The sequence below is a fragment of the Saccostrea echinata genome, unplaced genomic scaffold, assembly GCF_033153115.1.
Source record: "Saccostrea echinata isolate AGI-Se365-2 ecotype Australia unplaced genomic scaffold, CSIRO_AGI_Sech_v1 ptg000081l, whole genome shotgun sequence".
NCBI lineage: Eukaryota > Metazoa > Mollusca > Bivalvia > Ostreida > Ostreidae > Saccostrea > Saccostrea echinata.
Window position 1 is genome coordinate 1,847,400 of NW_026889830.1, and position 130,546 is coordinate 1,977,945.

General features: G+C 33.2%; 7 protein-coding genes across 8 annotated transcripts; 2 read left to right on the plus strand and 5 right to left on the minus strand.

Moving 5' to 3' along the window:
- Nucleotides 1-25,157: 25,157 nt before the first annotated feature.
- Nucleotides 25,158-33,128, minus strand: LOC133176830 (heparan sulfate glucosamine 3-O-sulfotransferase 6-like). The gene is made up of 2 exons (XM_061311898.1): nucleotides 32,076-33,128; nucleotides 25,158-27,363 (listed from the first exon to the last, which is right to left on the minus strand). The coding sequence occupies exons 1-2, from the start codon at nucleotides 32,621-32,623 to the stop codon at nucleotides 26,742-26,744; spliced, it is 1,170 nt and encodes a 389-aa protein (XP_061167882.1). The 5' UTR covers nucleotides 32,624-33,128; the 3' UTR covers nucleotides 25,158-26,741.
- A 16,619-nt stretch (nucleotides 33,129-49,747) lies between these two features.
- LOC133176801 (uncharacterized) lies at nucleotides 49,748-53,509 on the minus strand. 2 transcript variants are annotated; one of them, XM_061311871.1, is made up of 8 exons: nucleotides 53,427-53,509; nucleotides 51,561-51,929; nucleotides 51,055-51,351; nucleotides 50,649-50,864; nucleotides 50,473-50,529; nucleotides 50,229-50,291; nucleotides 49,971-50,121; nucleotides 49,748-49,836 (listed from the first exon to the last, which is right to left on the minus strand). In XM_061311871.1, exons 1-7 carry the CDS (start codon nucleotides 53,475-53,477, stop codon nucleotides 49,987-49,989), a joined length of 1,188 nt encoding a protein of 395 aa, XP_061167855.1. In that variant the 5' UTR covers nucleotides 53,478-53,509; the 3' UTR covers nucleotides 49,748-49,836; nucleotides 49,971-49,986. The 2 variants fall into 2 exon arrangements, with proteins under 2 accessions (XP_061167855.1, XP_061167856.1); XM_061311872.1 differs by lacking the exon at nucleotides 50,473-50,529.
- Nucleotides 53,510-57,905: 4,396 nt separating this feature from the next.
- Nucleotides 57,906-67,306, minus strand: LOC133176831 (heparan sulfate glucosamine 3-O-sulfotransferase 6-like). The gene is made up of 3 exons (XM_061311899.1): nucleotides 66,331-67,306; nucleotides 58,516-59,269; nucleotides 57,906-58,257 (listed from the first exon to the last, which is right to left on the minus strand). Exons 1-2 carry the CDS (start codon nucleotides 66,873-66,875, stop codon nucleotides 58,648-58,650), a joined length of 1,167 nt encoding a protein of 388 aa, XP_061167883.1. The 5' UTR covers nucleotides 66,876-67,306; the 3' UTR covers nucleotides 57,906-58,257; nucleotides 58,516-58,647.
- Nucleotides 67,307-80,867: 13,561 nt separating this feature from the next.
- Nucleotides 80,868-83,629, minus strand: LOC133176705 (heparan sulfate glucosamine 3-O-sulfotransferase 3A1-like). The gene is made up of 2 exons (XM_061311775.1): nucleotides 82,748-83,629; nucleotides 80,868-81,517 (listed from the first exon to the last, which is right to left on the minus strand). Exons 1-2 carry the CDS (start codon nucleotides 83,200-83,202, stop codon nucleotides 80,902-80,904), a joined length of 1,071 nt encoding a protein of 356 aa, XP_061167759.1. The 5' UTR covers nucleotides 83,203-83,629; the 3' UTR covers nucleotides 80,868-80,901.
- Nucleotides 83,630-84,141: 512 nt separating this feature from the next.
- On the plus strand, nucleotides 84,142-86,462 carry LOC133176768 (uncharacterized). The gene is made up of 3 exons (XM_061311839.1): nucleotides 84,142-84,287; nucleotides 84,967-85,224; nucleotides 86,429-86,462. The coding sequence occupies exons 1-3, from the start codon at nucleotides 84,142-84,144 to the stop codon at nucleotides 86,460-86,462; spliced, it is 438 nt and encodes a 145-aa protein (XP_061167823.1).
- LOC133176704 (ATP-dependent RNA helicase DDX24-like) lies at nucleotides 85,887-98,412 on the minus strand. Its single transcript, XM_061311774.1, has 17 exons — nucleotides 98,243-98,412; nucleotides 97,185-97,617; nucleotides 96,929-97,021; nucleotides 96,405-96,556; nucleotides 95,955-96,278; nucleotides 94,858-95,046; nucleotides 94,217-94,327; nucleotides 93,547-93,662; nucleotides 93,217-93,338; nucleotides 93,001-93,119; nucleotides 91,346-91,523; nucleotides 91,038-91,141; nucleotides 89,434-89,551; nucleotides 88,399-88,495; nucleotides 87,788-87,868; nucleotides 86,942-87,105; nucleotides 85,887-86,629 (listed from the first exon to the last, which is right to left on the minus strand). Exons 1-17 carry the CDS (start codon nucleotides 98,408-98,410, stop codon nucleotides 86,505-86,507), a joined length of 2,694 nt encoding a protein of 897 aa, XP_061167758.1. The 5' UTR covers nucleotides 98,411-98,412; the 3' UTR covers nucleotides 85,887-86,504.
- A 685-nt stretch (nucleotides 98,413-99,097) lies between these two features.
- LOC133176826 (non-structural maintenance of chromosomes element 1 homolog) lies at nucleotides 99,098-109,931 on the plus strand. Its single transcript, XM_061311894.1, has 8 exons — nucleotides 99,098-99,124; nucleotides 99,273-99,407; nucleotides 100,200-100,339; nucleotides 105,385-105,462; nucleotides 105,663-105,812; nucleotides 106,122-106,235; nucleotides 107,116-107,266; nucleotides 109,842-109,931. Exons 2-8 carry the CDS (start codon nucleotides 99,287-99,289, stop codon nucleotides 109,904-109,906), a joined length of 819 nt encoding a protein of 272 aa, XP_061167878.1. The 5' UTR covers nucleotides 99,098-99,124; nucleotides 99,273-99,286; the 3' UTR covers nucleotides 109,907-109,931.
- Nucleotides 109,932-130,546: the final 20,615 nt, after the last annotated feature.

A 130,546-nucleotide genomic window follows, 5' to 3' on the forward strand; every position in this document is an offset into this window, starting at 1 on the left:
CCAACCGTGAATGTAGAGTGAGAATTTTTAAGATACTTTAATACTTTTCATAAAGTAGATTTACTTCTCTGCATAAAAATTTCTTTATTTTTATTGGGAAATAAAAATGAGTGAAAACTATATTAATTAAATGGGATTATGAAAAATGTAAATGCATTTCGGGTGGTTAGACGAACGGACAGACTGACTTACATTTTTCGATCATCGATCTGTAGGAATACAGGCAGTCACCAGGTTTTTGGAGATTGATTGATTGTTTGTTGTTAACGTCCCTCTCGAGAATTTTCACTCATATGGAGACGCCTGGTTTGTGGAGAAGGTTTGGGAGATGTATACATGTACGCTCATTTTTTATTTCATTTTCATGGGTTCTGGTGCAGTCTGGAAGTCATTTTTCAAATGCTTAACAAACAAAATCTAGCAGCATCACATTAAACAGATTTGTTTTATATGAAAAAAAAAAAAAAAAAAAAAAACATTTTTCGAGTTTTTGGAAGCGGGTGCGATCGCTCCTTTGCACTTGCAAGCAATGATCGGAGTTATCGCGCTTTGAATGGTATACTAGCCGTCCAAGAGGACCACTAGGCTACAATGATCACCTGAGTTACCTTTGCCCAACTGTTCTTCAGAAAAGTGGCCCCATTCTACCACCCAGGGCCTTGATTTGAACAAATTTGAATCTACACTACCTAAGAATGCTTGTATATAAATTTATATCACTAATCATGATAATGCTGTTATTGAGAAGAAGATTTTAAAAGATATTCTTTGATTCTCTATTGTGGTCCGACCCTACCCCTGGGGGCATGATCTGAAGAAACTAGAATCTACACAACCTTATAGAATACTTGCATATTGATAGATTAATCATGGCACTGTTGTTCTTTACAGAAAGCTTTTTAAAGATTTTTTTTCCATATATATTGCAAAACGTTGGTACCCCGCCCTACCCCCGGGATCATTACTTGAACAAACTTGAATTTGTATTCAGAGGATACATGCATTTGGTCATGCCGTTATTGATAAAAGTTATAAAATGAAATATTGAGATAACGAACAGTAATCAAGCTCAGAAGTCTATTGAAACAAAACAAATTGGAAGCATAGCAAACGCGGACCTCCAAAAAAAAACGGAGGTGGGATCAGGTGCCATGGAGGAGTAAGCATCCCTCGTCACTCCCGCAGTGTGCTCCTTGTCATCCATAGACAACAATTCATTGTGTAAATAAACATAGGCGCTTGGTTTCAGGAAGGTGTATTTTGTGTATCATTGTTTTTCTAGGTGTGTCTGAATACCGTCATTTCAATGAAATAAAAAAAAATCGCTGAAATTAGCACGTTTTAAAAATATCATATTTACTGTATATAAAAAGAAGGAAGGTATGACAGTTGCCATCTTGGATTTCAGGGGGTGCCTCGGTTCATACTTGATTTTAATCTATATCTACACTTTTCCTACCGATGTCGGGCGAGATCTAGCTCAAAATTGATTGAATAAAGCCCTTCAATCGTCTGCCGATTTGAACTTGCCGTATAAAAGGTGCAGTAAACCAAAAACGTCCTCGATACCAATCACAGAAATTGAAAGCAATGAAAGTGCAGATTTCTAACGATGAAAAATTAGATGCGTCCCGAAATTACACAGAAAATCTAGAGAGGTCAGAAACCGCGCCAAACTTGTTCTATCTAAGGATGCTTCCATATCAATATGCTTGCCTGAATATATGGACACCTGTTCCCGTAAGACTAAACATGGCTTTGCTGTTCTTGAAAAGAAGATTTTTTCCAATATATTCCTATGTAAATTTTTTATCCCCCACTGTGGCCCATCCTACCTCCTGGGATCATAATTTGAACAAACTTAAATCTAAACCACTTAAGAATGCTTCCATATCAATATGACTAGTCATGGTTTTGCTGTTCTTCTTCAGAAGATTTTTGAAGATTTTTTTGATTTTTTTTTTTAAATTTTACTCCCCATAGTGGCCCCCAACCTACCCCCCGGCGGTAATGATTTAAACAAACTTATATTTACACTATGTAAAGAAGGTTTCACATAAGTTTAAAATGTTTTGTCCAGTGATTCTTGAGAAGAAGAATTTTAAAAGGTACCACCAAATTTTCTTGAATTCTTAATTTTCTCCCCTTGAAGAATTTTGCAATCCTTCGTTTGAATAAACTTGAATTCCCTTTACCCAAGTATGCTTTCTGGCAAGTTTGGTTGAAATTGGCTAAGTAATTGTGGAGAAGAAGTCGAAAATGTGAAAAATTTACAGGCGGACGACGGACAAAATGTGATCAGAAAATCTCGCTTGAGCTTTCAGCTAAAAATCACTTAAATTTACACTATGTTCGGAAGCTTCCACATAAGTTCTATCTTTTCTGTACTTGAAAAGACGAATGTTAATACGTCCACCCTAATTTTTTGCATTTTCTTAATTACACGTATTTCCTCTTTCAAGGGGGCATAGCCCTTTATTTGAGCAAACTTTAATTCCCTTTACCAAAGAAACCTTTCCTCTACCTTTGGTTAAATTTGGTTCAGTGGTTCTGACGAAGAAGTGGAAAATGTGAGAAGATAACAGATAGACGTACGGACGACAAACTTCGATCAGAACAGCTCACTTGAGCCTGATTAAAATTCAGCCACAGTTATTACATTGATATTTTGGGTTTTTCCTCCACAAGAAGGCAGAACCACGTACGCATACAATGTATTAACTGGTTGTTGCTTAATTCCCTTTTTTCTCAGCTGTAACCACACAGGACAGTTTCGTAAGTTTTCAATGTAAAGGAAATGCCCAGAGATTGGAAAATATGGGATTTTATATAGTATATAATGCTCTACTCGTCCCATCTGATGAATTCATGCAAGCAGTGATACACAGATGTTTCTATTTTGCATCTGGTGTAACAATAAGTGTCTACATGTAAATCACTGTGAATCTTTTTAGGTGTCTCCACCCTCATATCTCTAAGGGTTCAAAGTATAAAAAATCGCATTGATAAAGATCCACTTAATTAATACAGTTATATAATTAAATATGAGGTAAAATGTTTAGCTCACTACCTTATTAAGGATGTCAGATATACCAGACATAGTTCAACAGAACTAAAGTCAAACCTCACATTACTGGTAAACAGTATGATTAAAATTGCGTAAAAAATTGTACTATGTTATAATTTAAAATTGAAAGTTCCATATGATTGCTACTTTATAAAAATGTGTGAGCTGTTGATATCAGAAAACCATTTTACAATATAGGTATTATGATTGAAAAAGTTAATACCCTTTGCACCATTTTTAAAGAATAGATAATGAAATATAATAGATATAAGATAATTGAAAATATATATTTATAAAAAAAAAAAAAAAATCACAATATCACAATTTTATGACACCTATTGAAAATCATTCTTCCACAAGATATATTTCGAGGGTGAAAATACCTTTTAAAAATACATTGTAAAAAGAACAATCTTTGATTTTCTTAAGCGTCAAATCAATTGTATCTGAAGATTATAGACTAACCTAATAAAACGTATAGTTTAAAAACATATAAATCACAGCATAATTTGATATATAGGGAAATGGGATTTTTGCCATTAGTATGCCAGTCAATAACCACATCTAGCATACTCAAGGCCTGTCCTTTATTGCAACGTGTCCTGGAATCTTATATTGACCTCAGAGAGTTTAGATGAACATGGATTCTTTGTTATCTCCAATAAAGAGAATAAAAGATTAAAAGGATCAAATTTATCTTACTTACTATAACAAAGAAAAGATACAAATATTCTTCCTGATGTGGTGTCTGTTTCATTCGTAAACCTGTATCAACGTTTAACTAACAAAAGAATTTTTAAAAAGACATAAAATAGCATGGCTCGGTTTACCACATTAAACTTTTCACCTGACTCTGAAGTATAAAAAAAATAAGGTTGACCACTTGTAACGTAATCTATGTACATCTAATAATACAGAGCGTATGGCATCAATTTACACTAAACTCTTAAATAGCTTGGTTTACATTTTCATGAAAACCGACTTTTTAGAGACTCTGTGAAAAGTTAATATCATTTAAATAATATAGGGACAAAGAACGCATCCATAAATCATATTTATTACAAACATGTACTCGTACGTATTTATATCTTATGTTTGACATTTTTATTTTAATATTCACTTCTTTCAGACTTTAAAATTGTTTTTCTTCATGTGAAGTTTTTTTTTAGAAATATTAAGTTTTGCCTTGACAGTCTTGTAAGATTTTTTTAAAACCCTGAATACATGCATTGCTAGTATATAAAATTTGATCCCTGATCTTAGCTCGACCCTTACTCAAGGGTCCATTTTCAATTCGGAAAAAAACAATAGCCAAGGTGGTGTGTTCAACGACTTGCAGTTACATATGTCCAACATACATGTACATGTATCAGAGTGCATAGAAAATTTTTTATCCGTCAACATAATTCAAATATTCAGGAGAATTTTATGGATTTTTACCATTAAAAATTAATTAATTTCATTATACAATGTCACACCCTAAAAGCATCTGACAATTCTTAAGTATAGTACTAATGTCCTAAATAATCAGTTCGACATCGATCATAACGAGTAAAAAAAAAAAAAAAAAGTGTTTGTGAAACACTGATGCCCCCGTATGGCAGCTCATGCCGAAGGTTAAAGTTTCTCAAAGGCAAGTCAAACTCTAAGGTCAAGGTCAGGAAATCAAAATTGTTGGTATCCTGAGAAAATTCTTATCTTAAGAAATGCATCTGTGAAATATAAAAGCCCTAGCATCAACTGTTCAGAAGTAAGGCCAAGGTTAAAGTTTTTCAAAAGTGGATCAAACTCCAAGGTCAAAGGGTCAAAACTGTTGGTACCCAAAAGAAGGTCTTGTCACAAGAAATACGCATGTCTAATATGAAAGTCCTAGATCCAACCATTCAAAGCTTATGGTCAAGATTAATGTTTTTTAAAAGTAGGTCAAACTCCAAGGTCAAATATATTTGTACCCAAGGAAAGATCTTATCACAAGGAATACACCATAAGGAATACACCTTTGAAGTATGAAAGTCCTAGCACCAACCGTTCAAAAGTTATGGGTAAGGTTAAATTTAAGTGTGGATAAATTTTGCAAAAGTGGATCAAACTCCAGGGTACAGGTCAAATATGTTGGTACCCAAAGAAAGGTCTTGTCAAAGGGAATACACATGTGAGATATAAAAGTCATAGCTCCACCCAATCAAAAGTTGTGTGTAAGGTTTAAATTTTTTTCAGACAAACAGACAGCAGGACAGACGGATGGACAGAGCAAAAACCGTATGCCTCCTAATCTTCGATTACGGAGGCATAATAATTTGTGGAAAAAGTTGTCTACTGTCTGCTGTATATTGATTTTGGCTGAAAGCAGGATTGTTTTAACCCACCTGAGTCAAAGACTCAAGTAATTGGGTTTTTCTGGTCAAAATTTGTCTGTCGTCCGTCTGTATCCTAGAGTCTTACCTCTGTTAACTTTTTTCAAATTTTAAATTCAGTGGAATAATTCGAAATTGGTACAAAGCATCGTTGGGTAATGGAAATTTAAATTATATTGAATGGCTAATTCCAATGTCAAGAGGAAACAACTAGGAAAGGACAAAAATGAGTGGACTATTTAAAAATCTTGTTCGGCCAGAAAAGACAACTTAAGAGAAAGCTTCCTTTCACTGTTTAAATTCAAGCTGATTAAAACATGGCCTCTGGAGATATGCAGAATGGTGGTCTTCTCTATACCTTTACTTTGTAGACTTTGAAAAGGCCTTCTTTCGTGTACATCGCGAAAGTTTATGTAAGCTCTTAGAAGGCTGTATGGCCTACCATCGAAGATTATTGACATCATCAGAAGATGGTTGACAACGCCAAACAGAGTGGTTCCCGGTAACATCAGGAATGAAACAAGACTGTATGTTGTCTCCTCTACTCTTTTTCGTGGCCATAGATTGGGTCATGAGGGATTCGACCAGATATCAGGATAACGGCATTAGATGGAGAATGGAAGACAAATTTGTCTCATCTTCTCCACTCATCAACACATTCAGGAGAATACGACCAAGTTCCATAAAACATTTAAGACGTTTGGGCCTGAACATCAATTTAAAGAAGACCAAAATAATAAGAATTAATGCACAGAACAACAGCCACCTACAAGTACATGTAAATGGAGAGAGTATGGAAGATGTAGATACCTTCTCATACCTGGGTAACATTGTAATAACACCAGGAGGCGCTGACAAGGATATTACATCAAGAATCAGCAAACAAATTCAAAGAATTGTGGTCCCCCGTTTTCGGTGTCTTAGCGGATGGGATGCCATTATTTTATAGCATATTGTAACAGTCTTGTTTGTGTGTCCTGTCTTGTCTGTACAATCGGAGAGGTCTTGAAACAGGTAATACACATGTCAAATGTAAATGCCATATCTTCTCTCAATCAAAAGTTATTAGCAATGTTAATTTTGTTTTCAAACTAGGTCAAACTTCAAGGTCATGGAATTAAAAATCATAGTATATTTGGAAATGCTTGTCACAGGAAATGCACGTGTCAAAAATGAATGCCCTATCTTTTCTCCTTCAAACGTTATCAAAACACTGATGAAATGTTTGAAAATTAGGTCAAACAGAGAGTGTTTGTGAGTCGATGATTACGGACCATATTTAAGATCAGATGACCAAATGTAGTGTTCAACAACGACCTCAGAGATGTCAGGTCAGGAAGACGTCAATGTCGAGATTGCGAGAAGACAGTGGAGATGGGTTGGCAATGTGCTCAGGAAAGATCAGCATGATGTCACCAGAGAAAGCATCTTCTGGACATCCGACAACAAAAGAAAAAGGGGTAGGCCAAAGACAACATTGTGAGGAACGTCATAGAGTGAGTTGAAACAGATAAGGTTGTGTCATGGTGCGATACTTTTTCTTTTGATGTTAGCCATACTTTAAATCAGATAGAAAACCTTTGGCTGAATTCCAACGTACTATAACTTCTAGGGGGCGGAGCTTAGCCGTACAATAACTTCCAATATACTGTACAATAACTTCCAAAAGAACTCAATACTTTTTGAATATTTTTTCTTCAATTTCTGTAAGCATCATAAAACCTATCCAGAGGAAAAATGAGAAACCTCACATAATTCACCCCCCCCCCTTCCTTTCAATCTGAAAATGCATGTACGTGAAAACCATTTTCAGGAGGATTAATAGATGTAAACTCATTAGTTAACTAATTTAAACAAAAATTTTAAAAATACACAGAATTTCACGAAATACATGTATTCAAATTAAAACAGATAATTGAAATCTAACAATATTGAAAACGCACAGTTTGATTCCCTTAATAGCAACTGTTTTCTGAGTTCTTTGAGTTACATTCAAACTGATACATGTTCGTATATACATGTATTTGGACTATTTCACACTACATTCCATAATTTTGATACCTGTGGCTAGAGTACTCGACTTGGATTTCTGCAGGACATGCAAGCGTATCCATAGTAACAGTAATGTAGCGGGTCATAGTGCGGGCGGACCCAGGTTTCCAGTATTGTGCCTGTATTTGTTATGGTTTTTGAAATACTCATACTGCTTAAATTAATCCATCAAATACAATTGCACACTCGTTTCACATTGCTTGATTTTTCAATACAACCATCTCTTTCGTACTTTCTGCTTTGTTTGAACACCCTGTACACTTACGATGGACCTAGGCCTATGACGTAATGTCGCGTGCAGTTTGGTGCTGAAGGAGTGACTATGCAAATGACCATGACACAAGACATTTACAGACACTTTCTTTCGTTTGTAAGGAATTTACTGTACAGAGAGGCGTAACAGTCTCGAGACTGCCACGCCTCTCTGTACAATAAATCCCTTACAGACGAAAGAAAGTACTGTAAATATAACTTGTAGTGTAGGACAGTGGAAAGGATCGGAATGGGTGGGGGGACTATGTGGCTGCCTTATGTGCGACCTGGTACGAAGAGGACTATAAGTAAGTAATCCTGAGGTAGCATACACTAAAGTTTGTTAAAACCATGGCTACTGGGGCTAAGGTGAGAACACTAAAGGAAAATCTTTTAAAAATCTTTTTCTCAAGAAAAACTTGGTCATTAGTCGTAAACGTATTGATACCAGTGTATTATAATAATTATTCATCAATCTGCATGCAATGAAGAATCGGTTTTGTTGAAAAATGCCCCCTGGAGCTTCGATGGGGCCACAATAAGGTATTATGTTGTAAATTTTGAATTTACTGGGTGGAAGTAAATGCAAAATTTACAATTTGATAATTTGTCATGTAAATTTTACCTTCACCCAGACATGAAGTACTAACCACTATACAAAATTATTTATCTAATAAACACAGAAAATAAAGCTTCCAGTTTGACTTGCTTTGTTTATTGAAAACAACATGCTTATGTCAAATGAGATCTATATATGTAATACAGCTGCAGAACAAATGTCACTAAAGACCAAAACCCTCCAGATATTGCAGATTAAATCCAGTCATTCCGAATACAGGATAGCAAGTCTCCCACGATACTCATTTGGAGTCTTCAATAATTCATGAAACAATCCGCAGAGATTTGGGGTTTGAATGTGCTCTCAGTTATATAATGTGGCATTTCCATTCCCAGATTCCGACATTCACAAATCTCGGGTTATTCTGTATTATTTATTCTCTGGACAATACTTTGTTTTGGGGAGACAGTAAAAATGTCAAAATGGATATCAAAACATATTACTTTTGCTATTTAATCCATATAAACTCCATAAATGCAAAATGCCAGTTAAGTAAAAAAAAAAAATAGTAATTTTGCTATCCAAATATTGTTGAACAGAGGCAAGGATACTATTTCAATACAATTCATTATCATCCCGCATTTAGTCTTGCTAGTGTTGAAACAGGAAAGTTTTTTTAAAAAGATTCTGTAAAGATCAAACTAAACAGTTTTTTCAAACTAATCCCACCTTTAACTTGATCACTCAAGTCATAAGTTTAGAATTAATTTTACCTCGTGTATTGCGGAAATTCCTGCATTATTATGTTCTATTTAAAACCGTACTTTACTTTATAATACATATAAATATATATGGTATACACATTTATGAGATGCAATTACGAATACTTGTCGGAAAGTCTAATGATGTTCTAACTCACTCCATTTATGGCGACAACTTGAGGGTACGAGAGAACGAAGCGGAGGCGACAGCACATGGGAGGGATATTTCAAGAGTGAGGGAACGAGGCTAGAATCCCCGTGCCCCACCCACTTTCTCGAACTGTCGGCCACTCCTTCACCCTAAAGAAGCAACGCTTCTCAGTTTTATCATGAAACTTTCATGGAAGAAAAGAAATGTGTTTATTTACAAACAGTTTTTGATAAATTTAGTTCAATCTTTTGACTACAATTTGGTGTTTTTACGTCAGGGAATTTGGATATCTTTTTATTTGTACCGTTATCGACAATTTAATCACCACTGCGTTATTAAACCAAGAACATTTCTTTTGATGACTATGATTATCAAAAAACGGCATAAAGCTCTTGCACAATTTATTGACAAACTAAGGATTTTTATGTTTTTAAAATCTCCAGTAAATGATAGGCGTTTCATAATTAAGACTTGTTTTATGTATTTTATTACGTTTGACATTAGCAGATGCCCGTAAGTGTTCAAAGGAATTTGGTTTATAGAATAAAAAACTGAATACATCTGATGTTGTTTTCTACATAGTAAATTACATTGAAGGTTACCCAGGTTACAAAATATTTTCAATTTAAAGTTTTCTTTCAGTACAGATGTCAAAATGATTGGAGCGAAACATATTTTTTGTTTCGTTTTCTTATTTTTAAAGTTTTTTTTTTTTAAATTCAATATTACGATTTTGTGATTTTATGCAAGAGAATGTGCTAAAACAAGTTTCTGAGTCATATAGTCTATTTTTCAATTCCATATATCTTGATTTAAAGATAGGTGACAATTTTATGGGAAAATATTTAGTTTGTACAATTAAGAAAAACGTTCAAACGACTTAACAAAAAGCAATGGCAATGCATCACTATCACTTTTTCTAATTTCAAAAGATCGATGTTAAGAGACTTTTTATGTCACTATTTAAAGGAAGCTGCCAAAACAAAAACAAAAACACTGTGCAATCGTAATGTCAGTAATAATCAAAATGCCAAAGAAAATGTCTTATGAAACAACTTTAACCACATACCCAGGTAGTATTGGACAAAATGACAAAATTTTGAATAATGTGTAAGTACACATCTGTAATCTTGAATTTCAAGTCTAAATCATTATGTATATACTGGGAATTGAAGAGTATTACATTATGGTGCATGAATATTAAAATTTATTTTATGGGGTATTTAGACCAGCGATTAATATTATATACCACTGCTTGAAAGGATTTTTTTTTTTGAGAATTTTTGATTCTATTCATTTGGGATCTTAATGAAATGGCATGTAATTATTGATAGATCGATACCATACTGATATTGTGCATGTAGTAATTACTAATGGACTGGGTCTTGTGATTAAATAATGTTTTTAAGAAAGGCTTTTAAAGTCTGCAAATTTACAATTTTTTTTATTAAATTAACTTTTTATCCACACAACTTGTCATTGGACACCATTAAAGAACTCAATGACAGTGTGTGATTCCTGACTGTATCTTATGGAATGGAGTGCAACCAGGATCTTATACAACTGATAATGTACACCACAGGAAAAACGAGAAAACGAAAACATTGCATTTTAGATTACATATTTAATTACAAATGTATTTCAAGAGATTACAGATTTAATTAGGGTACCTGTAAAATGCGAAACGAAATAGAAACGAAACGAAATGAAACGAAACGAAATCTACCGAAACGAAACGAAATCTTACGAAACGAAATGAAACCTACCGAAACGAAACAAAACGAAACAAATCAAAACGAAACTTACCGAAACGAAACAAAAACGAAACGAAATCAAAACGAAACACCTACCGAAACGAAACGAAAACTACAGAAACAAAAAACGAAATAAAATCGAGCAAAAATGAAATATATATATATATATATATATATATATATATATATATATATATATATATATATATATATATATATATATATATATATATATATAAACATTATGATTTAAAATATATCATACAGTGTATATTTTATAAGTAACGAGTCTCTTTTGATACGCAGTGAAAGATAAAAAAGATTTTGTGCGTTTCTAAACGTGCACATTTGTAAGTATGGATTACACTTTTAAATAGATATTGCTCATTTTAGTGCAAAACAAACACATTAGGCTAAGCCTATACATATAACCCAAGTTATCACTTTCGGGTTCTTGTTAAAACAATCCATTTGTATGTATACTTGTATACTCAAAATCAGATTTTAAGACCTGGCGATTCTTGGTCTGCTTTTGTCCAACACCAAACTATATCAGATCACTCACTTTTATAAACAGTAATTTAAAAGCGGTGGATAAGCATTTTTTTTTTTTTTAAAAATAATAATAATAATAATAAGGTAAAATTGCAACATCAAATTTAAATTAAATTCAAAGCATACATTTATCGAAATTAAAATTCATTTTTATCAAATCATTTGAACAAGCCTTGAAACCACCAGAGGAGGGGGGGGGGTCCTTCTCGGAACTACCTCTCAAATAAAAATTAAAAAAAAACTGGACCCGACAATAATCAAAAGTATAATAATAATTAGGCTTTGTATAATTGATCACATATGTATAAATAACAGTAATGCACTTTTTTTCATTTAACTCAATGTGTACAGTTTTTTTTTAAAGTTATGTTTAAAGACTTTCGCAATACAACAGTACAGTAACTTTATTTCGATACGTAAATAGAAAAGCTTTTACACGTAGCACATCAATTATGAGAAATTTATTGTATTTCGATGGTTAAAGGCTAAAAATAAAAGTAAGACATAAAAATTAGAGAATACTACGCTTATTTTGAAATGAGTATTTTGAAATTATATAGTATGCTCGTGCATATTTGTAGCTGGCAGTTGATTTACAGTATATATAAGCATGTATAAGTAAATACTTCACTAGAGAAGGGAGCATTTATCGGTGTTTAAATATTATATTAACAAGTGCTTGAACTATATAATTTTTATATGAAGTAAAAATAGTCCATATGCAGTTACACATTATATATATAGGATCTCCCATGATTTGTAGTTGGATATGATTTTTATCCAACGAGTTGTGTGTTTTTTATCCCCGAGCCCTGGCGAGGGGATAAAAACACACAACGAGTTGGATAAAAGTCATATCCAACTACAAATCATGGGAGATTCTTTTTATCCCATGTTTGATACTTCAAGACCAATGTTTTACACTGTTTTATATAGGACTCCACTTTATTTTACTTCATCACGCTAACGAAAAAACCATTGTGACGTCACAACTGCACTTAACTGTGGGATATGAAAAAATATCCAATGAGTCATATCCACGGGATAAGGGGGTAAACATGGGATAAATAATGATATACCTTAATTTGAAAAACATTCTGTTTCGTTTCGTTTTGGTAGGTTTCATTTTGAGTTCGTTTCGTTTTGTTTCGTTTCTGTAGGTTTCGTTTCTATTTCGTTTCGCATTTTACAGGTTCCCGTTTCGTTTCGGTAGGTTTCGTTTCGTTTCGGTAGGTTTCGTTTCGTTTCGGTAGATTTCGTTTCGTTTCATTTCGTTTCGTTTCGTTTTGATTTCGTTTCGCACTTTACAGGTACCCATTTAATTACAAATGTATTTCAAGAGAAAGAGTGTAAAGTATCTCATTTTATTTGTAATTAGATCGTTTTATATATTTTTTCCCAACTTTTGTTATTAACACCTTTGCTTTTAATTAGTTTTCAAAATATGTTGCAAAGTATTCATGTAGATTTTAGTTAAAACTAGAGCTAATACAGCTACATATATACACGTATGTTCGTTTTGTCGTTAAGAATGTAAATGGATAAAAAAAAAGTTGAGTAATGGGTTATTGTGATTCGACTGTCCTGCATGAACGTGTATTATTGTTTGCGGCAAATAATCCTAATGGTTTCCTCATGGAAGTTTACTGGAAGAACTCGGAAGAGATGCTAGTGCAATTGTGTGTCATTGTTGAGAACTGGGGGCTGCTGCTGATATGAAAAGGCTCAATACTGATGCTAATGAAGGCGACAGATTTTGATTTACAGATCATTATCGGAATCGTATTTAGCTGTCTGAAACGTGTCTGATTACAACGAAATCCTACGTTAATCCCCAAGTTTTTTTTTCTCTTACCCAAAGAAATTATTACTGTTATTACATGGTCGTAGGAACCGGGGGGGGGGGGCTGTGCCCCCCAATAATATTGCTTTGATTCTTGAAAAGAATAACGTACATAAATGCAAGTCAGCAAATCTCGAGAGTTCCATGCAGTGATACTATACTAGTATTCCTAGTCTGATGCCACTAGGAGAACAGCCTAAGCAGCCCCCCCCCCCCTTTACCCGGACTTGGATAAAAATTATTATTAAAAATATTTCTTTTAAAAAAGCAATTTATTATCAAAAGAATTAGTATCCTGTATCCTCTTAGGAGTTCTCGGTAAATCCTTTATCTAATGATGACATTAATGACGTCAACCATTACGGAGCATACACGAAAATCCCCTTTCATTAGAACGGCCCAGGACCGTCTTTATTATAATCCAGTCTATTGATGATTATCAGTTTGAAGGCCATATATGAAAATGGTAAAATCCGACAATGAGTGATATTTGTCATATCTGTAATTACGGCCTAATCCTTCATTATGACAATGAAGGATCACAGATCATTGTACTCAATGAGATTCCAATTTAATCAATGATATTTGATCGTATTTTTACATTAAACATGTCTTCCGTTAAGGTTTGTTATAGTGGTTGTGATCGGCGTTAATTCGGTATACTGATGACAAGCCAGCCGTGGGACTTCTGACATGCTGCAGGTTATTGCATATCCTTGATTACTATCGTAAATTTGCGTTCAGTATCAGAATGGATGGATATCAGTAATGAGAAATCTCACAAGGTTGCAGGCTAAATCATATTTGATTTTTGAAAAGTTTTTCGTGTCTTTTAAATGAAGAGGTGAGATTTCAATATATATATATATATATATATATATATATATATATATATATATATATATATATATATATATATATATATATATATATATATATATTGTGTATGATTTCTTCAGAAAACCCTTGCATCTTGAAACATATGGATTAAAAATTACGTAAACAGAAAAATGTACCTTGTGTGTAGGAATGCAAGCAGTTGCATAGTATTCTAGCTGAGTCCATTATTCGTATGATTATTATTATAGGATATAGGATCAAATTTGAGGGAAAAAACAGAAAAATCTCAGAGCCGACTGAATTCAGTCGCCTAGCTGTTTATTTCGTCTGTACAATATTTTAAGAGTACAACTGCGATCAATGAAAAATTTACTGTTTGAAAGTATCTTTTAATAAGACCTTTCACTTCATAACTTCAAGTGCAGATTTGTCGGTAATGCATCTCACTGCTTTGCATTGATTTAGTATGAATTTCCTCCCAAGAGGAAATGCAGGAATAAATTTATCGAGGAAAATCAGTCTGCGTAAAATAAAATCAGACATAAAGAGTGTATACCTGATTGGTGGTGAATATCAGAAATAGTCATCTATTGCATCTCGTGTACACACAAATTCTTGTAATTTACTTTAAAAAAAAAAGAAGAGTTTATTCCCATGTGTGATTTACATAGATCTTATTCTTGTGTTTCTGGAATATACCTACATGTATATAGTGACTTTATGTTTGCCATATGCTGGAAAGTCAATTTTGAAATTGTCTTCTTTGTTAATCTAGATTTACGGGGCAAAGTATGGTAAAAAAAATTGCTTAAATGAGTTGCTAGAATTCTCCGAATCTAGAGATTCTAAGCTTAAAACAGTAACTGATACCAACAGTTCGCCAGTATATATTCATTGCAGCCCGGAGGACCGGGCTGCTCTATACATATAAGTTTAAGTGTTGGTATATGGGGATTGAGGTGGGAGAAGTTATTCAGAATTAAAGGTTTTCTAAACATTAAAAAGATTGTTAATCAGAATGTTCTTTCCCTTTATAAATTACGAGATACGCAATATATTTACTTCCATAAAGTGAATCTGTAAAAATATATATGTTTTTCATATTTAATATATAAAGTTGCTTATCATTTACTATCGAAAAAACGACAGGTCCCTTTTTTTAGAACATCGAATTTTACTTATCGCATAAAAACGTAAAAACGTACTTTACACAGTTCGTGTTTTATAATCTTAAAGTGAAAGACATTTTTGAAAATAGGTGATGCATGTGTCTGGTTTCAAATTATATTTTATGTAGCCAACATTTACTTGAGGAATTGAAAAAGTTTAAAAGGGTATCGTTTTTGTTTGATTTTCATCCGACTATAAGCTTTCAAAATATTCTCTACTATCGTCTCCATCATTTAGACGCATGCCTTTTTCACACATATCGAAGCGGTTTGATGATCAAGACTCATTTCCATTGTTTACTTTATTTATTTCCTGGGCGACAATTGATGGTTACATCAATGTTTTCTTGTCTCACTTGTTACGACACAAAATCAACACATCAAATCAAATTGTAAGCTTTTTTTTTTTTTTTTTTTTAAAAAAAGCATGTTTTAATTGGGTATCAGTTTAATTTGCACCATACATATACGTTTGAATAATTTACTGTCCAATGTTGAAGTCTTCCTAGGATTGCAGACGTTCTTTAGGGGGTTTTGTCCTCATCGACAGTCGCGTGCCACGTTTTCTGCATCCGCAGACGAAATTGATCCGCGGATAAAGAGCTCTTCTACATATTTCCGTCCAGTGGGCGCTATAAATTACTAATGAAAGAGTATTTCCTGCTTGAACTTTTTAAGAAGGGCAAGCGTTCATTTCTCTTAAACTCGACAAGACGGTGTGATTTAGCATCAATTTCTCCATGAATATATGAAGTGCGCCAATTCTAGTTTAGATGTTATTGACACATTTGCTCTATCACAGTTTTCAACTTAAAAAAAAAAAGAAAGAAAAGATAATATGCTCTATACATGTCCATTTTAGGAAGCATTATTTTTTTTTATTTTTTTTTTTAAATATCACAATATATCATCTTATACCGGTAATATTGATAGATTAATATCGGACTAAAAACCTCCAAATTCAAAATACAGCATCTCCCTACAGGGCTCTAATTGGCGACTAATTTAGTCGCCATGGCGCCAAAAAAAAATTTATTGGCGCCTAAACTTTTTCCATAAGTCGCCAAATTCGCGACCATTTTAAATTGAATTGGCGATCGTCGAATTCCGGAAAGAACGAGGGCGCTTTTGATTGGCATTCGGCAGGAATCTGGGCGCACTTGAAAAGTGAAAAATTCATTGACCTGTTACATGAAATTTTAGCATTCTTTTGATGTATCGGGTTCCTATGAAATAGGAAAGGGAAATATTTTCCCGATATTTTATTTTGATTTGCTAAAAAAGAATTCGAAAATTGGCTAGATGAGTCATTTGATACAAAATGTTACATTTTCAAACACGTTTTTCTAAAAATTTGCTACCTCTGGGTCATCTCTCCATGATTTTGAAACGTTATTTGTATGCATTTTAATGCAAAGAAACTAACAAACATTTGTAAAAAATGGAGAGAAGACCCAGAGACGATAAAAAATGAACTTTTTCCAAAAAAATTCTGATGTGTAAACGCGGTGCTTCATTGTCGCTTTAAAAACCATAAAGTGTGTGTAGTGGTGATAGCTCAGTAGTATGCGTTACCCGTACAGTGCAATGTAAAAGAAATATTTTTGGTTCGATCCTCGCATGGAGCGTTAATATTTTTTTTTAGTACAAACAATCAGTTCGTTTGTCTGTTTAATTTTATGTACTGATTTATTTTTAAATAGATACATTCTGGTTCTGTTGCACCAAAAGCGAAAGCAATTCTTCCAACCTACTGATAGTTAGTTATACAAATGTATACATGTAATTGCATTTAACTATACGCTATAGGTGTTTATTATTTATGTTAAGCGTTACTAAGTTTTACATGTAGTAATCATTAAGATAAGTGGACTGATATATTAATTTAACAAAGTATTTCAAGCTAAATGTAACATTTTTCCATGTGCGTAACTTTGTAGAATATGTCCAGCTGTGGTCAGCCGACCAAATCGTAGACATTTAAACTATAAATGTTTCGTACGCTTTATTCCTGCAGATCACACGCCAAACACGCCCATCTTCTTTTCACATTTTTAGCAATCTTCTGAAAAAGCGAAAAGAAATTCAAAAGAAGAGGAAATTATTTTCAGCAATGAACATGTCTTGTTTTCTTAGGCACGTCTTGGGTCCCGATATTCTATTAACTTTTAAAGTTGGCACCTTAGAAAAATTGCCTGGCGACTAAAAATTTGCATTTGCGACTAAAATCTTTTGATAAGGCGCCAGCTGGCGCCTAAATTTTAGAGGCCACTTAGAGGCCTGCTCTAATTTATAGCTTATAGCTCTAGGCATCTTGCAAACTAAATTTTTTGCCAAATAAAACGAGCTGTCATTATTAAACCCATGTCTCATTGGTCAGAATCAGGCACGTAGGAGGTTACCCCCTTCCCCCTCCTCATTTACTTCCGAGGATAAATGCTATATTTATAATTAGTAGGGAAATTGTCATTCCAAGATTCCCTTCCCCCGCCACTTTTTTGTACCAGTATAGAGAGATTAAAAATAAAATGTCGGAACAATTTACAAATCTTGAGTTCTTCGTTATTTTTACCCAGTAAAATAGATAACAAACATTTCTCGACCAAAAAAAAAAAAAAAGAATAAATTTTTTTAAAAGTGATTATTAAGTTAAATTCAGATGTGACAATTCAAAGGAGATGCAACTAAAACACTAAGAAAAAGATTTAATAGTACAATGGATTTATGGAATTCGTGTTCTTTTGTAGTAACAATATGATGGCATGCTGCTTTCAGCCATTACTAAATCAATAAAGTACAAAATTGTCTCTGTGTAATCCAATGTCTTCTCCTAATGAGGCAATTTTCACACGGTAAATCCTATTGGCGATCAGCCATGGCGCTTCTACTCAGCTAAATGGAAGGACAGGACTCTAAAAAAAAACGATTATTCCAGGACAGGACTATAAAAAACGATTATTTATGCTTAATGCTAGTTTTTGAATGTAAAATAATGGAATGAATGTATATCACGGGATCAAATATCGTAGCACATTTGGAAACTTCTTGACACAGGTAATGCACTTGTCAAATATGAACGACCTATCTTGTCTCATTCAAAAGTTATTACCAATGTGAAATTTTTAAAAATTAGGTAAAATTTTAAGGTCAATGTTATGGGGTCAAAAGTCATAGCATGTTCGGAAAAGTCTTAATTTTTTTTTTTTGAAAAGTAGATCAAGCTTCGAGGTCACGGGGTCAAAAATCATGGTATACTTGGAAAGGTCTTGTCACAGGTAATGTACATATGAAATATGAAAGCCCTATCTCTTCCCAATCAAAAGTTTTGACCAAGGCCTTGGTTAAAGTTTCTGTGACAGACAGACTGACAGACGAATGCGTTTTTATGTGCCCTCGCTTTCGCGAAAAAAAAAATTGAAAAGAAAATAAAATGAGAAATTTAGAAAGTTTGTATATACTCATGTTTCAAGGAAAGGGGAAAAGGGAATACAGCTGAACTTCATTTACTAGTATCCGGACGTCGACTTTATAATACTAACTGTTAGATTTATTTGATATGTGTCATGTTGTAAAAGTTGAATTTATATGGTGGATATACAAGTATATATGTGTAATTTCTTATCAGCTTTAATTTAATTTACACACATCTTATTTAAAGTATAGAAAGATGTATTAATTTTATAAATATAATTTCAAGATTTAATATTATTGTTAAGAATTTTGTAATCCATACTGAAAGTCTTAATTCAAAACATTTAACACTTAAAATGTGTTTTTATGCCCCCGTAATCGAAGATTCGGGGGCAAATAGTTTTTGCCCTGTCCGTCTGTTTGTTTGTCCACAAAAACTTGAACCTTGCCCATAACGTTTTATTGGTTGGAAGTATTGGCTTTCATATTTCACATGTGTATTCCTTGTGAAAAGACTTTTCCTTGGGCATAAGATAATAATTTTGACCATTCGATCTTGGTCTTGGAGTTTGACTTACTTTTGAAAAAATTTAACCTTGGCAATAATGTTGAACAGTTGGGACAAGGGTTGTCATATATCATACGTGTATTTCTTGTGACAAGACCTTCCTTTGGATATCACCAATTTTGACCTTGACCTAGGAGTTTGACCTACTTTCAAAAAACTTTAATCTTGGCAATAAGATTTGAATGGTTTGTGCTATAGCTTTCAAATTTCACTTGTGTATTCCTATATTTTTTACCTTGATGTATGACCTACTTTAAAAAAAACACTTTAACCTTGGTCATTACTTTTGAACGGTTGGTGCTAAAGCTTTCATATTTCACTATTATATTTCTTAAGATAAGATTTTTCCTTTGGTACCAACATTTTTGATCTCTTGACCTTGGAGTTTGACTTGCATTTGAGAAACTTTACCTTTGCCACAAGCTGCCGTGCGAGGGCATCAGTGATCTTGATTAATTATGTCTCTCCTTTCTGTCTGTTCCTCCGTTTGTCTGTATCTTGTAGAGCCCTTAAATAGTCATTGATAAATGGGATGTCGAACTGATAAAACTAACAACCTTGAAAACCCGAATGTACTTTTTCTTTAATTGTAACGTGTATTTCGTAACCTAAAAAATGACTTTTGTTTTTTCTTCACTGTTTCAAATACACACCTGCAATTTTTTAGAAATTGGCTTGCGTTTCATGTTGTAAATTTATTGTTACTCAAAAACTATACAGTAGAATAGAAGTGTAATAGATAAATTTGTAACACATTACATCAAAGGAAGACTGTATAATCCTTTCCAGGTTTTTTGTGCATTGAAAAATCTTAATTGTCTGTCTTTAAAGAAAATCATTAATTTTATTTATCACCCTTCGTCTTTAAAAGAGCAGAAAATTTTTTTATAAAAACGAGAAAAGGTTTTATGATAAAATTTACAAAAGATGTTACACTCTAAACATTTTCCTCAGAAGAATTAGATGAATTTTGATAATATCATTCCTTGTGGCTTTATTCTTTACTAAGTCCATTGTAATTAGCTTATTTGAATTGTATGAGGGGTGTTAAATTTAGCTTTAGGTCTTGTTGACAAGGTGGTCTTCATCACGGGATTACTCCATGGTTGTTAAAAAAAATTTTGGGACTATATATATATCCTGTAATGCACACGTACTTTTTATATGTGAATCCTTTGGTTAATAACACAGTTGTAAAACTTTGGAGTATGTAATAAATAAATCTAACAGAGCGGATAACAAAGTAATTATGTAAAGATACATGGTACCGGTAGATGCGCAATTTTATGACAGTAAAAGCATCTATGAAGTATAAAGAAATATTAAAACAAGGGATGATTCTTTCATTCGCTGGAGTAGAAAGATCAAAAGATACATTATAGTTTTCTTTAATGAAAGTATCAATGGCCTCTCAGATGAGGTTGGTGCATCAAAAGGGATATCAGGGAAAAATCGGTCTTACGGGAAAATGTCAACGAAAGGAATTTAGCTTAGTATTGTATTCACTTACACTTTTAAATTAAGTTTCTGCAAGTTGTGAATCCGGGATCAAGAGTGACGCAAAGAATTATCCATTTAATTAATCTCTTTCTCGACAGCGATTACGAAGACTACCGGCCATTTGTTGTAATTAAAGAGCTAAATTAAATGAATTGCTGGTTCATTTTGTTCAAATTACGAACTCAAGGCCAGGGTTGGTATAAATAGCGTCCAAGTTTTACAAAGGAATACATATGAAATCAGTGTAGAGGAATTTCCTTTATTTTCAAAACATAAAAAAAATCCTTTTTTTGTATATTACATGTATTCAAATTTGTCAATCTCTACGTAACATATAAGCTTTGTTGTTTGCATATTCTTACAGGTCTTGCTTAATTTATCAAAAATTCGTCAATGCTTAAAACATTAAAAAAAAACACAATCTCAGTTTTACCAATTCTATATACACACTATAGTGCAAATGAACTCTTCCAAACATTATCTTGTCAGTACGTACCCTGTAAAGCACGAAACAAGTCAATTTTCAGCTCTTTACACCAATTTTCATTTTTTGGTCAGGAATTACTACATTAGTACTTTGTAATGGCTATGACATTTGTTATGGAGAGAAACTGGTGGCAAAGTTACAGTCGCAAGAACACCAAACGAGCACTCTGGTTCCTCTGTTTAGAAAAGGAGGTGATAATCTATAGAAATAAATGGACGTCGTTAACACATTAGTACTGATCTGATAATGGAGTATTCCCGGGGGTGGTGTGTAGGCTAGAACTGGAACATCTCTATTATTTCCTACATTTACTGATAAGCTTCTGAATGATATTTTGTACGATTGATATAAGCTGACCATAATCAATCATAGATTGTATAAAGTCATTGATATATTGTATAAATACGTGTATAAAATTTCACTTGGATGAGTACATATAAAAAGAGAAACGATTAAAAATTTCAATCCAAATAGAAATCGCACAACTGGAACTACATGTATTACTCATTTTAATGCCCCGTAATCGAAAATTTGGACAAAGCATATAGTTTTTGCTTTGTCTATATGTCTGTCTGTTTGTCCGCAAAAACTTAAACCTTGCCATAACTTTTGACTTGGTGGAGCTAGGGCTTTCGTATTTCACATGTGTAATTCTTGTGAAAAGACCTTTCTTTTGGTACCAACATATTTGACCTCTTGACCTTAGAGTTTTTACCCACTTTTGCAAAATTTTACCAAACTTTAACTATGGTGCTTTCATACTTTACATGTGTATTCCTGTTAGAAGACCTCCCCTGGGTACCAACAATTTTGACCATTTGAGCTTGACCTTAGAGTTTGACCTATTTTTGAAAAAACCTTAACCTTGAACAGTCGGTGATAGTGTTTTCATATTTCACAGTTGTATTCCTTGTTACAAGACCTTCCCTTGTGTACCAGCAATTTTGATCTTTTGACTTTGACCTAGGAGTTTGTCCTACACTTGAAAAAAATATTAATCTTGACCATAACTTTTGAATGGTTGGTGCTAGAGCTGTCATATTTCACAGGTGTATTCCTTGTGACAAGCCTTTCTTTAGGCTCCAATATTTTTTATTCTCTTGACCCTGACCTTGGAGTTTGATTTGCATTTAAGAAACTTTAATATTCCCCATGAGCTACTATACGGGGGTAAACACATCTTGTTTTTATTACTTTCTGTGCATCGATTTTAATTTTTACACCTAGGAATAAGAAGAAGAGAATGAAAACATCTTTTTAAAGACAGCACAATAATATATGCCTTACAAGTGTCATCTAATCTTGAAAATGGAAATGTTTTAATGACACTAGCATTTAACTACTATACATTTAGTTACCGCTACATAAAACTTGAGTAGGAAAAAAGTTCATGTATTCTGAAATGAATCTATTTTAAATGTCAGAACTACATTGTAAACCAATCTTGTACATGCATAATAGAAAATATTCTAGTTTGGAACCATTAATTCTGCAGTATTATGTATCAATTACAATTGAATTACAGCTTGGCTGTAACTATGTTGCAAACATTTGTCATAAGAGAGAACAGAATACCTACACTGTCCCTTATTGTTCTTCTGCTGAATAAAGCCTTTGTTCCAGATACCGGTATGGTGTGCATTACTGACACACTCTAAAGACGGATGATTGAAGATTGCATCTAATATTCAATAAACATAAAAAATATTTGATAGTTAGAAGTTTTATCTATGCTAACTGTGTGACATTTCAAAAAGGTGATGTCAAGTATTTACACAACCCAATATTTCAAAACAAACGGATTAATTTACGGTTCTTAACATAGCGCAAATGCATAACATGTTTGAAATCCAAAATGCAATCGAAAAAAAAATATTTATTTTTAACTTGACAGAAATGTCGCAGTTACTACATTGTATTTGTATTATAAAATTACTTAAAGGGTTCCAAATAGTAACCTGGTTGGTTTTCTGTCAATGAATCGAGGAGATATTCAACCATTGAATACAAACTGAAAAAGCATATAATCTTTGATAATTTTTTTTTTTTGGGTAAATTTTTTCCCCTCTCCATCATTGACTGGTCTGCAACTTTATTGACAGAACTGCATGTGTCGTTCAACAGCGATTAAACTTGAAACACTAAACGTAAGAGCTAACACAACAAGTTATAGTCGTTAATATAATACCAGTAAAGTCACTACAGTACGCATTATAACTTAATTTCTTTTAAAATGGTTCAAGGTGAGCCAAAAATCTTAATTGTCCACATTTTACAGAACATGGTGACAAGACGCAAAAAAAAAAAAAAAAAAAAAAAAAAAATCAAGGCAATTGTAGTGAGTGTGAGTAGTAAGTAATAGATAACAATCTCAAACTAAATCTGCATGTCCCAGTAAAACCTCGAGGGATATAGTTCTCTAGCTCTGGTCGGTGTGTTGTCACTCGAGTCTGATGCTATTACGATCTTCCTGCAATTGTACGTGTAAGGGGGATGAGTGCCAAAACAATAAAACAAAATAGTGATTGATGACATCTTGGCCAGCTTGAAGGAGAGAAAGAGATAAGTGTCAGTGTGCTAATGAAATTGTTGCTAGAGACAAATTATATTTAAAAAAAATGGCATTGGGATGAAGTAAAAAAGAGTTTGTTAAAAAATCTTCGAATGTTTAAAACTCTGAAATTATCTTCATTGATGAGAACAAATCATATTAATATGTTAACTTGATGCCGCAATTTTTCTGTAAGTGTCTTAATCCTGCTCTTCTTTGGAAGTATAAAGTGCATGCATTGACTTCTCGGTCGATACACAAAGACTTTGTCAGCAAATACGGTCTATCATTAAGTCGAATGTTGACTGACGTTTTCATACAAATTGTTAGGCCATTATTTTACACCGAAGTGTCTACGAGTTTTTTCGTGTGCCCGATCATAACAAGGAGCACACGGCGGGTGTGACCGGTCTACAGGGGATGCTTACTCCTCCATGGCACCTGATCCCACTCTGATGTTTTTAGAGGTCTGTGTTTGCTCTGCTCCAAATTTGTATTGTTTCAATGGACTTTAGAGTTTGATTACTGTTCGTTATCTTCAAATTTCATTCTTAAGAACTACACTCATAATCCACATTTTAATGGCGGAAAATGCTTACTAACCGTCTGTCAATCTCCAGAGGTGATTTATAAATTTCTTCGAGCCAGAAATTTATATCAAGCACGGTGAGCACAAGAAACCAGGATTCACGGACGCAATACATGTATTAAGTGGCAAAAACAATTATAAATGCTGCGTATCTTTAGATACTAAAATGTAAGTCTCAATAACAATTTCTGCACATTGTAAGTACAATGTATATTAAATTTTTCGAAGAAAATTTACGAAACGCTTAATTTTCTGTAAAGCTTTCACAGTATATTGTAAAGAGACTTTTTTTTAAAAAATTATATTCTCTTGACATAGTTCTAGAAAGTTATCTATCTATAGAGGACCCGCATGTGTTATATGTACTCTCTAGTTGAATATTATTTGATGATGCATATCTAAGTGAGTTATATAAGGTGTGTTTCCTATAAATTTCAGCTGTATTACCTGTAAAGGTGATATGACTTAAGATTTACCCAAAACATTGTTTTTACATCCCTTAAAATTGCTTTCTAATCCACTAAACAGCTCTTCCCTCTTAAGTAGGAAAACAGCTATAGAACAAATAATCTTAATCTTTCAATTTATAATGTAACATTTAATAAGAGAAATATCACTGCATATCATTGTTGGTAGCAATGTAACATTTTTCTTAATTTGACCCCAAATCCTAAATAAATCAAACAAAACTGAATAGATAACAAAAAATCGTTTATTTAAAGACTTCAAACATAACGGAAAAATTCATTCTTCGTGTTGATAAAAAATCATTTCTTCAATACAAAGTAAATAAAAAAGGATTTCCTCCAACCAATATCTTATCAAGGTTGCTTCATGTCATCTTGTATAAAGGAAATGCTTCAGACATTTGTCATCGGAATAAATTTTATCGTCTAGTAGATTATATTGTGAATGTCTGAATTATATGAAAAAAAAATTAATGTAGGGTAAAAAATGTAAGGATGATCTTCGAGGCACTCTCAGTTTGTAACTTATTTTAAAGAAAGATATACTAAGAGATGTTCTATTCATGTCTGCAATGTAGGAATTTGAAAAAAAAATGAATTTGAATTTGATCAATTAATAGAATAAAGAACGCGAAATCTTGAAGACAAAGTTCTTCAAGTTATAAAACAAAGTGGTTTCTGTGCGAAAAAAAAGAATGTAATATCCTCGATGAAGATACTTCCTGTATGCTACAGATGCAAAAAAAAAAAAACAAAAAACAAAACAAAAGTAACAATATTCTCTATTACTTTTTCAAGAATTCATAAATATCAAAGTCTCTGAATATATGTTTAAGCCCATATATGTTCATATCAAAATTAGTTCTGACATTTTTAGTCTGTATAATAACTGACATGTTTAGCCTGTATAATTACTGACATGCTTAGCCTGTATAATTACTGACATGTTTAGTTTGTATAATTACTGACATGTTTAGTGTGTATAATTACTATGTTTAGGCTGTATAATTACTGACGTTTAGTTTTTACTGACATGTTTAGCCTGTATAATTACTGACTTGTTAAGCCTGTATAATTACTGACATGTTAAGCCTGTATAATTACTGACATGTTTAGTCTGTATAATTACTGACATGTTTAGCCTGTATAATTACTGACATGTTTAGTCTGTATAATTACTGACATTTAAATCTGTATAATTACTGACATTTAAGTCTGTGTAATTACTGTCATGTTTAGCCTGTATAATTACTGACGTTTTTAGCCTGTATAATTACTGACATGTTTAGCCTGTATATTACTGACATGTTTAGTTTGTATAATTACTGACATGTGTAGCCTGTGTAATTACTGACATGTTTAGTCTGTATAATTACCGACATGTTTAGTTTGTATAATTACTGACATGTTTAGTTTGTATAGTTACTGAATTACTGACATCAGTATATAAATGAGTATTGTCAGAGGATACCTTCAACAGACTGAATATTTTAAAAATGAAAATACATTCTCCTCTATTCCAGCACACACATATAGTTTAGTGTTTAACGTTATACTGAAAAATTATTGGAAACAAAAAATAATAAATCCACCCGTATTGCCTACAATCATTTGACATGCGACTGATTCATTTCCTCAATCAAATGAATTGCCACTGAAATGAAATACATAATAATACACAATAAAAACATAACAGATAATCATTTTCACCACTAATTAAGGCTACTGACAACCTCTCAAAGAGCAATCATAACCCAGTCTTTGAATAGGGAAAAGGTTAATCTGATCGCCTATAGAGTAATGGCGAAGAGCTACGTCCAGTGAAAATTGATATTTGTCATCTTGTAAAATTTGGCGTTATAGGGGCGATAAAAACGTCTGAGAGAGGAAATAACTTTGGCGGGTAATGTGGGATGTTTACGACCTTTGCTCTCATCCAGACAGTGCCACCGCTTGCTGTTTATAGTTTTTCTGATACACGGAAACCCTCGGGTTTTGTTCATAAAGAAGTGTTTTTCCGTTAAGAAAGGTCGCAACCCTAGGAACTCCTGCACTTTCCTCATTTCCTCCCCCGGATTCGTCACTAAGTTTTCGCCGTGAACAAAATGAATCTGTTCCAAGGGAAACACAGATAACCAATTCTCTAGATGCTTGACATATAAACCGATTCTTATCACAATCCATGACGTATTAATTTTAGTCGTGTCGTTATTCAAAAAAGCAGAGCTTTGAAAAGACTTGACTTTTCCTCCATGTTTGCTGAGAATCTGTGTATAGTCTGAAATGGCACGGGTGACTGGGTCCCTCACCACTAAGACTAGTTTGGTCAAATTTGACATTCTGTAAACCCTAGATGGCACCTCCTTTGTGATGAGGTAGCTGGGGGTTTTCTCTATCGTCAACTGATGTGGCAGCGTCCCTGGCATCATGTTCCTGAAAAGAATTTTAAATAAATAGTAAAACTTATTATTACAGTACAGGCTCCGTGGCCATAAAACTTGGACAGGCTCACTTTTGATCTCAGTCTCACCTTTCCACTATATATCCCTTTTGTAAAAGTGAGACTGAGATCAAAAGTGAGTTCGTCTAAGTTTTATGGCCCCGAAGCCAGATCTCTAGCACTCATCCTACAGTAGAAAATTATTGGGACAGTGTAGCTAGATTGTACTGAGTGATGCATCCTAAATCTGTGCGGGATACAACTCGAAACCTGGACTTTGTAGCTTTAAATTCTTATAAATTGTTGCCTCTGAGCTAAATGTTTGTCGTGATTAGTAATCAAGGTCAGGAGACAAGGTCATTGGGTGTGGAGACAATATAAAGTCAAGGTCATAATTTTGAAACCTTTGACGAGAATGAATTCAAACTTGAGTATGTACGTTTAGGCTGACAATCTAATAATGTGTCATGACCTTGAATCTATCTGGCACATTTCAAACGTCAAGGTCATAAAGTGATGGTCAGCGGTATAATTGGAGAAGGGGAAAGATATCTGTTTTTGTCTAAAATATTCTACTTGTATATCTTGATAACAGATTATCATTTCCAAAAGAATGCCCGACCAGCTCAAAATAAGAGCACTATCAACCTTTAACTGAAGTTAAATGTTAATTTGCTTCAGTAACACTTGTTTCATCCATATTTACATTACAGATTGATTGTAAACATTCTACCGGGGGTGAGTTCGCTCTGGTCTGTAACTAATAACCATCTATGTATCTTCAAAGCTTACAAACAAGATATTTATTAGAGGAGGTAATTGGTGAAATTATGGACCTAGAGAAATCAAAGGAATGGTTTAAACATCCAATACTTTGTATCTCTCGTGTAAGCCAATTGTGAGGAAGAGGTATTCGGGAAAGAATTTGTTTATGAAATATTAGGAACACGAGATCCAAATGATTGCATTCAGAACATGTGTCAAAATTGCTGAAGAAAATAAAACTGTTGAAATTTACTTTTGATGTCGAGGAATGAGATTTCGATTTTAACGTTATGGTAAATGACTTCAACTAGGTATTATCCTCTAAACGTGTTTACAGAAAACATAAAAATTTTATATCCAATATAGCACCAAATTCTTCGATTTATTTTCTATAAAACTATTCGCAGAAAGAAAAAAAAATCAATTCTAGGCTGTTAATAAAAACGAAAACGGAAGTCAAAGAGCTCAACAGCACTATTAATTAAACACATTACTTAAGGTATTAGTTTCATTGACAGGAAATCTATTGCAATGTTTCCACGACATTAATGTTGTTTATGCTGATTAGCTGTTTCAAGATATAATAGATATCGGTATTTTAATCGAATTTTGCCTTTTTTCTTTTGAATGTTGGCTTGTTTCTTCAAAAAAATGAATTAAAATGCAATTCAGAGTGAAAATAAAGCGAAAAAATATTTCAGTCAATATTTCCTTTTCAGAATTTGCTGCTTCAGAGAGAGAGAGAGAGAGAGAGAGAGATTTCTTCTTACATACATGGCCTCTTTCTCGTTTAACCTTTTAACCTAACGTCACAGTATAAAAGCTTTACAGGAATTATTGATAATAAATGATTTATGTACCTTTTGGAGTTTTTGATGACCTGTTCTATATAATTCCCGTTTGAAAATAGATTTTTTCGACATTTCATCTGTTAGTAATTACAATATATCCAATAGACCGTGTTCAAGCTGATTGCTACGACTATAACACTCTTTGTACAGCTGTCGACAAGTATTCTTCCGCATCAGAAACAGTCATGTTTAAAAAAAGGATGAAAACTTTGGTGTTCGCTTCTTTTAACACACATATTTTGTATTAAACATCAATCGAAACGCTCGTTTAATTGAGGACAATAACTTTTTTTTTTATTAGAAATTTTATTCCGAAGAAACTTTTCATGAGAAACTAGAGATGTTCATGTATTATTTCTTACGAACAGACAATCTCAGTAAGCTAATTGCAACATATAGTGGATATCGATTATTTTCTTTGGATAATTACTAGTAAATTGGACGTTCTTCGCCTCATAATTGTGTTTAGGTAGAAAAGTACTTGTACGCGAATGCAGTCAGCGTTTGTAGATTCACCAGTCATCGTTAAAAGACTAGAAAAAGTTCATCTTGGCATATTTAACAGTCCTTAAAGTTTTGATGTAAAAGTCTACTATTTCTGGAAATGGCAAGATTCTAAATTGTTGTCCTTAACCTGACTTATTTCCAGAGCTACTTTCAGTTGGTCATGGGATTTACCAGAAAAAATAGGTCTGGTCGAGAAGGCAAATAATATTTTGCTAACCTCTAAAGTGGCATACATTAAAACATTAACTGTTTTATGGGCGATAACGTCAAAGGCGATTCCTTATTTTATTTAACCAGAAATGATAAAGTAATGAAGCTTTACAACTCTTGAAAAATAGCAGCATTGAAAACATTCTTTTAATAATCTAAATTCGCATTGAATGTATAAGATTTGATAACCAATGACTGATATAATGGAAAGGTAAAAGTATCAGAAAAATTTATGGTTCCTTATCATTATATGTCTACTTGATATGATCAAAGTGATTGCATATAGCATATAGTTGATAAAGGTATTTCATTTGCTAATGGATTCACCCGTCAAATGAAATGCCCTGTATCGTTTGGATTCACTTTCAGCGCTTCATGAGAGTTTGGTAATTTATAAAATTTGATTTTCGCGTCGTATACAGTATTCTTGTTAGAAAGAAAGCTGACGGAATGAAGAGTAAAATATCCGCTTTCTGATGGATTGTTTGTGCTTATGATTGTATTTTAGATCTCATAACTGAAAGCAAACTAACGAGAAATTTCTTTCAAAAATAATAATACAGCTAAGATAATTTTTGATATTACGTACACAAATGCATACATGTAGATATGCAAAATGCAATATATCGTTAGCCTTCTGCAACTTCAACCAATCACACAGTCACCTGATTCCTTCAGGTGACTTATTGCTATCCATTTACGTCCACCTTATAGTGGGGTAGTCTTTTAAGATATATCTCCAGGTACGTCAAAACTGCTGAAAATTTTCCAGTTTTGATAAAAAAAAAAAAAAGAGAAGATTTTTTGGGTAGAGGAAAATTATGAATTTATCGTCCCCTGAGTCTGAGTCAGGAAAAAACCTTATCTTGGTCTTGGGGTGGAGTAAAAACCGTCAAAATCCAAAAGAATTTTCCTTTTGTTGGAGGTCGAGCCAAAAAACTGCTTCCATGTTATTTTTTTTTTCATTTAAACAATATCTTATTGAAATTTATTCTCAAAAAGGAATGGAATTCGGCAGCAGGCATAGCCTATTTAAGCCCTCTCCATATACTGTTTGCATGATGATAATAAGCATATTAGTGATAGTGACATTCGTATCCAATGCTTCCAGAGATCAGACACTAGGATGAAGTTGATTATACTATAAGATATCTCTAACAATTTGTTTTTGTTTTTGTTTTTTTTTTTTTTTTTTGTTTTTTTTTAAACCTAGCAAAACAGTGTTTTCACAATTCGCTTTCGCTTGTCTTGATTCAATTTTTGCTAATATGCATTCTATCAACTGTTGTCTATAGTCTATTGGGCAAAGGGCAAAGGTCCTAGCTAGCAGGGGCATTGGCATTAAAAGGAGAATTTGTTCTTACATGTTAAAAAGAATAAGGGAAACAAAAGACTGGAAAAAAATGTAAAACTTTTTTTTCTTGCTGGAATCATACAAAAGAATATGTATTTTCTACCAAGAAACTTAAAAGATTGCGAGTGTTGGCACATAGTAAAACGCTAACGATATCAAGATTCGTCACAATAAAACGATTAGTAGAGGCAAATCGTGACAATAAATGTCACTTTTGCTTTATGTTATTACGACTCTGATATCATCTGCAAAAAATTACGAATCTCTGATTGCAAAAATGGAAGTTTGTTTTATGGACACAGACTCCCTGATATGCAGATAATCACAAAAAGTTTAATTTTACCTAGGTACAGAAGCGAATCGAGAGTGTGTATCGGTGCCAGTGAAAGCATTTATCATACATGTGTTAATATGATTTTTGCCTGTTCATTGCTCGACTCATTCATCCAAACAACTTCATTTAAATTCGAATCCCTTTAACAAAGACGCCAAAATCTTTTTTATGAAATTATTAACACTGACCTCACAATAAACTTGATACCGACAGTATCAGAAAGCGACATCTGACTCGACGAGTCGTAAATTATCCACGCTATGATGTTACATTTGGGTATAAGGTAATGTGACAAGATTCTCAAAGGAAAATGACCGGAGACACGTTTAATGTTTTACAATTGAAAACTTACACATTCGTTTTGGACAACAAGGTACCCATTTGTTTTGAATGAACATCGGTACAAACTTGCGTATATTTGATCTACCAGTGACAGATAATTGACTACATAAAATATATAATAAGGACGTGAAAAAAGCAGTCATTTATTGATTAAAAATGTTCTCTGTATTTATTTTTTAGCTTAAAGTTAAAGGACATCAAACAGGAGATAAAGAGAGAAAGTACTTTAGTCGGCTTAATATTCAACCATGCATCATGATCATCAGCAAATTTATTTTGACCTGAAAAACATGTTCATATCCCCTCAAACGAAACCCTCCCCCACTTTATGCAAATTCGTACCTGTACCACTCAAGTCCTTTGTGATAGTGTTTATCAAAGAAGTGTGGCTCTGGACCAGTAGCCTGGACGTCTGGGTGGACACGTAGAAATTCCAACAAGGCACGAGTCCCACTCTTTTTCGCCCCAATGATTATAGCTTGGGGAAGACGTCGTTTTCTTACACTTCCACTCTCTTCTAGTTCTTCGTTGTCCCTTTCCATCAGGACTTTCGCTTGACTAGATTCAGATGTCAAAGTCATGTTCCAATTATCTGAAAGTCTGTACGCTTTGTTAAGGGATTTTCTCGTTGGTTGATCATTTCGTCGTCGGTGTGTACCGTCGTATGGCAAGATATTCCGCAAGTTTCTGTTATGATATCCAAAGTCTGGAAGCTTGGAATAAAACTCCTCTACTGAGGAGCTTGGTGAACTAAACCCGTTTTGTAACAGGACTCGACTATTGAAACTAAGAACACTTATAACGAGAAGTAAGCATCCAATCAACAGGACGTGGTACCACAACTTCTTCCGACAATTTCTAAAAGTCCGAAATAATATTAAACCCCGCATATCCTTTCATTGTCACTTCTTGATAAATATATATATATGACTACCATCACACAAAAAATAGATCCATCCTTTCAACTTTCAGAACGATAATGGTTATCTAAAGGTATAAATTAAGTGTTGAGATTGAAAAACAAGTTTCGTTGCAAAAAAAATATAAATATCCCTTAAGAGTAATCAACCGGCTGGTAAACTTTTCCAAAACAACACTATTCATAATTGAAGAATGAACCGACATGGAACATAGCGATTTAACACCTGGGTGTCAGTCTTTTCATTTTTTTTTCTCCGAATCACTAATTTATCCCATTGTGAATGTCGTATATCTGTTCTCTCACAGCTAGGTCAGTCGTGTATCAACAGAAAAAAGGCAATTTGACACCTTGATCCGTCTTTACACTCTGCTGTAGAATTTGTACGATAACATAAAATCTACTGATAACTCCAAACCTTGATACTTGTTATATTTGACGGACAGACACGCAGAAAAACTCTTTTACACACTAAGCGGTTATTGATCCAAGTTCTCTCAACGCGTAAGGCTTTCACGTGCAAAACGATTGGACGAAACCCTTAGTAGGCCGTAACGTTAATCAATGGAGGAAAATCCCTCTTTTATTAAAAACATCAACATAAAACCGAACCTGTTATGATTTATACGAGATGTTCAAACTGGCGTAAAATGTCTTTAAGTTTATTTACCTTTAAATAGGGGGTTTATTATTTTGAAATGGAGAGCTGGAGCTTTCGCTATTAACTCGCTAACATGGGCGTAAATTGTACAAAAATAAATCTATATTACATACATTAAAATATAAGTTTGTAATGTATATATATATATATATATATATATATATATATATATATATATATATATATATATATATATATATATATATATATATATATATATATATATACTGATATATATATATATATATATATGTTTACGTGAATTCTTCATTTTTTATATAACAGGCTGTAGAGCAATAAAAATTGAATATCCTTTACTAAATTACTGTATTATAATGTTCAAGAACGTCAGTAACCATCTTCAAAATTAAACTATAATTTATCTTCAATTTAAAGTGTAAAATCTATTTAACACCTTCAAAATAAATCAACTTAGTTACAGAGATTCCTATGTGAAGTAACAAAGATATTGAAAAGAGTCCTGACCGAGTTGATGCGGGGGGAGGGGGGGGGGTCCCAAGGCGTTCCTGCAAAACAGTAACACATCACCAGTGAACCCGATAAGTATTGTGCCCTGGGAACGTTAGTTACAAGTGCACATAGCCAAAAAGAGGTCAATCTAAGATAAATCAATAAAAAAATTCAATAGATCATTATGATACATCGTAGTCACATTCTTCATTGCATGCATGTATAAGAAAATTGTCAAAACATGGAATTCAAATGAACCCATGTTCAGAATGCCATTTCAAGTATTCGAAGTGGGATGCGTCGTTCATGCAACACTTACAGCTAAAGATGGTCTCGTGTCACAGTTTACACGTCCAAACCATGGTAATTGAGTGCCTTAAGACAGTACAAACAGATATCAAAGTCCTATAAAGGGGGTGGGAGATTGAGGTTTAAATTTTATCAAATAAAGAATATTTTAAAATAAACCAATCATCCAATCAATGTCAAATAAGAGAAAGTGCTTAACCTAAAAACATCCAACAAGTCATTAAATTATAAATGCAAAAATAAAAATGCACAGAATAAGACAAGCATCAGTATTGGATATTTTATTGGGTATATGGTTACTTGAAAAGTTTTGTGTGTAATGAAAATGTTTTTTCTCAGGGCCAAGCTTCAGACATCCAAGTGTTGTGTTGCGCTGCAACTACTGTAGTTCTTGAGAAATAACAGTTTATAGAGTATGGGCTTCATCAATTAATCTGTGATTTTAGTCGAGTGATAGCCGATTAATCGAAGAAGACGCACAGAGCATATTCCAGGTAAATGTATTCTGAAGTGTATATAATAGACCCAAGTTGGTCAAAATCATGTCTTCAACGTATTCCAAAGAGGAATAAAATACTGAATTTACTTCTTAAACCTTTTTCTTTCTTTTTTTCAGATACCCGGTATTATGCATTCTTCCTACTGAAAAATAAACATGCTTTTAAAATAGAAAAGAAGGGAAAAATCACCACCTAAATTTTGCTCTCGTGTGACCTTTAGGCCGACTCAAATTTCATATTATCTCTACAAATAGTCGAACAGGAAGAAGACTCTATATTGTTTTTAAAAAATCTCTACAACTCGGGAAGAACAAACTTTTTGTATGGCATTGTACTTGTATTTCTTCCTCTTCAGTTCAAAATTCTGAATATATCATTGTATTGTGAAAATTTCCCCATACATTTTACATTTCGATGTAAATTTTTAGATCAATTGAAAATTTACAGTTTTTAGAGGATCGTTTGTCTCGTGGCAAGCTACCCAGCATATCTGCAATACAGTGGTCAATAATTACACCTTGTAGATTGTACCAAGCCTTGACAAACCACTCTTTTTTAATTTTATTGCAATTAATCGAGTATTATTTTTTTTGGGTCGATGATCAGTATGATCGAGTGGTAGTCGATTGATCGAGCACTCGTTCACATCTAAAATTTTTGTTGTAACGGAGCGTTTTCAGTATTCTTTTAATATAAACTCTCATTTTGTAAAATGTACGTGTATATTCGAAGTACTCTTATTCTAAATCAAAAGAATCGTTTAAAGTTAAATAATTTCAAATTTGATTTCTACCCGCATATTTATGCTGGCAATATAAGAAATAAAGTTAGAGTGTTCGTATTGATAGTAAAACATCCATACTTCTACAGGCTCAAACTTTAAGGGGTTTCAACCCCGTTTTATGTCGCATTCCCAGCACCAAAGTGAGGGTGGTCGTTACCAGAACTATAAATAACTACGACAGGTTGATAGCGGGGTATCGAGATTCATGCTTTTTATGTCATTTAACCACCAGTTAATGACATCTTCAGTAAATATTTACATAATCTATTGCATCGTCAATTGCATCTGTGGTCGTTTTAATTATCTTATAAATCTTTGGAAGTAACTAAGATATTGATATAATATTACAACAGGACCAAACCCCAACAAAGAGATAATGAATTCAAATCTACCGACACAGGACACCCTTACTCAACCTTCCAAGTCAAATGTTACAATGTGAATAGTCCATTGTTAAAGGAAAAATACAGGAATTGTTCTTAAGGTGTTTGGGCATCACTAGGGACAGTTTTCACATTTGATACAACCTCGATTGAAAAGAAGAATTTTCAGGATATTTTTTGTTGTTGAATTTCTAAAACACCAATTAAAACGTCAAATTCGAAGTAACAAATACATTTCAAAGTCATTAATCTGAAATTCACCCGACACAAAAACGCCAAACGACCATTTCATGGTAAGTTGTACCAAAGTAACTATAGAATAAAATGTATTGTTGATACAAACTTTCTGTCATTTTGATGGGTGTTCTAAAGAACATTGGCTAACTCACGACAGCCACATTACCAATTGTCGTCATAGGTTTGTTATAGAGCATGGGTAAAATGTATAGTGTGCTTAACTCACCATGTATGTATATGGTTTCTTTAAAAGTGAAAAACTGTTATTTGTGTGACAAAAATGGAGACAGTCTGTTCCTAAATTCTCACAACTATCACAACTGATTTAGAAATGTCTGATTTCAATTTGACTTGCACTGTCTTATCTGTAAATAGGAATGTGACAAAAAATCCCTTGCTTGCTTGGAAAAAAGATGGCAAGACAGGTGTTTGAAATTTTGATTTTTAAATCGTTTATAAAAATCCCAAGAAATAAAATGATGAAAAAAGGCATTCCAAAAGTCTATACTTATCAGCTTTTTATTTCCTTGATTTACAACATCCGAGGTAAAACGAAATGTTGGTAATTGCAAAATTCAGAGGAATTTGTTTGTTTTATTGAGAATTTTAAAACATATTCAGATGATGCACACCTGATCAGGATTATTTGGTTGTATTTTTTTTATGGCTGACTTTTTCATTTTTCAAATCAACAATTTTAATGCCAAATTTTCAAACAGTTTCATTTATAAATTTTTATTATTTTCTTTTTACTCAAATAAATGTCGGACATCTCTCTTTTTATGTATCAGTCGAAAACGATATATATTTAAAAAACAGCTTAGTGAGACAAAAGAGTTACATTATTGATAACTTATAGTGCATGTCAGAATACAAAAATAGGAAAAAGATGACTTGACCCCAGATTTAAAAAAAAAATAGAAAGGAGGGGTGGGTGGGTTGGTGGTGGATTTCATACCCCAAGTGCCTGTGGCCTAAACCAAACCTGACAAACCTATTTCATGTGTGTTTGGGGGATTAGGATAGGACTCCCAACCCCCTCTAGATCCGCGCTAGAAACTATTGTGTTTGGGCTAAAGAAGAGGCAAATCGCAGTTACTCTGAAAAACACAAATGTTACTATTATTTTATTTTTGCAATGAAGCTAATGAGATGTTATTTATTAAAACAACTTTGCTATTCAAAGTATTTTAAAGTCAATATCACTCTTGTGTTGATATATCTGCATGTATATTTCCAACATTTTTAGGTCTCAAAACACTGCGCAGACTTCTCTTCTTGAAAACGCAAGCCACCAGATTATTAATAGGAAACAATGTGCCCTCTATAGAAACTTAGGAAAGGAAGTACCGGGAGAATACATTCTCTCCGTTATTCTTTTGAGAGTAATGGATTGATGTTCCTCTTCCGTTTGGTTGTCTCTTCCAACTAATTTTCCATTGTATCCAGCTGCCAACTTTAGAAAAAAATGTATGCTTGACTTACAATTCACATTCCCCAAGTTAATAGATATTGAAACCCATTTAGACTCTCAACAGAGGAGGAAAATTCATGACCTTACAAGAAATATAAGAATTCATTGTCCCATTCTTTTGCATTAGAGATTTTCTAGACAGGTAAGTTTCATGAATATAAATCTTATTTTGAAAAATGTACACTTCTAATGAATTGTCGTTGCATCTAACGGGTAATGTACGTTGCAATTTAGCTGCTTATAATAGGTTCAAGGATGACTTCATTGGCAAATACATTTACAAGTAAATTAAAGATTATTGATGCCCATTCCACAAAGGAGGCAAAATATCCTGGACAGATGTCAGAGAATTATTAAAATATCAGTGTTTGGAAGAACACCATAATTATACGCATTAGAATCGACATTTTGGACAACTGGTTATAATTAGATAAAACATGAGAGATTGTCTTGATTTATCTTTTAAATATGCACGCGTGTGAGATTAACATCTTGGATTTCACAGGGATGCGTAATTGTGCTACACTTTGATCGCTTTTTGCATAATAAATTTTACTATGGAAGTCTCTTTTAGCTCACCTGAGCCAAAGATGCAAGTGAGCTTTTCTGATCGAAATTTCTCCGTTATCTGACGCCGTTGTAAATTTTTACACATTTTCATCTTTTCTCCACAAACGCTCGGCTAATTGCAACCAAACTTGCCATAAAGCATCCTTGGGTAAAGGCGATTTCGGTTTATTCAAAAGAAGGTGAGATAATTAAAAATAAGTGAAAATTAGATGGCATCTTTCAATAATCTTCTTCTCAAGAACCATAAGCCAGTAAAGATAAACAGTGAAAGCTTCATTACATAGTGTAGATTATAGTGTAAATTTGTTCAAATCATGACCCCTAGGGATAGGTAGAGGCCACAATGGGCGATCAAAGTTTTACATGTACATAGGAATATAAAGGGCAAATCTTCTTCTCAAGAACAGCAAAGGCATGATCAGGCATTTGGAAGCATCTCCAGGTAGTGTAGATTCAAGTTTGTTCAAATCATGACCTCTGGGAGGTAGGGTGGGGCCACAATAGGCTATCAATTTTTTTTTACAACGGAATATATATAGGGAATAGAACTATTGATGAAGATCAGTAGGGTCATAATGACTCAGATGAGCGTTGTGGCCTATGGGCCTTTTGTTAGCAGAGTCATTCTATTATTTCATATCTGTAATAAGGTTCGATGTAATGTTTTTGAAAATCCATGATATAGGCAGAACCAGCTTTGGGCTTTGCTAGCAACGTATTAAAAATTCATGTCAAATTTGAAATATTTTTCTCTCCTCTTGGGAAAAAAACAGGCAAACTATTTGCATAGGTATAATGAGCAATTAGCCTTCAACCAAATTTCTGAAATCCATGCACCTTGGTAGAGGCGTCTGGCATCAGAGAAGGACTAAGTTGGTTTAACAGGTTGGAGAGAATACTCGAAATCGGGTATTATCCATGAAATCGCGTATAGTCCCCGATAGCAGGGTATCGTTGAATCCGCGAAATCGGGTATCCCGTGCAACTTTCTCATGTTCTGTATAAACCAAAAAAAAAAAAAAAATAAAGCAACGGCGCATCATGACAGTTAGTGTTACTTCTACATCTGTATCTTGGGGGTTTATTTTTATTAAACCCAATTTATATGGTTGTCTGACAAGTTTGAAATCACTCGACAAACACTGCTGGGGTAGCAAAGAAGACACGATGGCGTCATTATTTTTCAATACAATTTCTTAAAACAAATAACTACATGTCGTTTGTGTTTATTTCCCAATAAATTATTCCTCAAGCTTAATTTCCTAACTCATGTATTATTCACAAAATTTAAAACTTTGTAGAAATTTAACGACTAACGCTGTGTTATGTATGTTATACTTAAAAATGTATGGCGTCCCTTTCACGTTAATTTAAATTATTCCTCAGTTGATAAGTATTTCTTATCAATATAGAATACCGACGTTATCGTAAGAAAAAAAAAATAAAATAAAAATAAATAAAAAAAACCCATGGGAAGCAGGTTGAAAATGATATTATATGAAATCAAATTTAATATGTACATGTACTTAAAAACATTTTTTTTAAAAATATATACACTGAGTGTAATTTCTAAAAACAAATAACTACATGTCGTTTGTGTTTCCCAGTAACTTATTACTTAAGCTTAATTTCCTAACACGTGCATTATTTACAAAATGTAAAACTTTGAAAAATTTACAGACTAACGCTGTGTTATGCATTGATATATAGGTAAAGTAAAGATTCTGTAGTAAAATCATCATTTCTTCCTATGATGTATGCATGCAGTGCAGTCCTGCAATTTCCTTTGAGAAAGGAGGAGGCGCGTATTTTTAAAGAAAAAAAATGTCAATTTAGTGTGAAAAATTTAATTTCATTCAAAGACATCGCCAATGTTTTGGTTGCATTTTGATCGATGCAAGCGACGTTATTTTACCTGTTTGTGTTTGTGTACAAATTGAGAGCGAGGAGTCTTGTTAAAAGGATTTTATAACTTGTTATTGTCCTCATAACTTTATTATACCGAAGCAGACTTATGTACATCACTATCCAGATAATACTAGAAGAGTCCCGAGATCATTGAAAAGCGAGGGAAACGAAATACTGCCGGTGGATAGTTTGATGACTATTTCATTATGGGCAGATAGCACAAGAACTATTCCACGGTAGAGGTTGTTTAAAAAAAAAATAGCAGGGTTTATTCCTCCTATTTTTATATAGAAAAAATTCACAGATATAATAGAAATTATTGCATGAATGTTTTGGAGATATGATGAATTCTATTCACTCAACAGGGCAATATAGGGAATATAAATTTTATTAGGTGGATAGATCCCCCCCCCCCTCAGTTACAGCTATTTACTTTTTTCCCCTGAAGTCGCCTAAAACGGTTAAATATTGCCGACTTAGCGAATTAAACGATCAACAGTTACATGTATTTTCTCTCACAAGCTGTGTTGCTGAGAACAGCATTGCCTTTGCTTAAACGTTAGAGGCATGTTGAATCCAAAGGAAATTTTAATAAATAAAAAAGAAGAAAGAATATGTCGCCTTTTTTATAACTTCTGGAAATTAGCTTTATTTGTCATTCTCTGTTTGTAAAGCATATGTACTGGTACAAGATATATGTTAAAAATGCTTTTCTGCCTATATGCATTTATGACCCCCCAAAAAAATCAACTCATGACAATAGATTCATACCCCCCCCCCCCCAAAAAAAAAACGTATATACGCGTTATATTGCTTTTTAGCCGTAATTCGAAGCATTTTAACAATTAAATAATTTATACCTTTTGTAACGAATTTGATTCTATGCACAAGATGAATGTAAAAGCAATTAATGACGCATGATTGGATACGATAGACAGTCCCCTGTTTACACGTGACATTATTTGGTGTGTGAAATGTGTTTCCGTATAATTTGAGTTATTTTCAAATTGTTCATGTTTGTCGTATTGATGTGGAAATATTATATATTCCCGACTTTGGATATTTTACAGTTCTGTTGTGTTGGGTATGAACTTGAAGAAGTTGCAAATACTTTTAACATTATAAAAAATATAAAGCAGAACGAACGCCTGTTTGGGAGCAGACCATGAAATGTATAAAGCTCCACGGGTATTTGTTGTCATATGCGCATTATTCCAGACTTCCAGATCGTTACTTGACTAGTAATACCTTTAGATAACATTTGCCTCTAGGTGGAAATTGACTCGGCAAAATGCGCTATCCCATTGTTTAAGTTTTATATGGTGATTACACCGCCTATACCCGATTTCGCGGATACAACGATACCCCGATTTCAGGGACTATACGCGATTTCACGGATAATACCCGATTTCGAGTATTCTCTCCAACCTGTTTAACACTGAAATTTTTTTTACATATTTAAAAATCTTTTTTCCTGGAAATCTTATTATAATCAGTCCCCAGGGTGGGCTAAGTAAGTCATGTATTGAAAAATAAGCCTTTTTTCGCGTTTTAACGCCTTTTGGAAAGGCGTAATTACGCCTTTATTTGCGTTATTACGCCTTTTTCCGCGTTATACCGCCTTTTCAAAAGGCGTTATTACGCCTTTTTTCGCGTTATAACGCCTTTTGAAAACGCCTTTTAATTTTTTTTTACCGTAGTTTGATCCTAATAGGCTTTCGTATCTAATCCGTCAATAAAATGTGCTCAAATAAAACACAACAGGAAGAATGCTTTTCCGCGTTATTACCGGAAACGTTTAAAAACAACAGCTTGTAGACACATTAAATAGTAATTGAAGTACGACAGGGTTGAAAAAAATGCTTGAAAACACGATTAAATATATTGTGGTGTTAGAATATATCCTGATGTTACAGGTAGATGTAAAATGAAAGAGGATAACGCTGTTGAAAATTTTAAATTTATTGAAATGAAAGATTATTGTTTCATTTCTAATGTGTGTAATTGCAAGATAAACAAGCAAATTCAAAGAACTGTGGTGCCCCGCTTTCGGTGTCTTAGTGGATGGGATGCCATTATTTATGACATTTGTGTCAAATATGAACGCCCTATCATATAACATTCAAAAGTAATCACCAAAGTTAAAATTTTTGAAAATCAGGTCAAACATGAAGGTCAAGAGTTCATAAATCATAGCAAGCTCGGAAACATCTTTTCATAGGTAATGCACATTTCAAATATGAAAGCCCTATCTTTTCTCAATCAAAAGTTATAAGCAAAGATAACATTTTTGAAAAGTAGTTCAAACTTCAAGGTCAGGCTCACATGGTCAAGTTATAGTATATTTAGAATGGTCTTGTCACCGGTAACAGACATGTGTAACGTGAAAGACCTTTGATAGTAAGTACGAGAGTCATGATTATTTTAAACTAAAGTTAATAAGGTTTACAGTATAAATTGCAAAATATTGTTTCAAATAAAACGATTTTTTAAATTATTGAATTAGTCGAATTGCAAATGTAATGATCAAAAGGACTGGTCTCACGTCGCTGCGCGAAGAAACCTAGCAAATTGACAATTTTATTTGCCATTTAAGATTAAATACTGCAGTGCTTATAATAAAAGAACGTTTTAAAGTCAAGCAGTTTTGTAAAAAAAAAAAAAAAGTTGAGATTAAAGTTCGATCCTATTAGTCAGGGGCAGATCCAGGATTCGAAGTTAGGGGGGGGGGTTGCCAGCTGATTAAGCTGGAGGTCTAATGGCCGCCTTGAGGTCTCGTGGGTCCCAGGAAGTCCCCGGAGCTCTGGGATTTTAGAAATTTATAGGATACAAATGAAGTCTTCTAAGTAGACATTTTTACAATTTCTTGTCGTCATGATTAATAATGAGAATTAATAAAACTATGAATACATGTATTTTAATTGGTCCCTGGAATCAACGCCTCGAGACGCCAGAAGCTCGTACCTTGCCAGAAATACAACTGTAGAAACAAAACCTTTTATTTACTTTCATTTCTTTTCAAAGAAAATCTTGAATTTGACAGTTTTTAGGGGTGAGGTGGGATGGGAGCTGGTACTATATTAAAGTGGTTGCTATTTCTTACAGTTGTAAAGAATCCCACAAACAAGGTTGCCATCTATACTAGGCACTAGGGCCAATGAGCAGTGACACTGGACTTCGATCATCCGAAAGACACGTGACTTTCACTCCTAGTGCCGAGCGCTTGACCGGTTTGGGGGGGGGGGATTAGAAAGGAAAGGAATATAAACATGGACAGTCATATTGTGAAGTATTAACTTCATTTTTTATTGGATGTTTTCGAATATTTTAGTCCGACAATTTCATAATTTTTACCTCTTAGATTTCAGTGACTTTGACCTTTGATGCCTGGATCAAGATCATGACGTACCCACTCAATTCTTAAAACAAGTATGGTATGAAGTGTCAAATAGTTGCAGCTAGCGGTATGAAAAGTTCACAATGGAGTGAATTTGAGTTATGATCTTGGCTCAAACAGATCACCCATATGCAAAAATATAAAGTATCATCTACAGTGTCCTTAACCTTTGAGATGATTTTCTTCAAAAGCTGCAAACTCAGCTTATAAATTATAATATCCATTTGCTCAGGCACGAATAAATTACACTGAAACAAAAATGTGGAAGCAAACGAATACTAAAGGCCGAGAAACCCTAAATTTTATCAAGATGGGAAATAAGAATATTTTGCATAAAAACAACATCAAAAAAAAAAAAAAGAAGAGAAAACAAACAAATTAAACTAAACAAAAACAAGCAACAAAACACCCCCAATAAATAATAAACAATATTATGTGCAGAATATAAGGATCTTGCAAAAGATTGAAATGTACATGTAACAAAGCTATTTAAGGTATTCTTACATTCGGAAGTATACGGGAAGGATTTAAGTATTATACGGTGAGTTTTCTCAAATAACACATCTGAAACAGCGGTCAAGCAAGGATTATTTGAAGAAAATGCTGTAGCATTATGAGAAAAAGTAGCTTTCCAAAATTAATCATTTAAACAATATTTAATCTTCAAAAACAAACAAGATTACTATTTTATATAACATAAGAACGGCCATTGGCATGGACACACCTGAGCGTGTGCAGTCAAGTGCAGCCAATTAGAATAAGTCCTTTTGCTAATTAAGTTAGTACAAAAGAGGAATATTTATCTTTATTTAGTCTCCAAATGGCAAATCTATGCAAAAGTGTAAGAGGATAAAATTTCAAATCTGTTCCACTTTAATTCTTCCCTTCAGGCATGAAGAAACTGGCCCACATCCCTTTAAATTACCAGTTTTTGTTATAATCTGAAAAAAATCTTTGATGTACCTTGGTCTTAAAGGGAATGCACAGATGTTTTAAATAACTAAAATACCAAACATATACGGGTTATTTTGATTAAAACAAACTGCATAAAAGCAGATAAACGTGGCAACCAAGACTAATAGGTGCCACGATCAATGTCTGATATATATATATATATATATATATATATATATATATATATATATATATATATATATATATATATATATATATATATATTTGTGTATCACTTCATCTTCCATGCACTGATATAGCCTATCCGGATATCTTAACGAGCATCAATGTTACATTGTCATATTTCACACACACACACACATCAAGCAGGGCATTAATAAATAGTCTGTTTTATGACACTATCTCAGCAGTTTCTAAGTCAAATGTACAAGATATAGTTTAAAGGAATGAACGTGTCAGAAAATGATTAACTTTGATGTGCTGTCTTTAGGAGACAGCCATATATTTATTTTGGATTTCTCACATCATCTGTCATCTTAGCTTTTTTGATGAAAACATATATCTAGGCTGGTATAATTAACCACTTGCATATTAAAAATTCACGAATTTTTTTTTACCAAAACTTTAAAAAAGAGAAAGTTTTTTTTTCAAAGTAATGAAAATTCCAGCAATTCAAGGATATTGATCTGCAGATTATTATCAATATTTATACAGTACCTCAGTTTTGTGACTCAACTGTTCAAAGATTACCCTCTCCGGGAAGAAAATCACAAGAACAGTGTTACTTGTAAACGTTAACATTTACAGAAGTAATCATTAGATAAACATAGGACACTGATAGCACCGAATGTCAGGGATCTGTTTATTTTTAAAAATTGAAATATGGAAGAACTGAGGTGCATTTATGGACTTCAGTGATGAAAGTAACGGTACACATTTATACTAGAATGGAGCATGTTAAGAGATCTTGAATTGTGTATATAAAGGAACACATATATTTGGAACCTGATCAAAATTAGCCTGTGTCAGGAAAACCCCCCTTTTATGATACTCCTCAGGGCTATGGACAAATAAATCCTGATTTACTTTGATTCAAATAATTAAAGAATATCTCAAATAAGGCAGGCCAATGAAAGGACCCAGAAAGCTGTCAATTATTTCATGAATCGTACACTGTAAAGGTACACTCAGACCCCCCCCCCCTCCCCCACAACCAAATCAAGTTTGACAGAATAGTTCGCTGATGGGAAAGAAATTCTATGACAGCGTGGATGTGTTCATCAATAATTTCTCTCTAATTGACTCATGTCTTCCTTAGTGAAGTAATCAAATAAAATATTGATCTTGTTATGGTTTAGTACACCTTCGGGATTCATCAAGTACTCTTAAGAACAAGAAAATTACACAAAGTCATACTATTTTTAGTTAAGACTTATCTAATTTTAAGGACCTAAGCCTCGAGTAAATGAGTTGTGAGTACTTTTAAGAATGATATCCAAGATTTTATTTTTCTGAAGTAATAACAAAGGAAGATATTTTGTGCGATTATCAATTGAGCTATGGTTTGTGTATCAAAATGAAGTTATAATACAGTTGAAATTATAGATCACGGAATTTCAACATTCCAGTCTATGTGATACTCATTCACGGATGCAGATAATTTTTATTCAAAAACGTGACTTTAAACATGAAATACTCTTTGAAGCCAGTGTTAGTTAAAGAAATGGTATGTCAATATACATGTATATTACAGAAAAACTCAGATCTATATCACACATATCCTCAAACATATTAATGTGAGAATTGAAGATCAGTAAGTAGATGACCCAAGATCCATTAATTGCCGCCATTTTTGTCAATATGGAGAATTTTTATTGTTAAGATATTGATTTGTCCTTTAGATTGTCAATGTAACGTCTCATAAACATGGTAACCCATAAGATTTTGCCATAGAATTGCAATCTCTATTTTCCCAACCACATACAAGTTTTTTGTTTTTTTTTTTGTTTTTGTTTTTTTTCAAATTTTGAATTCATCTTATTTTTCAGATATTCTTTAAAACAATCATAAAATTGAATAGTTTAACAAAGCAGAACGATTAATTCTTACGCCTCTAGAAATGTAAGTTTAAAGACTGAAAAATGTGTTTGCACTAATCATATTTTATGTGATAACCAAGGATTTGGCAACCCAGTCAATTGCAAAAAGAAGTAATTAAAGAAATGAAAAATAGGTGCATGAACAATTTAACATTCCTTTACTAGTTCTTGCATCAACGCATTTGTTTGCAGAAGAGGAGACGAATGACCAAAACAAACAGCGAGTTGAACACTTGGTTTATTCATCACTTGTGAGTTTTTTTCTGAGCACAACGATTTCAATGATCATCAAGTAAATGAATTGTTGTAATCACATTATCTATCAACTGGAGTATATCTTTGTCACCTATAAATTTAGAAAGGTTCAAATTCGATTTTATCCATAAAATGTTTGTAGAATTTATTTCTATATATAACAGTTCTATTTAATGATGAAATGACTCAATAGAGACAGTGTCCCAGTCTAGGAAGACCAAAGCACTGCTAAAAAGAAAGAGCTCAATCTTTGTCAAATTCTCTTGAAGAACATCACCATTGAGTATCACAGCACTAATTCCCTCTTTCTGCAAGGTTTAGTTTAAGAAGAGTTGATAAACATTTTGAGGAAGTTTAATAATATACATTGCGAGATAGTAAACGGTTTTTCTCAAACTCAAGTTGCTTATTTTTTTTAATTTCCAAGAGACATGAGGTTTGCCAAGTGTCTCTTGAAAATTAAAGAAATTAAGGAACGAGAGTTTGAGAAAACTGTTTACTTACGAGCACTGGTTATCGGACCTGTTTCTCCCATTACACATGGACTTATGTGTTTGGATGAAATAAAGATGGCACTGAAGAAGGTGCTTATCCCGTTATATTATACTTTCATGTAAATTAGTTGAATCTGATTCGTCGAGAAACATTTGTTAAAAAACACTATTACCCGCTGAATGATGAAGCCACGCCCTCCAGCATAGCAACAGTCAACATTGCTTGGCGACGGGTGATATTCCAAAAAAAAAGTGACTGCGCAGAATTTATGCGCGCAAGGTTCACTGTTATATGTATTTTTTATAAAACATTCAGTATAACATAATAAATATTGCATGTAGTTGAGTGTAACATTGAAAAATTTTCACCCCTCGAAAACCATTGTCAACCTCAGCTGCGCCTCGGTTGACAATGGTTTTCTTGGGGTGAAAATTTTCAATGTTACACTCAACTACATGCAATATTTATATAAGAATGTACCTCCCTGGTAATATACTTTATGTTCTGTGTAAATGAAATATACAAAGGAAAAGTTCAAGGAATAAAGAATTAATCGAAGATGTTTACAAACATACACTGTACCTGCATTTTATGCCATCATAGGCATGAACTTGGACAGACCCTGGAAAAACAACCAATTAGAATCGTTGTTGGTATAAGCAGCCAATAAGAATCGTGATAGGAGTTTCCTAACATGAAGAGAAACTGCTCGGGAGTGAGGAGAGATGTACAGCTGATAATGGGAGAAAATTATATATAAAAACTAGAAATTTGACCAATATAGCTCACTCGAGCCCGTAACTCAAATAATGAGCTATTAAAGTTATGCAAGAATCTACAATTCTGAAATAAAAAAAATATATTCGTTTACGTTGTAACCTCTTTACCACTGCAGTTATGTAAGCATTCTTTCTTGGTCTCTTCTAAAACACATTGTAGGAAAATAACTTCAATTAAAAGATCGTGAACAGTTATATTGTACTTGGTTTAAGTACTGGAAAGAAAATTACAAACTAACATGAAATTAGTTTTAAAGGTACCTCAGGGAGACTCAAAAAGGTTTGTCAACGAACCACAGAGAAATATCCTGGAAATCAAAGCGAATGTGAAAAGAGATAGTAGAATGCACGAACTAAAATGTATTTGATAGATTTACTTCCCCCGAAAAGTTGAAAACTGTAAGTACAAGTCATAGCCCACTCAGCGCATGTAAACGAGTGTAATTTTTAACTGCTAAGGATTCATGCATTATACGTTGATATTCCTGCATAGATGTTCCAGGGATGTTGCAGGAATTTAGTACTAAAAATTCTGCAATACAGGGTCTAGTATGAAACGTTGGTTTCCGTTTTCATTCATTTTAATTCCTTGCACATCTTTGCTGTAATCCAGATATCGATTCTTTGAGGATAAAGAATATATGCCAAGTGCTCTGTATAAAATAAGCAGATTTTCGTACATCCAACTAGCAAGACATTTCATGCCCAAAAGAATATGTATCTAGATGAGAAATAATTTTATCTGAGACAAAAGGATAGAGGGGACGATGACTTGTAAATACTCGTCATTTATTAAATGATCGTCATTTATATGTTTAATCATGCAGCTGTTTTATGATTCTTATATATTTTCTTTATAGGAGGTTCCTACACTAATCTTTCTTTTTTTTCGATTGAATAGATAAAAAACCAAAAAACCACACAATGGGAAAAAGTTGCTCATTGCTAATAACTATTTAAAGGCTTATCATAAATACATATTGGTTGATTGATAATTACTTAATGCCCAATGCTTATTGCTTAATGCAATGTCATGAGGAATGTGCAAAGACAATTAAAAGCTGAAAATAAGGCAAGTAACAGAAGAGCAATAAGCTATTTCTATCAAGAAATTGGCAATTAGTACACGTCATTAGGCAGTAAGCAATTGGACTAAGCAGATGACAATAAGTGACTGGCAATAGGCAGAAAGGAACTAATTGGCAAAATCAATTAAGCTTCGTTAATAGTCTTGGAGAATATCCACAGTTGGGATGATGACACAAGTGCACAAATATGTGAGCAGTGAAATGTATTATTCTCTGCTGAAATTTGTTTTACTTTGGGGAAAATGATGTTATGGATTATTATGTTCTTTGAATTGCTAAACGTAAGGAAGACACACACAACATGTAAGAAATCCTTCAAGGGAGATTTTAAGACACATGCTTGTATCATCCTGGTTTTTCAGTAGCTCCCGATAGGACACCAGGGCTGTACATGTACATAGCAGCTTCATACGCTTATCAAAAAGTTTGTGAACTGGCCAAATTCCATCAGTTCGATTCTAATCATTATAAGACTATGTTAAAAAAATCTTTTAAAAATCCCTACGAAAAATAAGACAAAACACTCATGAAAACAGGGATAAAAATTTATTTATCAAATGATTTTCATCAAAATATATAAAAAGGATTCATGATAAAAAAAAATGACGAAGATATGATTAAAAACAAACACGTACAATAAAAATCAAATTAAAAAAAGAAAGAAAACTGATCTCATTCTTTGGTGTCAACATAATCATCTGAATCATTAAAAATAAATATAAACATAAAAAATGACATGATTGTAACAGATTGTTGGCCCTGTAGACAGGCACAAACACAATAGCATCAAAGGTCCATTTATATTGCACTTTTAATAAAGCGGAAGCACAGCTTGTGGCCGCCATCAGACATTTTAAATCTGTAAAAAAGAAAAACAAAATACATGTAAAAATTATTTTAATTGGAGTAATCACATAAAGAAAAAGCTTACTCTTGTTAGAATCTTTAATGCCCAAATATTAATATTATCTTCCAGAAGAAACATGCACTCACTTTTCTCATGATCTAGTTAATAAGCATGTTTGGAAGAACCACGCACATTGCTGGTTTGTGCTAGTTGCCATGCTGTCCATTTTGGTTCCGAATACTTGAACATCTGCCATTTGCGAGTGTGATTAAACTTAACTCTCTCCAACCACTCATGCTGAAATAAAGAAATTTTCATCGTTTTTTAAAAATTCTCAATGAATAAAAAATTAATATAAATGAATACTACCTGTGTATCAAAAAGCTTTCAGTTGGTTGACTCACCAGATAAGAAGGGTACTTCATTTTGTGAGCATCTTTGGAATCAATTTCTCGATTCTTTTCATTCTAGAAAAGAGTGTAGTACATAGAAATATGCCATCATTTAAAAAATCTTACAAACACTTGCTCATTTTTTTGGTACTTTTAAGAACCAATAATGTATGAAGGACAGAGTAAAAGGAAAAAAAAATATATGTAAGTGTAGTAATTACTGAATTTTTTTTATTTTCTCTGTATAATGTCTTACCCATTCATCCAACTGATTCCTCCAGTTGGCTATCAGAGAGTTGTAGAAAGGCTGTCGCTAAAGAACGACACAGATAAGAGAAAAATCATGCAATGTACGAGAGAGAGAGGGAGAGAGAGGTTTTAGCCCTTGACTAAGTTACATGAAGAATACAGTACTTATATCACATGACTTACCCGAGACACCTCAGGTTTCCTCCTGTATTGTCCAATAAGTGTCTGAGGTGGCCGGATTAAAACTTTTTCTGGTGCCTTTTTGACAGAACTACCATTATCACTCCATTTAACCTTTTTGTTTGGCACAACTTCGGCTGAGGTGGCCTGGGAAGGCAGGGATGGCCGCTTTTGTGGCACGCCCTTTCTACGTTTTCTGGTGCTTTCAGATATGAATGGCTGGAAACGGATAATGGAAGCATGACAAAAAATCATATCCACCAGCGATCTAATGTTCGCGCTAGATTTGAAGTTTACGTAACATACATAAAAAATATATATAACAATACAATATGTAAATTAATTAATATGACAAAATACTAGTAATTGCATTAATACAATTTCATGTGACTACTTATTTCGTACTCACCAACTGAGCACTGTTGCTCGGTGTAACCGGCTCCTTGTGCCAGACTGATTGGTTTGATGACCCTGGTCTTGCCTCAGAATGATGGCCAGAAGGCACAAGATCATACAGAAGTCTGTCAAGTTTTGAGGACCGAATTTTCACTCCTTCGGTGATGGTTGTTACGTCAGTTTCTGTACTATTTGTTGGGTAATAGTTACAGGAAATGTCAGAGGCTGATAATGCAGTCTTGGCCAGTATTGTTAGACCAGCAGACGAGCTGGGCAAATCCTCGGATATCTTTGTTGTTCCTTCCTGAAACTGTACATATTCCAGATTACGATTTTTATTTAGTTTTTAATTTGGGTTAAGTTTGATATATTTATAGATACTAGTGCAAGTTCTCTATTTGAAACCAATGCCAAGTTACTAGCATTATTATTAGATACATAAAATCAAATATGATACACCTTCATTTGATTTTACACAAATTTGAAAATATATTTATATACACCTGTACATGTACCTACCACATTACTACTGAGGCTTGGTTCATTCAGCTCACTTTGTTGTGGTATTGGTGGTGGTTTCAGAACTATTCGAGGTTTGTTGGGGTATATGTTTAGCAGCCACAAGAGTAATCTATTTATCTGAGAGGGCTGCGCTTTCTGGTCGTCCACGGACAGATTTGGGTTCCGTACTCTGTCTTTTTGTAAGTTTGCATTAGATGTCTGCTTGTTTGCCATGTGAGCCATTTCTTTCTCTCTGGCATTATGTGGAGCAGATGACATTTCATTTTGGGCCAGTATCAAACGATTGTCAGAGGTCTGATTACGATGACAAAATGCACTAAGCCTATCCGTTTGATTATCGACTTCTATTCTGCGTCTTTTTGCTGGCTGAAATTACAAATATAAACGACAGTGTTTAAAAGAAATCCAACGCATTATCTGTATAGCTGTGCAATTTGTCGTTTTCCCCCTTCAAATTAGTAACTATACACTCTTTCTCTCAAATAACAATACAAAAAAGTAAAAGCACAGAGAAAAGAGAATCCTTTTTTTATTAGTACATATACGTCACGGTAATGAGAAACATTTTTTTTAGTACATACCCCTTTTTTAATTGATTTTATTTCATTTATTCAAAATTCATCACCATTTTACAATAGTATATAGAGATTGATGCCTCTCTCTTTACCTACTATCACGCAACACTACGTGTTGCGAACTAGGCTGCCTTTTGTAATGCAGCGTACTAAGCAACACAGAATGACAAATGGAGACAAAAATATTAATATTAATAGAATCATTCATTACTACGAGTGTGGGATAGTGAAATTCCACCAAGGGGACAAGATTCACGTTCTAGGACGAGGCTTTGCCGAGTCCTGGACCGTGAATCTTGGCCCCGAGGTGGAATTTCACTATTCCCATACGAGTATGTAATGAATGATTATTTTTCTCGCAATATTTTATCCAAAATAACGGCCTGTCAATGACGTCGCCATGATAGGGCTAAAAATATATTAATTTAATTATATTAAAATATATATATATATTAATTTATATTAATTTAATATTATAATTTTCCATCTAATTAAAAATCTAAATACACCATCGGAGAGAGCGTACCTGAAAATGGTTTACACATAGTGTAAACTGATAAAATGAATTTCAGTCCATGTAAATTAATTAGATAGATAAAAACTGGGAATAAAAAAACTTATCTATCCGATAGCGTACACATTCATTCAAGAAGAATCCTTCCGCGATCTAAAAATAGTGCCATTTAAAAAGTGAAAATACGACAATATTTTGAATGAAAATAAGTTTATCTTAATAAGTTAAATGACAACATTTTAAGTATACGTAATATTTCTTAACATTGTTACAATTTCTTTATATTAAGACGGAATGTTTACGTTATCGCTCGCGGCGTAGTAATACACAGTGTAAGACAGAAAAATCTCACACTGCTGTCTCACACCGGACAAGTCAATCTCACACTGGTGATTATGCGAGAAAAAAACGTACTGGATTTTATTTATTTTAGATCTTATATATATATATATATATATTATATTAGCTTTCATTTATTATTACTTATAAACCAAATCCATCATCAACTCAAACCACCCCCTCCTCGAAAAAAAATTGAAAAGATACATGTATCAATCATACAATAATTTGTATAGTCCTATATGCAAGAATATTAGATAAATGTTACTTTAAACCACATTTAATACTAACACCCCGCCTATATATGGATATATAAAAAAAATGGATTCATGAAGAAGAAAAATCCAACTCGACGACTTGTAAAAACTGTTGGATGAAATATTTCTTCTATTTTTAATGATCATTCCTTGAAATATTACATATGATGGCATGTACCCTTGAAACCTCCACTGCGTCTAAATCCGTAGATGAAATCTTTCTTTTCATTGATAAATCAGACTTTTTTCACTGCTTGACTATGGCACGTCCGCTCTCTACTAATCGCGACGTATCTATGAACTGGTTGCGAAAACAGAAAAGGCTATACGTCAGCATCCTTGGCAACGTCATGACGTCACTGTCGGGGAAGAGCGCGGATACTATAAAGCGCGGGGATAATCTAATAGGTGAACTTAATATATTGGTGAATATATTCACCAATATAAGTTCAGTAACTCCTTTATTTTATAGCTAAAACATCACCCATTTATTTAATTATTGTCCTGTAATAGTGTTCAATATCGCATTATCATTCCAATGATGCTTATTGAGGTTTTATTGAGGCTAATTAATACGTACTAAATTATTAATTAATAATTTCATAATTTCAATTTTGTGCGAAAATAAACACATCATCTTAGCTGCCTCTACCTTTCATAAATGCCGTTGAGAGGTTGACCACAGGAGTCGGCAGTTTTATCCATAGAGCAACGTACACAACAACCAGTGAACTTCGCGAGCGTAGCGAGCGAAGCGACAGGAATGCAACGCGTTTTTGGCAAATTCTGCTCTGACGCTTTATTTAATAAAACTAACAACAACACGCGGTATAATTCATGTCAGTCGATGTTTCTAACCTGATTTCTGGTCCGATTACCCTCTCAATTGCCGTGCTAGACGCTTAAATCTAACGTTAACGACATCTCGAAAAGAATCAGTCGACATGAGGGTCTGGGTGACGTCACACCATTCGTTCCTGAAGCATTTCGAGTTGATTTTTTAAAGAAAGTTATTTAACGTATAATCTATGAAATTTTACGTCTGTTATTTTTTTTAAAGTAATACGTTAGTGATTATTGATGTTTAAAAGAACGTAAAAGTTTATTTGACTTAAAACACCTTTTAAAAATAAAGGGAGATAATAGACGACTTTCACATTTAAAAAAGTTATTTCCCTTTGCGGGGTCAATCTGGGGTCAACCGGCGTAAGACACTGTTTTCCCTCTCTACCCACTCGGCACACCTCGGCCGATTCGTACCTCATCTAATGATGAAGGTGACGGAATCAGCCGAGGTTTGCCGAATGCCTCTCTACCATTACCAACTTCATGGGGCAATGTCTTGCAAATGAAATCTGTATGAATATGTTTTTTATGTTGCCCCATACTATGGCAATACAGGAACAGATCAAATTTGTCCGATAGCGTTTAAAGGTTGAAAATATTTACAGGTAAGTTACAAAGGTTATAGTGAGAAAAAAAGAGCGTTACGCCGACAACGGGAGATAACTCTTAATGTCGTGTTGGACTTTTCTGTCATTTAAAAGCTTTTTCCCACTAAACAATAATTTTACTTTTTAAACAAAATTGCAAATTTTAATAGATTAGACGTTATTATATTTTTAAATAATTTAATTTTGTTTGTAGTCTAGCCTCTGATTGGTTAATATCCAAAAAGGAACACAAATTATTTCTGTATAACCTGGTTTGGTATGGGGACACCCCCCCCCCCCCCCCTGACAACCAGCTGGAACAATATCCTCTCATTTCCAGTCCGTGGGATTCAGGGAAAATTCCATATTTAATAGATGTACCTTTAACTTCAAACAATAATTCGATCTTACCACATGTAAATAAACAACAAGGCTGCTAGGCTTGTGTATCAGTTTTTACCTCCCCTCGCTTCTCATCACTTCCGTTACTTCCGTTACTATGGTTGTATTATTGAGCGGCAAATTTGAACTCAGAAAAAGCAAGGAAAATTTACACCCATAGTTATTTAATGATTTTAAAATTAAATTATAAGGAATGACTCTAATTCTTGGCCAAATTATTCGAGTATAACCTGGTTTGGGTCAGTTTACGCTGTTTTATAATCCGCTTCGCGGATTATAAAGCGTAAACTGACCCAAACCAGGTTATACTCGAGTAATTTGGCCAAGAATTAGAGTCATTCCTAAAATAATTTACATATAAAATTCAACTCGAAATGCTTCAGGAGCGAATGGCGTGACGTCACGCAGACCCTCATGGCGACTGATTCTTTTCGAGATGTCGTTAACGTTAGATTTAAGCGTCTAGTACGGCAATTGAGAGGGTAGTCGGACCAGAAATCAGGTTAGAAACATCGACTGACATGAATTATACCGCGTGTTGTTGTTAGTTTTATTTAATAAAGCACCAGAGCAGAATTTGCCAAAAACGCGTTGCATTCCTGTCGCTTCGCTTGCTACGCTCGCGAAGCTCACTTGTTGTTGTTTACGTTGTTTTATGGATAAAACTGCCGACTCCTGTGGGTTGACAGACGACATTTTTTTGTTTACAACGGGGCGCTCAATACTGAACGCTCGTATTCGGAATGTTTCGGGCATACTCATATGTTCGTATTTACAATCTTAGCGTTCAATAGAACGCTAACATATTAAACGCTAAAATTCTCTAGACTTTTAGTATTTCTTCTATATTTTTTAAAGACTTTTTCATACTTTTTATTAGCTATATAATAAAGAAGTTATTCTATTATCCTCGAGTACCAAACTCCGTCACCATAAGCGGAAAACACACAGGGCTATTCTCTGAATTATTTTTGGATTTGTTTCTTTTTTTGATACACTTTGTAATGAACTTATATATCGTGTTTTAGTACTGTGAACAAAAATTAAAAGTCCACTTATCGAACCGATATAACACTAAATAGATCGTGTCATCCGTGTACACCAAGTCCAATGAACGTAATTCCGTCACCAGGGCACTCTACCATATGCCTCACCATATGACTGATTTAATTTCCTTTTATAAGGCAATCTATGTCTTGTTAATAACAATAGAAGATAGATAAGAAGGATTCACTTAGAAGATATTATGAAGTCCTTGGGGGGGGGGGGGGTATCATTGATCCTTATATAAGGAAATAATCATTGGCAATTGACAAAATACAAACCATCCTCGCAAAGTGAAATTAAAATCCTGCGTAGGTTTGGCAATGCATATCTTTCTGCCCCGAACTGTACTGTATATCTTTACTGTTAATTTTGCAAAATGAGCAGAGAGTATTTAGAGCAATGATAACTTTCAACATTTACAGTTAGTCTGAAAATAACTTAAAAAATAGTTTGAAGGCCTCGGCTTGGTAGTAACATTTTCGGCAAGTTTTTGCATAAGTAATATTTTCTGCATACATATTTCAAATATGATTATTTTGGCGTAGTTACATGCATGGCGACTCTTTAAAAATCTAGTGTACCTTTGTCTAGCTCAAAATTCAGGTAACTTTTTCTATAAGAATCATAGGATTATTATTGACAAGAGAAAGCCATTTATGTCAACAAATGTATTGGTAGTATAGGATTCTCATTTCGATCTGAGGTAATTTACTTTTATCATTAAGGGGCAACCTGCTGAGAGGGTTATGAGAGGGCTTATAGAAATCTTTACAAATATTAATCCAGCAACTTATGAAATATTGATAATATTTACTTCCAATGTTGGAAAATTCAAGGAGAGAAGTCTTTTCAAAAGAATAAATGAAGAGTTATCAACGATCACTCCATCTCATAAAACCCACTTCAAGTGACCATCCAATTTATGTGGATTATGTAATTGTTTGCATACCTAGATCAAATGTTTATGATTAAAGGCTGCATATTAACGCTGATGTCACGTAACTCTGCCAGCAGAATTCGAACTTTAATGTCAAAGCTTTTATAGTGTGTTTCTATGCAGTTTTGCGAAACTTGCACTATGCGTGTCTCTTCAAAAACGGTCTATATTCCAATGGCTTTCACATAGTTATCACACAAGGGTTAAAAGCAACATTCATTCAATATTAGAAAAAAATAATAAAGAAAAAAGGAAGAAGAAACAAAAATGAGAATCGAATATATATATATATATATATATATATATATATATATATATATATATATATATATATATATATATATAAGCTCCAAAAATATCACCCACAAGCTTTTTAAAAACAACTATTTATTTCAATCTTTTTTGTACTAATTGCCGTAGTAAAACAGATAATGTACACATTTCAATATCTTAATATATTTTAAAGCATAATTTTAAGATCCAGTCTCGAACGCAATTAAGTTTATAATTTTATATGAAATGATTTTTATAATTCAGTGTCTTAGTGTCCTAATTCTCATATAACAGTAGATCACTTATCTAATCTTTTCAATTGTTATAGGTCACTGTGCCACATTACCTACAAAAATCGTGTGCACCTAAATGTAGTCTCTCTCTCTCTCTTATTATAGAACGTCAATCTGTTTCCAAGCTGATTTTAACTGAATACCTTGAAGAAACAACTTGGCCGACGTGATTCTCATTTCAGTACCCTGAAAATTTGTGCACAGTAGTACAAACCATCTCTAGATTTTACCAATGATAGAAACGGGTTAGATCTGCTACCGCTACTACAAACTTGATTTGTAGAAGAGAGAGCTGATCAAAACCGTGGCTTGCGACGATATAAAGTAACAATGCAAGTGAGAAAAAATCTAAATATCACATTACAATGCAGAAATGCTGGTCAGGTCACTCTATAAAAATCTTCTTTTCTTTCCCCCAGTCAAATGCCTCGTAAACACATCCATCACTAATTAAAAACAACCATCAGGCTCACTATTTTCACTTATTACTTTACTTATTACATTTCCGGTTTAAATTTGACGAAGGCAGCACTTCCGTGTCTGTTGGCTTGAAGCATACAAAAAAAATGGATCACTTAAATGACCAGAGCACGCATTCTTTTCACGTTCAATTACATCCATTGCCTGTAAATAAAATAACAGAATATAATTATGTAATAATTATCATTTATGCTTTCTTATTTAAAATATCATTACATTGTCAAATACACTAGCAAGGATTCAATTCCTAAAATCATGTACCGCTATGTCTTGTATGAAATGGTTTCTTTTTCCTAGCATTTAAATCCTACCTGTTGAAAGAAGCTTTTAAGTTGATTAAGATTATTTTGAACGACAACACAATATAGGAAAATTTTCTTTTAAAAAAAAAAAGAAACCAACCAGTAAGACAAATATGTTGTCTTTAAAAGCATATCTTTATATCGACTTTATGTGTTCCACTTGGAATTGGTACGTGGTTGTCTGTGAAATAATGTGGAAATAACAGCATCATAAAGAAATGATATTTAACTGCTATATCCAGTTGAAATTTATATTTGTGACTTGGTAAAATTTTTCATTATATGGACGATAAAAACGCTTGAGAGAGGAAATGACATCTGCTGGCAGTTTCGGGTGTTTACGCCCTTTAGTTTCGTCCAAGCAGTGGCCCCTTTTGTTGGTTATTTTCTTCTTGATACACGGAAATCCGCGGCTTTTGTTAATTAAAAAATGTTGTTCTGTTATAAATTGTTTCAATCCTAAAAAATTTTGAACTTTCTTCATTTCTTCCCCCGGATTCGTCACTAAATTTTCACCGTGAACAAAATGAATCTGTTCCGAGGGAAACACAGATAACCAATTCTCTAGATGCTTGACATATAAACCAATTCTTATCACAATCCATGACGTATTAATTTTAGTCGTGTCGTTATTCAAGAAAGCAGAGCTTTGAAAAGACTTGATTTTTCCACCATGTTTGCTAAGAATTTGGGTGTAGTCTGAAATGGCACGGGTCACGGGGTCTCTAACCACTAGTAAGAGCTTGGTTGAATTGGACATTTTGAAAATCCTTGACGGAACCTCTTTCGTAACGAAGTAACTCGGGGTTTTCTCTATTGTGAGCTGGTTTGGCATCGTCTCTGGCATAAGCATTCTGAAAATGGAGAAACAAGTTTAAGAATCAAGTAACATACTTTTCGCTACTTTATGCAATTTCCAAGAGATTTTAGGGAATTAAAAGCTTTTCTTTTCTGTTGATTTATAGATTTCAGAGCACTGAGGCTTACAGATACATTGATATCAATTCATGAAAGCTTGTACGTGTTGCATTTCGTATCATTAGAGCACATTCTACTCGAGACCCTTCCTAATTTAAACACTGGATGCTACCGAATGCATTTTCCTCTCGAGAGATCACAGAAAAAGGTTAGAGCTAATGGAAACATGTGTGTCTTCAAAGACCATTCGTGTATCATTTTATTAAAACGAGTAATTGCTTCGAGAGCCTTCTAGACAATCAAAGGGTTTTACTGAGTATTCATTTCTCCTGCAAGTGTCTTTGTTATGTTCCCCAAACGAAGTTTGGGAACATATTGTTTTTACTCTGTTTCTTATTATTATGTTCCCCAAACGAAGTTGGGGAACATATTGTTTTTACTCTGTTTCTTATTATTATTATTATTTTTCTTCTTCTTCTTCTTCCTGGGTACTTTTTTGTCCGCGAGTGATCTCGTCAACTACTCATCCGATTGAGGTGAAACCTTTTTAGGGTTAATAGGCATGTTATGTAGATTTGCGGAATCAAGGTCATTTTGAGCGCACGTGCATGCACGTGCGTGCGCGTGCAATGCGTAAAATGACCAATATACTTGATATAGCTGTAACTTTTATATTTTTTGATGAAATGCTTTGATACTCAGAATATAAGGATATATTAAAAGTGTAAACAAGATGACATGGTCAACATGCACATGCATGCACGTGTGCGCACGCGCAACGCGTAAAATGACAAATATACTTGATATATTTGTAACTTTTATACTTTTTGATGAGATGCTTTGATACTCAAAATTTTTATATATATTAAAAGTGTAGACAAGACGACATGGTCATCGTGCACATGCATGCATGCATGCATGCACGTGCGCGCGCGTGCAATGTGTTAAATGACCAATATACTTAATATAGCCGTAATTTTTATATTTTTTTTATGAAAAACTTTGATATTAAGAATATACAGATATATTAAAAGTGTAGACAAGATGATGTGGACTTCATGCTCATGAATGCACATGCGCGCGCGTGCAATGTGTTAAATGACCAATATACTTAATGTAGCCATAACTTTTATATTTTTTTATGAAAAGCTTTGATACTAAGAATAAACCGACATATTATAAGTGTAAACAAAATGGCATGGTCATTATGAACATGCATGCAGGTGCGCATGCGTGCAATGCTAAGATGACCAATATACTTGATATAGCTGGAACTTATTTATTTTTTGATGAAATGTTTTAATACTGAGAATATAAAGATGCATTAATAGTATAGATGAGATGACATGGTCATCCTGCACATGCATGCACGTGCGCGCGCGTGAAATGCAAAAAACTATCAATATACTTCATTGGCTTATTTAATGAAGCTTACAGGAAATAAGACACCAAAAGGGTGTTGGGGAGCGTTTGGGGAACATCTGTAACGGTCCCCGTTACAATTATAACTAGTTATTATTATTATTATTATTTTTCTTCCTGGGTACTTTTTTGTCCGTGAGTGATCTCCGAAACTATACATCCGATTGAGTTGAAACCTTTTTAGGGTTAATAGGAATGTAATGTAGATTTGCGGAATGAAGGTCATTTTGCACGCACGTGCATGCACGTGCGTGCGCGTGCAATGAGTAAAATGACCAATATACTTGATATTGCCATAACTTTTATATCTTTTGATGAAATACTTTGATACTCAGAATATAAGAATATATTAATAGTGTAGACAAGATGACATGGTCAGAATGCACATGCATGCACGTGCGCGCATGCGCATTGATTAAAATAACCAATACAATTGATATAGACTTAACTTGTACATTTTTTGATCAATTGCTTTGACACTCAGAATATAAATATATATTAGAAGTGTAGACAAGAAGACTTGATCAGCGCACACATGCATGCACGTGTGTGCACGCGCGTGCGCGTGCAATGAGTAAAATGACAAATATACTTGATATAGCCATAACTTTCAACTCTTTTGATGAAATGCTTTGATACTCAGGATATCAGGATATATTAATAGTGTAGACAAGACGACATGGTCAAAATGCACATTCATGCACGTGTGCGCATGCGCAATGATTGAAATAACCTATACGAATGATATAGACTTAATTTGTATATTTTTAGATGAATTGCTTTGAAACTCAGAATATAAGTATATATTAGAAGTGTAGACGAGATGACATGATCAGCGCGCACATGCATGCATTTGCATGCACGTGCGTGTGCGTGCAATGAGTAAAATCACCAATATACTTGATATAGCCATAACTTTTACATTTTTTGATGTTATGCTTTGATACTCAGAATATATAGACATATTATAAATGTAGACAAGTCGACATTGTCAACATGCATAGGCATGCACGTGCGCGCGCATGCAATGCTAAAATGACCAATATACTTGATATAGCTGTAACTTTTATACTTTTTGATGAAATGAATTGATACCCGAAATATGTAGATATATTTATAGTGTTGACGAGATGACACGGTCATCGTGGACATGCATGCACGTGCGCGCTCATGCAATGCGTAAAATGACAGATATACTTAATATAGCCGAATTTTTTTTTTCTTTTAATGAAATTTGAATATAAAGATGTATTAAAAGTGTAGACAAGTTGACATGGTCATTTTGTACATGCATGCCTGTGCGCGCGTGTGTAATGCGTAAAAAAAAACCAATATACTTGATTGCCTTATTTAATGAAGCTTACAGGGAATAAGACACCAAAAGGAAGTTGGGGAGCGTTTGGGGAACATCTGTAACGGTCCCCGTTACAATTAATACTAGTTGTATATATATTTAGTGGTGTTCTTAATCCTACAGAATGAAAAACAGAAATGTATTTGAAGCAGTTGTAAAGATTGCTTTTAAGTAAGAATTTGTAATCTACATCAAACAAACAACTGTGTTGGATGAAAAACTCTTAAAAAGTGTCATACAGGTATTGATTGTTCCCATTTGATACTATTATTTATGAGAGAAAAAAAAGCACGGAAGCTATGTGCACCATTTATTCGGATGATTTAGTATCAGCTATATAAAAGAAATAAAATAAAAATTACAATGTGATGATTATGGAAGACTTCATCAATAATCTAATGATTTACTGCTGAGAAATTTCGATTAAAACAAGTCATGAAAATCCCATTGAGTTTAAATTTCCAAAGTTGCAGCACATAAAAAGACAAGACCAAACCAAACAGCTGACCCGCAACAGCAAAACACACACCCATACCATCACCCACACACATACGCACTAAATATTTTTTCCCAGAAAAAAATCTTTAGGCCTGGAGAATTTCAGATGTGAGTAATTATACACTTATACATATAATTTCTCGACAGCTGCCTACAAACATAACACCAAATCTAGACTGCATCCTAATCAACGAAACTTGCCGTGTGAGGACGACTCTTGGTTAATATAATTTATCTTGCTTTAATATAATTTATCAGTTCACTTCTATTTTTAACAAAATACTGAAGAAGAGTCTCATGAGCAATAACGTTCACCTGAATCACATTGGTCCTACTTATCTTGAAAAAAAAAGTTATAAATTAAAGACCCCCCTCTATATTCCAATAAAACTTCTTGATCCCGTTTTGTGGTCCGATCCTAACCGCTGGAGCCAATATTTGAACAAACTTAAATCTGCACTCTACCTTATAGGATGCTTGTATATTTATATAATTAATAATCATATCCCAGTAGTTCTTGAGAAAAAAGTTTTTAAAAGATTTTCCTTATATTCCAAAGCACACTTATTATAATGCCTCCTTGGGAGGGGGGATAATCCCTCGATCTGAGCTTCATATCATGATTAATTAGAACCATGCTGTTCTTCAGGAGCCTTTTAATGATTTTTTCCCAATATATATACCTATGTTAACTACAATCGCTCATTGTGTCCCCACCCTAGCCCCAGGAGCCGTGATTTGAAAAAAAAATATTATGCATTTCCTATGGATGCTTACATGTTAATGTCACTATACATGGCTCTGCTATTCTTGAGAAGAATATAAATATGCAAGAATCCTCAGGTAGTGCGGGACCTATTTTTCAAATCATAAACACTGGAGCTAGGGTGGGCCCACAATAAGGGACTGAAGTTTTACACAGAAATATACATGTATTGGAGAAAAATCTTTAAAATCTTACTTACATGGTTCTGCTTTCTTGAGAAGATTTTAAAGATTTTTTTCCCCTATATACTGTGTATTCCTTAGTAAAACCTTAATCCCTTATTGTGACCTTACCCTAGCCCCGGGGGCCATGATTTGAAATTTGATTCTGCACTTTCTGAGAATGCTTGCACTTTAATATGAGTAATCGTGGCCTTATTCCTCAGAATTTTTTTTTTATATGTTCCCATGTAAAACTTCGATCTCATGTTTTGGCCACACTCTTTCACCATGGGTCAAGATTTGAACAAACTAAATATACATTATGTGAGGAAACTTTCAAATAAATGTTCAGGAAATCTTAATTGAAGTTTATAGACAACACACTGCACACGACAGACGACACTTGGAACTTTTCGTTCAGAAAAGACCTCTAGAGTTTCTGCTCAGGTGAGCTAAAAAGACGACGTCGAGAGGAAAGAGGTGACTAAGAGGAACTGCAAGCAACAAAAAGTGGAGAAAATAAGAAACCAAATATGTTGGAGCACTGTGTTCTAAAACGTGCAGAGAAAAGGTAACTGAAAAGTGGGTTGCAGTCCTATTATGCCTTTATTTCCTGTGATACCAATACCAATCGTGTAAAAAAAAATTGATTGGAAAACATGCAGTAGACTGCATTATAACAAGATAGACGTACTTTTTCAAGGAAATTTCAATGTTTCTCGAATCAATGAGTGACTTTGCTATTTTTTTATATTCTTATAAAGGATTTTTTTTATTTTTGTTATTTCTGTGGTCACTAACTAAAACGGATTTTTTTTTTCAAGATTTAAGCAATATATAATTAAGTATAATCCTCACGTAGTATTGTTATTTGAAAAACACTACTTCTTAGCAGACGATATGATTGATTCTGACAATTATACTTTATTTGTGCATTTAAAACAAAACCTCTATGGTATTATCAGTTTTTCTATGGATATATAAACCTTTCATTTCAGACAAAGTAATTACAAGAGACAGATAAATCATTTCCGATGGAGGAAAATGAGAAGATGGTGACAATATGCTGTTATTAAACAAAACGTAATCATGGAAGAAGATCTTTATTTAATGGCCATCTAAATTCTCGTATCGGAAAGTTCTATAGAGGTAAGGGATTTTCATACTCTCTTATTCTTCATTAATAGATGTACCACAGCAGACACTAGGAAAGTTAGTAAACATATTTAGTATGTTCCAATATTTGTTGAATGAAATGGAAAAAAATCATAAGAATTTTTATAAAAAGGAGGAAAATTGCGATTGTGGAAAAAAACTTATCAAAAATAGCCGTAAAAACTCACGACTTGTCATTCCGAGGAACTGAAAAATTGTGCTTCTCAATTTTCAGGTATCATATTGTCTACATGTCCGTCTGCTTAGAGTCGTGATTTTGCCGTGACCGTTTTTCAAAATTATTACAGAATGGAAAGACACCTATAAATTTTGAGTCATGTCGCTTTTTCTGTCTATCTGTGTGTTTATCTTTCCTTGTATAACTAACAAAAAACAGTTTTCAAAATAACATTTCCAAATTATATACAGGATTGACCTCAGGGTCTGTCTCTCTGTCAATACTTTTGTGGTTGTGAGCTGATAACTATAACGTTTTCAAATTTTGTACAAAAATACTTCTACGTTCAAAGAAATCATCTTTAAAATTCAAAAAAATCATATTGCTTTGTCTATCTGTCTGTTAGTATGTATATTAAGACACGAAAGTTCACTTTTCATGGTAACAATTTCATCGGGATTTGATTAAAAGAGAAAATCTATTAATGTTTTCTAGTCACATTGTTTCGTCTCTCTGTATGAAAGTATGTCCATTCTTTAAATATAAATCAGAAATTGTTACACATATAGGAGTAATTTTTCCACGTCACCTTCCTCATGTGCTGTTTTATTCTATAAACATTACTGTATCAAGCACAGTTGTCTCCTCCTATGAAAGCCCTTAAACGGGGCCCTCTCTGATTGTGTCAGTTTTGTTTTGTTCTTTTTAGAGAACATTTCAATTTCTGGGTAGTAGAGTGGCTTTTACAGGAAAAAAAGACCATATGACCAAGAAACGAGAAAAAATTGACATCGAGGATTGAGAATAATATTCATGGGTATCGTATAAGAACTTGTAATTGAACCAGTCTGGCGTTTATCAATTTTATGTTAATACGCATTTCTCTTCCCTTTTGCTTTCAAATTCATTCATCCAAATGACTTCATTTAAACTTCATTGTTCAACAAAAAGAGTTGGCATGTCTGCTGATCTGTGATGATTGACCTTCATGCAACTAAATAGGGTAGCCTAATGGTGGGCAAAAAACAGTGACTGTTATAAAATTTGTCTCTATAACCTTGCAAGGAATCAATAGTAAGTATGGTTAAGTAAGTAATAAATTGCTTTCTCACTATCAACTCACTGATTTTTTTTCTTATAAAATAATTTGAACTTGAAATGGGGTCTTGCCAAGAATCAATTTATTGTCCTTATGTGTGTGTGTGTTAAATGGTTCTAACTCCGGTTTCTATACTAACGTAATTTCAAATAGCTGTGAAAAGAGCAATTTCGCTTCTGGTCAAAGGAACTTTATTTATTCTTGGGATTATGGACTAAAAACTTCAATAAAACGTAAAGACTTTAAGCGAAGTTTATAGCTTAACTTTCAACAGATATTAAAAAATCGTTTTAACTAACGTTTGAAAATGGAGGGAGCACATTGCTCGGTAGGAAGTGATATAACAAATGCAAACAGTTCGTACCTGTACCACTCAAGCCCTTTGTGATAGTGTTTATCAAAGAAGTGTGGCTCTGGACCAGTAGCCTGGACGTCTGGGTGGACACGTAGAAATTCCAACAAGGCACGGGTCCCGCCCTTTTTCACTCCTATAATTATAGCTTGTGGTAGGCGACGTTTTCTCTCCTTTTCCATGTCCATTGAATATAGTTTGTCTGTTTTTCCCGAGACTTTTGCTTCTTCAGTCAATGTTTTGCTCCGCCTTGGATCGTCGTGTTTAAGCTGTTCTTTGAATAACGTTCCTTCGCTGATTACTCCAGACTGGATTTGACTAACATTACCATAATGAATAACATTTTGTAAGTTTCTGTAATGGTATCCCATTTCTAGAGGCCTTGAGTAGAATTTAGAGGATGGATTTTTTTTTGAATCCCAAGTTTCACGAAACAAATGCTGATTATTGAAACTAAAGAGACACAGTAGAACTAGTGAGCACAGACCAGAAATGAACGTGCACCACGATTTTCTTCGAATTTTTCTGATGGTTTTTGATGCCATGACACCCAACATATCCACTCATATTCTGGTCCAGTATTGAAAAATCATGTGTGTTCACACTTGAATTAAATGATAAAATCCATGACTGGAACTTTGCAAAAAAGTGTATTCTGGAAACACCAGCAAAAAACAATCATCGCCGATGGTATGGTTATATGACTCCTTGCAAATTGTAAACGTTCCATCTCATATCATTTAAAACCAACACTATTCATAATTAAGAAATGAAATGGCATGGAACAGAGATATTTAACACCTGGACGTCCCCCTATAAAGCTATCAGCATACCACTAATTTAACCCATTGTGAATGCTGTATATCTGTTTCCTCACACCTAGGTTAACCGTGTATCGATATAAAAAGGTTGCAATCTAACACGTTGATCCCCATTCACACTTCGGTATTTTTGTTTGATAACGGAATGCGCGCTGATAACTCCAATAATATACCTCTCTTTGACTGACAGTCACTGCTTATACTCATGTATTCTGTGGTAATTATTGATCCTTAGTTCCTTAGAGCGGGAGGCTTAAAGTCCTAAACGATTGGACGAGCATTTACAGTAGGCAGGGACGCTAAAATTCCCCCCTCTAACCACTGTACAAAATTATCGTATAAACATGTTATGGTTGGTGCTTAAAATTTACCAGGTCCCCTGTTATTTTGTTTACATTTGAATTTACTAAATAGAAATGCTATCCGATTAAATACATGTAATTATATTGTCTATCTTTTACAATTGTTGCTAACAGAAAAAAAGGAAGAAAAAGAATCTTCTTGTTACAATAAATATTGTTGAAGAAAATCGGAAAGCTGGCAGCTTAAGGGTTATCTTATGCTAATTTTAGATGATAACACAATACACTTCAAAATAGCTGATACAAAGTTTAACATGATTAAAACATTTCTCAGAAGCAGTACTGAAATTGGGTCATTTTCAAAAGAGCATTAAAACACTTACAAGCAAATATAATGAAATAAGAAACCTATGTTTCGCTTTGTGCGATCCTTCAGATCTTGGAATACCCATGCAGTTTAGTCCTATCTTGGTTTACCAGTTACGGACTCGGGGTGGTCGTATGAGAGTTGTAAAGATAAATTACTCTGACAAATAGTGCACAGGATCCTCCAGCACGCTCTATAGACCCATTAGGATCCTGTTTAATGACATCTTTGGTAAATATTTACACAAACCACTGAATTGTCAACTGATTCAGTCTGGACGTTTATAATTGTCTTACACAACATAAACCTCCATTCTATAGTGGGCCGGTGGGAGATGATATGGTTAGGGATAATCAAGATTTAACAAAGAGCCAATATTAAGGAGAACAGTGGATACCCTGAACGGAGGACCAAGCTTTTAAGGGCTTGATTGTTCGACCATACTGTAATCTCACATGCTTGTCAGGACTGTTTGACAGATATATACATTCGGTGATATGAAAATCTTGCTCTAAATAATGCTTTCTAATGTATAATTGAACAGCGTGGGAACCCTGTACCAAAATATAAAGACTAATGTTCATTTTTTTTCTTTTTTTGAGTGTCAAGGACCTATCAATTTGTGACAAAAATAAATACAACGAGTTTAAAAGGATCATTTAAATGATCCAAGGAATGATTTCCATAATTTCTTTTAAACCTTTCTCGTGATTAAGAAAGTATTACTGTGAATTAGTGGTGTAAGCAATTTTAGAATAATAATTGCTTTCCTATCAGTTGCTACTGTAGTATCTTCTGGCTAAAGCGATACTTATCAGAAAGTAATATCTGATATTAACAATGAATTTGACATGAGTTCGAAAAACTTTACAACATTTGGTCTTCTGCAGTATCTAATATCTAAAATTTTTCCTTATTTCTGAAAAAGCCAATATACTCTAAAATGTAGTGATATTCATCACCTTTTTTTCGTTGTTACAAAGTTAACATATTTACATGGTTAATCGTTGTACAAGAGGTTTGTGACATTGACATTATCTACGACATGAATTTGCATTAGCCCATTGTAACATTCCTTTATACATAAAATGAACACCCGGTATAGCTTTGATAAAAGCATTACAACCGTGTCGGGATTCTGTACTGTTCCTGACAACCTTCCGATGATACCGGCTCCATAACTGGTGAAAACTGTATTTTTTGCATATAGATATTTTTAGTGAGAAAATAATACTGCCCTTGACCTCCCCTGTAATGTTGACCTAATAATTTCTATTCTGTGCATGTTTAGTTTCCTGAATGCCACGAGGACATCCATCTTCACAATGTCCAGGTTTTGTGATATCTTTCCTCTCCATAAACCCTTGACAAAAGTTGCTTTTTAAAAGTTGGGCTAGAAAGCTGCCATTTCAATTGTTCCCGGTCTAGGACTGGGAACCAACCAGAAACAACCTTTTTAATTACAGTGTAGTATGTAAGTTTTGTAAACAAATATGACTTGCCTTTAAAATGGAGGATGCCAATATTGTAGGATTTGTGACTAGTTACCTCAAATAAAATATCGGAGAATAATTTTTGGAAGCCTTCTCCGTACAATCACAAAATATGTGCTATGGCTTTGAACAACTTGAAAACGACGGATTTGAAAGATATATTCTCATTGGTTGGTTTAAAATACAATTACGTCATGATTGTGTAATCACAAGCCCAACTTTTAAATAGCGATTTCTGTCATTGATTTCACAAAACCTTGACATTATGAAGATGGAGGACAGCTTGATATAAAGTCTTATCTTAAATACAAATCCATGTTGGTAAGAACGGTCACCTTTAATTTCAGCTCTTTAACTCTTTATATTTCATAATTCATTATTTTGCGGAACTCCTGTATCACTGGTGTAATTATGTAACCTTCTCATATGGTGAAACAAATGGAAAAAAGGCGTGTTACTTAACTTCTAAATATTGGTTATATACTTGTGTTTCTTGTTGATCAACATATACTTGAATCCTACTAGAAATGTCGCAGTCACTATCTTCATTGTTGTAGAGAATATTCAAAGAAAATAATGATTTTTTTTCACATCGATGCTATTAGCTTACGGTATTTATACATTACCTAAAACATAATACTTCAATTGTTCTACTGAATTATACCCGATAACCAAAGCAAATAAAATTTCAAATACATTTTAATATTCTGTGTTTGTTTGATAATCAAATACTGTTAAGTACTAGTGTTTCTTTACAATAAAAGCAGCATAGAATATTTAATCAAAAATGCTGAAAAAAAATATAATGGGTTACCTCTGCTTAAATGCATTACAAGACAGACATTGTAGGCGTAAACATACTGTCCATGCAAGTTAAGATAATAACTAAATGAGACTCTGTTGGCCATTTCGTGATGCATCCTTTGAAAATCAACATAATAGCCAATTTCTGATCGGTGGTATCATTCATTTATTGAATTTTTTTCACAATAGAGATTTGACATGCAGACAGTAGTAGCGAGGGGGAAAATTAGAGATATATTCTTGATTTTGTTTCGCAAAAACTCACGCGAGAATAAGATCTGTGGATCGTCTTTCGGGAAAACATAAATTGAGAACGACTTCCTGTCGTTTATTGCATAAGATCTGACACCAATCAGAATGATTTCGGGACCCTTTAACACGTAATATCTTTTGCAATACTCCTCTGTTAAATATGAAGAATACTGAGCAGTTTTATTTCTCGCTCATAATTAGAATCAACCATTTCAGGATAATTTATCATTCTTCCCAAGCGGGAAATGTTTGATTGCGTTTTCAAAGGATGTATCAGTGTTATCATTAGTTCTCTGAATTAATATTGAAAAGATCGTAAATCACGATTTGATGTCTCCAAGTACAATCGCTAGATGCAAAATACAATGAAAAGTAATGTATATGGCAGGCTGCATTCACAAAATGAAAAAGGTGAAGCAAATGAACAATGGTCGATCAGGAAAAACCCCCCATAAAAAACAACAAAAAGAACACAACAAAACTAGAGGCACTGCGAGCACTGAGCTCACAGAATGATACCCCCGCCTCCCATATATTTATAAAGGTAAAGTCCAAGTTTTGTTATGGGAGACCCCAAAATAAGTGTCAGGTCAAAAAATAAAATAGGAGTGCACAATGGCACTATGTAACAAAGATTCTGTGAAAGTATCATTCAATTTTATTCAGTGTGTAGGAGGAGTTGCGGATAAGAGATGGGTACCCCTCAATATTACAGAAAGAATGGCAGTGTCTATGTTTTTACTATTGGAAACCCGAAATATGTGTCTGATCAAAAAATAAAATAAGGAGGTACACAATGCACTATATAACAAAGATTCAGTGAAATTCTCATTTTACTCCATAGTATAAGAGGAGTTGCAGGTAAGAGATGTGTACCCCAAAGCATAACGGACGGACGTACAGACAGACGGACGGACACCCCCATCACTTTATACCCCCCGTTTTTCAACGGTGGGGTATAAAAACAAATATGTGAACAGCGCATAAAATACCCACCCTTGGAAATTCCAGCGATTGGATCAGGTGCCTAGGAGGAGTAAGCATCCCCTGTCGACTGTTCACACCCTCCGTGAGCCCTATGTACTGGATCAGGTAGACGGATCATTCCGTAGTCAATTTCAGTATAAAAACAAAGGCCTAACAATTGGTATGAAATATGTCAGTCAAATCATGACCCAATGATAGGTTATATTTGGTAACGAGTTCGTTAGAATGGCTAAAGAATTGACGAAATGTTGACTTTAAACGAGGTTGTTGAAATCCCTTTTACATCAATTTTTCTGTCAGTAGCCTGTCTCGGTTTGAGAAAGCATGCTTTTGAGTATCGTATAAGTTGGAAAACATAAACACCATACGCAGGTGATAGCGGAACATTACTACATAAGGAAAGTGGCAATGGAAAAGCTAAAATTTTCTCGTTTGCCATACAGTTTAGTTGTTAGTTGGTCCTTACCGTCTATGGTCATTAAACATTCAAATATAAAACAGATGTTGCAGACCCTGAGGTGTCTTTAGTTTCGAGTTCACTGGGATATACGGGGTAGACATATGAATGGAAGTAAATATTGTGAATGGATAAAACATCACCGATGTATCTGAATGTCGAATCGAAGGATTTCTTCTTTATCTTCTCGTGTAGAAGTTGTTGAATAAATTCTGCTTCATAAGAATATAAAAACAGGTCGGCTAATAAAGGAACACAATTAGTGCCCACGGATTTCCAACAGTTTGTTTGAAGACCTGGTCTCATAAGATTACATAAATGTTGTCAATAATGAACTCCGGCATCCTTTTACTATTAAAGAGATGGGTGAACATGACAAGCGATAAGCCTATAGTGTGACAAACATGAAGATGAAAAATTAAATTTCAATTATATCAAAATTTTCCTTGATATTTCGTCTAACATTAAAATATACTTTATGTAAAATCTCTACAATTTGCAAAAATCCCTCAAAGATTGACATTATTTGCCTGTGAAATATAAGACACACACTAAAGCAGGCAAAAAGAGTCATTTTCGCATACTATAACACTATTTTTCGATATGAGTGGGTCTTCGCTCCACCTTTTTGAAAGTTAATTCTCAAAGTTTGCATAAAAATATACATTTTTTGGTTACCAAAAATATGGAGCAATGACTCACACTATACCTTAAAAATATACTTTTATGACATAACATTTGCATTTTTTCGAGAAATACTTGAAGTCCATGATTTAAATGCCACTGTTCGTCAGGACTTGTGTAGTGTTCGAACCCCACGAATACCACATTAATTTTTTAATAAAAGAATAAATTTTTCCGAGAAAATTTTCCTCAGAAAAGTTTTGTTTATCACAATTTCATAAATTTCAATAATGAGAACTTTACTCTAAATATTAAATTCACAAACTGAACATGATTTTTATATTTCTGAAGCTATAGGCTTTCTGCACGCTATGTTCGCCCATCTCCTTTTAGAGTACTTGTGTGTAGAATCAGAGGGATTTTTAACAAAGTTATTTTGTTGATGACCAATCACAAGTATATTAAAATTTCCGAGTTCCATTTTATTGAAGAAGCAGTTGTCGATGATATCAAAAAGCCTAGTTTTTCATTTACAATTGGTTTACATTTATATTGGTTGTATAAATCGTATAAAAGTCATAAGTTTACATGAGCTAACCATGGTTAAGCATTTGCATAAACTGGCTCCGTAAACTAAAAGTTCTAGTTTATCAAATCAAAAAATATACATAGGTCTTTGTGTAATATGTTTTACTTTGTTTAGTTACAGTATACTATATGTGTTATTGGAAGCCTCATTAATAGCGCTGGAAAAAATGAAATTACAGTGAATAAGAAATTCTTATCTTTATCGTAATACCGCTCTGTAAATGATTACCGTATATATTCTAACTTCAATTAGATAAATTGCAATACATAAAATTCTTCTGTGAAAACGAACTTCTATTTTGTAATGTTTCTCATGCACGAAGATAAATGACATTAAATCTAAGTGGGAAGGTAAAAAGAGTATCTTTTCTCAATGTTCGTAAAGAGGATTACTCAATTTAACAAGTTAACTTGCAGAGAAAACATCATAAGAGCATTTTGCTGAACATTCTCAAATATTAATCCTATGATTGGCAAATATTGACTGAGAACTGTCTCAAAATGGCACCGTACGTATTAAAAGACGAGAGTTTACACAGGTCGACCATCTGAAGAGATGGGTCCCTTTCACGATCGACGATATTCTTCAAGATTTCATCTTACCAAGAGGGATTATGTAAAGCCGAGGATATACAAACATCAAATATTGAAGTTAATTCAAAGCTGTTTTGAGTTTCATGCTTTCTTAATCAATTATGTGATATGTTGACTATGAAGTAAGATTTGTTGACAGATACTCTTAAATAGAACCCAGTTTTGTAAAGGAAAGGGTATGAAGTCTTCGGCATGAAAATGAAGATTGAGACACTAATTCTTTACCTCCTTCCAAAATTAAATGGATATTGGATTTTTTTCATTGTGCATCGTCTAATTTTTTTTGTCCAGTTATATAAAAATTTTGGTATCTATGGAGTTAATTGGCAAGTTTACCATGAAATTAAGCAGTTTTAAACATCCATATTCCAGGATATGTAACTAATAAATGCTTAGATGGATTTTATTACGTTTTATTTGGATACTAACATTCACGTAGAACCAAGGATAAATACGACCAAATCTCGAGCACTCTAACCTGCCGTAGCTGTACACAAAGGAGAAAGCCCCCTCCACTTTCTCTGTTTGCAAATCAGGAAATTTGGTACAATCCAAAAGATAACCGTAATCGTAATTTTTATTAAATTTTAAATATATCCCCTCAGACTTGACTTTAACTTACGGTAACAAACTGTATACAAGCTTAGACAAGAATGCTGTGCCAATTTTTAAAGGATGCGTATACAGCATTACGAGATATTTTAAAATATAAGTTTATCTCATTATCTGCTAGTAAACGATAATTCTTAGATCTTGCTTGCAATTGCAAACGTTTAGTTCATGTCTATTTTGCCATCATCAAGCCTTAGTTGCTGAATAAAACTGCAACCAATTGCTTAATATTTACATCCACTGAATATTATTTCCTTTTTTTCATATAAAAACCATTGCCGTTAATCACTCAATAAACAACACTAAGCAAGTCACCAGCATAGATTTCTTAAGCAATGGCTGTTCCATCAATTATGCATACAATGACATACACATCTATAATACAATATTTAACATATTTAATTTACTTTTTAATTTTCTTTAGAAAAATATAAATATAAACAATTAATGTATTTCTTTGTTAGTACGGGAATTAACGTCGCAGCAATTGCAGAAAAAATTCACATAACCCGCTTACGCGGGTTATGTATTTTTTCTGCTACAGCTGCGACATTAATTCCCGAACTAACAACCAAAGAAAGCATTTTATTGTTTAAATAACTCCAGTCTGTAAGAATTTAAAAAGTCTCACCCTTCGTTATATTTACGTGTAACTAGAAGAATATCAAGATAAACATATCAGATAGTACGTGTCTTTAAATCAAACAGTAGTGGGTAGTAAAACTAACTTGTTATAGGATATATAGTAGGGGTGAAACGATACACCTCCTTTACGGTTCGATACGTATTGTATAATTTTGTCTCGGTTCGGTTATTTTCGATACGATACATTTTGATAGAAGGAAACAAATTCTACGTTGTTTTATGCTTTCTTTTTCTAAATCTAGTCACATATTTTACGAATTTTATTTGCAAATTGACTAGAAAAAATTGATTAAAATTATTTGACTGTCAAAAATTATTTTACAAGCAATCAGTCATCAAAAATTTACGTTTTCTATACTTATTTATTCTGAGTAACGTGTTATACCTTATGCCAAACCCGACTGAATAACGATCCCGACCGAAAAATGAACCGAACCGAAAATTAGAGATTTTGCACCGTGTATCAAACCGAGAAAAAATACCGCGGTGCATCGATACCGCGGTGAACCGTTTCACTCCTAATATATAGAAGATCGAATATTACCATCATTAATTTCGAGGCGTGTTTATGTTTTCAATTTCATTACAGCATAGATTTCACAAAGTATTCTACCCAAGTTTGCATTTTTTTGGAAAAAAAAATACTAGTACTTTACAACATCGCAGAGCGTTGACACTGAAATCAATTTACATTTAACTGTGGGAAATTTGATGCTAATATATATGTATATTATATACCTTGACCTCCTGACTATTTGCAATTTTAAAATTTCAATTAGTTAAGAGTATAAATTACTCTCCGCCGTGGAACAATGATTGACAGATGCATTTGAACAATGAAATTAAGATAAACAATCGAAGTAATTTATTTGCGCGTCGGTCATCTTGACAAAAGTGTCAATATATCTACCCACAGCATGCTAGATATTAGACCAACAGGATGTCCAAGTTTGTTTACCAACGGGTAGCTGTGTACTTTAAACTGATGGTCTCCCACACCGTTCTAAATTTCTCATCTTTCTTATTCATTCGAAAATCGTGCCGAGACAATATTGAGCTTTAAGCCACTTAAGACAGGTGCATTAGCTGGTTATTTACCATAACAATAAAGTTTCTTTGATAAAAATCAAACAGCACATTTTTATCATTCATGTCTATGGACGTCTATCTACTGATGTAATGTACTTGAGTTTTGCTCTCTCTGTCATCTACTGATTAAATAGTATAAAGTCATCTTATAATAAAGCTGTGAAGATTGTACTTAAACTTTTCTTTGATCGTACGTATATTTAATTAATAAGTAACGGCTGAAATAAGGAAAAGTTGAATTTCTTAGTATCTAGAAGTTTTTTTGTTTGTAAACAAGCCTCCACGTTCATCCAGGTCGAGAGAAACAATTATAAAATGCATGTTATGTATTTATTGATTCATTGTCCAGATTATTCTGACGTTCATAAATACCACCAAAATTCTCAATCTTCGATTCTGACACCCAGATCAAGGTAACTTGAATTTCAATCTTTTTTTTCAAGTAATATCGACTTGGCCTAAAGACATTGTCTCAAATTCATGTGACCTTGTGTTGTTGATAACTGGGCTTCTTTTTCTTTATGCAATTTTTTTTTTTTTTGCAAAACACAAAATTTTCTGAAATCTATTCCCAGGAGCTTGAGCTTGTCCAAAGACGGTAACCTTTGGTCGCATTCAGGACATACCAGGTATTCACAAGAGGCCTGTCAGGTATAGGCTCATGTTATACTGAATACAAGCCTTTACCAGGACTAAACTTTTATCTGATTACCTTGGACTTTTGAGATGATTTGGGACATATAAATAAATGATAAATCTCAATATATGTAAACGAGGTCAAGGCCATCATCAGAGAGAACTGTTTTGTCCAAGCCAAATCTCACAGAAGCTGAAAACTGGACTCTGATTTCATGAAATTTATAAGTTGGTTGATTAGGCTAGCATTCGAAAGATATAAAAATCTTCCAATTTCAGCACTGATGGCATTCTGTTGCAAGCAAAGCATTTGGTTCCACAAAAGTGTGCTCTTTTTACATGTCTACTGCATTACTATACGTAGAAATACATTATGTTTATCTCACCTTTGACCTATTCATAGAACGATAGAATTTCATATTTTCAATTACACATGGAATCAATTTTACTTAAATTTCTGTCTGACAAACGTCCAAATATAATGTTATTCATTTTAATAGGGGAAATGAAACCTATCTATCTTTTGAATGTCATGTTTAAGGTTTTTGAAACCTGATCACCTTGAAAAAAAATCTCTAACAGAACCATCAATGATATCTCTCACGGGATTATAATTAGCGTTAAAACAGATGAAATGATATCATTGAATTCTATACACTTCCAACGTTTAGAGGTTTGTAGGTAATTGATTATGTGCCGAACATTTTAAATCATAATCATTCAAAACAGATAAATGTAAGCTGTGTGTTGGATTCATGTCGGTTATACTCGTTTCCTTTATATAGTTAATACATAATACCAAAATAATTTTTTATCACCAATGCAGTTAAGTATATCCAATAAATTTGGAATTTTTGAATTTTACCACTTTCCATTCGGCTTCTTTGAATGACTTTTTTATGTAGTTATATATATAGTTATATAGTTTTTGCCCTGTCCGTCCATCTGTCCGTCTAGCTGTCTGTCTATCTGTTTGTCCGCAAAAACTTTAACATTGCTCAAAACAAATGATTGGTTGAAGCTTTCATATTTCACATGTGTATTCCTTTCTTTGGGTACCATCATATTTGACATTTTGACCTCGACCTTGGAGCTTGATCCAGTTTTACAAAATTTTACCCAACTTTAACCTTGGCCATAACTTTTGAATAATTGGTGCTAGGGCTTTCATTCTTCACAAGTGTAATCCTTGTGACAAGACCTTCCTTTGGATACCAACAACTCTGACCGTTTGACCTCGACCTTGGAGTTTGACCTACTTTTGGAAAACTTTAACCTTGGCCATAACTTTTGAACAGTTGTTGATAGGGCTTTCATTCTTCACATATGCATTACTTGTGACAAGACCTTCCTTAAGATACCAATAATTTTAGCCCATTGACCTTGGAGTTTGACCTACTTTTTGAAAACTTTAACCTTGGCCATTACTTTTGAGCAGTTGGTGCAAGAGCTTTCATACTTCACATATGTAATCCTTGTGACAAGACTTTCCTTTGGATACCAACTACTTTGACCCTTTAACCTTTACCTTGGAGTTTGACTTACTTTTGAAAAACTTCAACCTTGGCCATATCTTTTGAATGGTTGATGCTAGGGCTTTCATATTTCACGTGTGTATTTCTTGTGAGAAGGCCTTTCCTTGGGCACCATTAATTTTGACCTTGACCTTGATGTTTGACTTACTTTTGAAAAATTTTAACCTTTTCCATATCTTTTCAATAGTTGCTGCTAGGACTTTCATATTTCACAGGTATATTCCTCAGGACAAGACCTTACTTTGGGTACCAACCTATTTGATTTGCATTTGAGAAAGTTTAACCTTCGCTATAAGTTGCCATTCGGGGGCATCAGTGTTTCACAAACACATCTTGTTTAACCATAAAATGGATCATAGGAGAAATGAAAACGACGGAATGAACAATATCATCATTTATTTTGTCATATTCATTCCTCAATCATATTATGTATTTTTTTCCTATATTATACCGGTATCTTGTCCAGACTCTGTATACAATGTCGGTCTAAAGGAGCAGACGACAAACTGCTGAATATGAGTCAAGGTACATATTATTTACGATGTATTATCAATTAACAATAGTTATTTCCATTCATATGTCGGCACGATATATCTCAGTGAGCTTGAAATGAAAGATACCACAGTGTCTGACATATCTTTCATATTTGGATATTTTACTAGTAAAAGACGTTAAAGGTAATCTAACAACAAAGCTTTATGATAAACGTGATGACTTCAACTTTCCAATCGTCAGCTTCCCTTACTTGTGCGGTAATATACCCTTATCACCTGCATATGGGGTGTGTATCTCTCAGTTGATTCGATACGCAAGAGCATGCTCTACGTATGAAAAATTTCTAAAACGAGGTAAGTTATTGACAAAGAAGTTGATGAAACAAGAATATCAACAGTCTCGTTTAAAGTCATCATTTCGTTAGTTCTATGGTCGATACAATGACCTTGTCAGAAAATACAATTTATCATTAATTCAAATGCTGACTGACGTTTTTCATACTAATTGTTAGGCTTTTATTTACACACTAAATTGTCGACGGATTTTTCCGTTATTTCCCGATCATGAAAAGGAACACACGGCGGGTGTGATCGGTCGGCAGGGGATGCTCACTCCTCCATGGCACCTGATCCCACCTCTATTGTTTTTTGGAGGTCTGCATTTGCTCTGCTCCCAATTTGTATTATTTTAATGGACTTTGAGCTTGAATACTGTTCGTTATCTCCATATTTCATCGTATTCAATCCTTACCAAGTCATTCATTAGAAAAAGCTTAACAGACAAAAGAGACGAAAGTAGAAACAATATACCCCGTCTTCCAAATTTAAGACCCCCCCCCCCCCCATCTCTAAAAACAATCTTGGAATATACTAGGATTTTGTAGAGTTCTCAGCAAAAATGGAAACCAATATGCACCTTCTATAAACACGGCTTTGAAGTAAAGTCAAGGAAACCAACGCGAAATAAGCTATGACAAAGTCAGTTTTGATTGGAGAATCCAGCATGTCCAAGGTCATTTTCAGACGAGTGTTTGTATGACATTTATTAATGGTTTATCGTGATTATTTTTTCACCTAGGAAAATATTTTTGCCTAGTTAATACTAAACACGCATGCTCTGATTATTTGATTACTTTTCTCTTCTTTATGGACGGGTTGTCTCGGGTTCCTAAGTGAACCATGTGTTTCTTCTTAGATTATATCCAACCTATGTAATATATTGAAATTAATTGAATCTTTACCACACGGATATATTTAATGTGTTGGCTACTGGATTGATAATATGTATAACTGTCGGATTGTGTCCCTCCCAAAGGTGCTTTTGAAATTATTATGTATAGATCAAGTCCACTCTTCCTATTAGCCATATACTCCCAAGTTGAAACATACATTATACAATGGAATTTCCAAATCGAGACATACATTGAATACTTCCTGAATAATTAAGTGTTTGAAATGTGTATCAGGGGAGATAATTAACCTTTCTGTAAGTCATGATTGATTAGAGTTAGCACAGCGTGTACTAAAAAATATCGATCCTATTCAGCTAATCCGAGTTTTAAAACACAATTGCGTGAGCACTTACAATGATTCTCGAATGAGCAATGTATAAAAGTACTAATTAAATGCAAGAGATACAAGAACTAGCGCCACTTCTTACGGGACAAGAGAGATTACTTCAATTTCAGAACAAATAAAACCCCTGGGCCTTATACTCAATATGCTGAATTTTACGAAAGCACTGTGCGAAAAATACCCTAAAGTGTATTTCATAAAAAGAAAAAAAAAACAAAAAACATATGTGCATAGCTTCAAACAATGCAAAAACTTGACAAATTAAGAAACACGGAAATCATCCATATGAGAAGGATTATGATACCTAGTATACTGCTTTTGTAAACATCAAAGGTGAAGTGCTGAGTATGTTAGACTGTTAATGATCTACGGAGTAAGATGTTACAGCAACCAATATCAAAAGGGCAGAGCTTCCTTGTCATTACCACTGCCAAAATCAGATATAGCTTCCTGTCAGAGAACAAGCGTGTCATAAGTTACCCTTAAACCCGTTTGATATTTATGCCAAGTTTCAGATAAAAAGGTTGTAACGTCTTCTAATGTGTAACCTGATAATATTTTATCTAGAACCATCCTCCTTCAATTGTCTTAAAATGATTCACAGCAGGAACATGATTTTGTGATTTATTTTCACAAATCTAAATTAAACAAATGTAAATATTCAAACTGCCTTTTAACCGTAGAAAAGAAAACAATCGAAAATCTCAACTAAGCATTCCAATTGAAATGTTGTTTTGATTTCTCATAAAATTTCTCGTTAAATGGGTCGAAGAAGTCCTGCAAACGTTTCATCAAGTATACTGGCGGGGGAATTTTTAACTTGCTGTCCGAAAAACAATGAGGACGTCCTTGACATTCGCGTTTCTTAATGCATAAAGTATCACGTGACGTATTATAATAGAAATGTTCCGATGAGATCAAATTCCTTAGACTTAAAAAGTCTTCAACTTTTTTCAACTCCCGCAAAGGATTCTTATAAAGTTTATCACCGTTAACAAAATGAATTTGGTCCAGCTTGAAATATTTTAACCAATTATCCAAAAACTTCACATATATGCTCGTCTGAATAAAATCACGTGAAATATCCAGGAAACCGGTATCATTGTTCCAAAAGAAGGCCTCCTTGAAAGACAATTTGCTTTTATTTCTTTCACATTGTGAGATATAATCTAGCAGAGTTCGTAGTACTGGGTTTCGAACCACCACGATAAAACGAATGTTCGGGATCCGACGATACACTCTGTGGGGAACCTCTCCGTGTACAAAGTAGGCACGGGTTCTCTCTACCGTAACTTGATTCTCTACAGAAACCGGCATCTGTCGTCTGAAAGAAAGGTTCAACTACATCTTAAATATAAGGCTTTTTATGCAGAATTATAGACTACAGTAGGACAAGAAAAGACTTGCCTTACAATATTGAACATGAAGAATATAGTATATCGGTATCTGTTACTCATTTTAAATTGTTCAAAAATAATCTCTGAATTTAATTACAAAAATCTGTCGGTTTTACATGGTGTATTCGAAATTTTACTTTAATTAAGCTTCGAGAATGATGGTGCACTTATTTGCTTTATATTCAAAATGGAAAAACAAAAATTAAATGTTTTCTCTGTTCGTGATACATCTACATGTGTAAGTAATTCCTGATGACAACGTCCATTCAATGTATTAAGTTTGTCATTGAAAAATGACGGAAATGACTGGTACCACCGTTTCTCCACCATTATATTACATGCAATATTTATTATAATTTCTCTCTGTTTTACATATGACAGTGAACCGTGCACGCATAATTTCTGCCCAGTCAACATTTTTTGGAATATCACAGATCAAGCAATGTTGACTGTCACTACGTTCTAGTACGCTGGAGGGCGTGGTTTCTTCATTAAAATGGTGATAGTGCTTTCATTTAACAAAGGTTTCTCGAAATCAAATTAAACTAATTTACATAAAAGTACATGTATAATATAATTATACATTAACACCACACCAGAAAAAATCCTGAAATAAAATTATAACTATTAAACAGAGAATCGTATTTTAGACTAAGCCTTGTGTGTTAAAAGGTTAAACTCAGCTGTAACAATGGCTACACCTTGGAATTATGACTTTAAATAAACTGATCATTACACAAATCCAAATAAGAATAATTTCAGGATTACTAGTACTTGGTTTCACATAAATTCTCTTTTGTGATAAATAGGTCTAATAAAATCCTAATCAACAACGATGATAATATATAATCTCTTTTGTGGTTTCCTCGAGTAAACATTACACAAAAGTTAATTCAGTAAAAAATTTTGACTATAGTCGAGACAATTCAAATAGTTTGAGAATCAAGTTCATATAGCTCCCTTTTGGCTTTGGAGATACTGGTCAGACAAAATCTTTGACCCATTGTAACTTTTACAATTATACCCTTGACTTTGAAAAATGACCTTGAATCTTGCACAAGATTCACTAGCTATGCATTTATAATCAATGTAATCCACATATCGAGCAAACTAATGGTCAATCTAATTACAGTATGTCTAATCTGACAATGTCTTACCTATACCATTCCAATCCTTTATGGTAATTTCTTGTAAAATAATGTACTTCGTTCCCAGGCGCACAAACATCTGGGTGTATTTTGAGAAATTCTAGCATTGTTTTTGTACCGGACTTCTTGACACCTATAATTAACGCATCTGGTAATCTTTTCATTGGGCGTGACGTCACTTCTTGCAATTTGTTGTCCTCCACGACATTGTTTAGTTCATCATCAAGATAAATGATGTCATCGTCATTCCGTATTGGTTGATTTTCGTGCAAAAGACGATATTTCGACTTCATTCCGAAATTAGCGAATCTTTCATTCTCTTTAATTTTTGTGTTTTCTTGGGGTTCCCTTTCGGTTACAAATACATGTATTCCAAAGATAAACAACAATAAACCAAAAATTATAACAATCACTTTTTGCAATAATTTTCGCGGCGTAATTCTCCGAATAACATTGGGAACCATTATCCAAATGAACCATGATGCACAATCCTCAATTCTGTCAAATCTTCAAAATTTTAATATCGTAAAAATACTTCGGATTCGTTATCAAACATTCGCACACATGTTTATGTATACAAACATAGCAGAACAGTGCAGAATCCCCAATGTGAACGCGAACAATTACCATGGACGCCAATTTGTCCGAGAGAAATTTTCATTACTGACGCTGTATATCATAAATGAAAGTGGCATAACCTCACCGGGGCAAGCTGATCTTACAATCCAGACCTATATTATTATATTTCCTAATATCACTCATTACAAATACAGCAACATCTCTTTTCTGAAGTGCTGATCAAGAAAAACCAGCAAGCTATTAATATGTTCTTGCTGTTTTGACTCGTAAAACACACTTTAATCAGAACTCTGGATAGTTAACTTGATATCTGACAAATAAGATTGAAATTGGCAAGACCATTTCATTAGAGTATAAAGGGAAAGTCTTCGTAAGATCGCAAGGACCACCAAAGTTGTTAAAATCATTTCAAAGAAAATGGACAATTTTGTGATCCAAATTCCAAATTAACATCGAATCTGTTCATTCTTATCTTAGAAAATCAAGTGTGCAAGTTCATTTAACCAGCTTGCTTATTTTGCTTACTCTGTTGTAAAACTTTCATTTCTAATTTAACATAAGCGTGTCAAGCATCACCTCCACGGAAGACAACACCAGACTAAATCTGCAATCAAGTGGCACAGATATTTTTTAAGAACATCGCTGGAAAAAGTGTATATATATTTTCACATTTCATATTTTTTATCGTAAAAAAAGTTTTATCGTAAATGTTCTGTAATGGATGATTCAGATAAGAACATAAAGGAACCCGGAAAATTCAAGGAAAGATATCATATGGGTTTATCGTGTCATCAAAGACCGATAAGATTTAATCGCGACGAACAATGACAGAGAACCTGCGCTGTTTTGTAGTTCTGTTGGGTTTGAGCCAGTGCATTATAGGAGGAATTCCGAATAGACAGCAACACGTCGTGAACCTGAGAGGGGCGTTGTCGTATGTCGTGAGTCAAGGCTGTCCCTATCTTGTACAGTAAGTCGTAGACAATACTAAACGAGAGAGAGGAACCTGCACAATTGCTGCCGATACAATTTTCCTGGTCTCATTTTAATGCTCGAGAAGTAAAATGTCATGGGCCTGCATGGCTATAAAGTGAAGGAATATATCAATTTTCTTTACAGTAAATATACAGTATTTCATCAAAAATTTGGGAGGGGAGGACAGGGTACGATGGAAGTTGGAGAGGATATGGGGAGAGGACTAGAGCATGGGAGAAAATGGCAGGCGAGAAAAAAAAATTAGGAGGGGTTAAGACACATTATTAATAGAATTAACATTGTTTGGCCAAGTGTTAATCAGATTATGTAAAAGATAATTATATTTTCAAATACAAATGTAAACTTTGCTTTTGTATAATGAAAAGATTTTCAATTTATCCACTGATAAGCGTTCACAAACCTCGACTGATTCCGTCACCTGCATCTAACCTTAGATGGAGTACCGAAGATGCGGAATCCGGTTATATGTACCGATGGAAATTTCTCTCATTATAATAAAGTACATCCTGATGTTGATTATACATAACATAATGCTGCAATTCGAATGTAATAATTTGAGAACTAGTTAATTTGTTTCAAAACAAGAAATTTGTTCTTTTTTTTATACATGTAGGAGAGAGGCCTTTTCTGTATCCAAAATGTTATATTTTCAGTTATGTCCGCGATAATTACTTTTCCTTCCGAACCTACCGCCAAGTCTCGATAACCACCACTCACCCGCCCACTATTCTGAACTGGGTAACCTATGTTTATGACAGAGGGGTGGACAATTATGTTCCAATGGAACTTATTCACGGCATCATCAACTGCAGGATGAACTATGCCCTGTATGCTGTGAACGCTCCCTCCAATATTTTACATCAACTCCAAGCTGATTTCTCGGGGATTCCTGGAGTTCTGGGTTTGTTGAAGTTTGAAATTATAATAAATCTCAGGCATTTTTTTGAAAATTTATGTTAAGAGATCGAATCAAACTTATTTCAAGGTATTCAATGAAATATGAAGATAAACTCAAAAGTCCACTGAAACAACACAAATTTGGAGCAAAGCAAACACAGACTTCTAAAAACAGGTGGGATCAAGTGCCATGGAGGAGAAAATATCCCATGTCGACCGGTCACATTCGCCGTGTGCTCCTTGTTATGATCGGGAAAACGGAAAAATCCGTAGACAATTCAGTGTAAAAATAATGGCTTAACAATTTGTGTGAAAAACGTCAGTCAGCATTCAACTTAATGATAGATTGTATTAGTTGACAATGTTATTGTATTGACCATAGAATTTGCGTAATGTTGACTTTAAACGAGACTGTTGATATTTTTTTGCATCAACTTATTTGTCAAAAGCTTACCTCGTTTTAAAAATTGCTCGTATGTAGTACATGCTCTTGCATTTCGAATCAACTTGGAAGCATAAACTCCATATGCAGGTGATTAGGGTATATTTATACTACATAAATAAGGGAAGTAGACGGTAGAACAGTTGGTTATCACGTTTATCATATAGTTTTGCTGTTTGGTTACCATTAACGTCTTTTTCTGATAAAATATCTAAATATGAAACAGATGTGTCAGACTCTGTGGTATCTTTTATTTCGAGTTCAAAGAGATTTATAGAATCAACATAGGCATTAAAATGAATATTGTTATTTGATAAAACGTCGTAGATATAGCTTATGTTGAATTGAAGGCCACAGCAAGAAAATAAATCGCGAAATAAAAACAAATGAAAACAAAATTCGACATTAATAAAAATAGAGACTGTATTTTACCAGAATAACGATAATGATTTAAGGAATGTTTTTCAACTTTCCTGAAAATCGTACATTTTTATCAATTTATCCATACCTGCTTGATAAAGATTTATAAGCCTTTGGTAAAGAACAATAACATAAGGTATTTTTTCACATTCATAAATATGACAGACACAGGTGTAAAACATTTATTAACAGAAAAAGGTTTCACCAGGCCTTATCATCACGAGTGAACACATTTTGTCAGGAGATATTTCTCTGTAATTTCTATCCAATACAAAATACTCCCAGTATTTCAGAGAACAGTTGGAATTAAAATGCTGCAAACTCATAATCAAGTTTTTTTTTTTTTTCATTTCCAGGATAGCAGTTCATTGGCATCTGTTTGGGAAATGATCAACAACAGAACAAGTATTGAGATAAATAAAACATATCAATTTACTTTTTCTTTTTCCATTTTGATTTCTTTTTGACATGACGTTTCTGACTGCTAGGGATGGATTCCAGAAGTTTATGCTGTAATTTCCGGTCTTTTTTGACAACTTTTAGAGCATCTTTCTTCTCTGAAAGAAAAGAATCAACAATGATGATCGTTTTATGACTTGTAATTTTTACATGCATTAAAACATTCCAGCTGTGATGCCACCAAAATTCAAAGATTCTGCATATCTTACTCTGTGAAATTTGCACTTAATGTATGGATAACTCACCCACTATAGAAATTCCAACAATACACAGATTCTCAAATAGATGCAAGAAATACATGCAATTGTTATATTCATTCCCTTCATTTATTTTAAAAGCAATAAATCAATTCCATCATTTTTTTTTTTTATGTGATGAAATTCTTATCTTCAAAGAATACAACGTGTTACCTTCATCAGCAGATATGTCTAGTTTTCCTGATTGAGTGAGATATTTTCCGGTGAATGCCTGAGGTGCCAGTCTCTGTTTTAACATCTGATCCAGTTCAGTTTTCATGCTTTTCAAGTCCTGTTTTCTTCCTGACTGTTCAAATGAGTCTCCAAGGTCACTTAAACTTATCAAAGGTCAAGGCATTCTAATGTGGACTAGAAGTAACACTTTACCCTCTTTCTTTATGACAGGCTTAAATTGGATTAAACCAGAAGGAATCATAGTTAATTAATAATATTGAAACTTAAAGCTTTCCACGAATTGAAAAAATGAACTGTGTCAGCAAAAAACTTTTTGTGTGTACTATACTTCAGGCCCGTAGGAAGCAATTTCAGTTGGGGGTGGGAGGTCAGAGGGCACAATAAAATATTTTTCAGTTGGGGTGCACTATCAAAAATTCCTTGACATGCAAAAAAAAAAGGTCATCGGACGTTAATATTGAGGGGTCACGAGCATATAACTATATCTTCTACACTATTCTATATATCGGCCATATACTTGTGTACATTTATTATACCTGGAACTTATGTGTCCAGTACAAGGGATGTAACAAAGTGAATCTGTGGTCCCAACACTTAATGAATTAGAGTTTCAACTTTATTATTGCAAGCTCTAGGATATTTTTTTATAAACTGTCTCCATTGATTGAGATTTTTATGTTTGACTATGGCATAATTTAATGCTTTCCGAGAACTATTCTCTCCAACATTAAAATTTGTACTTCAAAAGTTTATTGTTTTACTTGAGAAATCTATTTAATAATAATTAATAGTTTTAAGAGAATTATAAATGACATGAAAGGATACAGTTCCTCATCATCTATCAACATGTCCATCTCCTTAGCTGCCTTCTCAAACCATTCATTCTGTCTCTTTTTCTTGTTAAACCTACAAAATATTTTATATTTTAAATATCTGACTAACAATCATTATCTTTATTCATTTTTTTTTTAATAAAATGCCATACTTTTTCAAACATCAAAATATGATAATAACAAATGCTTTGAGATTTGAATAAATTGACAGCATACATGAGTATTTGAATTAATAAGACACAGAAGTTTTATCCTTTACAGTATAACTCGTTTAGTACGAACACGGATATAGTGAATTCACGGATAAAGCGAATTTTTCTTGGATCCCCAGCTATATAAATTTAAAGAATTTCTTATACGGATATAACAAATTACGGATATAGCGAAGTACCGGTAATTTCACAGGTCCCAGTGACTTCGTTATAACCGAGTTTTACTGTAAATGTTTTTGCAAGACATTAAAGGTAAGGCTAATTCTGATGGATCTTTGTGTCTTAAATGGATGTATCATGTACCTCATGTATGAGCTTTTTTCTTTTAAATGTCATTTGGAAAAATATTAAAATGAAAACTGCAAAGTAAGAAAGAAAGGACCAATCTTACCGATGCTCTTCTACATCAATTCTTTTTGCCAAGTTCAGTCTTTTCTTCAAAGCTGATAGAAGTTGGTATTCCACAGGAAATACTGGAAGATCTTCACCTATGAAAAACAAAAAAAAAAAAAACAAAAAAAAAGTGAAACAATATGCTTAGAGTGATATACAGTAGAAAACCAAGGATGTCTGAAATGCTTTGTTACATAGAACTCTACAAATTCAATTTCTCTAGTCTAATTAAAAGTTCATCCTTTTCAAGCCCCTGAATGAAAATATTACACCATTATGATGCACAGATTTGTATATCATTGTTTGCTGTACATAAGTCCTACCTTAAAGAAACAAATGACTCTGTTTGTCTGATAAATAATTAAATATACAGGGGAGAGAAGAAGGTTTTTGAAGAATTAATGCATTTTGACTATCTGATCTATAGAGCCCAAACCTAATACAAGAATTCCTGACCCTGGGGCCATGAATTTCGAAATTTTAGTACAAAACTTGGTTCTAATTACAATCATGCCAACAGTTTGACTGCTTGATGTCCACAAGTAACGAAGAAGATTTTTTAACATTACATTAATTTTTGTGGTTAAAACCCCAATCCTCAGACCCTAGGGGAACAGGGACCATGAAATTCACAAATTTTGTTCTCCACTCATAGTTGCTATATGCCAAAATTGGTTCTTGAGGTTCCAGAAGGGAAGCTGAAAATTTTCAAAAGTTTAGGACCAGCACACAAAGATGGATGAAAAAAGATAACAACAGGTCATCTGTTCTTGTAAAAACATATATTACTGAATTGTCTTAATATATGCTAAATTCAGAAAAAGAAAAAACTACTAGTAAAGTGTTAAAGTACATTTTGGTCTTTATAAGTTTTTTTTTTTGTTAGATTGGGCTCTGGTATCAAGTAGAAAATTTGCAGCAGCAGTAGTGATATATTATTTACTATTTTTGTGCTTCCAGTTTCTACAAAAAGAGGTTCTGCACACCTTAACAAATTTTTATTTAAATTTTATTATGAATCACTGTATCTTACTTCTATTTAGGGTGTGAGTAATCTTCCTGTAATTTTTCACATCTTCTGGTGAAATAAGCATGACACTCAGGCCTTCCTTCATGGCCCGGGCTGTTCTTCCACTTCTATGGACATAATTCTGAAAAACATAATTTTCAAGTGATATAACTGTAGGGCAAAACAAAAGGGTAAAAGCTTACCAAAGTAATTGCTTTGAAAATGAACAAGGCAAGGTCTAAATTAAATATAGCTGTATTGTTTCTAACTTGAATTGCAAGTCACATCACTTTCACATCTATCAAGTCAAGTGTGTCCTTGGACTTTAAACTGACACTAAAATTTAATGTATAGTGTTTAAAAACAGTAATTCTTGTAACATTTTTATACCCCCACTCCAAAGGAGAGGGGGGTATACTGTTTTGCCTTTGTGTGTTTGTCTGTCTGTCTGTCTGTTTGCAGCAAATTTTTGTCAGTTTTCTCAGCAACTACTCATCGCAGATGCTTGAAATTTTATCACAGTTTTTGTCTAGGCATGCCATATGGTGGGATTCATTTCTGTACAAATCCGATGTCAACTTCCTGTTTATCTGTGTGTCTGTCCATACCAAATTTTTGTCGCAGTTTTCTCAGCAACTACTCATCGCAGATGCTTAAAATTTTAGCATACTGTTTGTCTAGGCATACCATATGGTGGGATTCATTTTTTTATTAATCTAATGTCAACTTCCTGTTTATCCATGCGTCTGTTTGTACAAAAATTCCGTCACAGTTTTCTCAGAAACTACTCAAAGCAGATGTTTGAAATTTTAGCACACTCTTTGTTTAGGCATGCCATATAGTGGGATTCATGAGAGTGTATATTCACATAAGAGTGGGAGTATTACTATTGAGCATTGGCTCACAGAGTTTTTTTTGGAATTTGCATCAAAATTGATAAACAGCACTGCTTTGCTATCCTCTCGTCTCTTAAACTGGAGTTATCATTCTTAGCACAAGTTATCTTTTCATTAGTGCAGGTATAGTAAAACTTCCAGTTTAAAAGCTAAAGAGAAAATGAATGTTACAGATAACTAAATCTGTCAAAATGATGAAAACTTTGAGGCACTCTTATACAAGCATAATCATCATAATCAATAATGCAATATCTTTAACACAATTTCCAGAGACTATTTTCAGACTAGTCTTCCATTTTGTTTCCAATATTGTCCACTTTAATTTTTAGCATATTGTAAAAATTGTTTTTCTGGTCAAAACTTTAAATTTATTATTGTACATAATAACATTAAAAATTGTCCAAGGGATAAACTTCAGACTTGCTAGTAAAAAAAAATACTTCAAATTTTTCAACATTTAGATAGATTTAGTTATCTGTGAAATTCATTTCCAAAGAAAAGGTACTTAAGAATGAAAACCCAAGTATACTAGAAGAGAGAATAGAGTCTATATGAGAAATGAATCTTTGAAAACAATTCAGAAAATACAGTTATGGATTAGTATCCGATCTGTTGGCCCTCTCATACTTAATATTAATTTACTAACTGAAATAACAATAATTAATGTAAAAGTATGCATTATTTCCTCATGTATACAGGAGACATGAATAGAGAGAAATGTTAGATCCTCACCTCTACTGTCTGTGGAACCTGGTAGTGGATCACATGTTCTACATTAGGAATGTCCAAACCTCTGGCAGCAACATCAGATGCCAACAGTACAGCATTGTCATTGGCTACAATTAAAAAAAGAATGTCTTAAACTGACCTGCAAATTGCTTAGAAGACAAACAGAAGGTTTTACATTTTGAGTAAATTTATGGAGAAATAAGAACACATGTAGGACACAAAATTAACACACAATTGTGTAAGTTTTTCCTTTTCTTGTATTTGAGAAGTTAAATTTATATTGTCCTTTTTGATCTGTATATTTAACTTACCAGTAAATCTCTCCAAGTTTTTTAGTCTCTGCTTCTGATGCATATCAGCATGAAGAGGTAAAGGATCTGTTTTGAGGAGAGTGAGGATGGAAACAAGACGTCGAATACAGTCCTTACTGTTGGCAAAAATCAGTGTACGACCCGGGTACTGGGTCAAAAAGTAGTACAGATACAGATCCTGTAAAGAAAAAGAGGCCCAAAGGCCTTAAGGGTCACTTGAGTATAATACAACACTGAAAAGGACTCATAGGAGTATAAAATAAAATAATCTGAAAGATTTAGATATGTTGCCAAAAAGCAAGAGAAGTAGGATGATCAGGGATCAATAAATTAGTTTAGTACTCAGAAACATATGGAAGTGTAATAGCACTGGCTAACACAGGCAAGTAGCCAGTGCTAATGCACACCCAGCTGTCACTTTAATGTATAAAGATAAGGTATTTTTGTCTCATTTAATTAATATTCATCTATTATTTACAAGTCTACCTGGCAATGGAAAACTATGTATTTTTTGTATCATACATTAAAAATCCTTGTGTAGTTCTCTTATTCAACTGATCTATCAGTTACATTATTTACAGTGATTAAATATCATAGGTGAATAGCAAAAAGGAACAATATCTCTAGAGTATAAATTTCCTGGCAAGATCAACAGAGCCCAGCCCAGCACCAGAACACTTGATCCAGTGATCCAAATTTCCCCATTCTGGTAAAACCACCCATTGCTCATTACAACTTTGTACTCAGTTTGCTTCCTAGAAGCCAAGAAGTGCAAAGATTTTCTAATCATTAATGTACTTTCACTATATAATCAACAGAGTTCCACCAGACTCTACTGATTATAGAGTAACACAGGTAACCCCTAACCCTGGGGCTTTGAATTTCACAATTTTGGAAGAGGCATCCTTGCTCATCATTACCATGCATTTAATTTCTCTGCTTATACTGAAAGTCAGAAAAGAAGATTTTTAAAGTATTTTACTAATGCATCTTGAAAACGTGATTAATACCCCTGCCCTAGCACTAGAACCCTTGACCCAAGCCATGGATTTCACAGTTTCGGAAGAGACATCCTTATTCATCATAATTATGCACTTAGTTTATCTACTAAGTACCTAGGAGCAGAGAAGAAGATTTTCAAAGCATTAATGCATTTTCGCTACCGGTACAGTTTCATTGAAATCTGAATAAAACTGTAAAAGGAATAGCATTCGGAACAGGGCTCTCGATTCTCTATAATTGGGGCCGTTTAAAGGCCCCATTCCCAATTCAAAAAAGGTACCTTTTTTCCCAATTTAATGTTTTAATTTTCCCAATTGGTCACTTCCCCACATATTAAAGAACATTTAGTAAAATATGCAGTTCCTAAACTTGTTATTCATATTTCTCTATATTACAAAACAGAAATTTAGTTGATAACAACCACCAGAAACTCAATATATAATGAATTTAATGGATATTGTCTAGTTATGATTTTCCCAAATCTCCTCAAAAGGTCGCTAATTTTCCCAATTTTCACGGCCCTGGCCCCAGTCCCAAAAACTGGTGTGAGAGCCCTGTGGAAATAGTTTCACAGAAATTTTTGATTTTGGTAACCATGGCCTTATCACATTACAAAACCAACAAGTGAGATTTATGTATTTTAGTTGGGTTACCTTCTCCTCCAGAGTACAGTTTATTCTGGCTTCTGTCAGTGTCTCCACAGTTCCGATCTTCCTGGTAAGGTCTATCACTTTTGGCTTCTCCCTCATTTGGATCTTGCTCATCAGGGTTTCTGGAGAAAAAAAAAAGAATTCAACAGTATTGTCATTCAACAGTAAAAGACTTATAACTATAAAAGATCAAATGATCAAGAGGAAAATTCCACAAACCTAGTTTCTTTTCCTCCGTGAGAGTCATTTTCTTACGGACAGAACGTTGAGGACCTGCATGCACCAAGGTCAATGTGGCTGAAAATACAAATGTCTGTCTCTTGTGTTTCTTCTTCTCATTTCTACAAATATTAACCAAGGAGATATTTTCACCCCAAATTACATCAATGTTTGATTTTTGTTCATCCTTACATGCAATGAATTTATGAAGTCCAAAATTCAAATCCATAATGAGATGAAAATGAAAATTTTGGTATGTTAATATATTCTGCAACAAAGGACATTAAGAGTTTTTCTGTTAGTTATATATTTACAGTTGATGTTCTTTACCTGTTAATGAAAGCCAGAATTTGAGTCAGTTCTTCAAAATGACCCTTCTCTATCATTCTGTCTGCTTCATCTATAACTAAACTGTCCACTTCATCAATGTGTGACAAGTACGGATCCTTCCAAAAGAAATCAATCATTCACCGAAAATCTATATACTGAACAACAAGTAATTCAAGAATCTCAGAATTTATCACTATTTATCATTCAAAGGTAGCATTCAGATACTGTTACATGTATATATATATATATATATATATATGAGCATTCAATGCCAAAGTTAATGAAGTTTTTTCACAATCTTAAATTTTTGTACTTTTTTAATAAAACAAATTTGACATTTCAGAGATAAGCCCCCTATCAATATTCTTTATACTGAAGATCACAAAGTTTTTGTGACACCTTATTTTTTGCAAGAATGGATTAAGTATTCATAAGTGAGACAAAATTTTCACAAATTCTGTTATTTTTTGTATATTATCTTGAATGATAAAAGTATATGCCAGAATGATATTTTTGCGAGCAGACTATCTCATGTAATAGCACGAAAATAAAGTTCTCGTGAATTTTATCTCACTTTTACCCAAAATATTTCAGGAATTTCAAAATATATCTGCACAACAAAGATTTACCAGTATGAAATGAGATAAATGTACTGGTATATGGTGTATACCTGCTCCATAAGTTCCCATAACCTTCCAGGTGTGGCTACCAATATATCTGGACACTTCTTTAAAATCCTTTTTTGTTTCTCAGCTGACATTCCACCAACAATTGGGGCAATCTCAAGAAATAAGTGCATATAATTTAATAACCTTGAAATTTCTTTTAATATAAACAAAGCTATTTCTCTTTAATTTCCAAATATTCTAATTCAAAGAAAATGTGAAATTAACTAACTTCATGTACTAACAAGACTTACAGACAACATAATAAAACACATGAACTTCCATTTTTATAGTTCATTGAAATTTCGTGGTACAGTATTGGAGAGAAATTCTAGTATGGTGTACATACAAATCTGACCTTTTCCATAAAAATTACATACTGTAAAAGCGGAAATATTTGTTGGGGATTTAATTCCATTGTTAACAATTATCAACTAAATTAATTCCCTCAAAAAATTTTATATGACTATATAATGAGTAGGGTTACATTTGTAACAACAAAATTTAATGCTCATGAAACCTTTTTATATGACGAATCAAAGAAAATTTACTCCCACAAAAATTTGTGCTTCTAAAGTATGTGAAGCAAGTATATTCATAAAATTGTTTCATTTATTTTATGAAAAATCTAAATAAATATACCAACTGTAATATCAGTGAAAGCTGCTGCCACCTGTAGGTGATCCTTGACCTGGATAGCCAGCTCTCTTGTTGGCTGTAGAATTAGAGCCAAAGGGAACTTACTGCACTTTCTCAGAGATGGTCCAGTATTGGGGAATCCAAGTGCAGAGAAGTCAGCATCATCAATCACCTTCACACAGCCCAACTCTTCTATCTGGAAAAAAGAAAATTTTTGATTTGAAATTGAAAAGCTAAATATTGCCACAGGTACTTGTGGATAGGACCCCCCCCCCCCAATATACCCCACAGGTCATAATATTGTCCACGCAGAAGGGGAAGGCGGCCGAGGTGGAGTGGGGGGGGGGGTTACATGTCAAGATTATAATGTTTAAGCGATTTTTAAACTGCTATTTGGTATCAGTGATAACATCCTTTAAAGGGAATATTGACGACTACCCTCGCTCATCTCGAAAATCTTTAGCAGAATTTAATTCTAATGAATCAATTTCGACTTCTTTATCAAAATTTTCCCGAACTTTTTCATAGACCTCTGACTTTTCCCTTAGTTCTATAACACTCAGAACTCGCGAGTTACACGCTAGGTGTCATTTTTGCATCACTTCCGTAATTTCTACTTTGACATTTCCAAATCTTGTAGCATTTTTCACGTTTGACAATGAATACTCGGATTATTATGGAATGCCTGGGCAATTAAATAGCACGATTAAAGACAAAAATATCTACTGAGACAAGATATCATTACACATTTTAGTGACATGTATTAGGTAAATGATATTTCGGGCCTGATATCCAAGAGGGGTCAAGTGTACACAAATGGAAGTGACTTACCTTCTCTATTTTATAATACCGCGGGTATGATTTTTTAGTAAAACGTTAATTCTGCATTATTTTTTGGATTTTTCTTATGGAATACATTGTAAATGTGTACTAGAAGAATAATTTATGAAAAAAATACATAAAAATATTTTTTGACCTGTGGGGTATATTCGGGGGGGGGGGGGGGGGGGGGGGAGGTCCTGTCCACAAGTACCTGTGAATATTGCAACATAGAAACATACCTGTGACTTACTTTAACACTGTACCATGTACCATATATTATACCTGTTCTGAATCTTTATTTTCAGCATCATCTTCTGCATCTTCATCCTCTGAAATGTCCTCATCCTCAAATAACTCTTCTACTTCTTCATCATCATCCTCATCCTCAAATAACTCTTCTATCTCTTTATCATCATCATGTGACTTGTCTTCATCCTCATCTAATCCTCTTACCTTTTCTTTCCCTTCATCATCATCATCATCATCAGTATCAAAGACAACATCACTGGTTTCTCCTACTGAAGTGTTACTTTTAGCCTCTTTTTCTTTGTGTGCAAGAATGTTGTGAATAACTGGAATTCCAAAAGCTAGAGTTTTTCCACTCCCCTATCAAATTGTACCAACCAAAAAAAAAATGCAGATTCAAATTTCAAATTATCTGTGAAAAGAAAGTAGGTCAATCCTTCTTTTACATGGAGAAAAAAATACTGCAAAATAAAAATGAATTCTTACGGTTTCAGCTGCTCCTACTATATCTTTTTTGTCCCTAATGGCACTGGGGAGGGTCATGGCTTGGATTGGAGTAGGAGAGAAGAATTTATTTCTATACAAAGCTTGAAGCACCTTTTTGGGTACAAAGAAATTTTTCCACGCTGCCATTTTCTCTGTAAAATATGTGAACTAACACTCTCATAACAAAACAAAAAAAGAAGAAAAACCCACAAACAACCACTATCAATCTTAGCCCAAGACACCCCACTCCCCGATTAAATTTCCTTTTGCTCTAAGATGTCACTGTTTTTGTGAATACAAAAATTTTATCTGCATTAAAGAAACCCATATTATACAGAGATATAGCCAATTACAGACTAAGATGCTTTATAAGACATAAATCAGAAAATTTCAAAGTTTATCCATTGAACCAAAATTCAGTTTCATGTGACTAGTGGTTGCCATGTGCTTTTATACTTATATTCAATTACCTGGTTGATAAACTTTGGCTAAGAAAATGTGTTAAATAAGTACACATATGTTACCAATCAACTTATCATTGTCCACAACATCAGTTTGATCTCCATCAGAATCTTCCATCATCTTCATTCTTTTTCTTTCACTTGAGTAACTTTCCACTACAGAAAATAAATTTTAATGACAATCTTGACATTTTCTTCATATGCTGTTAAAACTAAGTCTGTCTTAAATTAAAAAAAAAAATTAAAAAAATTAATTTTACTGTAAATATATTCCTGAATAAAAGTATCATGAAGAATTCATAAATATATATATATTCACCAGATTTTTCATTTTTTGATCTTTTTCTTTTTTTCTTCTTTGTCTTCATTTCTTCAGTACTTGCCTTGGATTCACTTGATTTTATTGCCTCATTTTTTAAAGTTTCCTTAGATTTTTCTAGTTTTTGTTTCTCTTTCTTATTAGTATTTTGTTTTGTTAATTCTGTATCAATTGATTGAGATGTCACTGTCCAAGAATCTAACTTTTTGTGTGTTTTCAATTTTTGTTTTTTCTTTGTAGTTGATCTTTCTTTTGAGCTTTCTGTGACTGAGTGTTCTTTGTTGTCTAATTTCAATAGTTCTGAGGAAACATCAATTTCACTGGAAGAGCTTGTTTTACAATCTTTTCCACTTTTGGAGGAATTCTTATTTCTTGATGTCTTCTTTATCACTACTTTGTCTTGAATTTTGCTTTCCTTGACTTTGCCCGACTCCTTGAATGAATGAAATGCAGATAATTATAAAATATCTACAGCTAAATACTTTTACACCAAGAAGATAAGTGTATATACATGCTCAGTGTGCTCAGTGCCTACAGCACAATCAAACCCTATTTCTAAGGAATTTAATGTAATGAATGATCAACTAAATAAAAGCAATTAATAAATCAAACCAATCTTGGTTATTCCTGGTGGACATTTATACAGGTCTGTATTTTCCTATAAATATGGCATCAAGCAAACAAATCTGTCTGGCCAGTTCAAGCCCCACAAAACATTGCTATATGTAAATGTAGCAGTAAACAAGAAAGAAAAATGAGAATTAACATGAATTTCCTTGTCCCTTAAAGTTTGAACAAATGTTCGTATACTGCCTACATTGCCACTCTGTTTAACATTCTATCTGAAGCAATACTGCAAAAAGCGTATTTCGTTTTTCCATTAATTTATATGAAACAGTAAGACAAGTTTACACATTCTATACCCCTTAAATTTACTTTGATTGAAAATTTTAAAATACACACTTCAAAAGACGTTTAGCATGTTTAGGAAGAAGCACATGGATATGTCAACACATAGTATAATTACCTCCCTTTAATATTGGAATACATTTTCTTACGTTTTCATTTGTCTTTTTCCTTTTCCTCTTTTTAGGGTCAATTATTTCATAATCTGTTATTACTTTACAGCTGATTAAAGACTCAAATGCTCTATCAGAGAGTAAATCTGGTGAAATTTCAAAGTTCTTCCAACCCGAATTTATTTTCACGTGTCTGGTGGTCGCCATCTTTAAAACGGTAACGGGACGTTTCGCCCCTATTGACGTTTCGCGCCGAGACCATTCGCCCCTATAGACGTTTCGCGCCGAGACCTTTCGCGCCCAATTTAATCTACATTGTCTACAACCATATATTACGATGTTTTAAGATAAATATTTATATATAAGGTTAATATTGACTGTTAAAAAAAAGTTCTAAGGTTATTAAAATACTTTTATGTCTTAAAAGTTGTTGAAAATAGGCTTATACCATAATTAAATGTATAATTATCCATGTGCAGATATAATTATATTTATTCAGCAATCATAATTGTCTGATTCAGTTTTGTAATTAAGGTGTTATAACTATAATTTGCTGTTAACAAGTGATAATTACCACATAATTGATTAATTGATCTTCGGCGCGAACCGTCTTGGGGCGAAACGTCTGAGCGCGAATGGTCTTTCGGGGCGAACCGTCCCGCACTCTTTAAAACTTATCCTCTACGAATATTTACATCGAAAGATTTTTAACTACTTAACAAAGAATAAGAAAGCAATAAAAAGTGAAAATACTTTGAAATGATTAAAAGGACGGAAACTCAATTTTGCTGGTTACTTTTAATGAATTAACCGGTGTTGAGACAGTGAAATTATTTTTAGAGATTACAATTTTATTTTTGACAAAGGGCGGGAAAGGATGCGATTCAGCTGAGGTAGACCCAATGTATATTTGAAACACGTGTATGCCTATTAGTCTAATTTAATTTATGTTATCTTTTTATTATGAAGTATTCAAACTTGTGTGGTTGGTCGAATTTTGAAAGTCTTAGATTTCTACTAATCTCGAATTTCCTCGATGTTGTTCAATCATTTCTTTGTTTTTTTCCAGCTTTATCCGATACGATGTCACAGCCCCAGTTGAATGACGGACATCGTCTATTTCTACAGTCATTTATGTCGAGAGGAATCCTAAATGCTAAAGAAGTTAAACAGCTGTTCAAGATATGCTGTCTGAAATACAATTGTAAATACTAGAGTTTTGTTTATCTATCATGCGGAAAAAACACCTCTGACCAGTCTTAGTCCATCATGACATTAAAATTATTTATTTAATAAAATGAGATTGATATGAAAAGAAAAGTAAAAGGGTCTGTAACCAGCAGATCAGAATATATCTGGTAGATAGAACATTTTAATACAGTATATTGTACGTCCTATGGACATGGTTTACTTTAATGATCAATTTCGTTTCATGTGTTTGCAGTGCAGCAAAATAAACAAGGACAGGTAATTCAAATCAAAGTGTATACTACGAAAAATTCAGAGAGATCTGATTATCAACATAGTAAATTTGATAAAAGAAAAAAACATTTAGAAAATGTGTTGATTTTTAGGGTGTTGAGCAGAACTCGAATGTCTTCTATTTTTTTTTTCCCTATACATAATTATTTTGATGGGTTGAAGGCATAGACAATTTCAAAAAAAGTTGGATATGATTAATTTGGTGGTTAACTTTTTTCAGTGTAATTCGATCTTTATGAATTCTCCAAAATTCTGCCAGAGCAGATCCGGTCCAGTTTGCTGCATATTGCAATTATATTGGACATATTGTAACTGTGATGAAGGCTTGTCCCAAGACACAGTTTAATTTATTTAATCTAAGCTCCTTAAGTTTGTGTCTAACTCTGACATTATATGTTGAATTTATACACCTTTGTTATTAATATTATGCATAATTATTCCCAAATGATTCATGATGGGAAGATTCTCTGAGATATGAATAATCATGATAACTTTCATTTGTTTTATTTTGCAGTGCCATATCCAGAAAATGAGAAAGAAGCTCAAGGTCCACTACTGGAGTTTGTAAGAACTGTAAATCACCACATAGGGCCTTTACACATGCAGATACGCAAGGGTATCAGTGAAGATGATGGGACAAGTTCATATGGATTGGTAATCAAATAGGAAACCTTTAATCTAGTAAAAAAGATGAAACACTTTTCTGATCAAAATTTATCATTATTGGAGTTGTTTAATTTTTAGCTCACCAGAGCTGAAAGCTCAAGTGAGATTTTCTGATCACCAGTTGTCTGTCTGTCCATCCATCCATCTGTAAACTTTTCACATTTTCAACTTCTTCTCAAGAACCACTTGGCCAATTTTAAAATTTAACCAAAGTTGGTACAAAGCATCCTTGGGTAAAGGGGAGTTTAAATTGTTAAAATGAAGGGCCAATTTCCCTTCCAAGGGGAGATAATCAAGAAAAGACAAAAATAGGGTGGGGGTCATTAAAAAATCTTCGCAAGAACCACTGGGCCAGTAAAGCTGAAAGTTATTGGAGGCTTCCTAGGGTAATGTAGATTGTAAATTGTTCAAATCATGGACCTTGGGGCTAGGGTGGGTCCACAATTGGAAATCAAAGTTTTACATTGAAATATATAGGGAAATATTTAAAAATCTTCTTCTCTAGAACCACTTGACCAGAAAAGCTGAAACTTATGTGGAAGCTTCCTAGGGTGGTGTAGATTCTAAATTGTTTAAACCATGGCCACAATAGGGAAATCAAATTTTTTTTACATTGAAATATATAGGAAAAATCTTTCAAATGTTCTCAATAACTACTGAGCTAGAAAAGGTGAAACTTATGTGGGAGCCTCCTGAGGTTAGTGGAGATTCTAAACTGTTCAAATCATAGCCCAGGAGGGGGGGGGGGGGGGATGGGGCCACAATATTACAAGGTTAGAAAATCTAGTGAAGAACAGCAGGGCCAAAGTTACTCTTGTGAATGTTGTGGCCCATTGGCCTCTTGTTCTAAATTATCTCTCCTTGGAAGAGGGTGTGGCCCAACAACAAATTTTACCTATTGGCTTGGCCAAGATCAGGTGCCCATTTCCAACTAAATCATGTTATATAGATGTAACTCTTTCTAGTTACATCTAATCTAAATGTCTTTTATTGCATTGCAAAGATCAGAAGGAGAGCTTTCCATTGGTATATGATATCATATATATAGTATCTGCATTTTTGAAAAAACAACAGAATAAAGTCAAAAATTCATAATTTTTGAAGCGTTATGCTGTTGCACTTGATTTTTTACACTTTAAATAATGGTTAATTAAAATTATTTTGAATGAAACATTCCAAAATAAATATGCTTTATTATAGAGAAATCATTCTGGTTAAACCAGAATGATTTCTCTATAATAAAGCATATTTATTTAATAAGTTTATTTTTTACAGAAAAGAAAAAGGATAAAAATTGTGGAAATTATGAATAAATGTGTGCAGATATACCTTTGTTATATAATTTAAGATTTTTCAATGTTTGAATAAATGCATAATTTCTAGCAAAAAAAAAGAGCAAATAAAATGTGTTTAAAAGTTTTTATTTTACTTAAGAAAAAAGTACTATGAGAAAAATATAGTGGTTATATTGTAAAATGTGTGCGCATTTTGTATTTTATTTTCCATACTGGTCTAATATTGTGTATAGTCTGTAGCCCCATATTTCATTATAGCTTGTGTTCAACAAAAGAATGTAGAATTAATCATGCTCTTGTTTAATATTTTCACAGTTACCAGTAAAGTGAAAAACAGTAATGAATAGCTTTTGCGACAACACTAAAAGAAGTTATAGAAGAATGATTGGTGTCCGTAGCCCTGTATAGTCCGTAGCCCTAATATAATAACTTCCAGAAAAAGTCATATACATTATTGATACAATAGCTACAATATAAAAATATGTTTATTCGAACAAATGCAATGTTTTAAATACAAATACCACTGTAATTAAAGATAAAATATGTGAAAATTAACATTTTTCAACTAAAGGCTTGCTTCTGTAGTCTGTCCTGTTATGTTTGTGGTCACAACATATTTCTAAATATACATGATAAAGTTTTCCTTCTTGTGATACATACTATCAATCCATTTAGAATAATTAGCATTGGAATATTTTTAAAAGAATATTTAGCCACAGCAATCCTACTTACAAAAGGGCTACGGACTCTGCAAATAAATTTAGCAAATATACAGACTGTATAACCGTACTTCGTATTAGCAAGAGATTTTTTTCCTACTTGTATCTACTGCAAAATAGGGCTTCAATGGTTTATTAGTTCTCATCGACCCGTCTTAACATCCCATTGTGGGATTTGTGGGATTTGATCCCAAAACATAAGGATCAACTCCTTACTTTAAAATTTAGTACAAAGTGAGACCTTCACTCTTATAATTGCGCCACCCAATCTACTTGTCACTGAATTGTTAATTTAAAAAAAAAAAAATCATTCTTTATGGATAAATATTGTATTTTTGCATTTCATAATTCAAATGGTCAATCATGTTTTGTAATTTTTTTTTTTTTGAATTACACCATATGATTATGATAAATCATATACTGATACACCTGTTGAATGACCATCTTGAGTTATATGCATTACATTAAATTGAAAAAAAAAAAAATGAAGCAATATAGTCCGTAAACCCCCCCCACCCCACCCCGAAAAAAAAATCATGCCCTGATTTAATTACAGCTCCTGTTGCTTTTATTCATTACAGTTTGAACACCAATAATGCTTTAATTAGTTGAACTGGATTTTCATTTGGCATTGAAAGTACATTAGACCATTAGACAATTGATATTTTAAGTATGGTATTATAAATACTCAAACTAAGTGGCGTGAACTGTTATAGAAAACCAATTTGAATTAATAAAAGAATTACCCAAAATTTAATTATACAATTATATTTTCTTTAAGTTAATTGATTGTCAACAGTAGAGATGTTTAACGGTGTAGTCCATAGCCCCCGTGCTCAGATGAAATTCATCCTTCTTAGATGCTAAATTGAAGCTCATTCTTGGTTTTTCGGATGGTTTTAAACAATATTTTGTTATCAAAACACCAATTACATGTAATTCTGACATGTATTATTTTGTTCTGACAATTTATATTTTACTCATATTGTGAATTTGTATAAAGTTTTTGTTTTATTTTGTTAAATTTCACAGGATTTTGTATAAATTGATTTAATATCCAAATGAAAGGATTTATTAAACAAGTGCGAACTCCAAGACGATAATTTTAACATATATTTACTGATACAAGCAACTATTTTTCTATGCTCTCTCATTAAATGAAAATACTCTAGGTATAGTCCGTAGCCCAAGGTCTCAAAATAGTCAATCAAAAAATATCTGACACAGTTTATCTCTGAGTATTACCAAATAAGTTTGAAATTTTCATCCCCATATACAGTATTTATAGAAAAATTGAAAGTACTTTAATGTATTTTTATTTCAAATGTCCAAATATTAAGAGTAGAAAAACACTCAAACATTAACAAATTTACCCATGTCCTTTATATACTCTAACATTTAAATGGAAATAAATTATGTGATTTTTTTGCTCAGACAATACTTTATGAAGAGTTTGTATTAGAATTATGCCTTTTCGTTCAGTTGAATATGATAAAGATAAATGTTATGCCTGAATATGTATAGTCCGTAGCCCACTTGGGTCTCTGCTATAGTAAGAGTGAAATCTTTTTAACTGCTTGACAGAAATGGACAGAAATTTCATACAATCTGCCAAAAGGATGTAGTGTTACATAGAACATACTTGTAATACATTTCATTTGACTTCATTTTTTTGTTAATCTGCAACCAACATGGGCACCTGATCTTGGCCAAGCCGCTATCTATTCTATTGTCTTTAAAATCTTTCACTTTAAAAGCATGTTTTAACATAAAATTTGACCTTGATTTTTATTCTAAATCAAAAACCTCGTGGTTTTCTGCAATACATGCAACAAAATGAACAAATATTATGTATCAATAGTCTTTTAGAATCACTTTACAGGCACAAGTTTAAACCAAAAAGTTTTAAGTTAAATGTCATTAGGTTCTCTGCTTAATATATGCTTCAAATGTTTTCCTATGAATATCTCTGAAGAGGACATTGCTTCATAGAAATCAAACTTCAGCAGGTGCTGAGTTTGACAAATTGATAGGCCTTATTTAATTTGGAGAAATGAAGAATATCTTTTTTTAAAATGATATTGTTATGCCCCGCCATGAATATGGCCGGGGCATATAGTGTTTGTCTTGTCCGTCTTCCGTCCTTCTGTCCTTCCATCTGTCCATCCGTCACACTTTGCGTTTAGCTCTGTTCAAAGCTCAGTTTCAAAGAAACTATCCCAAATATTTTTATCAAACTTCATATGCTGATAGATATTGATGAGAGCTATGCAACTGCATCAACATTTTTTGGCGTTGACCTTTCCTTTGACCTTGACCTCACTTTTCTTAAATTAGTGTTTAGCTCAGTTTTAAAGATACCATTCAAGATAGTGTAATCAAACTTCATATGTTGATACATACTGATGTAAGCAATTCAACTGCATCAACATTTTTTGACCTTGACCTTTCTTTTGACCTTGACCCCACTTTTCTTAAATTAGTGTTTAGCTCAGTTTTAAAGATACCATTCAAGATAGTGTAATCCTACTTCGTATGTTGATACATCCTGATGTAAGCTATTCAACTGCATCAACATTTTTTGACCTTGACCTTTCCTTTGACCTTGACCTCACTTTTCTTAAATTAGTGTTTAGCTCAGTTTTAATGAAACCATTCAAGATATTTTTAACAAACTTCATATGCTGATACATACCGATGAGAGCTATTCAACTGCATCAATATTTTTTACCTTGGCCTTTCCTTTGACCTTGACCTCACTTTTCTTAAACAAGTTTTTAGCTCAGTTTTAAAGATACCATTCAAGATATTTTTAACAAACTTCATATGCTGATACATACTGATGTAAGCTATTCAACTGCATCAATATTTTTTTCACCTTGACCATTCCTTTGACCTTTGACCTCACTTTTCTCAATTTGTGTTAAAATGTTGCATTTCTAATATACCCTCAACGGGGCATTAATGTCCTATGGACATATTTCTAGTTTTTTTAAAAAAAGATATTTTGATAATACAGGTCTGTACAACAGAGTCTGCAATAACAAAGTTGGCATCTGACTATACACCTAGTGAACTGGAATTCTTTAAGAAACTGGTAAGTACAGTAACTATACACTAAGTTGCAATCTGGCCATGCTATTTTGTTGAAATACTTAATCACAGATGCATACAAATGATTATGCACTGCTTGGGTGGTTGAGATGAATTATCACCTTGAATCTCTTGTGTTTTAATTAAGACTGAGTTTTACAAACATATGTTATTAACAATATGTCTTGTCAAATTTATTTTTAGATAGAAATTATTGTGGCATCTGAAGATGCTGAAGTAGGGTCAACAGAAGCCTTAAATCTTGTTAGTCGTCTGGAAAATGTTAAAAAACTCTCCAAAGATGATGCTGAGGACCTGCTGTCTCGGCTGGAAACAAATAAATGGATAAAAATGGTTTATTTTGATTTATATACAGTAAAACAAGCTTATAACAAAATGGCAGGGACAGACTATTTAATTTCAAGCCATGGGAAATGAAAATTAATGCACTGTAGGCATCAATTCATTATAAGCGTGTTCGCTATAAGCATGTTTTATAAGCGAACACAGTTTACCATTACCATTTAATCCTTGAGTAAATAAATTTGAGACATTTTGAAATTGTGCACATAACTCAGAAGAGAAATTTTTGCTGTACAATATTGAAAATTTGAATCATGCTTTTCAAGGAGATTGTTGCCACCAATCATATATTTATTTCAGTCCCGGGGAAAGATTAGTCTAGCAACCAGATCCCTCCTTGAACTGGACCGGTATATAGAACAGATGTACGAGGATGTGGAAAAATGCAATATTTGTAAGAAACTCTGTCTGAAGGTGAGTCCTCGAAATTTATGTATTCTGTGATTGGAATGCATTAACACTTTGCTTTAAATATAAAATTGACTCATAGTCAAAATGATAAAGTTATTCTTGTCAAACTCTGATTTAAGTCACTATTCAGTAGTTAAGAAATTAGAATGTTTTACCCAGATGCAATGTGTTTTAAGTAACATTCAGTATCAAGAAATTTCAGAAATATCACCCTGCAAGCCTATTAAGCCTTATCAGAGAGCATAAAAAATCTGGGTAATATAAAAGTATGTAATATACTTGGTTTCTTTGTTCTGTGGCACTAGCTTCAAAGATGATAAATATTGAAAAGTTTTGACATGAGAAAGTTAAATATAAGGCCACACCAATAAAATTTTTTGTTCATTGGACCCGAGCTCTCGTATTTAAACAAAACTATACAAATAATATTAATTTCAATTTCCCGCACCATGGAAATTCTGTGCAATTTTCTATTCCATTTCTGCTCTATTTTTCATATTTTAAATCTGCTTACTCTGCCAATCAGAAAAAATATAATTGTCCGCTCAAATTTTTTCATGCTCCGCTTAAAAATTTTGCCTACAAAAAAGTTATAATATTATTATTCAACTGCTTGCCCGCTCGTACTTTTTTCATCAAATGTCTAATGAACAAGAAATTAAATTGGTGTGGCCTAACATTAAGTTAGATTTAGTTCTACAGGTTAACATCAAAAAATCTTTTGAGCGTCATTTTATTTCCTTGTTGGCTAGAATCTATTTATTCTAATGTTTTCAGAACTGTTATCTTAAAAGGTAGAAATTATTCTCGAGACAGATATTTGTCACTTCTTATTTCACTCATGGATTAAGTAATTCTAAAAAACTTCCCTTTTATTTTACAGGGACAGACTTGTCCATTCTGTGGCACAAAGCTTCATTTCCACTGTTCAAGCAAATTGTTTGAGAGAGAAGAAAATCCTAAATGTCCCAAGCAAAGCTGTAAAAAACCCTGGCCCCATGAAATCAGAAGGACTCCAAGGAGTCCAAGAAAAGGTTGTACTGCTTTAAAATCTTTTTATTCAGTTGAATTAAGATTTCAAAGTAATATATTACTAATTTACTAACGAGAAGCTAATATGAATTGAGCATCAAGTGTTCTAATATTACAGTACCGGGAATATAAACGCTTATAGGCACTCAAATGGTTACTACACTTGTACAGTAAAACTCAGTCATAGCAAAGTTTTGGAGACCTGTGAATTTCTTTACTCTATATCAGTAATTCATTAAATCTGTATAGCAAATTCATTTAAGAATTTAAAGCGAATTCACAATACAACTTCAGGTATGACTGATAAATATTTTCAGGGAAGTTTTAGAAACAAAACTTATCTGTGATACTAACGTTTTCTGGTGAATTAAATTTCAAATATAAATAAATGGATATTCACTAAATATAATGTCAGTTCAATATCTTAAACTTTGTGATCTTGAAAATTTCATAAAAAAAGATGTTTATTTTTGTTATTTTATACATGTATCTCTGTGAGACACAATTCACTAAATTCCTAATATCATTATATCTGAGTTCATTGTAACCATAAAATTATACTAGGAATTATTAAGAATTTTTCTGGGGATCCAAACAAAATAATTTGCTTTATCCATTAATTTGCTATATCTGTGTTCATACTAAATGAGTTTTACTGTAAGATGGTAACTTTTTAGCTCACCTGAGCCGAAGGCTCAAGTGAGCTTTTCTGATCACATTTTGTCTGTAGTCCGTCTGTCCGTCCGTCTGTCTGTAAACTTTTCACATTTTCGACTTCTTCTCAAGAACCACTGGGCCAATTTCAACCAAACTTGCCACAAAGTATCCTTGGGTGAAGGGGATTCAAGTTTGTTCAAATGAAGGGCCACGCCCTCTTTCAAGGGGAGATAATAAAGAATTAGTGAAAAATTAATAGCATCTTTTAAAAATCTTCTTCTCAAGAACCACAAAGCCAGGGAAGATGAAACTCATGTGGAAGCATCCTCAGGTAGTGTAGATTCAAATTTGTTCAAATCATGACCCCCGGGGGTAGGGCGGGGCCACAATGGAGGATCAAAGTTTTACATAGAAATATATGGGGAAAAACCTTTAAAAATCTTCTTCTCAAGAACAGCAAAGCCATGATGAGTCATATTTATATGGAAGCATCCTCAGGTAGTGTAGATTCAAGTTTGTTCAAATCATGACCCCCGGGGGTAGGGCGGGGCCACAATGGAGGATCAAAGTTTTACATAGAAATATATGGGAAAAACCTTTAAAAATCTTCTTCTCAAGAACAGCAAAGCCATGATGAGTCATATTTATATGGAAGCATCCTCAGGTAGTGTAAATTCAAGTTTGTTCAAATCATGACCCCCGGGGGTAGGGCGGGTCCACAATGGAGGATCAAAGTTTTACATAGAAATATATGGGAAAAACCTTTAAAAATCTTCTTCTCAAGAACAGCAAAGCCATCATTGGTCATATTTATATGGAAGCATCCTCAGGTAGTGTAGATTCAAGTTTGTTCAAATCATGACCCCCGGGGGTAGGGCGGGGCCACAATGGAGGATCAAAGTTTTACATAGAAATATATAGGAAAAATCTTTAAAAATCTTCTTCTCAATAACAGCAAAGCCCTAATTGATCATATTGATATGGAAGCATCCTAAGGTAGTATAGATTTAAGTGTGTCCAAACATGACCCCTGGGGGTAGGGTGGGGCCCCAAAGGAGGATAAAAGTTTTACATAGAGATATATAGGAAAAATCTTTAAAAATCTTCTTCTCAAGAACAGCAAAGCCCTGATTGATCATATTTATGTGGAAGTATACTCAGGTAGTGTAGATTCAAGTTTGTTCAAATGTTGCCCCCCTGGGGTTGGGTGGGGCCACAATGGAGGATCAAAGTCTGAAATAGAAATATATAGGAAGATTTCTTCTGATGAAGAACTGCAAAGCCATGATTAGTCATTTTGATATGGAAGCATCATCAGGTAGTGTAAATTCAATTTTGTTCAAATGATGACCCCCGAGGGTAGGGTGGGGCCCAATAGGGGGATAGAAAGTTTTACATAAGAACACATAGAAAAAATATTTCTTCTCAAGAACAGAAAAGCTATGTTTAGTCATATTGATATGGAGGCATCTTCAGGTAGTGTAGATTCAAGTTTGTTCAAATGATGACCCCCGAGAGTAGGACGGGGCCACAATGGAGGATTGAATGTTACATAAGAACATATAGAAAAAATATTTCTTCTCAAGAACAGAAAAGCTATGTTTAGTCATATTGATATGGAAGCATCCTCAGGTAGTGTAGATTCCAGTTTGTTCAAATGATGACCCCTGGGATAGGGAGGAGCCACAAGGGGGGATCAAATTTTTACAAAGGAATATATCAGAAATTTTTTTAAAATCTTCTCAAGTACAACAAAGCCATTTGTTATTTTGACATGGAAGCATCATCAGGTAGTTTAAAATTCAAGCCCCCCCCCCCCCCAGAATCTTTTCAATACTGAACTGATTTGTGCTTTTGCCTATATCCACTGTGCTCAGGTGAGCGATGTGGCCCATGGGCCTCTTGTTTTTCCAATTCCAGAAGAGGTTTTGTACTCAAGATCACCAGAAAAGAGCCAAAGAAAGAGAAAGGCTGATACAAATTAATTATTGAGATGGTTCAGGGCTCCTGGCATAAATTTTGTGCAATGATAAACATTGGAGGCAGCAAATGACAGTACTTGATATGTGAAGAACCTTGCTTTAGTGCTGTTCTTTTACTCTGGTTATAACTTTTACTTGGTGAGATGTACTTTTGCAATTAACTGTTGAGATCTCTTTGAACCATTACCATGCAAAATCAGAGATGTTTACTTTTAATGATTATCTAATTTTAAACTTAAAAAATACCATTGATTAACTGAGAAGAGATTTTGATTGAAGTAAACTATTAACAACTAAGTAGAGAGTTGAGCTGGTGTGTTCTTTCTTTCAGATACAAAGTCATAACTGTTAACATGAAAGACTTTGTCTTTCCATTCTATTTTAGCTTTGTAGATGGAAAGAAAATAATTTATAAATTTAGAGCTCAAGGACCATTCAATAAAACTGCCAAATTTAATTATCTGCTTGACATAGGTTAGGGGTCATGTGAGCTATTTCTGATTAAAGCTTGTCTTGGTAAATTTTCCAGTTCTGCTAAACAGAGGCCAGGTTGAACAAAACTTGCCATAAAGTAGTATTGGAAATAGGGGATTCCTTTCTATTATACTGTTGGGACAGGGAGAACTAGCAACAAGAGTGTCATTGGCCTTAACACTTACCTGAATATCGAGAGATTCACTTGAATTGCTAACAATTTGGTGAGGACACTGTTTTCTATGATACCGGTCTTGTAGAGTAGGCTTTCCCCCAGAAAAATGGCTGTAGAGTAGGAATTTCCTCCCGGAAAGTAGAGTAGGATTTCACCCACGGAAAAGTGACTAGAGTAGGATTTCACCCATGGAAATCCCACACCAGATTCAATTTTCCTGGGGAAATGTTACTCTGTAATAGTTAGGGGAGTGCGATTTCCCCCAGAGCCAATTTTCCCCCATAAAATACCATGACTGTTCGTATATATGAGGGGGAGGGGGGACATTGTAACAAGTGTGCCTTCTTCAAAATGGTGACCAGTTCCATTGAAACATAGAAAGTATGAAAATAGAAATTAAAATTTTAAATCTTTTTTTTTTTTTCAATAATCATCCAACAATTTTTATTAAAGCATTAAAATCTTATTCTTTTAAACTGGTTTCTCAAAAAAAAAAAAAAAAAAAAAGATGTGTTTGTGAAACACTGATGCCCCCATATGGCAGCTTGTAGCAAATGTTAAACTTTCTCAAATGCAAGTCAAACTCCAGATTAAGAGATAAAAAATGTTGGTACCAAAAGTAAGGTCTTGTCTGAAGGAATATACCTGTGATATATGAAAGCCGTAGCACCAACCATTGAAAAGATATGGAGAAGGATTTTCAAGAGTAAGTCAAAAATCAAGGTCAATGGGCCGAAATTGTTGGTATCTAAAGAAAAGTCATACAATGTAATATCAACCGTTCCAAAATTATGACCAAGGTTAAGGTTTTTAAAAGTAGGTCAAACTCCAAGGTCAAGGTCAAAGTTGTTGGTATTCAAAGGAAGGTCTTGTCACAAGGAATGTATTTGTAAAGTATGAAAGCCCCAACACCAACTGTTCAAAAGTTATGGCCAAGGTTAAAGTTTTTCAAAAGGAGGTCAAACTCCAAGGTCAAAGTTGTTGGTATCCAAAGGAAGGTCTCGTCACAAGAAATATACTTGTGAAGTATGAAAGCCCCAGCACCCACTGTTCAAAAGTTATGGCCAAGGTTAAAGTTGCTTAAAATTTTGTAAAACTGGGTCAAGGTCAAAAGGTCAAGTATGATGGTACCCAAAGAAAGGTCTTGTCACAAGGAATACACATGTGAAATATGAAAGCCATATATAGCTCTAACCAATCAAAAATCATAGGCAAGGTTAAAGTTTTTGCGGACAAATAGACAGACGAACGGACGGACAGGGCAAAAACTATATGCCCCCGAGTCTTCGATTCCGGGGGCATAAAAATGGTTCAATGTAATCGTACAAATTTTAACTGTATCCGTAGAAACAAAAAAGGATTTTTATTCAAAATGCAAATTTTTTCCAATTGTATTTCAAATTTCAATTTTTTTCTGTGTAAGCGCCTTTTCAAATTCTGGTGAGTTCTAAAAGAGCAATATATAATAAGTGTATCAAACGACCCCTTAAAATGAATATCTTAATTTTACTTTATATATAGCTTTATTTTGCAAAGTAAAGTAAAGGTGACCTTCATTCATAATTTTCAATTTGATTAAAATGCCATTAATTTAGAAATATGACATCATTAAGTTCACCTTTTCCCTCCATTTTTTTATGATAAGAGATGGATACTCCCCAATGTTATAGAAAGAATGACAGTGTCTATGTTTTGCTATTGGAAACCCGAAATATGTGTTTGATCAAAAAATTAAATAAGGAGGTCACAATGGCACTACATAACAAAGATTCTGTGAAAGTCTCATTAAATTTTATTCCATGGTATAAGAGGAGTTGCGGATAAGAGATATGTACCCCCAAAGATAACGTACAGACAGACGGACGGACACCCATCACTTTACAACCCCCGCTTTTCAAGCTGAGGTATAAAAAAAAAACAAATCTGTGAACAGGGCATAAAATACCGACCCTTGGAAATTCCAGAGGTGGGATCAGGTGCCTAGGAGGAGTAAGCATCCCCTGTCGACCGGTCACACCCTACGTGAGCCCTATGTATTGGATCAGGTAGACGGGATGTTCCGTAGTCAAATTTAGTATAAAAAACAAAGGCCTAACAATTGGTATGAAATATGTCAGTCAAATTATGACCCAATGATAGGTTATATTTGGTAACGAGTTCATTAGAATGGCTAAAGAATTGACGAAATGTTGACTTTAAACGAGGTTGTTGAAATTGAAACTAAAATTTTGTAATTCCCATTCGATAATATTCGATGTTATTAATATTGAAAAATATATCATTCCTATTCGAAAACATACAATCCCTATTCGATAATCTTAACAAGATTATCGAATAGGAATCGTATGTTTTCGAAAAGGAGTGATATGTTTTCGAATAGGAATACAAGTTTGTTGCAATCAAAATTATCGCAGAGGAATTACAAAATTATGGAATAGGAAACACATGTTTTTGAATATGAATAATATATTTTGGAATAGGAATCATATTTCATCCAATAGGAATAACAATTTATCGAATAGAAATGACAAATTATCGAAAAGAAATCACTTTTTTCGAATAGGAATATGTTTTAGAATAAGAATAATAAATTCTTTGAATAAGAATGAAAAAAAGTATGATAATACAACGTTTTACACGCCATAGGAATGCACGTTTGTTTGACTGAGTCAATAGTAAAACTCAGCCAAAAAGAAACAAAATACAAATTTAAGTTCACGTTCTTGGCCTTTTAAGTAGGGGACATTTACTATAACCTTGACAATTGATATCAATTTTTCTTCTACTTCAGGATGTCATACATGTAAATGTACAAGGATTCTTTTTCTGGAGGAAATATCAAACAGTAATCCAAATGTACAAATGTATTGAAGTTCTTTGACCTTTGAAATGCGATTTTAAAATTTAAGTTTTAAACTTCTATCTTTTACTAGTACATTGTATCCACATTCATTGCAGAAGAGATAATGGAAGTTTTTATATGACAAAGAATTAAGGAGTCTCGATATTGAATAATTTCAATGTAAAGAAAGTTTTACCGCTGTTAAAAAACAGCTCGAAAGTTTATTTGTCATTTTGATATTGCTATTACAGTGTATTATAGAAGTTTTACGGGGGTAAACTAGGGAAAAAACTACTCACCTGTATTTAAATTTTATATTGCACCTTTGTCAAACAGAGAAAAAATTGGTGAACTTAATTAATCTGATGAATTGTGTTGTTTTATTTTGTAAAGTTATTGACTTGTCACAACAGCAACAAAGTCATCATTAATTTTGTAGGTAATTTTGTAGGTAATTTTTAGTATACAAACACAAATAAATAAAATTTAGATGACACTAATGAAGTCGTGTAATTCTGAATTCCGTATTATCTGGAAGAACCCGAATGTTGTGAAGATCATTTAGTTTCTGAAGCAAACTCATACATTTTTAAAGAATAATAACTTTGACCTAACCTTTTCACCATTATAAAAAATCTCAGGAATGTCCTGGTTAAGTTTTCACGAGAAATCGTGTATGCATTGCCTGTTATATACGGCGCAGTGGATTATTAACGTAAAATATGTGAAGGACTCTCTATACACGCACACGAAGGAGTTCAAATTCTATTGGATCTTTATGCATTTAGAGTGATCTGCTCCTTAGATCTAATATCAGATTAATTAAAATCTACGGTATAATACTCAATTTGTAATCAATTCAAGCATTCAAAGAATTTATAAGACCAGAATAACTTAAATTAACACTCATTTTGGGTGTGTTTTCCAAGTCATATATGGCGTATTTTTGTTAAGTTCAGACTAACTAAAATTAAAAAGATCTTTCTATTTGTTTTATTACTTTATATAAAGATAAGACTTCCCTGTAAATTACATAATTTAAATCAATTGCGTTTCATGGATATTGGAAATTTAAAACAATAACCGATTTATTTACCGACTCCGAATTTAAATATCAGACAGTTTAAAGTCAATTTAACTAATGAAACGCGGGGCTATTCAAGTTCAAAATCGGTGAAAATTTTAATTTGAACGTAAATAACAAATATCATTTTCATCTATACTCAATTTCGTATTTTTATTTTTTAGCTCAGATACGCCATATATAGCTTTAAGTAAACAGTAATGATTTCTGTTTATCAATACTCTATTAACGTTGAACATTTCTTCCTGGGAGTAAATGGCTCCATCCCTATATTGAAAATGAAATAGATAAGCTCAATTAATATATATTTACATCTTTATACAATATCATTTTCCCAATTATTAAAATGCATTTTTCATTAGTGATAAAGGGGTCCGTAAGATATGATTAAAAATAAGTTGCTCATTTTTATGTTAATTGAACTTAATTAAACGTAATCATGGTCCACGTTCTGTTTCATATTCCAAATGTTTTCAATATTTATTATAATCTTGGACATAAAGCATGTGTATGTGAACCCCAAAGACCACTTTGATATATTGTTGTAAAGAAATGACTAAAAGGCACTTGTTCTTTATCATTATCTGACTATGACGATGTAGTTACTTCTCTTTCTCAACAAAATTTAAAATTTATTTTTGTTTTTTATCCCAACACAGAGTGTAAAAATTGTCATTTTATATGAGATAGTAGTGGCAAATTGTTTTATCTTTTGTTTCCAAACAAATATATACACAAGAACTTCTATTACGTCATTGTCAATCAGTAGAAATAATATAAACCATACCGTGGTATCCGCTGTGAATATGGCGGGGCATATAATATTTTCCACGTCCGTGGAGCTTCCGTCTTTCCGCCCCTCCGTCTGTCTATCCTTCCAACCTTTCTACTCTGTCACATTTTGTGTTTACTAATTTGAAAGATTATGATCAAGATATTTTTTCCAAACCTTATACAAAGCTAAATATTGATGAGAGAAATTCAAGTGTCATAAGTTTCTCAACCCTCATGTGACCTTACTGTCATTCATTTTGCTTTTTATACCTTAGTTTTAAAGAATACTTTCATAAAAGTCATACACTTATACAAATTGGTAAGAGCAATTCAACAGTCTCTATTTTCTTATGACTTTAACTGAATCTTCTTGGCTTTTATGACCTTGACCTCCATATTCCTCATTTTGCGTTTATCTTAGTTTTAAAGGGACCTTTCAAGATATTTCAACCAATCTTAATTTAGATATCACTTTATATAAATTTGCTACATGCAGAGAGAATGACCTAGAAACAATGAAACTTCATACATACATTCGATATTAGATAGATATATAGGATAAATCAACACTACATACGATTTTACAAAATGCAACAACCGTACTAAAAGTGTATGTTCTGTATATGAAAAAAAAACACGCCTTCTTCCATTATATTTTACCATTACATCAGACAGATTGTACTATTACATCAGAAACGATAAAAAATATTTTCATTGGACGGGACATTCATGTCTTAAAGTCATATTTCTAGTTTAGCTATAATGCCTAGAATGACAATATCATTAAGCCGTCACTAAAAAAATACAATTTATGTGTATCTCCAAAGAATTGATATTTTAGCATAACATCCATGGATGCTGGAGTTCCTCATTGACAACATGTATGTTGTTTTTGGAGACAAGGTCTTCCAACAATGTGTTGGAAGTTCGATGGACAATAATTGTCTTCCTTTATTACCGACCTATGTACTAGTATATTCATTTAAAGTATAATTTATTCAAAAAATTCTTCATGAGAAGGGCAACACTTAATGACCTTCAACTCGGCATCCAGGTATATCGAAGACGTTTTATCAAGTAATAATATATACTTTCTTTCATATGTAGACTCGATATATCCCAATTAACTCGAAATAAAAGACACCACAGGGTCTGTCACATCTGTTTCCTATTTGGATGTTTTACCGACTATAGACGATAAGGGCCAGCTAACAACTGAACTGTATGACAAACGAGATGACCAGCTTTTCCATCGTCAACTTTACTTATTTATGTTGTAATATTTTAATATCACCTGCATATGGTTTTTATGTCTCCGAACTTATTCGATAATCAAGAGCATGCTCTGAATACGATCAAGTTTTAAATCAAAGCAGACTACTGAAAATAAGTTGATATTAAATGGATTTCAACAACGTCGTTTAAGGTAAACTTTTCGTAAATTCTACGGTCGTTATAATAATCTTGTTAGTAAATATAATCTATCTTTTTGATCGTATTTTGACATATTTCATTCCAATTTTTAGGCCTTTGTTTTTACACTAAATTTGTCTACGGAATATTCCTTCTAACTGATCAATACATAGGTCTAAGGGCGGGTGTGACCGGTCGACAGGGAATGTTTACTCCTCCTTGGCACCTGATCCCACCTCTGGAGGTCCGTGTTTTATACCCTGTTTACAGATTTGTATTCTTGTAGGTTTTTTTGAAATGGATTACTGTTCGTTATCTTCAAAACTTACAATGAAAACAATTTTCTATTTTCCACTCTTATACATGCACAAATGTTTATTTGTTTGGTTTTTTGCCTTTTTTAAAATTTTATACATTTCAATTTGTATTATGAAATTAATTTTAAAGTGATTAAATGTACAATTAAATACACTTCAGATTTTTCTTAAGCCCCTTGTTTTACTTAATTACAAGGGTAATTTATGCATTGAATGCGTTCATTTAGGCTTTTCTGTCAGTTGAACAAACTGCGAACGACATGAACTATTTTTTTTTCTGTAAAATTTATCTTCCATTCTGATAGGCTTGGCCCTGACTTCTGAGGGAAGCATGATATATTGCTGTAACATATGAAATAAACTATGAATATTTTGGAAATCTGTCATGTCGCAAAAACAATGACTATCAAGTACTACCATTTGATCAAGTTTAAAATAAGGTACACTATATAAGGGGGAAAGAATCAGAAATTTGATGCGCAATACATATGGTTAATCTATTAATGAAAAAAAAAAACACGAAATCGTAACAACTTCACAGGTTTGAGTACATTTTGAATATACTGCAAAGATTTTGCACCTCTAAGTTACTCACTACAGACGTACATGTACTAGTACTTCGTGCATTCTTAACCAAGTAACGCAGGAGTCACTTTATCCGGCGTCTGACTGTCTGTCTTGATGGAGTCGCACATTTCAATTACATGTTAATTGTATATGAAGGTCGGCATCCTTTAACTATCTTTTTTAAATTCAAATGGCCGTAGATCAGATCCTGTAACACAAGGCAGGAGGCACAAGGTTAAAGTTCAATGAATTACTTACCTAAAACTTATACGATGAACACTGTAGATGAAATATTATTGAATCTTAGTTCAGGGTACCCTGTACGTGTGATTTCGGAAAGTTTATGAAAATTGGTTTTTAAAATTTGCCTTTATTTTCGTCGCCCACGTAGCACACTGGTTAGAGCGTTTGCTCTAGAGTCGCGGAGCAAGGAGTTGATCCTTGCGTCGCGGGTTCGAATCCCACTGTGGGACATGGAGACCGGTACTTCGGATGAGACCGTATAAACAGAAGTCCTGTGTTGCAGTAGGTGCTGGCACGGAAAAAGGTCCCTCAGTGCTTAATGGCCCTACTATAAGTCAAAATTTGCAGCTGTCCATCGGCAAGTGGCGGCGTCTCACTATTAGTGAAAAATTCTAGAGAGGGACGTTAAACAACAAACAAACAAATCATTTATTTTATTTATGAATTTACTTTTGTTACAATTTTTAGCCGAGGAAGCATTATTACTTATCTATTTATTTTTAAACTAGTTTTTTAATGCATTAGATGCTATAACAACTTCACTGGATGTTTATTTTAAAAAATGTTTTTTGAATGACACTTAAAGAATTCAAATGCATACTGGTAATATAATTCAAGTCTACCTGTAGATGGCACTGTAGCAGTTCTTGGTAGTGAAAAGCTACATTTATAGTGGGCAGCTGTATTTATATGCCATAAAGCCAGACTTTTTGCTAAATTAGCTGTTCAGAATATATATATACTTAGAATAACTTTGAGTTGTACAAAATATTGAAGTCTTTTTAATCTTCACTAAAATTATGGTGGCCTGAGTAGAATTTTTGCCGAGCAGAAGTTGCTTTTTAGGTTCTTTGTGACGTTCTAAAGAGAGGTTAATTTGGTCTCGGTCTGTGGTGAATTTTATTAAATGTGACACTAATAAAAGCACAATAAAGTATGCTGTAAAACAATATAAACATCTGTGGTGGAACACATGTAATAATAAAACCCGGTATGCCTAATGTGGTATATTTTTCATGATTTGCAAACAAGACCAGAAGATTTTAGTTAATTAAACATGAGTAATGTTTTGTCTTACATTTTTTTTTCTACAAATTTATATTTTTGTATGTGTGTACTTCAATCTGTCATCGAGCCATGTACAACATCGTCTTGTTACTATGAGGATTCCCCATCAAAGAAATGTCCCTAATTTAACAGAACTTCATTTATTTTTCTATCGTGTGTTTATAATTCAGTTACTGCTTAGCAAATTTTTAGTGTGCTGTAGCGATCAATTTTAAGAATAGTCAATGAAAATGCCACCTAATATATTTTTAGGATTTTTATAGTCAAATTGATTTTCGTCTAATGGAATAATTCTATTGATATAAAAGAGCAGAATGTAAAAATTGTTGCAGTTTTTCTACATTTGTCTAACAAAGATACAATTTTCTTATCATACTGTCAGTTTGTGACACAAGTTTTCTGAGATTTTTTTTTTTTTTTTTTTTTTTTTTTTTTTTTTTTTGATATTCCCATGTTCCGAAATAGAACTTGTATGAAAGAATTGCGTACTTATTACATTTTTCTACTTTTTATCTTTCATAAACGTTTTTCTTTTCAGTTTCTTTTTGTGTTTCGTGTTTTTTAAACACAATTTTCATTCCTTATGATTTACCTTCAACTTTTTGTTACATATATATATTTACAGACGCAAAAGCGTGATACATGTATTGGCACAAGAAACACTTGCTCATTTGATAGACTATGCCATTAAAATGTTATTTAAAAACCAAAACATAAATACAGACTTGCCATTAAAAATGGTATTTGCTACTGACTTGCAAAAGAAAGTCATAAGCTGATTAAAGAGAATAATAAAAATGTTAATTACTCAGGGAAATTCATAAAATATTTTCTCACATGTTTTTACTTGTGCTATCTTTCAGAAAAAATTCACATTTTTGTTATGGAAAGTTCTCTTTAAAATTTATCATTAATAAAATGCATGGCCATTACCGGGTATATAATTCATGGGAATCGAATCATGTTCAGACAGAAGAGCGGAAAGTATAAACGGCATTGTCAAATCGTGTACTCTTTTATTAATCATTAAGATTAATTTTCAAGGTCCTTCAGGAAAATTTTGCCAGAGTATTCGTTATTGAATGGTGATAGTAAAAAACAACTCAAAAAGAAAGTATCATTATATTCAAACGAACCCATGATGTCTAATACGAACATGATAAGATTTAATGAAACAGAGATAGGTACAAATGTACATATATCTATTAAGAAATATTTTATCATATATCGTGAAAATACATTAAGGAAAACGATATTAAAACTGCTCATAACCCAGAGTTCGCGTTAACATAATTAATTAAAATTACAATTACTTCAGAAAATTGGCAAGGCCCTTTTCGAGTTAATTAGATGGTTTTCCATCGAGGTGATCGAAGCAAGAGGTATTCCCCATGGCTGCCATATTGTAGGTCAACAACCCCAGATCCCTTCATTATTCAACCGAGTTCAATTTGTTATACTGGGCACTGAGGTAAAGATAACACTGTTTTTCTTACGAAAATACGTTTCTTTAAGCTTCTTTTCATTCATAATTTCAATATTGTAAATATTTTTTCCCATATATTTCTGGCATGCATGTTAAAATTTGGTTGCTCAAAGAGGAAAATTCACTACTTTGACCTACAATATGGCGGCCAGGGGGAATAACTCGAAGGCAAACTACGTCATAGGAAAACTATCTATAATAATCTTCTAAAGATTATCAACTGTAAAATAATGTTCAGCTCATTTTTTGTGAAATTATTGTGCCATACATGTCATTTTAAGGATAAAATGCTAAAAGAAATTAGTTGAATTTTTTTGTATTCTATACATAGCATGCTCTGAATAAGACAGAATGGTGATTTTATCAAATGAAATGCAAATAATCAGAACATTTGTTTATTATTCCCGTATCTTCAGTAAAAAGTTAGGATAAAATTGTAAATAAAAAAAAAATCGTTTGCATCGTTTTCTTGACAATAAATCCTAAACATGCCATTTTTTTCTTGCAACCTTTTCGACGTTAATATTATATTGGATTTTTAAGGATAACGTTCATAGATAACACGATCAATATGTACTGGTCCCAGAACAAAGCAGGTAACAACATTGTTTGTAAGGATCATTATTTAACTATATTTTGGAGGAACTGGGATTTAATTCTTCAAGTGGTAATTCAACTTGTACCAATCGCTCCTTTTCTAAGGAGAATTTAATTCTTGAAAATTATATGTCAGTTTTAAATATTTTTAATATTCCCAACAGTCAAAATGAATTTGAATTACTATAGCTATACCGGATTCCTAAACTTAATAAAAAAAATCCTTACAAAGATGCATAGTGGGTTCCAGTATATGTTTTACTTGGCTCCTTTCTTTACTCCTCACTAAAATATTAACAGCACTAAAGGAGAAACTTCTGGAGAACTGTACAACAATATATTTCTGAAATGGTTTAAATCAGATGTAGATACTTAAAAATTCCAGGGAACTTAAAAAAAAAAATTAAATCACAATTATTTTCCAAAATCAATAATATCAAAACGTACGACTTTTCAACACTTCATACAACTTATAATAAATAAAAGTCCAAGCTTTTTGATATCATAGGCAGCTGCTTTTTCAATAAAAATAGAACTCTGAATTTTACTTACCTTGTCATTGGTCATTTGCAAAAATATTTTATTAAAAATCAATCTGATCCTATACGTAAGTACTCTGAAGTTGATATTTAAAAGGTGCTTGAGTTTCTGATTGATAATATCTACGTAGTTTTTTTTGGAGATCAGGTCTTCTAACAATTTGTTGGAATTCCCATGAGTACCAATTGCGCCCTGATTTAAGCAGATTTTTTTGTATTCATATGAAGCAGAATTTATTCAAAAACTTAAACATAAGAAAAAAAAGACATTAGTTCTGGCCTTCAACTCGACATTCAGATATATCGACGTATTATCTATTAACAATAGTTACTTCCATTCATATGTCGACTCGATATATCCCAGTGAACTTGAAATAAAAGATACCAGAGTCTGACATATCTGTTTCAGATTTGGATGTTTTGCTAGATAAAGACGCTAATGGTAACCTAACAACAAAACTTTATGATAAACATGATGACTTCAGTTTTTCAATCGTCAACTTCCCTTACTTATGTAGGAATCTACCCTCATCACCTGCAAATTGTCTCCCAGTTAATCCGTGCATGTTCTACGTGCTAATAATTTCTAAAACGAGGCAAGCTATTGACAACCAAGTTGATGAAACAAGAATATCAACGGTCTCGTCTAAAGTGATCATTTGACCATTTCGCAAGTTCTATGGTCGATGCAATGACCTTGTCAGATAAAATACAGTCTATCATTAAGTCGAATGCTGACTGACGTTTTTTTATACTAATTGTTAGGCCATTATTTACACTCTGAATTGTCCATCTTTGAGTTTCTATATTCAAATTTCTTTTCCCAAAGATTCTTTCAAAACTCTCTCTGTTAACAGTTTTTTTTTCACATAAAAATGATCGAAGATAAAGTCGAAAGAATAGAACAAATGCATTGATATATTATTGTTATGATAATCCAGATTTTTCCATTTGAATAAAGTTGTAAACAATTCTCAAAAGAAAGTAAATTCAAAGTGAATTCAAATATACTCCGAAAATATCTTTTTGAGTTTTGTTCATCCCTTTTTATCTGAAAGTATAACATTTCACACGTTGAAATGGGATGAACGATAGAACGACAACTCTTATTAACAGACAATTCTTTAATAACAATAATAGGACATTTAATTACTCTTAATTTACATAAGTAAGACGTAAAAAGTCTCGTCAATGTACCACCGTTTAAAACACGTGTTGAGTATGCAAATGTATACTAAGAGGATTATATTTGTAAAAGACAAAAAAAAAATGAGCACAAAAGTTGTATATTTTATTACATTTATTTGGCAGAAACATATTGTTTGCAATATTAATGTTAAAACGTTATTTGTGTATTTCCATGCTGGGGTCATAACCTTAACAGTTTTCTTTTGGAAGTTTATATAACATCAGAATGGGGTTTTTTTTTGTATATAGAGCGCCCATTTCAATACTCCTGAGAGTCATATGTATACGCAAAGAAGAATTTCAATGTTCTGTCACATATTTTGGCCTTTACCATACTAGACTGAACCTAGTACCAATAGGAATATTTCTGGATCATCTTTTAACGAGATGAAGCTATGTCTTTGTAGAATATTCTGAGAGAGACAATGGAAATATAATTTTTGTCAAATCATATAGGAAACTCATTTTGTCTGACTCTGGTTGAATTTCAAAAATAACCCAAAAAAAAAAGCAAAGAAATTGAAAATGGTCATTTGTTGATTATTGCGTTAAACAGTACAGAAACCTAGTGTAACAAAATAGTCCAGATATAGAAAAACTTTTCTTCTAACATTCGGGTTGTAAAGATATTCTATCTTGTAAAACAATCACTATGCAATCATGACACAAAGGATATTAACATGATGTATTTTTCTTTTGTTTTGATTTGATGTCGGTTTTAAAAAGAACTTTAAAAATTTCCTTTATGTCCTCATAATTTTTCTTGTGATAGACTTTCAATTATTTAGTTATGCATATGTGGGAATATATTATATTTTATTATTACAAGACAAGAAAGTATTGGAACTTTCTAATTGTTAAAACTATTCTCTTTTAAAAGATGTCTCAACATATTGCACGGCATGTTCCGTAAATATTGTCATCATTTCTGCTTTTACGACCACAAACTTTAGGTAACTTTACATTACTACACTTACTCATAAAATAATTTAAAGATTTTCTGTTTTTAAAAAAACAAATATTTAATTATGTAAAAACAAAACATCTGAAAAAATTAATCAAACATACGTTCGCAAAATCACAACTCTTAATGATAAGAAAATCCATTTTATCATACAAAATGTCTTCGCAGCTAACAAAACATTATGTAAAGATCACTGCATTTTATTTAAAAAGATGTCTCATTATACCTGCACTTTCTAAAGAAAATTCAGGTATATTGTCGCTTTTCTGGTGGGTCCGTCTGTCACACTACACTCTTTCCCAAACTCCTCTTACAAAGCTATTAACTCATCTCAATGGTGTCCCGACGACTTACAAAAGGGTTTTGGAATTTTCATTCTCACCATGGTGGCCATTCAGGGATCAAAGACCTAATACAGCTATTTTTCACAAAAAGCTTCCTTTCAGAAATCCTTTTTAAGGATAATTTATGCTTCATTAAATTCTTTTATTTCAGATTGAATCTGTTAGTACTAAAATTTGAGGCCCATCGGCCACATGCTCAAATGCACATTTTATTGTCAATTAACAGTGGTTAATTCCATTCTTACGTCGCCACGATATATCCCGGTGAGCTTGAGATAAAAGATACCACAGAGTCTGACACATCTGTTTCATATTTGGATATTTTATTAGAAAAAGACGTTAATGGTAATCTAACAACAACGCTTTTTATGATAAACGTGATGACTTTAACTTTTCAATCGTCAACTTCCCTTACTTATGCAGCAATATACCCTTATCACCTGCATACGGGGTTTATATCTCTCAGTTGATTCGATACGCAAGAGCATGCTCTACGTATGTACAATTTCTAAAACGAGGTAAATTATTGACAAACAAGTTGATGAAACAAGAATATCAGCAGTCTCGTTTAAAGTCATCATTTCGTAAGTTCTATGATCTACAATGACCTTGTCAGCAAATACAATCTGATGTCTTAGAGGTCCATGTTTGCTCTGCTCCTATTTTGTAATGTTTAATGGACTTTTGAGCTCGAATACTGTTCGTTATCTCCACATATTTCATGATCAATTTGATACATGTATATTTATGTAAATTATAGAATAACCGTTGCGGTTTAATTCTTTCCTAGTTATCCATCTGCGAAGGAGGGTGTATTACAGTTTTATGACACCACTTTGTTTTTTTTTCTGTGATGGATAATAAAAATTAAATTACCCCTTACTATGGTAAGCTGAAAATCAAATGCCACGTAGATACTGATAGTACTTTTAAATATGTATTTCTAAATTTAATTGTGTTAATATAACTTCCTCATCCACAAATATAAAAATCTCGGGGAAATCAGTATATATATATATATATATATATATATATATATATATATATATATATATATATATATATATATATATATATATATATATATATATATATATATATATATATATCCAAATTTAAATGAAAAACTCAAACTTTGATCTATAGCGGATGCACAAAATAACCAACAGATTAATTCATGAGCGCTTCAAAGTTTATATACGTCGGACTTTCATGAGATAATAATTCCAATGAAATCTGCACATGGAAAGTATTCTTCCGGTCAGCTCACACTGGAAAATCAGTGCATCAGATTTATATTTTAAAACTATGAAGATTATGTTTTTATAAGCCTTCAAGTTGTTAAACTATTAAACAGATATACCACCCATATTCACTAGCTATGTTTGTCAGTGTGACTGGCATTTGATGTGTACACTTTTAACTTTCATTGCAAGCTTTGATGATTTCATTTTTCCCCATCACATCACTTGTGAAGCATGAGTCATGCTCATTTTTTTCTTCACACTAAAGGTAGCATTATGTGTCATAAATCTTTCAACAGCTTTTAGGATAATCTTTCCTTATTTCGAATAAGCTATATGTAGTGTTTATTTTCCTCGGTTATGTTATCAATATTCATTTATTGGTTTGATACTGAGAGGGATGTAACATAAAAAGGGGTTATGTTATTATATGTCTTCAGTGATTCAGAAGTGAGAAAGAATTAGAAAGATTACTTGATCTAAATCTTCGGACAAAGCATTTTAGTTTTGATTGTTAAGGTTCATTATTACAGTTTCAGGAACTGTGCTTCAATTTTACATTTATACGCATAGTTCCTTTTGAAAGGAAGATTTCATTCAAAATCATGTCAATTTTAAATATTCTCAATATTCTCTTGCAGCCAAATAAAGAACGAGGGCGCTTTTGATTGGCATTCGGCAGGAATCTGGGCGCACTTGAAAAGTGAAAAATTCATAGACCTGTTACATGAAATTTTAGCAATCTTTTGATGTATCTGGTTCCTGTGAAATAGGAAAGGGAAATATTTTCCCGATATTTTATTTTGATTTGCTAAAAAAGAATTTGAAAATTGGCTAGATGAGTCATTTGATACAAAATGTTACATTTTCAAACACGTTTTTCTAAAAATTTGCTACCTCTGGGTCATCTCTCCATGATTTTGAAACGTTATTTGTATGCATTTTAATGCAAAGAAACTAACAAACATTTGTAAAAAATGGAGAGAAGACCCAGAGACGATAAAAAATGAACTTTTTCCAAAAAAAAATTCCGATGTGTAAATGCGGTGCTTCATTGTCGCTTTAAAAACCATAAACCGTGTGTAGCGGTGATAGCTCAGTAGTATACGTTACCCGTACAGTGCAATGAAAAAGAAATATTTTTGGTTCGATCCTCGCATGGAGCGTTAATTTTTTTTTTAGTACAAACAATCAATTCGTTTGTCTGTTTATTTTTATGTACTGATTTATTTTTAAATAGATACATTCTGGTTCTGTTGCACCGAAAGCGAAAGCAATTCTTCCAACCTACTGATACTTAGTTATATGCATGTAAATTGCATTTAACTATACGCTATAGGTGTTTATTATTTATGTCAAGCGTTACTAAGTTTTACATGTAGTAATCATTAAGATAAGTGGACTGATATATTAATTTGACAAAGTATTTCAAGCTAAATGTAACATTTTTCCATGTGCGTAACTTTGTAGAGTATGTCCAGCTGTGGTCAGCCGACCAAATCGTAGACATTTAAACTATAAATGTTTCGTACGCTTTATTCCTGCAGATCACACGCCAAACACGCCCATCTTCTTTGCATTACCATACATATACTGGATTCCGAAACTTCATGAAAAAACCTTACAAACAATGATACATCGTAGGATCCGATTCTTCTAAGCCCGTAGCTTCTGTTCTTAAGAAAAATTACCAAAAGTGAGAGAGAAACTTCAGAGGTTTTGTGTTACAACAATCTTGAATGTTGCATTTAATAAAATTTGGACTCTAAAAAATTCCTACTTTGATTAACTTTGAAATCACAAAACTTTTCCATAATTAGCCAGTCAAACCATACAACTACTCAACACTGTATTATTCCGCATGATACATTGAAAAAATTATTGTAGATAATTCTTCTTCCATTTTATGGCACTCAAAAATATACAAATCTTGTGATTAATCATCAAGATTTTTTTCCTCAATACATTCTGATTCTTAGCAAGTATTCTTACCGCAATATTAAGAGAATTTTGGAATTCCATGTCTTTGGAGACCTGCAGGCATGTTTATGAAGATATATACGGATTAAGATATACCTGACGGTCTAAGATATGGCCAACATAGCTTTCATAACTTGGGAGATTTCTTAATCTTTTTCCTAACTTTAAGAGGACAACGTGCTTATCCTAAATCTAATCTTAGATGAGTTAAGATGTCCTAAGCAGACAAAGGGGGATATTTATGGATAGGACATACGCAACGTAGTTTGAATTTTATTGTCTTTTTCCCTAGAGTTGAAGATTTCCAATATTTAAAGGAACTGTGTGCTACATTTTAATGTCTATATATGCTGTTGTACACTTCTTCTAAAATAAGTTTGGATAAACAAAACATCTAGAATATTTTTTAGTGATTTTTGTATATTTTTCTTTGAAATATGCAAGAATTTTCATCAATTGATATCTTTTCAAAACCCATGGTAATGCTTGAAAATTTTTTGCCTATGAACATCTTAATATGGCACTATAACCTTAAATTAAGAATATCTTGAAAAATTATCAGTAGGTAAGGTACGTTGCGTATGTCCTTAATATGGAGTAGTTCTTAGTCCGAAAAGTTTAGGTTCCTTTTTAGACTCGGGTCCGTCAAGTGTGAAAGTTCTTTTTTACGATTCCCTTCATACATCCGTAGGAGTACATCGTATTTAGCAACATTAGTAATTTCTTTTCAGCAGTGCAGGTGCAAACACAATATGAACTTATGTGAATCTACAGTGTTTGTGTTATTTAATGCAATTTTGTTATAAAATATTTATTTCTTTCATATATTAAATTCATTTCAGTAAATATTGTGCGTGTCAACGTATATGTATAAATTACCTGTACAAATGGATAAAGAGCAGGTAATATAAGACGATGCATTTATTGCAGCCCGGAGGACCGGGCTGCTCTATACATATAAGTTTAAGTGTTGGTATATGGGGATTGAGGTGGGAGAAGTTATTCAGAATTAAAGGTTTTCTAAACATTAAAAAGATTGTTAATCAGAATGTTCTTTCCCTTTATAAATTACGAGATACACAATATATTTACTTCCATAAAGTTAATCTGTAAAAATATATATGTTTTTCATATTTAATATATAAAGTTGCTTATCATTTACTATCGAAAAAACGACAGGTCCCTTTTTTTTAGAACATCGAATTTTACTTATCGCATAAAAACGTAAAAATGTACTTTACACAGTTCGTGTTTTATATTCTTAAAGTGAAAGACATTTTTGAAAATAGGTGATGCATGTGTCAGGTTTCAAATTATATTTTATGCAGCCAACATTTACTTGAGAAATTGATAAAGTTTAAAAGGGTATCGTTTTTGTTCGATTTTCATCCGACTATAAGTTTTCAAAATATTCTCGACTATTGTCTCCATCATTTAGACGCATGCCTTTTTCACACATATCGAAGCGGTTTGATGATCAAGACTCATTTCCATTGTTTACTTTATTTATTTCCCGGGCGACAATTGATGGTTACATCAATGTTTTCTTGTTGATGAATGTATTAAACATGTAGCGGGACCAAGAACGATTTGAAGTAGGTTAGTTTATTAAGGTCAAGATCTAGAAATGGAAAGGAGCCTACAGCTTTCTCAAACTTGAAAAAATGAATTTTTTAAATTATGCTGAATTGATTGTGTCGGTAGCTGTTCATGTTAATGCTGTAACATAGCATCATTTTCCACAAGGACGGGCAGGAAATAATTCAGAAGCAAAAGAAATTTTTAAAAATTTGACAAGCCCCCCCCCCCCCCCCAATTATAAAAAGAATTAATTTTTAAAAAAAAAAATTAAAAATTACAAAATAAAATAAAATAAAATTTAATAAATAACGAGAATTGTCTAACCTATATTATACACCACTTTTAACTTACACCAAAAACTTATCCATGGAAGGGGGTCTCTTTTTTCGACTAAAGACAAAACAAAACAAGAAGTAGGGGATCAACAAGCATTTGAATGACGATTTCCTTCCTAAGTTAACATCAAAAGACTCTCAGAAAAAGTGGTGTTCAATCCCCCCCCCCCCTCCTTCGTTATTACAGCTTGTAATGCTACTAAAAAAGACACATCATCGAAAAGGTTCATATACCACAGACAATGATGTACCCCCTCCCCCCTACTCTTCCAAAAAGAAAAGGGAAAGACAAAAAGCTCTTCATCATTTGGGTACAAACAACTACATGTACAAGAAATTATTTTCTGAAATTTCTATCTGTGCATGGATGATAAATATTGCAATGTTTTGGGGTTATTTGTATTGGATACCTATTGTACATCTATACTCAAAAAGAAACGCGTCACAAAATAGAAGGGTCCCCTTCCTCCTTAAGAACTTTATGTAGTGTGGACGGACTTGCTTGTTATAGTGTTTTATATAGGCTAAACTTGTGAAACATTTTAATAATGACTAGTGCACGTGATGGGACTGCAAATGCGAACTACGAGTACAAGTAAGATTTGTTTTACGACATCTTAACCTAATTATCTAAACTATTCATAAGGTGCTTTCATTTTCGTTTTATATTCCTTCTCCCCCAAGACTTATCTTAAGAAAGTTTTAAATTATGTCTAAAGACATATCCTTATATATCTTCGGATATTTTTTAAGCACGCCTGCAGGTTTAGAAACTATTTGTAGAAATCTATACGGGTGCTAATTGTGCCCCTTTAATAGCCAACCTTATTTTAAATCAATATATGGCAGTTTCTATTCAAAAACTTCTAGATGAAAAAGTAATTTACGGTAGCCTTCAATTCGATGTATATCGTCAATTAAAAATATTCATTTTCATTCATATGTTGATTTTGATATATCCCACTAAACTTGAAATAAAAAGCATCATGGACCTAAAACTTCCGTTTCAAAATTTGATATTGTTCTAGATATAAACTTTGATGGCAAATTAACAACTAAACATTATGATAAACTAACTAACAGATATGCTTTATGATAAACGGGATGACTTCAATTCTCCTACCGTAATTCCCTTATTTAAATAGCAATTTACTATTATCACCTGTATGTGGTTTTCATATTTTCAAATTGATTCGATACGTAAGAACAAAGTTCTGCATACAATTTTGAAATCGAAGCAGGCTACTGACATATGAATTGATATTACAGGAGTTTCAAAAATCTCATTTAACTTTAACATTTCCCAAATTTTATGGTCGTGACAATGACACTGTTTGTATATACAATTTGTCGTTAGGTAGAATAGTAATTGAAGTTTTTCATACAAATTGTTCACAAATTATTTTAAGAATGATTTGTCTACGAATT

What these genes read in the sequence shown, in the direction of transcription:
- LOC133176830 (XM_061311898.1), bottom strand. Translation starts at nt 32,623, where the DNA reads ATGCGGGGTTTAATATTATTTCGGACTTTTAGAAATTGTCGGAAGAAG. An exon ending in AAAGGACTTGAGTGGTACAG is followed by an intron (nt 27,364 to 32,075) that starts GTACGAATTTGC and finishes AATTCTTTTCAG; the next exon opens with GAACATGATGCCAGGGACGC.
- LOC133176801 (XM_061311871.1), bottom strand. Translation starts at nt 53,477, where the DNA reads ATGAAAAGAAAGATTTCATCTACGGATTTAGACGCAGTGGAGGTTTCA. An exon ending in GGAATCAGTTGGATGAATGG is followed by an intron (nt 50,292 to 50,472) that starts GTAAGACATTAT and finishes ACTCTTTTCTAG; the next exon opens with AATGAAAAGAATCGAGAAAT. An exon ending in TGAAGTACCCTTCTTATCTG is followed by an intron (nt 50,122 to 50,228) that starts GTGAGTCAACCA and finishes TCTTTATTTCAG; the next exon opens with CATGAGTGGTTGGAGAGAGT.
- LOC133176831 (XM_061311899.1), bottom strand. Translation starts at nt 66,875, where the DNA reads ATGTTGGGTGTCATGGCATCAAAAACCATCAGAAAAATTCGAAGAAAA. An exon ending in AAAGGGCTTGAGTGGTACAG is followed by an intron (nt 59,270 to 66,330) that starts GTACGAACTGTT and finishes CTCCATTTTCAG; the next exon opens with AATGCTTATGCCAGAGACGA.
- LOC133176705 (XM_061311775.1), bottom strand. Translation starts at nt 83,202, where the DNA reads ATGGTTCCCAATGTTATTCGGAGAATTACGCCGCGAAAATTATTGCAA. An exon ending in AAAGGATTGGAATGGTATAG is followed by an intron (nt 81,518 to 82,747) that starts GTAAGACATTGT and finishes CCTTTCTTTCAG; the next exon opens with ACGACAGATGCCGGTTTCTG.
- LOC133176768 (XM_061311839.1), top strand. Translation starts at nt 84,142, where the DNA reads ATGACAGAGAACCTGCGCTGTTTTGTAGTTCTGTTGGGTTTGAGCCAG. An exon ending in GGCTGTCCCTATCTTGTACA is followed by an intron (nt 84,288 to 84,966) that starts GTAAGTCGTAGA and finishes TTATATTTTCAG; the next exon opens with TTATGTCCGCGATAATTACT. An exon ending in GGAGTTCTGGGTTTGTTGAA is followed by an intron (nt 85,225 to 86,428) that starts GTTTGAAATTAT and finishes TTTCATTTCCAG; the next exon opens with GATAGCAGTTCATTGGCATC.
- LOC133176704 (XM_061311774.1), bottom strand. Translation starts at nt 98,410, where the DNA reads ATGGCGACCACCAGACACGTGAAAATAAATTCGGGTTGGAAGAACTTT. An exon ending in CAGCTTTCACTGATATTACA is followed by an intron (nt 94,328 to 94,857) that starts GTTGGTATATTT and finishes TTATTTCTTGAG; the next exon opens with ATTGCCCCAATTGTTGGTGG. An exon ending in ATTCTGGCTTTCATTAACAG is followed by an intron (nt 93,339 to 93,546) that starts GTAAAGAACATC and finishes TAATATTTGTAG; the next exon opens with AAATGAGAAGAAGAAACACA.
- LOC133176826 (XM_061311894.1), top strand. Translation starts at nt 99,287, where the DNA reads ATGTCACAGCCCCAGTTGAATGACGGACATCGTCTATTTCTACAGTCA. An exon ending in ATGCTGTCTGAAATACAATT is followed by an intron (nt 99,408 to 100,199) that starts GTAAATACTAGA and finishes TTTATTTTGCAG; the next exon opens with TGCCATATCCAGAAAATGAG. An exon ending in GTAAGAAACTCTGTCTGAAG is followed by an intron (nt 106,236 to 107,115) that starts GTGAGTCCTCGA and finishes TTTATTTTACAG; the next exon opens with GGACAGACTTGTCCATTCTG.